The sequence below is a fragment of the Mus musculus genome, chromosome 1 (assembly GCF_000001635.26).
Source record: "Mus musculus strain C57BL/6J chromosome 1, GRCm38.p6 C57BL/6J".
In the NCBI taxonomy this organism is placed as follows: Eukaryota; Metazoa; Chordata; class Mammalia; order Rodentia; family Muridae; genus Mus; species Mus musculus.
The window spans coordinates 33,704,774-33,827,928 of NC_000067.6; the positions used below are offsets into that span (position 1 = coordinate 33,704,774).

At 43.4% G+C, this 123,155-nt stretch overlaps 3 protein-coding genes and 1 long non-coding RNA gene across 17 annotated transcripts; 1 reads left to right on the forward strand and 3 right to left on the reverse strand.

The window, feature by feature from the left end:
• Positions 1–9,407: 9,407 nt before the first annotated feature.
• Gm32229 (predicted gene, 32229) lies at positions 9,408–15,073 on the reverse strand. Its single transcript, NR_157041.1, has 4 exons — positions 15,007–15,073; positions 12,194–12,288; positions 9,685–9,777; positions 9,408–9,567 (listed from the first exon to the last, which is right to left on the reverse strand). It is a non-coding gene; the product is annotated as a predicted gene, 32229 (long non-coding RNA).
• Positions 15,074–15,122: 49 nt separating this feature from the next.
• On the forward strand, positions 15,123–37,791 carry Rab23 (RAB23, member RAS oncogene family). Of its 4 annotated transcripts, none has more exons than NM_008999.4 (8): positions 15,123–15,400; positions 16,835–16,926; positions 19,013–19,232; positions 20,161–20,246; positions 29,929–30,085; positions 32,027–32,109; positions 33,515–33,607; positions 34,480–37,791. In NM_008999.4, exons 3-8 carry the CDS (start codon positions 19,078–19,080, stop codon positions 34,617–34,619), a joined length of 714 nt encoding a protein of 237 aa, NP_033025.2. In that variant the 5' UTR covers positions 15,123–15,400; positions 16,835–16,926; positions 19,013–19,077; the 3' UTR covers positions 34,620–37,791. The 4 variants fall into 4 exon arrangements, with proteins under 4 accessions (NP_033025.2, XP_006495865.1, XP_006495864.1 ...); XM_006495802.4 differs by having other exon boundaries at positions 15,312–15,400; positions 16,835–16,939; XM_006495801.4 differs by having other exon boundaries at positions 15,393–15,603.
• Positions 37,792–40,710: 2,919 nt separating this feature from the next.
• On the reverse strand, positions 40,711–52,977 carry Bag2 (BCL2-associated athanogene 2). Of its 2 annotated transcripts, none has more exons than NM_145392.2 (3): positions 52,806–52,977; positions 43,444–43,553; positions 40,711–42,243 (listed from the first exon to the last, which is right to left on the reverse strand). In NM_145392.2, exons 1-3 carry the CDS (start codon positions 52,916–52,918, stop codon positions 41,834–41,836), a joined length of 633 nt encoding a protein of 210 aa, NP_663367.1. In that variant the 5' UTR covers positions 52,919–52,977; the 3' UTR covers positions 40,711–41,833. The 2 variants fall into 2 exon arrangements, with proteins under 2 accessions (NP_663367.1, XP_017175180.1); XM_017319691.1 differs by lacking the exon at positions 52,806–52,977 and adding an exon at positions 52,632–52,793.
• A 3,790-nt stretch (positions 52,978–56,767) lies between these two features.
• On the reverse strand, positions 56,768–110,829 carry Zfp451 (zinc finger protein 451). 10 transcript variants are annotated; one of them, NM_001359275.1, is made up of 16 exons: positions 109,565–109,822; positions 108,954–109,037; positions 100,566–100,646; positions 81,634–81,759; positions 79,080–79,191; positions 78,268–78,418; positions 77,295–77,421; positions 75,123–75,276; positions 74,271–74,418; positions 71,496–73,090; positions 68,120–68,260; positions 65,996–66,126; positions 64,948–65,134; positions 61,071–61,136; positions 59,741–59,796; positions 56,772–57,436 (listed from the first exon to the last, which is right to left on the reverse strand). In NM_001359275.1, exons 1-15 carry the CDS (start codon positions 109,583–109,585, stop codon positions 59,756–59,758), a joined length of 3,165 nt encoding a protein of 1,054 aa, NP_001346204.1. In that variant the 5' UTR covers positions 109,586–109,822; the 3' UTR covers positions 56,772–57,436; positions 59,741–59,755. The 10 variants fall into 10 exon arrangements, 8 of the variants coding, with proteins under 8 accessions (NP_598578.1, NP_001277628.1, NP_001346204.1 ...); XR_865290.3 differs by having other exon boundaries at positions 57,347–57,436; positions 58,436–59,796; positions 109,565–109,796; NM_133817.3 differs by lacking the exon at positions 59,741–59,796 and having other exon boundaries at positions 56,768–57,436.
• Positions 110,830–123,155: the final 12,326 nt, after the last annotated feature.

A 123,155-nucleotide genomic window follows, 5' to 3' on the forward strand; every position in this document is an offset into this window, starting at 1 on the left:
GCTAATGAATAGATGTGTGCCTAGGCACTAAGCAAGAACATGAATGCATTGGAGGGAGAGTTTTATTGATTATTGATTGTTTTGTGTGTGTATGTGTGTGCATGTGCGTGTACACATGCACATAAATGTGGAGGCAAGAAGACAATGTTGAGTCTCTCCCTCAATTACATGGCTGGTTGCAGACATCAAATGATTGATCTCATCGGGCTTCTGTGGCAAGTGTTTTTACCTGCTGAGTCACTTTTCTGGCCCTCATATTTGATTTTTTGAAAGTGCATAATGCTAGGATTTCCCGCCAGCAGAAACCCCTCAAGTCATTCATACACTAGTGGCCAGAGGCATCTGGGTTGCACTGAAAGAAAAGCCAAGGTTCTTTCAACCACTACTTGAAAACTACTTGTTAATGTGACATCCTGAGAATAATGTGATGATGATGTTGACGATGATGACGACGACAACGATGATGATGACAGGTCACCAGGCCAGGCTGCCCGTGAGCACAAGATATAGCCCAAGGATTACCTTGAACCTCTGATCTTCCTGCCTGAGGGCTGGGATTACAGGTGCGTACCACACTGTGTCTGGAGACTGAACTCAGGGCTTTGTGCATTCTAGGGAAAGAACACTATCAACTGTGCTAAGTCACCAGTCCTCTGAGACAGAGCTTTGGTAGCATAATCTCACACTGACCAAGCCTTACGAAGAAGAGTTCTCTCTTATCTTCCCATGATCTAAGGGAGAAGAGAGAGTTTATACTTTTTTTTGGTTGGTTGGTTGGTTTTTTGCTATTTTATTCCTGAGGATGTAGATATTTATCTACTCCTCAAAACATACCAAAATATAATTTTGTTCTGGATAAGTGTCAATTATAACTCTATAAATAATTTCACAGTACTTTAAAAAAAATCTCAGGCTGGAGAGATGACTCAGTGGTTACGAGCACTGACTGCTCTTCCAAAGGTCCTGAGTTCAAATCCCAGCAACCACATGGTAGCTCACAACCTTCTGTAATGAGATCTGATGCCCTCTTCTGCTATGTTTGAAGACAGCTATAGAGTACTTACATATAATAAATAAATAAATCTTTTAAAAAAATGGGACCTCATAAAATTGCAAAGCTTCTGTAAGGCAAAGGACACTGTCATTAAGACAAAAAGGTCACCAACAGATTGGAAAAGGATCTTTACCAATCCTAAATTCGATAGGGGACTATATCCAATATATACAAAAAACTCAACAAGTTAGACTCCAGAGAACCAAATAACCCTATTAAAAATGGGGTACAGAGCTAAACAAAGAATTATCAGCTGAGGAATAGCGAATGGCTGAGAAGCACCTAAAAGAAAATGTTCAACATCCTTAGTCATCAGGGAAATGCAAATCAAAACAACCCTGAGATTTCATCTCACACCAGTCAGAATGGCTCAGATCAAAAACTCAGGTGACAGCAGATGCTATCGAGGATGTGGAGAAAGAGGAACACTCCTCCATTGCTGGTGGGATTGCAAGCTTGGACAACAGCTCTGGAAATCAGTCTGGTGGTTCCTCAGAAAATTGGACATAGTACTACCTGAGAACCCAGCAATACCACTCCTGGGTATATACCTAGAAGATGCTCCAACATGTAATAAGGACACATGCTCCACTATGTTCATAGAAGCCTTATTTATAATAGCCAGAAGCTGGAAAGAACCCAGATGTCCCTCACAGAGGAATGGATACAGAAAATGTGGTACATTTACACAATGGAGTACTAAGCAGCTATTAAAAACAATGAATTTATGAAATTCTTAGGCAATGGACCTGGAGGGCATCATCCTGAGTGAGGTAACCCAATCACAAAAGAACACACATGATAAGCACTCCCTGATAAGTGGATATTAGCCCAGAAGCTCAGAATACCCAAAATACAAGTCATAAACCACATGAAAGTCAAGAAGAAGGAAGACCAAAGTGTGGATACTTTGATCCTTCTTAGAAGGGGGAACAAAATACTTGTGGAAGGAGTTACAGAGACAAAGCGTGGAACAGAGATCGAAGGAATGACCATCCACAGACTGCCCCACCTGGGGATCCATATACAATCACCAAACCCAGACACTACTGCAGATGCCAACAAGTGCTTGTTGACAGGAGCCTGATATAACTGTCCCCTGAGAGGCTCTGTCAGTGCCTGACAAATACAGAAATGGATGCTCACAGCCATCCACTGGACTGAGCACAGGATCCCCAATGAAGGAGCTAGAAAAAGTACCCAAGGAGCTGAAGGGGTTTGCAGCCCCTTAGGAGGAACAACAATATGAACTAACCAGTACCCCCAGGGCTCCCAGGGACTAAACTACCAATCAAAGAAAACGCACGGTGAGACTCATGGCTCTAGCTGCATATATAGCAATGGGAGGAGAAGCTTTTGGTCCTGTGAAGGCTCTAAGCCCCAGTGTAGGGAAATGCCAGGGGGCTAGGAATTGGTAGTGGGTGGGTTGATGATCGGGGGAAGGGGAAGGGGATAGGGGGTTTTCAGAGGGGAAACCAGGAAAGGGGATATTTGAAATGTAAATAAAGAAAACATGTTACCATTCTCTCATACAAAGAGAGGATGTAGACTCATCACCCGCTGTGGTGCCTTGAGTGAGAATGGTCCCCATAGGTTCATATTTGAAAGCTTAGTCACCAGGGAATGGAACTGCTTGGAAGGATCCAGGGGCATGCCCTTGTTGGAGGAGCCATGCTACTTGGAGGTTGTCTTAGAGTTTTAAAAAGCCCACACCAGGCCCAGCCTCTCTCTGCCTGCTTGTCTGTCTGTAAATCAGGGTATAAGCTCTCAGTCTCACGCCTGCCTGCCTGCTGCCACACTTCCCACCATGATGATCATGGAGAAGTCCTTTGAATTAAATGCTTTCTTTTATAAGAGTTGTCTTGGTAATGGTGTCTCTTTGGAGCTGTAGAAAAGTAACTAAGAAATATCCTCATCATAGGTTTTAGCCACTCGATCCTGCACCTCCCTGAGTTGTATGAACTTCTGCCCCAAATGCATGTCGTCTTGGGAATTTCTATGGTATACAAAATGTTGAATGCTAACTTAAAGGTAAGAGACCAAATCTTTTGGGTTCAGACTCCATTTAGAGAACCTGACCTAAAACTGAACTAAAGTTAACTAACAGGCAGGTACCTAGCACCAGTTTCCAGGTTACCCACCAACAAGACCTGTGTTTAGCACCAGTTTCCACGTTATTCCCCAACAAACATGTACCTCCAGGTTACAAGCCTGCCCCTGACACTTTACTTCCTAGCAATGACCAATCAGGAGGAAAATAGAAGTTAGGTTTATGATTTGGCTCCCAGCACCAGTCAATTATGTTAAAGGCCATAATGGCCCCCAATCAGATGTGTGCCAGGCTAGATATTCCCTTCTTGCCTCTATAAATGCTTGCATAAGACTAGGCTTAGGGCTCCACCTTCCTGCCATGTCAGGGTTGGGTGGGGAGCCCAAGCTTGAATGAAGAATAGCTTAAATAAAGAGATCCTGATGCAACTGCACTGGAATCGGCTCCTTGGTGGTCTTTTAGGGGTCTACAAACATCCCTTGGCACTGCATCAGTTGCCAATCACAGGCAGGTCAGCCAGCAGAACTTTACTAGAGCCTGAGTGCTCCCTTCAAAGTCAGCTCTGACAGGATTACAGGCCTCAATTTCCTGTTGGTCTCAAAGCAATGAGAGGAAAACAAAGAAAGGATTGTCATGACCTGGGTGGCAAGGCACTTCTGAGATCTGTCAGCAAGGAACAACCTTTGGGAAATTAGTGGGCTGGCACAACAAAGGGAAATCCATGTCTACACAGGTGGAGATATCATCACCCATGCTGGGATGAGTATTTTTTTGATGATGTGGCTGTTTAAAGATCACAAACGCTCCTGTAAAACCAATAAATGTCTTGGTTCACTAAGCTAGACTCAGATGGAATAATTATTTTTCTTCTCTTTGGTGCCTTGTCTGGGCTGAGCAGACATTATTCCCCCAGGAAAAGTTCACACAACAACTGGCATTCAATCATTGGTGGATCTGGAAAGAACAAATGCATTCATTGCCTTGTTTGGGGTGATAACAGGCAATGGAAGCTAAACTCCTAAAGGGTAGATGATCTACAGGAGTGATCATGGTGTGGCCATCCTTCCCTGTGTGGTACGTAAGACAGGATGTCTTGCATCTTCACTGTGCATATCCTTTCTCATGATGCATCTGATTTAACCACATGCAAGCTCAATCATGTATAGTCATAAGATGGTACAGGAAACAAGAGGGCCATCTGGGTCAATTTTTGCTTACACAGCTATGCTGGCTATTGTTGGTCATTAACGTCACTATATCTGGAATTAACTAAAACCAAAAATGGAGGGGTGTCTTACTTAGGGTTTTACTACTGTAAACAGACACCATGACCAAGGCAAGTCTTATAAAGGACAATATTTCATTGGGGCTGGATACAGGTTTAGAGTGACGTGTTTATAAAAAGATAAAGAGAAGATGAATATGTTTTGGTGGATGTGTGGTATGGTGAGGTATGGGGGAAAGGGATGCCTCAGTGGGCCCATGCCAAGGCATTCCTTCCCCCTGAGGGACTAGCCACACAATGGTATAGTATAGAACAGAGTTTATTCAGGGCATGGGGTGGGGAGTTGAGAGGATAGTAGAAGCAGAGAAAGGCAGAGATTGGGGGGGGGGGGGAGTAGAGGCCAGTCAGGAGCACATGGGAAAGAAGGGGGAAGGGACAAGAGGACAGAGCAGGAGCAGGAATGCAAGAGCAAGAGAGAGAGGAGGGGACAAGCAGCCCCTTTTATAATGAGTCAGGCATGGCCAGGTAACTGTGGGGTGGAGCTTAGACAAAATGCTAACACAGAGATTCAGTCCATTATCATCAAGGTGATATGCATGGCAGCATCCAGGCAGGCATGGTGCAGGCAGAACTAAGAGTTCTACATCTTCCTCTGAAGGCTGCTAATGGAAGACTCACTCCCAGGCAGTTAGGATGAGGCTCTTACTGGCCACACCCACAGTGACACACCCACTCCAACAAGGCCATATCTTCTAATCATGCCACTTCCTGAGCCGAGCATAAACAAACCATCATAGAGGGGTATACGTGTGAGGGATTTTTGCTCAATTTAAAGTGGAAAGATCTATATATTATCTGGATCTTTGAGGTGGGAACACCACAATCTGGACATTGTTTTCTCCTGGAAACCTATATAAGGACATGGAGCAAGGAAGCTTGTTCTCTTTGCCTACTTGTTCTCACCTTGCTAGCATTCCTTCACTACCATCACAGCCTACTTCTGAGGGATTCCAGTGTATACTGAAGACCAACCGAGACATCCAGCCTCATGGACTAAGCAACTGCTGGATTCTTAGACTTTCCATCCATAGGCAGCCATTGCTGGATTAGCTGGACCACAGCCTGTAAGTCATTCTAATAAATCCAGGTGGGCAGATAGAAAGATAGAAGATAGATATCCCTGACTAATACAACACTGCTCTTTTGTGGGTATCTAGAATGATAGTTAAGGTGGATACTCGGGAAAGAGGAGGAAGCAACTAATGTGACTATTTATTATATAACATTATATAGCATTCTAACAAGGGGCTACTCTTATGTGATTCTGCATAAACACCCCTGAACCCAAGAGTGTGCACCTTCTCCTCAAATGTATAGAGTATGGCACATCTGCCTGTGCTTTGCACATCTTCCTTAAGTTTCCGCCATCCTCGGCCCCAGAGCTACCAGGTAGTAAGTAGCAGTTCCCCCGCTAAAGTTCCCCCAGAGGGCACAGGCTGTCTTACTGAGCATACATCCAAAACCAGTTCAAGAGGGATTAGCCTCCTGTCTCTAGTTCCTGGGTGTTTCAAAACATGCTTGAATGGGAACTGACCACAAGGGGGGCAGGTTACTAAACTGCTAACAGGTAGGAGTAACTTATTACTTTGTTTGAAGTGGGGTAGTGTATGTGTGACTCAATGTAGGCGGATGACCCAGGTTGCTAAGTGCATTGTTAGGAAAGCGGTGTGTGTGTAGCTCAAGCCAGGCAGAGTCCCAGGTTGCTAAGCTTTCTTTAGAAGTGGACAGTTTTCTCCCCTGAGCACGTTGTGTGCAGTTCTCTCCTGGGGATGGGGAGTGTTTGTTCAGCCAAGGTCCCTTTCAGGAATCAGAAACGCACCGGCTGGCTCAGAGGCAGTAGGATCTAGGAACTCTGGGGTGAGAACAGGCTTCTGCTCCATGTTGGCCCTAGGCAGATCAGAGCAGCATCAGCCAGTCCTACTGAGCTCCTTGGGACTGGAGAGATGCTCAGGACACCAACGCAGCACCCCAAAGGTGAGAAAGGCAGCCTGCTCCCAGAGACTGTGCATTGTGGAAGGCCAAGGTGGTGCTTCCTGTCCATGCTGCTGATTCTCACAAGGATCTTTTCCAGAAAGAAGTGGCACATGCAATGGGCCCTTTTCCTGCTATATGGGACCTCACTAACATTGTTCTTATGACCAATAGTGATAGGAAGGACGTTGTGAATTCCCAGAGCTACTCCCCACCCCCAAAGTTTCACTATGTGGATGATGTAATAACTTCTGAGTGGCTCATGTGGCTCAGCAAGGCATCTGGAAGAACTATAAAAACATCAGATAAAGAGTTAAAACACAAAAGGCAGCCTGAGTGGGTGGGAAAGGGCATTCAGAAACCACACGACTATCTAATGAAACTCCAGTACCAAGGATAGGTACCTCCAAGGCCCCACAAATAATACAGACATTGCTAATGCTGTTGGCTTTCCAACAGAACTAGATAGCAAGGCTCTATTATTGAAGACACTGCATGGTTTCCTGTAGAAGACATTTTGCTATGTTTGGGCATTGGCTTAGTTTCCTCGGTTGGTCAGTCCTGCCCTCAACATTTATTGAAGCTTTTTTTTTCTTCATAAAATATATTTTGTTCATGCTTTCCCCTCTCCCACAGTTTCTCCCAGACCCTCCCTACCTCACTACCCTTGTGAATTTATGTTCTGTCTCCCTCTCTCTTTAAAGCAAAACCAATAAACACACACATACACACCCCACAAAACTATCCAAAAAAAGAATATCAAAATACACACGCAAAAGACCAAGAAATGCCCAAACAAAACAAAATGAGACAAAAAGTCATCAAAATATACTTCTGGCCATGGGGCAACCCTGAAGTGTTATTAATACACCCAGTGAGAGTCACCTAGAGAAAACTGAATTTTTTTTTCCTCTGAGGCCCTGATGTATGGAGAAGGAACATAGATCCTTTTCAAAACCAGGAATATATTTGACGGAGCCAGTAATGGCCTGGGACCAGGGCCTCAGGGGAGCTGTAGTTTTGGCTCCTGAGAACCCAACTCTTCTCACCACACAGAGAGTCATGGCAGGCAGGATTCCAGGCTTGTGGTCTGGAAGCAGAAAGTGAACAGCCAGCGCCTCCCAGCTACAAACCCTCAAAGCCTGCCCCAGTGACTCCAGCAAGGCTCCACCTCGCAAAGGTTTGTCAACCTCCCTAGGCAGAGCTACACGATGGCCACCAAGTTTTCAAACATGCGTGTCCATGGGGAACACTTCATATCCAAATCATAACACCCCAGCTGGAGCATCCAAGGGCTCCCAGACATTGCATGATGGGAAAAAAAAGTATCTGTACCAATTTCAAAAGTACCCATAGTCTTTATTAGTCCCAACACTGTTTAAAAGCAAAGTCTAAAGTCTCTTCTGACTCTCAAGGCAGGCTTCCAGCTATATGAGCCCCTGTTTAAAAAAATACAAGTTCCATCATCCAATGGAACAGAATATATATTCTAATCCTAAAGGGATGGCACGGTGAGGAAATATTGGACCAAAGTAAGACCCAAACCCAGCAGTACAACCACCAAATCCTAGACCTCCATGTCTGGTATCTAGGATTTTGGTTTTAAGGGGCTCCACTTCTTACAGCTGCCATAGCTTTTCCAGACAGAGCCACCAGCTGAGGACCGTGTGTTGAAACATGGGAGCCTACGAGGGACATTTTATATTCACACTACAATACAAGCCTTCTTTCTCTGATCCTCCGCTTTGCTCTTACTAGGACTCTGTAATTCTGAGCTTACATAGGTACTCAGAATAACTCTCATTTCATGATCCTTACCCACATTTGAAAAGTCCCTTTTGCCATGGAAGTTAACTTAATCACAGGGGTTAAAGAACAGATGTAGTGATCGTTGTGTGCATTATTTTACTCACACAGAGACTCTAAAGTAACAATATATTTGCATTGAGAACAACTTCCTTTTAATTCGGTGAATCCAGTGTTAAAGCTTAGCATTCAATTCACTTTGTTTTGTATAAGTAGCAGTTATTTTATAGATGAAATTCTATCACACACACATACACACTCACAACCGTACACATTATCTTAAGTACGAAAACCACAAATTACTATTTATTATTAGATAAATAAAATCAATTGGCCTGGAGTTCACTGCTATTACTTTTCAACATTCACAATGTGCAGCTTAAAGTCCTGTACCTTGAAGAGTTCCAGCCCTAACGGTAGTGTAATAATACCCAACCTACACTGCCTCCTCGGTGAGGAGATGAGACTGCCGAGCTCAGCAGCTCATGGGCTCCTTCTCATTCTGACTAGGCAGGTAGCTCTTCAAACTCAGTTAACCTATTCTACAAAACCTCTCACAAAAACGCCCAAAGATTGGTGTCTGAAGCGATTTTATATCCTGTGTAATTGACAATCAATATAACCAGAGACTTGTTTCCATGGTGTCTCAAAATTCCATCATGTTGACAATGAAGTTTAACCACCAAACTTTCTTAAAAGTGAAGTTTAACCACCAAACTTTCTTAAAAGTTAAGAGCTTTCTTTCCAAAACAGATGTAAATAGATACTATCTCTTGCATGAGGCAATAGCCTCTTTAAAATTGGTCCATTCCTGCCAAGGGTTGGAAAAATGAACATGAGTACACCTTTTAGACTGTTGGTTTCTGTTAAAGCTATTATTGAAAAGCTCTTACGTAATATGATCCCAGATCTTGTTACTTGTTATTATCTGGTCTGCTGATAACCTATTAAAAGTAAATACTGCCATGCACAAGAAAGACAAATCAAAAACTGAAAAACTCCAAGTCTAGAGTGATGTGCATATAACCTGACAACTCAGGCAGCAGGTCTTTGGTCTTCCAAGATTTGTTATCCATCCTTTGGCAAATTATGCCTTTAATTTTTTCTTACGTGTTTTTATAATTTGCTTATTAAAATCTCTGCATTCCAAAACTTAAAATCCTGTGGACAAAAATGGCACTCGATTAAACTGCATCTTACTGCATCTGCTGGTCAGACACCTTTGAGCATTTTAGATTTTACTCCAGATTTCACCGCTTCCAGCCGGGTGTTCCTCTACCAGCATGGAAGGAAGGTCTCTTGTCAGGCAGACCTGCAGGAGGCAGAGGCAGGGGTGACTGTCACCTTTGTTGTTTGTGGTTCTTGGTAATGTGAGAGGCAGCTTGGTCCTTTACACTTGACCTGTACATTTGACAAAGTTAAACAACAGATCAGAATACAAGAAGAAGGCAATCTTGCCTATTGGAGCCTTCTCCTCTTTACAATTCCCTGGCTCGTTTTCCCTGTTCCATCGCTTACTGTGGAGGCAGGAGAGTTTTCTCTTCAATTTCTGTCTTCTTCAGTTCTGACTGCTCCATTTCCTCAACCTCAGCCATATTGTGTTTGCCACACCTGGTTACAGAAAGAGCACAGTGAGGTTTGCGAACAAGAAGCTGGGTCAGGGCAGCGCTGCGCCAAGGGTAATGGTCCGCCAGCGCCACTCTTCCAGAGTCCATTCAAACCACAGTCCTCTAATTTCCAAGTCAAGACTTTTCCACGTCTCTCTTTGATCAGATCGAAAGTTTAAGATTTTTTTTTTTTGATCCTTAGTTACTTTTCTATTGATGTGACAAAAAAAAAAAAAAAACCATGACCAAGGCAACATATAAAATAAACGGTTTAACTGAGATTATGGTTTCCGAGGGAAGCATGATGGCAGGAACAGCCGAGAACTGACGTCTTGATATGCAAGCAGGAAGCAGAGAACGAATCCTGGGAACGGCACTTAGTGTGTTAAAGGCCTTCTGTTCCCAGCCAGGACTATCACATTCTGGCTCTGCAAAGCCCCACCCTTTTTTCCAGGACTTGAGCTTGTCTCTGCAGGATTCAGAGGCCCGCCCCTTAATTTGCATCGGAGATGCAGATGTCCCAGAGCGGTCCTTACCCAGGCTTTCTTCTTGGTGAGTTCTGTAAGTACTGACTTCCAGCTCACTAACCACGGTGTATCCTTGGTCCCCAGAGCTGAAGCCCTGTTCTATGAGTCCCTTAAGAAAATTAACTGACTTTTTCAAGGCTACAGAGAAGGGTTACCTGTTTGCATTCAAAAATCCTTCTCGGGACCCAATGCTGGCCATTCTAGGCTGACACCCAAGTTTGCAAATTTGTAATATAAACTCTCTCACATTTGCTATTCTGGACTCCAGTGTTCTTATTATGAAGAAAGGATCACTGTTTCTCACACTTGTGATCCTGGTATAGTAGGGATTTCTTGGACCCCTTTGACCTGTTCCTGTCTAATCGGCCTATGATCTTGTCCAATGCACCCCTGAACTCGACCTGTGATGCCATTTACAAAAACCCATTTAACTTATTCCTTTAAATTACTTAAACAATACAATGTTTGTGCTACCAAAATCATATATATATATATATATGTATATATATATATATACATATATATATATATATGTGTGTGTGTGTGTGTGTGTGTGTGTGTATAATGACACTTAAGCGAAAACTTCAAGACTCCTTTGTGGAAAGTCTCTCATCATCATTCTAGGGCATGCAATGCTATCATTTTCTTTCATTATTTACTTGCCACTTTTCTATTTTACTTTTTGAGACCTAGTACTGCTGGCCTGGAACTTCTTATGTAGATCAGGTTGGCTTCAAATTTGAGATAATCCCCCTGCCTCTGCTTCCTGAGAGATTGGATTACATGAGTGTGTCACTATGGCCCATAAATGTAATTCTGGGTTTTTTTTTCTCCCTACACTCCTCTTGTTAATAAGGGGACAAATAAGTGACAAAAAGACCTGGTATTTTTATTATTAAGATGCAAGCACTGGCAGTTGTTTTTTGTTTTTGTTTTTTGAGATAGGGTTTCTCTGTGTAGCCTGGCTGTCCTGGAACTCACTTTGTAGACCAGGCTGGCCTCGTACCCAGAAATCTGCCTGCCTCTGCCTCCCAAGTGCTGGGATTAAAGGCACCACCACTGCCCGGCTGTGATTCTAAGCTATTCTAACCTGGCTATGCTGCGTAGACTCCTTCCCACCCATGTGCCCTATTACTTGCCATCTGAGTCTTGCCCTGGCTCGCTCTGGTCTATGTGTGTCCTCATGGATGGGTGCTCTGTCATCTCAACCTCATGGCAAATCCTCCTGTTTCTTCTCCATCTCTCCATCTCTTCCTCTCCTCTCCCTCCCCCCTTTCTCTTTCTCTCTCTCCTGACTGGGATCAGAAATCCTTCTGAAAGAAAGAAAGAAAGAAAGAAAGAAAGAAAGAAAGAAATCCTTCCTTAGTCTCTTCTCTTCTCTTCTCTTCTCTTCTCTTCTCTTCTCTTCTCTTCTCTTCTCTTCTCTTCTCTTCCCCAGCTACTGACGGATCAGCTCTTTGTTAACCAATCAGAGGTGATAGAAAACAATCTATATACAACATTGAGACAAGGGATGCTTGACCAAGCCAGGCAGTGGTGGCGCACGCCTTTAATCCCAGCACTTGGGAGGCAGAAGCTGGCGGATTTCTGAGTTTGAGGCCAGCCTGGTCTACAGGGTGAGTTCCAGGAAAGCCATGTCTACACAGAGAAACCCTGTCTCGAAAAAAAACAAAAAAACAAAAAAACAAAAAAAAACAAAACAACAACAAAAAGAGATGCTTGACCAGCCAACATCTAGACTGCAACCAGATCTCTGGGCCCATTCATCAGCATCTGAAATACACGGTAGACAAAAATCTTCCCCTAGCAATGTCCCACAATACTGTCGTAGTCTCTTTCTGTTGCTGTGATAAAATACATGGGCAGGAGCAACTTAAAGGAGATGAGGCTTACTTTTGGCTCACCGTTAAAGGTTATGCTCCATCATGGTGGCGAAATCAAAGGCAGGAGCTTGAAGCCACTGGTGCAGTGCATCCACCATCTGGAACCTGGAACATAGAGTAGAAAATGCTACATGCTGTGCCATGCCCTTCTCTATTTATATAGCCCAAATGTCCAGCCAGGGAATACCACTGCCCACAGTGGAAGGCGTTTCTCAGCTCATCAATGTCATCAAGATAATCCCTCACAGATGTGCCCAGAGGCCCATCCCAGGCAATTAGATTCTGTCAAGTTGACAACACCAACCACCACACTGCCCTTTCCTCAGCCCCTTACCCACTTAATGCCTATCTATATTAACACTTTTTCTTAGTAAACTCTAATTTTTTTTCGTAAGAAGCTAACAACTTGCAAACAAAATGAAGGCTAAACTTAGTGGTGACTTGACATTTGTGTCTCAAACACGATCTTTATCATGGATCAGTAACCTCTAATTTTTAAATCTGAAATTTTTCATTTTAAAATTACTATATATGACAAATAATTCTCACACAGTGGATGAGATCAGTGCTTGGGCAGCTGCTATTGCAGAAAGGTAGAACGCTTGGCCAGCATGAATGAGGCCCTGGGTTTATAGAAAGGATAGTTGGAACATTCATAAATACACAATGGAGATTACCTTTCCAGAACCTGAAAAGAAAGCCCTTGCTGGTCACAATTCTTTGCACATCACATAACTAATATGTTAGCTTCCAGCATCTCAGTCTCTCTGTTTTGTTCTCTATAGTGAAAAATTCCAGGATGTCCTATAGGACCAGAGGATGAAGGGGTCCAGTCTGGGCACATGGCCCAGAGGGAACTTAACAGCTAGCTAACTGCTATGAGCCCAAGCCAAGGCTCTTCCACATTCCTGAAGGAAATCTGAAACCATGACTCAAGACCCTAGCACTCTAATGCCCACAATTCTGATTAAGATGTGCTTGAAGGGCTGGTGAGATGGCTCAGTGGGTAAGAGCACCCGACTGCTCTTCCAAAGGTCCAGAGTTCAAATCCCAGCAACCACATGGTGGCTCACAACCATCCGTAATGAGATCTGACTCCCTCTTCTGGAGTGTGTGAAGACAGCTACAGTGTATTTACATAAAATAATAAATAAATCTTTAAAAAAAAAAAAAAAAAAAAAAAGATGTGCTTGAAGCAACAAGTGGTTCATATAGACCCTCTTAGCTATGGCTAATGTAGGTTTTCAAATTTTCATTTTAAAATGCTCTTGACAGTCGGGCAGTGGTGGTGCACGCCTTTAATCCCAGCACTTGGGAGGCAGAGGCAGGCAGATTTCTGAGTTCGAGGCCAGCCTGGTCTACAGAGTGAGTTCCAGGATACCTAGGGCTACACAGAGAAACCCTGTCTCGAAAAACTAACTAACTAAATAAATAAATAAAATAATTTTAGAAAATGCTCTTGACTTGTAGGTCCCTACTCTTGTGTAGCTCGGCTGCTAATTGTGGGTCATATCCTAGGACCAGGCTTTTTTTCCCCCATCTGCTATGACTGCACAAAACCTTTAAGTCAGAGAACTTAAAAAAAAAAAAAAAAGATTTATTTTATGTGTGAGAGTACACTGTCACTGTCTTCAGACACACCAGAAGAGAGTTTCAGATCCCATTACAGATGGTTGTGAGCCACCACGTGGTTGCTGGGAATTGAACTCAGGACTTCTGGAAGAAGAGTCAGTACTCTTAACCACTGAGCCATCTCTCCAGCTCCACTCAGAGAACTTTCAGTGTCAAGAGTTTTGAGCAACAACGGAAATGAACTGAACGCTTGGCATGATGACACAGCCTTGTAATTTCAGCACTGAAGAGATTGACACAGCAGGGTGGTGAGTTGAAATTCAGCCTTAGCTGCACTTGGCCAGTCTTGGATAAATAACCAGACTTTGCCTTGAAAAACAAAAACCAAACGCCAAGCCAAACAAAAACAAAAAAACAAACCCCAAACTAAAAAGGAAGGAGAAAACAATGGGTTTGGCATGCAGTGTGTGCTTTTGTGTACAGCACTTTGTTTTAACCTTAAGCTTCTGTCATTGTGTGTTGTTAATGCTTACAGCTGCAGAGGCTCCTTTTCATGGCTGTGTAGTGGTTCCATTACACAACGGAGAGGTATTAGTTCATTGACATCTTTTGGGTTATTTCCATTTGGAGAGTATTAGGACAGATGCAGCTATGGGTGTCCTGACATCTGTTTGCCTGTATATCATAAGGACAGTTCCTATCAGCTGTGTGACCAAGGAATGGGTGGATCACAGGGTGCACAAATGTAACAAACTCTCCTTCTCGTTCAAAGGAGTTGCTCCAGCACACAAATTCAGCTAATTCACATTCTTTTCAACACTTGGTATTTTATATCACCCTCCCCTGTTTTATTTTGATGCATACAGAAACAACCAACGTTTATGTATTTTGAGACATAGTTTATTGTAGTTCAGGCTGGCCTTGAAATCCTGATCTTCATGCCACACCATCTTTCCAAGTACTAGGATCACACACGTGTGTTTCCACGCCGCGTTTGAAGCGAGTTTGCTTTTTTGCAGGACCTTTTTAAATTTGTGGGTTAGTTTTCTGAGTTGTTAGCCATCACGGTCTTCTATTTTGTTCAGTCATACCCTGCAAACAAATTATTTGTCTTCATTCATCACTTTTTTTTTCACACTTCAGTGCTACCACGTGAGTCTCAGGTGGTGACAGACTTCTGAGGCCCCCGGATACCTGACCCTGTGTAGGGAAACAAGGCACACCTTCAGTAGGTTAGCACATCCTGCTCACCTTGGTCTCCTTGGGTACCAAGGCCTGATGCTGTGCAAACCCAGCCCGCGCCTTCCCTGCCAGCGCAGGGCGGGGCCGGTGCTGAGCATGCGCAGACCAGGTGGCGCATGCTCCTCAGCGCGGCGGGCGGGAGTCCGGCGCGCCCTCCATCCCCGGCGGCGTCGGCAAGGAGTAGCTCGGTGAACCCGGATACTAATAAAGTTCGCTAGAGACTCATAATCGTTCTGAAAGAGCGGAGCGGGTACGAGGCGTCCGCGGGGAGGAGCCGGGCTCGGTGCTGCGGGCTGTGCGTTCCGGGCTCGGTGTTGCGGACTGTGCGTTCCGGGCTCAGCGCTGCGGGTTGTGCGTTCCGGGCTGCGGGCTCCGCGCTGAGGGTTCCGGGCTGCGGGCAGAGGTGAGTGCGGCCTGCGCGGCCTCGGCTCGGGGCTGCGGTGCCGCCGGGATGTCGCTGTGGGCGCGGACGGCGGCTGCGGGCGGCGCTCTGCTCTCGCGTCCTCGTGGGGACCGCTCCGCGCCGACGACCCCGGCCGCGGCTCGCTCACCAACCGCCGTGGCTTCCCAGGAGCGGGAACCCGAGAGTGGGAGAACTTGATGCGGGTGCGGCGCGGCGCGGGACGCACAGGGCTGCGCGACTCCGCCTGGGACGATCCCAGTGCCTTCTGTAACGGGCGGGTTGCTGTAGGAAAAAACAAACCCGGCAAGCCTTTCTTTAGCAAGTTGACCCATCCTTTCCTTTGCCTACGCGAGAGTCTGCATTGGTTGCCAAGGGATTTGAAACCGAGAAGAGAGGACATTGATAATTACTGTCGGTTTTTAATTATATGTAGCATTGTGCTTTTCAAAGAACATACTTATTTTTTGCATTTTTTTTTTCTTAAAAGCATGTGTGATTTGGGATAGGCTCTCCCTGTGATGGCATGGCTGGCTTGGAACTTGTGTAGACAGGCTGGCCTCAAACTCAGAGCCTCTTCCCCCTGAAGGCTGGGATGCAGTGTTGTAACTAGTTTCTGAGAATCTTAACAGTAATTCCCGACGCTACGATCTGCTTTCACATCTTTGTTTAAATTTTATTTTTTAACTTCCATATGGTAAAAAAAAAAACCCAAATAACCATTTGGAGAGTTTTAGATTCATATATCTGGTCAGGATATGAAACCAGTCCTGCTACCTGTTAAAACCTCATGTTGTCTCTTTATATCTTACCTCTTATTCCTGATTCCTAGAAATCACTGTTTTCAGAATGCCATTTTAGTGTAACAGTTTGAGATGTTGATAACTGTCTTCCATGACTATATATAAACACCTTTGAGATTCAAGATGCGGCCCTGTTGGTTATTGGGGGGACAGGCTCTTCATATCTTTTTGAGACAAGATCTCAGGTGGTCCAGGCTAGCCTCAGACTTGCTCCAGTAGCAAGGATAATCATGACCTTAGGATTCTTCTGCCTCTACCTCCCTAGTGCTGGGATGACAGACATGTGCCGTCATGCCAGGTGTGTGTGTGTGTGTGTGTGTGTGTGCGCCGCGGGCTGCTAGGCATGGCGTCCGGGGCCTTGTGGAGCTAGACAAACAGTGTACCAATTAAGCCACATTATCTGTTCCACAGTTTCCTGTGTGGATAGCCCTTTTCTCCTTCTACTCCCTGTTTAATTAGGTAGATGTGCTAAACATAGCCAATTATATTATCCGCCCACTGAAGGGCATTTGGGGAGTTTTCAGTTTTATATGATTATGAATTGAGTTGTTATAGGTCTGGGGAGATGGCTTATTTTGTTGTTGATACTATTGAGGGTTTTTTGTTTTGTTTTGTTTTTGAACGTTAATTGTAGGGTGAAGAATTGTTTAGATTGAGAAGAGGAAGTCGACTTCCCAAAACTGAGCCAGTGTGAAACACAAGCTGGATGAACACGGTCAGATCTTGGTAAGGAGTGTAGGTTTGTATTGTTATTGTTTTTCTGTTTTTTTCTGAGATGGCATTTCACTGTGTAGCCCACACTGGTCTGGAGCTCCCAGGTGCTCTCTGGCCTCAGTCCGTCATGTGAGACCCTGAATAACAGCATTCTCCACCACTCTTGCTAGATTTAGATTTGCTCCTGAGCTTCAGGGTTATAAGAGGCTGGTGGTTGAAGTCTTGGTTTCATCCTAGAGCATTGAAATCATCTTCTCTGAGCACAGGATCCAAGTTCTTTGAAGTTCTCCTGGGTTCCAACATTAGGCACAGTCCAGAGTCTCTAACATTTACGTGACTATAAAACTTCATGAGCGAGAGTATCCATTTGGACTGTTAAAGAAGCAAATGCCAAGATAGCGTTAGCAGCACAACAGGCTTATGGGGAGGCTCCTGTGACCGCGGAAGGAAGAGCCTTAAGACTGCGATGCCCTTTGACACCTGCGAAAGGAGGGTTTCCAGGAAGGAGGTCCAGCCTGCAGCTGCTCTGGTAGAGAGCCCAGTGCAAAGGGGAACCCCACTCCTCAGTCTAGTTGTCCTGCCCACCAATGTTCCTCTTAGGCAAGTGTGGATCCCACGGTACATCCCAAAGGTGGCAGTGCAGGTGGCTCTTTCTGACGGGAAGGCTAAGCCTCATCCTTTGATGCTTCTAGGCTTTTCTTGTTTGTTTTGTAGCTATGATCTCACTGTAGTCCAGGCAGACTTTAAACTGGTAGTGACCTCCTTCTTCTGTCGCTGAGTGCTGGCATTGCAGGGCTGGACCACCACACCCAGCTTGCACTTCTCTTCAAAAACGAGATTCAAGGCTACTGCTCTGAGGTTTCGGATCATGGATGGTTAGCTCTTCTCAGGAGACCCACTTTAACAAGTACTTCTAGAAGATTCTTAGGACCATGCAAGTTTCTGAAGTGCCCAGGGCAACTCTGGAAGCTTAAGAGAGTTCTTGCATTTCAGGTGCAGTCTGTGTACTGATGGGTTCCTGCAAACGGCATTTTACTGCCTCTAGAGTAGCCAAGTGGGCTGGTCATTTTAAGAATGAGGAAATTTGGGGCTGGTGAGCTGGCTCAGTGGGTAAGAGCACCCGACTGCTCTTCCAAAGGTCCAAAGTTCAAATCCCAGCAACCACATGGTGGCTCACAACCATCCGTAATGAGATCTGACTCCCTCTTCTGGAGTGTCTGAAGACAGCTACAGTGTACTTATATATAATAAAAATAAATAAATCTTTAAAAAAAAAAAAAAGAATGAGGAAATTGACTTTCTATTCTTTTTAGTATAAAGCATGCTATTCTATTATTTTGATGGTCTGATAAACTATGACTGGTCTCAAACCAAAGAATTTGTTACATCAGATAATTTGTTCAGCGTTCATCAAGATGTGCACACTGAAACAGTTAACCAAGGGCTGGAGAGATGGCTCAGTGGTTAGGAGCACTGATTGCTCTTTCAGAGGTCCTGAGTTCAGTTCCCAGCAACCACATGGTGGCTCACAACCATCTGTAATGGGATCCGATGCCCTCTTCTGGTGTGTGTGAAGACAGCTACAGTGTACTCACATACATAAAATAAATAATTCTTTTTTTTAAAAAAGAAACAGTTAAGCAAGAGCCCAGTGTGACCCATGACTGCACATAATTACACAAAACCTTTCTTTGAGTGCTTAAAAAACTATCTCTAAGGTTGAAAGCAGTTCTCTTGGGTTTTGTATCTATTAACGCATTTGTTGCTACACAGTGTGAGATTCACTGAGTTCTGTAAAATGAATGTTTGCATGTGTAAGTTACACACTGCTAACGTTTGTAGTGTATCCTTGGTCAGCGACCCCGTGAAATGGATATTATTGCCAGGAAACGGAATCTTGGAGAGGCTGAGTAATAAATTTAGTTCTTCAACCCCCATGACAAGACGTTGTCTCCATGACAGAGAGACTTGTACGGCTAAGTCTTTTACTTTTCAAAGGTTAACAAGGGAGACGGCGGGCCGGGAGCCTCCGTCTTAGCGATTACTGCAGTGCTGTGTGATTGTCTCTTGATAGAAACGATTCTGTTTTAAATTACAGGTTTGAGGGAGACAGTGTGGTCTCCTGGAGTTAGAGCTGCTGCAGAAACTCTTCCTGTTTCAAAAATGTTGGAGGAAGATATGGAAGTGGCCATCAAGATGGTGGTGGTGGGGAATGGGGCGGTTGGAAAGTCGAGCATGATTCAGCGCTACTGCAAAGGCATTTTCACAAAAGACTACAAGAAAACCATCGGCGTAGACTTTTTGGAGCGACAGATTCAGTACGTACCCAGCGCTTTATCCCTTGGTTCCGATTTGTAAAGTGTCTAAGCCTTGACGGGAAAGAGAAACAGCTGTGCCGTCTAACCATGCCAGCCAGTGAGTAGCAGACGCTCATGTACAGCTAACAGTGCTCGGTTATGTTGAGTTTTAAGTGAGGCCATATGTTGCCCACACTGGCCTTGACCTTGCTTTATAACCAGATGACCCTAACCCCAGTCCTCTTGCTTGTCCTCCCCGGGCTTCAGCTTCCCTGACCCTGTGCTTATAAGCTGGCCTCAAGCTGTGTTGAGGCAATACCTTATTATATAGCACAAATTCAGGCTCTCCTGCCTCGGGGTCCAGGGCTGGGATCGCACACATGTATCATGAGCCCGACCTATTCCTCAGGAATAGGATAGCACTGTATTTGCTAATCTAATACTCACAATAACATTTGAGAGCAGAGGGTGTAGCTCAGTGGTAAAGCATGTGGCTAGCACGCAAAGGGTCCTGGGTTTGATCTCCAGCACCACACAGTGATGGAGACCAGAGCAACTGTAGTGAGAATCAACTACATGACAAGGGTTTTGTTTGTTTCTTTGTTTGTATTTTAAGGTAGAGGTCCACCAAGCAGGCTGCTTCTTTCCCAATTCTCATTCCATTGCTAGGATGCCAAGCCCATTTAGAATGGTGTAGTAAGAGGAGGAAATGATCCGACCCAAGGGAGTCGGCTTTCCCACTTCTGCTGATCTCAGAGCCACTGTCTACGACTCATTGTAGAAGAAGTTGGCAGACAGAGTGTAATGTTTCACTACCGGGAACACCCCCGTCATTCAAAACCATTGCACTCCGGGAATCAGCCACAGAGCTTTCAGACTTTTGATTTGAAAATAAACATGTACATAAATCTTTACATTTTGTATGGAATAAACTCATCTTTTGTTTCAGGGTTAACGATGAAGATGTAAGGCTAATGTTATGGGACACTGCAGGTCAAGAGGAGTTTGATGCAATCACGAAGGCCTACTATCGAGGTGAAATGTTTCTTCTGGCTAGATAAAGGAACACTGCTTTTTTTGGTGTCTTAACATAGGGTTTCTGTTGGCCTGACAAACTATCATGACCAAAAGTAAGTTTAGGAAGAGAGGGCTTCTTTCATCTTACAGTATTTGGGTCACAGTCTCCATCACAGAGGGCATTCAAGGCAGGGACTCAGCAGGAGCCGAAGCCCAGACCATGGAGGGATGCTGCTTCTCTTGCCTAACATGCCCAGAGCCCTGAGGTCAATCCCCAGAACCAGAAAATGAGGACAGCAATACCAAACATAGTGTTGGCCGGGTGTGGAGGCACACCCCTGTCATCTCAGCACTGGGGAGGCGGGGGCAGAGCAGGAGGGTCATGACAAGTTTGAGGCTAGCCTGGTCTACGTTGCCAGCTCTAGGCCAGACAGTGATAAATAGGGGAGCCCGCCTCAAAATACAAATAAATAGGAAAAAGAAAAGTTAGTTCTAGGGGATTTTTAAAGGCTCTGGTTCACTATCCTTCTAAAGACCTTTTAAAGAACTAAAGCTTTGTACTGTAGACAGTTTGTCCCACCCTAAAGTCACATGATGCACAAAGGCTTGGAGACGGAATCAGCCAGAAACTGGCCCATCTGTTTCTTTCAGGCCTCCTTCTAGATAGCATTGGCATCTGGTTTATTTTCTTCCCCGTGATTGAGTTTCGTTACTCTTTTTTTATGCTTTGGTGTTGCTAAAGAGTGAAGCCTGGGCAAAGCACATACCCTTAGAGTCTCCTGAATCAGCCCCCTGGGTAGAGATTATAACCCTACCCCACTGGCTACTCTAGTACCTTTTAGATAATCCCAGATCACACCATTCTCTGTAGAGTTTGTTCTTCACCGGAACTACAAAGTTACCCTAGTGTTGTGACTTGTGTTGTAAACATGAGGTTTAAATTACATTGTTTCCCTTGGTTTAAAAGGCTATAAATGGCTTTGGTTTCTGTAAAAATCATCCATTTATCTGAAAATGGTCTTAAGTCTATAAAGAGATGCCTGTGAAGAGCTCATCACAGTCATGTAGCTAACTTCGTATCTGGGTAAGTTGGGATGGCAGAAGAGTGGGCCACTGGTAGCTCCTCCGCTGTGTGCACCTCTCATCACAAAGGGGAGCGTTCTTTACCCACGGGCTGAATGAGCGAGAGAGCGAGCGAGCGAGCGAGTGAGTGGAAACAGCAGAAAGTCTCTTACATTTGAGAGGTGCTTTGCTCGGTATTCCTGTATGGTTTCTTTGGGGTTCCGTAAGATCACTGAAAACAGAAAAACACCTTCAGATTAGCTTAAGGCACAGACAAGGTGTATTAATTTGATTAATAGAGAAGTCTGGAAGTAGTATAGCCTTTAGCTGTTCATTTCTAGGATTGTAGCTGGGTGTGGTTTATGCCTTTAATCCCAACACCCAGGAGATAGAGGCAGGTGGATATCTAGGTATCTATGAGTTTAAGGCCGGTCTGGTCCACATAGTCCAGGCTAGCCAGGACTACATAGGGACAGAGAGACCCTGTCTCCCTGAAAAGTGGTGTCTACCCTGGATTAAGATTGACTATATAGCCAGTGTCTGTTTCTGTGTTTTTCTCCTCTAGTGTATACACGTTGAGTGTCAGATATTTTATTAAATATTAAATCCCATCACTAAATGCTCTTTCCTAGCATCTGAGCAACATGAGGCTAAGTAGGCGAAAGAGCAGTCTTTAAGAGAAAGGATTGGTCAAGTATGGCGCTTTAGTCCTAGCACTCCGGAGGCAGAAGCAGGTGGACCTCTGTGAGTTCAAGGCCAGTGTGGTCTACATAGTGAGTTGCAGGACAGCCAGGGCTGTGTAGAGAGACCCTGTCCCAAAAATCAAACAGAAAAGAAAGAGAGAAAGAGGAAGGAAGGAATACCAGGTAAAGTCATTATGGAAGAAATTCCTGGATCATATAAAGTTTGTTAACCTACATGATCTGAACTGCATGTTTGGTTTTGTGTGTGTGTGTGTGTGTGTGTGTATCCTCTGAATCTGATGTAGTATTGCATATGATGTATAATAGGAATACCATAGTCATCAGTTGGGCCTCGTGATGTAAAGGTAACAGACTGGCACAGTACCAAATAATCTTCTTATGTGTCTCTATGTCTACATCCACTGATGCCTCCTGGGACATTTTATTTGATGTTTGGAGTACTTGAAATGGCTCACTATCTTTAAATTTTTTTATTTTTTATTTATTTATTTTTTAAATTTAAAAAAAATTTTTTTTGTTGTTTTGTTTGTTTTTTTTTTTTTTTTTTTTTTTTTCCGAGACTGGGTTTCTCTGTATAGCCCTGGCTGTCCTGGAACTCACTTTGTAGACCAGGCTGGCCCTGAACTCAGAAATCCACCTGCCTCTGCCTCCCAAGTGCTGGGATTAAAGGCGTGTGTCACCACGCCCGCCCGGCTCCATTCACTGTCTTTAATTCCAGTCTTTCTTCTTTCCAGTTTGACTCTGTAGCTCCACCTTGTGCAGAGTGGCGAGCTCTAATTTTAGAAGAGATTTGTCTGCAGTGTCTAGGCTGTTGTAACTCTCATTTGTGGATAATAACATGGCTTGTCCTATTACCTTGCTTTGAAGCAGATTCTGGTTTGGAGAAGTAAAGAGAAAGTGACGTGACAGAAGAGCTCAGATAACAATACAGTGTCCTTCTCATTCCTTCTCAGCAGCATTGTCCTTTAGCCATGCCAGGTGTTTCTCTTAGAATAGGACAAGCGGCCACACTGGTGGGAAACAAACTTACCAGGATCTTGTTCTCAGTTTACACAGAGGGAAGTGGGTCCAGTAGGAGTCGTTTTGTAGTATTTGATGTAAGTTTTATTTAGTATTTTTCTACTCATAGCTAATTGCACCATGAGTTACCTTGAAGATTCATTTAATCAGGGAGCATGGGCTCTTACAAACTCCATTGTTTTCCATAAAGTTGCTATAGACCATTAGTCCTAACCTGGGCTTTAAGAAGTTTGGCCACTTCTCTATAGGTACCTCATAGATTCCATCTGTGTAGACGTTGTTAACAGTCTGTGCCGTGCTGAAGGACACACCTCTTCCAGCCCTGGAAAGTTGTCTGGTATTTTTAGACCATTCTTGCCATATGCCACTTTCCTTTACAAGACTTCCCTATCTTCTGTCCTCTTCCTTTTTAAATTCACTTTTATTTTATGTGTTCAAGGTTTGCCTGCATGTCTGTATGTGTACCACGTGTATGCAATGCTCCTGAAAGCCGGAAGAGGGAGTCCAGGATGCCCTGGAACTAGGGTTCCATGGGTTATGAGCCACCATGGGGGTGCTAGGAATGTCATCTGGAGTTTCAGGCCACCAAGTTAGTTCCTATGGATCAGAGGTCACATGATTGGTAGGTTTTGTTAGGTACAATACTATGAGATATTCAGGCCGTGCTTACTGGGCAAATGGTCATGGGACAGGTTATGGTACACTAGAAAGCCCATGTTATGTTGTGACAGGGAACATGGGTAGGCTCAACAGAGCAAGTGCTATATCTAGGAATTTCATGTATCTTATTCCAGTATTGATGGCAGTGCAAATAGTAACTTAAAAAGAAATGGAGAGAATTTATTTAAGTGTCTTAGCTATAGAGGTTGAAGCTCTAAAATACAGGTATCCAAAACGGAATTCCTGTAGGTATAAGATTTATTATAGGGCTCTTCCTGGAATTTTTTTAAAAGTCCAAGTTACACTGAGTTATAAGTTCTTCCCTGCGGGCAATGAGAAATTTGAATCTTTTCAAGAGTAAAGACTTGGTTCAAGTAAGATGGGAGGTCTGGGTAGGAAGCAGGCACAACTGAAGCATGGCTAGAGAGGGGTAACATGTATTCAAGCCTTTAGTATGGACATTTTAAATATAAATATTCGGTATGAATATTTTTAAATTCTCAGAAAATGACTAAAAGGGCCCAGGATAGGGTTTTAAGCCCTATTGTTGGTCCTTATTTGATGGTGGAGTAGACAGTGAGGGTCACCCAGCCTTTCTGGGGTCCCAATGTGGCATCAGGAGGAGGTGCTGCATGTCTGAGGTAGACAGAGGACCCTGAGCAGGAGCTGCAGCACGGGAGGCAGTTAAGATGCCTGACTCGGTCCTCTCTGTCGGAGTCAGAGTCCTTGATGCCCTTCTCTAACGGTCGACATTTTAGTTCGTTCAGCCTTTTATCGCCTTGGAGTTCATGCCGGAAGCATTTTGTAACCAATTACGAATTTTTCATTATCATTCCATAAGTCCACTGCAGCCGTGTCTAAGATCTCCCTTTAGCAGAAATGGCTCATTTAGGTCTTTATGCCCTTCTGTAGGATGTCCAATGGTTATCTCCAAAGGAGAACCAACGGGGGATTTCGGCCAGGGCAGAGAGAGAGCTTTACCTTCCATATGGCTGGTTTCTACGGTGCTGTTGGTTCACTTGGCCACACTGGGGGGTTGGGTATGGTGAGCATTTGTCGGATAGGCCAGACTTTACAGAGAGATTTAAAGACCTGTCGGTAGAGTGAGTTCCAGATCCACTACACAGCTCTTCAGGAATGCCCGAGGAATAATTCCTTACAACAGATGTGTTTCCTATCAGTGGGCAGTGGCTTTCCAGCAAATGGGCAAGTGTGCAGATTTGTTCTAAGACATAATAATATCCTTGTGCTGGAAGCATTTGGATAATGTCTAATTGACAGGCTTCAAATGGTCATCTGGTAAACAGATATGTGTTATGTCCCTTGAAGGGTTGTACAACATTGTCTTTGGGACAAATAGACTGTCTTGAATATATTGTAAGCTGTTGCTGGGGCAGTCTTCCAAAAATGCTGCTTATGCCAGGAGGTCATTCTTTCTGGTGTCCAGTGAATTAGCAGCTGTGTATTCCAGAAGAGCAGGTGGGCATTCAGTGGCTATCATAGGCCTGCCAATAGGACCTCACCACAGGTGGGACTCACCGTTGAGACTGCAGCCCTTTTGTTGCCTGGCGCCCTTTCTTGTCGTGGTGCCACCTGTTGAATCTGAAGGAGGAGTTCAGGAATAGTGTCGTCGTGAACTGGATGGCTTCTTTCCTGCCTGTGGTCTCATACGTTGAAGCCCTTTTTGTGCCTTACCAGCTGAGTGTCACTTCACTGTTGTTTGTTACAGAATGGCCTGTTTGGGCAAATGGTTGGGATCTAATCATTGAGATTCATTGACTGTTTTGAATATGCTGGCCAGAGGAAGTCAGAAGTCCTGTTTCTGAAGCATGTCATGAACCACTCTGGGTGTGTTGCCACGAGATGGATAAACATTTAACTTTTTATCTTCTGGCCATTGCTATGCCCTGGTTAAGGCTGCAAGTTTAGCCATTAGAGCAGATTCAATCACAGGCAATGGGAATTCTCAGTTTATATCAAGGGTCAAAAAGAAATTAAATATCCTGGCAGAAAATATCCTTGTCATCTCATAAATAAAATAATTCCGCTTTTCTAATAGATGTTTCCAGTAGGTGTCTTAGGATAAAGATCTGTGATCATCTCTTTGCATGGCCCTGTATCTCCTTGTTCATCTGATTCAGGGACCAAGGCAGCTGCTTGAGAGAGATGCAGTGCACTAGCAAATGTCTGCAGATGAAAGCAAAAGTATTTCATAAGGACCTAAGCATCCCAGGGCCTGAAAAGTGGCTTAGCAGTCATAGCATCAGGCTCACAGCTCTCATCATCCCAGGGTATCTGACACCTGCACTTCTTCCTTCAAGGGCATCCATGTCCATATAGTGTCTGTATGTACATGCCTGCATAACATACACACATACATACATACATACAGTAACCATATAGTGTGTGTATGTACATGCCTGCAAAACATACATACATACATACATACATGCATACAGTAACCATATAGTGTCTGTATGTACATGCCTGCAAAACATACATACATACATACATACATGCATGCATGCATGCATACAGTAACCATATAGTGTGTGTATGTACATGCCTGCATAACATACATATATACATACAGTATCCATATAGTGTAGGTATGTACATGCCTATATAACATATATACATGCATGCAGACATGCATAAATACACATAAAAATAAATCTTAGGTAACTGAGTAGTCCTGGATGTGATGTCAACTTAGCAGCAGTTCTGTATGATGAGGCGTGTGTGTGTGTGTGTGTGTGTGTGTATTTGTGTCTGTCTGTCTGTCTGTCTGTCTGTCCTCCTTGGCTGCATTTAGTAGAGCAGCCACGGCAGAGATGGCCCTCCGGCAGTCCATGTATTCCAGCTACCATTTCTGACTGCTGGCTATCACACCAAGGGCTCTTTCTTCCCCTGATCTTGAGACAGCCCAGTGCATCTTGTGTCTCATGAAAGGATTGGGGAAAGGGAGAGCTAGGGTCTGGGTGCCCTAGTGCGGGGCTTGGTGGTCCACCCTCACTCACTGCCTCTCTTCTGGTCTAGCTGTGTGCTATCATTGTTCCTGTTTAAGTTTACACAGGGCTGAACAGTTAGTAAGTACTTAGTCCTAGGAATTCCCGTAACTGTCTGGGTTTTGTTTTGCTTTTGTTTTAGGGGTAGGAAAATTTCTACAGTAGCAGAAATACAACTGGAGAGTTATGAGGAATCCCAAAGAAGCCACAATATAACCCAGTCATTCATCTTCCTGTTGGCAAAATTACATTTTATCTTTGATGCTTTATGTCCTGTCTTAGCCAGTTGCTGCCATAAGTTTGTATGTTTGAGACAGGTATCATGGGAGGGAGAACATGCAGGTAGGTCATTCATTGACTTACTGCATCTGAGCAGACTTATGAGAAAACTGTAAATCAGATTTAAGGTTTTGAGAAAAATATGTGGGACATATGTGTTTCCCTATGGCATCACAACCCTCTGATGGGTTTGATCCCCAGTAGTCTGTCTTCCCTCAACGTGGGTCATTTATATTAGGTCAGGGATCAGCCAGGCCAGCTGAGCTTAGTTATCTGTGTCTGTTGAGGGTTTGTCCATGATTCCATGGTACTGGTGAAAGAAGGCTGTCAGCTCCTCTTATAGAGATCTTCTGGCTTCTTCATAGATGGTGTGGAGACCATGGGGGGCAGAGTCTCTCAAGGTTTTAAATGCGGGATTTAGAGCAATCAGTAGCTCCAATACCCAGCAGGGCCTTTGCTTCTTCTTGGTTAATAGTTATCTCTATTTCTCCCAAGGTATTACTAAGAGAAAAGGAAAGACTCTGGATTCCCACACAGCAGCCCTATTCCAGGCCGATGTTTTCTTTCTAGGTTTCTCAAGGTCTGTTGTCTGTTTTGGAGAGCATCAACTTGAGTTTCTTTTGGTTTTGAAATGTCTAGGCTTTTGACAAGTACCCTTGTCCCAAGATTGGGGGAGCTAGTCTCTTTATCAGGAAACTTAGCTGTTTTAATTACAAGCTCATAATCTGGGCAGCCATGTCTTTTTCCCACACATAATAGTTCTTAAAAGTGGATCTGCCCATACTGTGTGGCCCATACTGTATTCAAAGTGGCTGGATCTTCCAGCTTTCTCATAGTGTAGGATTTAACAAATCATCACTTTGACGGCGAGTCCTCAGGGGGGCTTTAATAATGAAGACCTCAGTGCCAAACACAAGCTACCTCCCATAAGGCACCTTGGTCAGGGAAGCCCCAGAGGTACCGGGAACAACTCAGGCTGTTGCTGTTTCTCACTGTTTCTACCACATCCAATCCAAATGGTCAGAACTCACTAACCTCTACTGACCGGGAAACTCCCAGATAGCTAGCTCTCGGAGGGCTGGGGGCACTGTGCAGGCTCTGGTGGGAGAGAAGATATCAACAGTCTCATTTAGCACTGGACTCTGTGTGGTACCATACAACACACAGACATGCCTGGCCACATGTGCTCACTGTCACCGTAATATGCCAGTGTGGGACAGTTATGGAGTGACCAACTTCTTCCTGACTGAGTATGGAACTGGCATGCCTGGTACTGCAGACGTAGTCAGGAGCCTGCGATCTTAGGTCCCTGATGGGGAGCCTCCTGCCGCCTTGCTAACAGTGTGCTAGTGCATTGTAAGCTGCCGTCTAATGGTTTGTGCTTATGTGCACAGGTTTGGGTTGCTCTCAGTGTAGTCAGAGCTGCTTGTTTCCAGGGGGTAGTGGTGAATACAGACATTCGTAACTGGACAGTGGTGAGGTAACAGTGCTCCACTGTGGATGAGTCATCTGTGTCAACCCCACCCCCAGGCAGAGTGCGGGAGACACCACCAGGGGTGGAGAGCGTGTAAGAGCAGGTGGAATGGGAAGAGCGCCGTCATACTAACTTCCCGGCATGGCATGGCTGTGGTACTCGGTGCTTCTCTGCTCAAGCAGGTTAAGATTCCAGCCTGGATGAGGCAGGGACCTCTAGCAGAGGAGCTGCTGCCAGTGAGAGCAAACACTGTGGTTGGGGTGTCTCTGAGCTGACTGACTGAGATTTCAACTCTGGCTCTACAGATAGGGGTTTTTTGTTTTGTTTTGCTTTTTTCTAAAGATTTACTTTTTTATTATATGTAAGTACACTGTAGCTGTCTTCAGACACCCCAGAAGAGGGCATCAGATCTCATGAGCTATCATGTGGTTGCTGAGATACGAACTCAGGACCTTTGGAAAGAGCAGTCAGTGCTCTTAACTGTTGAGCCATCTTTACAGCCCTATAGATAGTTTTTATTATGTTAGTTGCCTTTGACAGGTACAAGTCTCTCCTTGAGCCCCACCTCCAGCCCCAGTGATTTATTTGTGTCCTAGGAAAAAGTAGAAGGGGGAGAGTGTTAGGGAAGGGGGAGCTTGGCACTTTCACCAGCCTGAGGCTACGACTGTATAGAATCGAGAAGCTAATTATCACTGCAGGAACCGTGGGTCCAGTCCCTTTAAAGAACCTGGTAGAGCTGTCTAGGGAGGCTCAAGGATTTACCAGATCCTCCTGGGAATGCCCTAAGAAACCCAAGGCCTGCAGAACCAAGAAGACACAAATAAAAACAAAATCCTTTAGACATAAAAAGAGGAATCTGCTGGAGGTGGTGTCTCGTTCTGACAGCACAGAATGGTCTCTGCAGCTGTCCCATGAGGAAGGGAACACAGGCAGGAGCTGGCCTATCCCAGTGTTTGCCTGGCCAGTGTCTGCCAGTTGCTTAGTTACTCCCAGGTCACCTCATCTGTTGCATCAACATTACATTCTCCTCTGTCCTGACATTCCCTTGGTCTCTGCCCATTCTGTCACCTGCCGAATAGCTGAAAGGAGGCTGGGTTTTCCTTGGTCCTTTGTTAACTCAGTGTTTAAATAACACTGAGTTTTCCTGAGATCTGTGCTTAAGCAGACTACAAATCTCACTGTGAGGCTTTCAATAAAAGCCTGCCATTCCCACTACTTACTGTCCACTCTGCCTTGTGGTTGGAATTAAGCCCTGTTTTGTAATGTTTAACTATAACCTGTTCAGTTAGAGTTAACTTTGACACTTGAACCGCTTGTTCTTCATAACATCCTGTGCTTTTTAATCTGAAAGTCCATTGACTGAAGGAGATTGTTAAAACGTGTGTTCAGTATTGGTCCAGTGGAAACCGTCCTAAGTGAAAGTTGTCTTTGTCCATGCCCTGCACACAGTCACTTTGTCAATCTGGTGACAGTTTCCTTTTGTGATCTTGCAGGAGCCCAGGCTTGTGTGCTTGTGTTTTCTACCACAGACAGGGAATCTTTTGAAGCGATTTCCAGCTGGAGAGAAAAAGTAGTAGCGGAGGTTGGAGATATACCAACCGCACTGGTGCAAAACAAGATCGATCTGCTGGATGATTCATGCATCAAAAAGTAAGATGTCGCTCTTCTTGCCCGCCTGCCTGTCTCTCTTTCCTGTTCTCCATAGCCCTACTCCCCTAGCTTAAATCTGTATGAAAGCATTTCTCATCCTGACTTGTCCTGAAGGTCTTTCTGTGGCAGACTTTAAAATCTGCTGCCGCAGGGGACCGTAGGTGGACTGACATGCTTCTCCTACCCCATGTGCACAACTAGATTCCAGCCCCCTGGAGGCTGAGATAGGGCTACCCAGGTTCTGGGCCAGCCTGGGCTACATAGGAAGGGCCAATTTTTAAAAAATAAATTAAAAAAGGGGAAGGAAGGGAGCAAAGCTTCTCTGGGTGTTTTAATGTTTGTAGGAAGTGGATCTCTGTATGGATAGCATTGAGCAAGTTTTGAATTCTCAGAAGTGTTAGCTCAATTTAGAAAGTTAAGTGTGCAGGAGAGAGGGAGGGGGAGGATGTTATTTGAGGCAGGGTTTCTCATCAACATGGAGACCACTGCTAGCCTTAAAAAAAAAAAAACAAAAACAAAACCAACAAGGCTTGTGATTAGCAAGCCCCCATGACCCTCCTGGCTCCATACCCCGACAGCTGTGGCCTCTGAGGTGTGTATGAGACCGAAGCCCATTCCTTAGCTGGATGCTTGGAGCTGGCCTAGTGGTCTGCATGGCTGTGCGGCAAGCTGTCATCTTAACCATCGAGCCATCTCTGGATTCCCTTAAACGTTTGTGGACCTTAACCATCTAGCTTTTTATCTGTACATATTTATCCTTCCTTGTTAATAATAGTTGCTAGCTTTTAAACCCTTGTCTAACTTTTCTTTCTCTCACTCTTTCTTGCCTTGCCTGTTGAGAGTGTGTGTCTGGCTCTGTGGCCCAGGCTGGGCACAAGCTCACTCCCTATCCAAGTGAACTCAGAGCCTTCCAGCCTCAGCCTCATACATGCCGGGCCTATCTTCCTGTCTGCAAGCCCGGAGGAGGGTCTGCTCTGAGGTGGCTCACGCACTCAGCCTTCTTTAGGGCTATTTGATGTTTTCATATTCTTACAAAATGGCAGCCATTGCCTCGAGAGGAACCATAATGACTTCGATGACCTCTCTGATGTCTCCACAGGCCAGCCCTGGTGTCAGGGTTGAGAGAGATACCCAGGGAATGCAAATCAGGAGTCTAGGGGTCACAGGGAGTCACCTACAGTCCCGTAAATCTACAGTCCTCATGAAAATAAAAGTCTGTTCCCAGCGTGGCCACTAATGTGCTCACTTTGGCTTTTGGCAGGAAGAAGAAGATCAGTAACTTACAGTGCACTGATTCAAATGCTGTTAAAGATAAATAGCTTCTTAGCCTGAGTGTCTGGGTCCCAGAGTAACTGAGGATTACCTTGAAACTGTGACCCTTCTGTCTACCTGTGATGTCATTCGGGCACTCATACCAACTGAGCTGTGGCCCCAGGCCCAATTTAAGATATTCTCTAGAGAAAAGTAATGTATAATTGTTATGTGACTTGTAGATACACTGTTGACTTGTGCACAACTGTTGTAAATGATGGGTGGTTATCCACAGGACAGTGCAGAGGAAGGGCCTGCTCAGGTGCTGGCCACTCAGCTTCCTTTCCATTTCAGTTAAGGGGGAGCAACGTCACGCTTCCTCTGAAAACACATTGCACCCTCCACCCGCCACCCCTTCACCCTCCACCCGCCACCCGCCACCCCTCCACCCGCCACCCGTCACCCTCCACCCGCCATCCCTCCACCCGCCACCCCTCCACCCGCCACCCGCCACCCCTCCACCCTCTGCTCCCATTACCCTTCCACACTGCCATTACCTCTCCATTCCCCCTCCCCCTCCCATGACTCCACCCCAACTCTGCCCCTCCGGGGTCACTCAGACCCAGTGGAAGGTAACTTAGGAGAATTCTCAACAGCGCCTTCCCTGCTTTGCTTTTGGTTGCTGTGCAGTGAGGAAGCGGAGGGACTGGCCAAAAGGCTAAAGCTGAGGTTCTACCGGACGTCCGTGAAGGAGGACCTCAACGTGAGTGAAGGCAAGTACTGCAGCCCAAGTCTGCGTTGTTTCCAAAGTGCTAGTTCCATCGTGCGTAGAAATTGGATTGCAAAACAAGCTGAGGACAAGATTTTCTTCCTGCCACATCATATTAACTTTGAAGGTGTTGTGTTCAGGGCTCCCTAATGAGTGAGTGATGATCGTGGTTATTTACCACTTCCTCTCCTGAGATTGTAGCGGGCTCCTCTTTGCCAACCTGTGCTTCATAAGCTCTTAACCCTAAGCTGCGTCCAGCAAGGCACCAGCAGGGAGGTGTCCAACCCTGCAGTCCAGTGGGAGGAGAGAGGGAAGGGGCGCCCACCCGTGGTTCCCCACCTTCCCCATGCCGGTGCACACTGGCATAACTGACTGAAAGACATATATATAATCTACATATTCCTCATGCATAACTTCTAGAAGTTACCAAATTGTTTTATTATTGTTCCATAGTAGAAATTCCTCCAGGCAGTAACATCTCTTCACTGTTTTCTAGTTTAAGAAAGTAAAGTTAGCCAAAAGGTGGTGGCGCACGCCTTTGATCCCAGCACTTGGGAGGCAGAGGCAAGTGAATCTTGAGTTCGAGGCCAGCCTGGTCTACAGAGTGAGTTCCAGGACAGCCAGAGAAACCCTGTGAATAAGACAAAAACAGAGAAGGTGTGATTGACGACAGTGTTGAAGATTCCCTCAGTCCGGAATCTTCATGTTTAGATTGCAGCTGCATGGTCGTTAGGGTTATTCTGTGCACTTTCTTCATCTGAAGAAAGCGAACGTGTCTTTCAAGACTGAACTACTGAAGCAGGGAAGCAGGGTGTGCTGGGTGCATGCCCATAGTCCTAGCACTTAGGAAGTACAGGCGGCAGTTCAGGCCAGCTTGGGCCTTGTCTCCAAAGCAAGAGGCTGGGTCAGGGTAGTGTGGCCATGTGTTCAGCATAATTCTGCTTCACAGACAGCAGAGGCGGGGGGGTGGGGGGTGGGGGTGGGGTGGCCTGTACAGTGCACTCGATGTTCCTCCACTGGGCACTCCACTGCACTGCACTTCTCAGGGACTGCTCAAATAATTTCTTCCTTTTTTTTTGTTTTTTAATATTTACTTATTATATGTATGTATACTGCATCTGTCTTCAGACACACCAGAAGAGGGCGTCAGGCATCAGATCTCATTATGGGTGGTTGTGAGCCACCATGTGGTTGCTGGGACTTGAACTCAGGACCTTCGTAAGAGCAGTCAGTGCTCTTAACCACTGAGCCATCTCTCCAGCACTCAAATAATTTCTAAAAGCTGAATTTTAACTAAATCGTATTCTTTTCATCTAATGTAATTTAAAATTAATTTAGAAAGTATAAATATTGCAATCTGAAAATAGACTTACTTGCATAGTCATACTGACTGTGTGTGTGTTTTCTAGTTTTTAAATATTTGGCTGAGAAACACCTACAAAAACTCAAACAACAAATAACCGAAGATCCAGAACAGACACACTCAAGTAGTAACAAGATTGGTAAGTGCGTGGTAAGAACCCAGCCTGTGCGTTGCATTGACCCGGCCCTCCATTTACTGTTGCTGCACCTATTGTGTAACCGGCTCATTTCTGTAAGAACTCTGGGTTAAGTCATGATTACTGAGCTCGGTGACTATCAGCTCTCTCTTTAAAAGGGGATTTGTTACTGATGTTGTTCGATGCTGTCTTGGCCTCAGAGGCTCGCTGGACACACTAGGCGGGCACAGTGAGGGTGCACTCCCACCTTTTGTACGCACTCCTTCCTCTCTTAGGAGCTGTGCGGTTAGAGCTGCCTTTGACCATCCTCTGGGTCTGTGGTCCCTCACGGGTACGTTTTGCTTAGGCATGCTGACAGCAAGATGAGACTAAGCTGCACAAGAGGACCTTGTCTCCAGAAACCAGAGCAAGATGATACACTGTTGTATGGCACCACTTGCCAGTATACTGCGCATCACCTGTTAGACCACAGCTTCCCACCGGCAATGACTGGCCTAGCGTCTGTTTCCTTGATGGTGCAAGGTTTTGTGTATCTTGATGCTCGGTAGTTCATGAGTTAGCAGTGCTATTGTGCACACAGTACATGTCAAGGTGCAGCTATGATAGCTTCCCCTCTCACCCACTGGTCTCTGGTGTCTGGGGTTTTAGCCTCAGGGTGCAGAGTTCCTGGAGATGGTTAGCAGCAGTCAGTATAGCAGCACTGCGTGATAGGATGCTGACCTTCCTGCTTAGGAGCGCTCTGTTCTAGTGCAGTAAGAAACAGAAACAGAAACAACAGAGGTACTGGCTTCTCTGTCCCACTTTACTATCAATGATAACACATGACAGGTGACGTGGAGGCGGATCAGTCACTGTGCTTTCCCTCATTTACACAGGTGTCTTTAATGCATCGGTCAGAAGTCACTTGGGCCAGAATTCAAGTTCCCTTAATGGTGGCGATGTCATCAACCTTAGACCTAACAAACAAAGGACCAAGAGAACCAGAAACCCTTTCAGCAGCTGTAGTGTACCCTAAACTGTTTCATGGAGGACAAAGCTGAATTGCACCGTGCAGTTAACGGCACTGTGTGCGGGCTGTCCTGCGTGTGTCGTGGGCCTCTCACCACGCTCTGAAAGCTGACATTGTAACGCTGCTCTGCTGTGCTCCTCAGAATGTAGATGGCGCCCTCTGCTGGAGAATTACTGCTCTGTGGACTCACTCTAGTTTTTTACCTTAGACGAGGCTTCTCCTGTTTTTGAACGGACACCAGTGGAAATGTCAAAAACAGGTTTTGCTGAATTTTAAATTCTGAAGACAAAAACAACATGACTAACTACATCGGTAACCATTTTACCCTGATGGACCATGAGGGATGGCAAGCATTGTTCTGACACTGGGCGTCGAGCTTTTCTGGAATGTTCAGTCTGAATGCTTAAAGAACATATGGAAGGGAAACCCGGACTATGTCAGACTGCCCTGGTGTGTGTGTTGTCAGAGGTACTCGTGCAATATCCGTGATGTGCGGACTGTGGGGGTGTGCATGCAGACTCCTGGCTCAGGCAGTAGGCCTGTGCCCTGGGAAAGGGGATGCAGATTCTAGTCAGTTCGCTCGCTCGTACAACCATTGCGTATGTTTCTGGTCTCACCTGAGGCGTCCGGACATACTTTACAGAAAGAACTTGGACCCAAGTGTGCCAAACACTACCGCTAATTTTTACACTACTTTCCTATTCAAATTTGTATTTATGACATCTTGTAGAGGCAGTTTCCTCTCCGACAGGTAGATGAAAGGAATGTAAATGTCTGACTGCTCGGGCCTGTCCCTCCTGGGATTCTCCCAGAGCCTTCTCCATAGCCACTGTAAGCAATGTGCCCGGTACACACAGCAGCCTGCAGCCACTCAGAAGGCCCTGTGGAGCGCGTGCACACCAGCTTCTGGCTGCTGACCTGAGACCAAACTCTGAACTTCCAAGCTGAAGGGGACCATCTTTGCAGAGTGATGGTCTTTGGTCCTGATCACAGATTTTCTGAAGCCCTGCAACTCTAAGGCATCCTTTTGTTTACACTCTTAGTATAGCATTTACCATTATTGCTTAAGTTTTTCTGTGGCCTTTGGTGTACGTGGACCTTATCAGGAACGATCGGTAAGAAGCGCCTGTAAAGACCCGGTATGGGAAAGAAGGGGAAACGTGTGAGCTGGGCACCAGCCTGCCTGCCAAAGAGATAATATCATGAGTTCTACTAAAAACTCATTATCCTTAATCAGTCATTTTACTTAGAAAATATCAATAACCCGTTTCCACAGTCCTGGTTTTCATGTACTTCAAAATATATAAAAGTGATATTTCTTGGAACGTGTGCTTTTCCTTTCTTTTTTTTTCTTTTTTTTACTAAAATATATAAATAGTTCCTATATTTCTCTTGTCTTTTTTTTCTTTAAAGTTTACCCTTGGCGTACCACCCATCCTGCCCAGCACAGGTTCCTGTTGCGAGCAGAGGTCGCTGAGCGCCCTCCCTCCATGGTGGTCCACATGCTTGCTTTTCCCATTGGCATCCCAAGCAGGCAGGATCATCTGTGTGGTCAGCTGTTAGCGCCCCTGGTGCAGGGTAAGGTGGGGGACTTGGATCCACACAGTGGTGCCTGCTGTGAGACGTGATTTTTTTCCTCTTCAAACACAGACTCCTCAGTTTTTACACAAAGTAAATTTGTTGGCAAATAAATTAGTTGACCCTTTTAATGGCATTGGCAGAAAATTCATTCCTTATAGAACATTGTAGCTTTATTTGTAGCCACTAAATGCATGGTAAAAAGGTGTGTGGTCTGTCTCTTTAAAACAGTGTCTGGTGATGGCTGCCGTTTCCTTAATATTTGTTAGCTTGTCTCCCCGTCCCCCTCCCTCTCCCTCTCCTGGAGCTGAGGACTGAACCCAGGTAAGTGCTCTACCACTGAGCTAAACCCCAGCCCCTTCCTTAATATTTGTAACAGAAGTTTATGTGTTTTGTTTTATCCATTTTTTATGGGAGCATTTGTTACACATTTGGTTTTTACTTTGCACCACTGTATTTTCTACCTAACTTAAAAAGGTCTAAAATCAGCCACAGGTAATATTAATTTATCAATATATTCAATTCTGAAACCCTCAAAGGTCACGTTATTGGTTTCTTCTGTGACTGTAACGTTTATGAACTCTGGGCCACCAGACCTTTGTGCTCTAAGTAACTTTTGCAGTGTCACCGGTTCTTAGTGGCGGGCACAGAGCTGTGAAGTCATTGCTATATCTAAGAGTTCCTCAGGTTTCTGCAGTCTCGGCCTAAGAAGGAGATAGTTTATAAAACAGCCCATATACATACAGCAGTTCAAATAAAAGCAGGTTGAACTGTTTCTTCTCCACTCAAGGTGACCATACACATGGAGATTTCAAATTCCAGCACTACCACAGGGAGCATGTGTGACCCCTCCACTGCCGAGTGAAGTGGGGCGGATGCTCCTGACTTGTCTTGGCAGAGCTGAGAACTCGGGTATGGCCCTCCTGTCTTTCTGAGGGTTTAGGATGGGGAGTTGGCCTTAGAACCCGATGCTGCCCCCTGAGGTGCTCTTGTAATCTGAGATGCTGCTTGCCTCTGGAGGATCCTGGTGGCTGTGGTGAGTGCCCTGGGAGCACCTCAGAGAGATGTGTGGGCTGCAGGGAGCCCACAAGGGCAGAGCTTTGGCTTCCATAGCCTTAGGTGAGCAGATGGCTTTAGTCACACTAACAGTTACGTCGAACGTGCTGTTGCTCCTAAGAGTTTCACGTATAAAGCTGAAAAATACATCATACAAATGAAGCTGTCTGCACACAGGTAAACAAAACCCCAGCAGGGTCTGAAATGCCCAGGTAGCCAGCGCCCAGATGGCAGACTGATTCGGCCAAAAGAGTCTTGGTTACTGCCACTTTTCTGTTGTCACTTGAAGTATCTATAGTAGGATGTTGATAAATGGTATTTTAAAAATAAAATCTTTGGGTCAAAGGAAAAACTTAACCCCTTCTATATTTTTGTTACTAATAAATAATGCTTTTGTAAATCCGAATAGAAAACTACTTGTATGTTTTCCTATTGAGTGGTACTTAACGCCTTTGGGGTTAATTTTAAAATGTACTACTTGATTAAAATTTCCACAAAGTTGAATTCCAATAACTCAAAAAAATAAAACATTTCAAAGCTAGAATGAATTGTGTGTGGTGTGTGTGATGTGAGCCAGCAGAGTGGGGTGGGATGCTCAAAGGAGCCAGGTGTGGGGCAGTGGGAGGCCATCCTTGGCTACAGAGTTCACCAGCATGAGAGCTTTCATTCATAAATTAGCAGATGGGACTCCCTCAAACATCAGAATATCCTAGAAACAAGTCCCACGGAGCTACTTTGAATATGAATACGCTCACCGTCTGGTCATCGGTTAGTGTCACCTAGTAGAGTCCTGCTTTAAGTGGTTTTGCTACAAACGCTTACTTTCACTACTAGTTGTTAAAAGAGTCATGTTTTTGTCTTGAGGCCTTGGGTCTCCCACACTACTATTCTACCTTCTGGTGTAAACTAACATAGAGCTTAGTCGGTGTGTCAGACACCTGGCTCAGCCACCCTCTCCTTTACACCTCAAACCAGCATCACCTATGGGCAAGATCTCAACCGCGCGTCCCCTGCTGGCCAAAAGGTGCATTGGCTGCTCACACCGTCGTCTCTGCAGAACATTCTGCTCTGTGCAGCTCATCTCATTTCCTTGTAGGAGCAAACTAAGCTTAAACACACTCATGTCCCCGTTGCTACCGCCTCCAAATCTGCAGCTGTTCCTACCTCATTTTGCATACTTGGGGACTTGTGTTGCTCAGCTTTCCAAATAGCATCATATAGACTTGAGATGTATCAGCATTTTTCAGGATCAGTCATTTGAAAATGATCAATCATGTGGACTAGAGAGATGGCTCAGTGGTTAAGAGCACTGACTGCTCTTCCAGAGGTCCTGAGTTCAAATCCCAGCAACCACATGGTGGCTCACAACCATCTGTAATGGGATCCAGTGCCCTCTTCTGGTGTGTCTGAAGAAGCCAAGTGTACTCATAAATTAAAATTTTTTTTATTTTTTATTTTATTTTATTTTTTAAATCAATCGTGACTTTCAGGTCCCTCTGTGCTTTCATTTCATCAAATATTCTGTTGCTGTAATAACGGTGGCTGGTAAATTCTTTGCTGTTTTTCCAGTTTCAAAATGGAACTCGGGCTGGAGAGATGATTCATTGGTTAAGCATACTGGCTACTCTTGCAGAGGACCCAGGTTTGAGTCCCTAAACTCATCCGATGGCTCACAACTGTCTGTACCATCAGTCCTAGGGGATCAGTGTTCTCCAAAGACACAGGCCTACATTCAGGCAAAACACCCAGGCTCATAAAAGAAAATAATGAGCCGGGTGTGGTGGCACACGCCTTTAATCCCAGCACTCGGGAGGCAGAGGCAGGCAGATTTCTGAGTTCGAGGCCAGCCTGGTCTACAGAGTGAGTTCCAGGACAGCCAGGGCTACACAGAGAAACCCTGACTCAAAAAACCAACAACAACAAAAAAAAAAAAAAAAAAAGAAAAGAATGAAAAATGAAACTCCACAAGAGTTGGCCACCTCTCTCTCAGTATGGAGCCCTGACTAGCGTGGAACTCACTATGTAGACCAGTCTGACCTTGAACTCAGTATAAGTCTGTTTCTGCCTCCCAAGTGCTGAGATTAAAGGCCTGTCCCATCATACCCATAAGTTAATCACTTCTAGGGTGAAGTCTAAACACTTTAATGAGGACATGGACCGACCTCCACTGTGTGTGTGTGTGTATGTGTTGTGTGTGATACAGCCTAGCATCTTCCCCACTGTGGCCCGAGCCACCCCCGGCTCCTGTTTGACAAGCATGAGGACCTAGAAGCCTAAAAATCACTCTGCCTTTAGTTAATGAATCTGCATAGTATGCTCCCAGCATCTCTTGTAGATCCTGTAAGCGCCCACGCTACAGAACGGCAAAGGCAGAAAGCAGCTTCATAAGAGCGAGTGTAGAGAGGGGTCTGGGAAGCAGAACTAGTGGGGCTAGCACAAGGGCTCTCCTACAATGCATCACTTCGGGCAACTCACAACTGCCTGTAACTCCAGCTCCAGGATATTGCATGCCTTCTGGTCTCTGTGGGTATGCACCCCTCCCCCCCACACACACACCCACACACTCACAATGAGAAATAATGCAGGGAATACAAAGGTCAAGGAGGTGGCCAGACTTGGTGAGGGAAGCTCTGGTGGGTACGGGGTGAGTGAGCTAGGGAGGTGGGCATAGCTTACCAGGGTGCAAAGGAATCAGACGCTGACATTTGAGAACCTAAGGGAAATGGGTATACTTTTTAAAAATGTGCTTTTTGTTTGTTTTTAAAGTTTAAGAAGCTGGTGAGCCGGGCGTGGTGGCGCACGCCTTTAATCCCAGCACTCGGGAGGCAGAGGCAGGCGGATTTCTGAGTTTGAGGCCAGCCTGGTCTACAAAGTGAGCTCCAGGACAGCCAGGGCTATACAGAGAAACCCTGTCTCGAAAAAAAAAAACCAAAAAAAAAAAAAAAAAAAAAAAAAAAAAAGAAGCTGGTGAAGAACCAGGTGACAAAATATCTTAACAGTGAGCCTCTGGTGACAGGCATCAAGCCTGCTGGCCTAGGTGGTGATAGCTTTCCCTAGAGGCTAACTTAGCACTTCGGGACAGGGAGTTCAGCTCAGTGATGTCTGCAGGGAGGATGGCAGTCCATATAAGTAGCAGGTTAAAGTAGCTGAGGGCTTGCTGCGTCAGCGGCATACTTACCTTTAATTAGAACTCGGGAAGATGCCGGACATGGTGGCGCACGCCTTTGATCCCAGCACTCAAGAGGCAGAGGCAGGCGGATTTCTGAGTTCGAGGCCAGCCTGGTCTACAGAGTGAGTTCCAGGATAGCCCGGGCTATACAGAGAAACCCTGTCTCGAAAAACAAAAAACAAAGAAAGAACTCGGGAAGATGACCACGCTGGCCAGCCTTCTTAGGAAACAAGGTACCCATTAAATAGAAGGCTTTGTGTCTGACGGTAGAAAAATAATGGCCAATGCTAGAAGTTCAGCGAAATGGATTCTTTTAATTACTGAAGACAGTACAAACTGATATAACTTATAAAAATTTAGAAATATGTTTCTAGACCATGAAAATGTATATATCCTTTGGCCTGATGAACCCATTAATGGAATTTTATATAAAAAAGACCAAGAACAGAATAAAGCTCAGCAGATACAAGTATGTTGTAGTCACAGCAACAAATTGAAACCATCCAACTGCCCACAGGGAAGTGGTTAGGCAAGTGCTCCCGCCGCACACGCGTGAGCTCAAGGCAGCACATGAAGAGAGCGGTCAGCACTGGCCCTGGGGTGGGGGCGGAGCTTCACAGTGGTAAAATGAAGGTGGGCTCCTCACATTTGTCATGCTTCCACGCACACCTAAAAATTCATGGTATGAGATGCATATGCATAGAGAAAACAGATGCCTGAAACATGGAGACCATGCAGGGTGAAGTTCTGATATGCTTATCCTTCTAGGTACACTGTGTGCTGTGAGTGCACTGCTCAAGGGCTGAGTGATCTGTTCACACTGGTGTGAGTGCACCTCTCCGGGGGCTGGGTGTTCTCTTCACACCGAGGTGTGAATACACTGCTCTAGGGGCTGGGTGCTCTGTTCAAACTGTGCTGTGAGTACACTGTTCCAGGGGCTGGGTGTTCTGTTCACACTGCGGTGTGAGTGCACTGCTCCAGGGCTGGGTGTTCTGTTCACTGTGGTGTGAATGCACCACTCCAGGGCTGGGTGCTCTGCTCACACTGCGATGTGAGTGCACTGCTCCAGAGGCTGGATGCTCTGTGCTGAAGTCAAGGAAAGGGCAGTGGGACTTTTGCTGCTCCCCCTCTTTTTTTACTCCCCCCACACACACACACACTACATGTGCATCTTCAGAAGTTAAATATACAGTGCTAGAGTCCAGTTCAAGATGGGAACACTGTCCAAAACTTCAAAGTAGGTGACTGAAATATTCCTAGTGTTAAGTGTTACCTGTGTCTGCCAACACTGGAATACTTCCCCATCTGAAATAATTACCAATATCAATTAAGTGGTTATGCCTAACATAGAGACCTAGCTATTGAAAATAGTAGTTTTCTTTTCTACATCTTTTGTAAGGGCCGGTGAATTTGAAGGCTAATTAAATTTGCCGTCAGTGTTCTGCAGGCTTTTGGAACCAGCTCCTTTAGCATGCTCTAGGAGTTTAATGGCCTTGTCGGAGTTGTCAATGTTCCTCAGCAGAGTCTCCAATCGCCTCTTGATTTTCTTCTGATCCTCAAGAGCGCAACCGATGACTATCGATTGAAACTTCTGGTCCACCGGCCCAGGCGGCACCTCCGATGAGCAGGCACTGTAAAGTGACATTAAGTGGCTCTTGGCATTCCCCAGGTCATCTAGGAACTTGCTGACCACCTCGTCTATAATCCTCGTGGCATGCTTCAAGGATTCCTCCTGCTGGGGGTTTCGGATCGTTTCCACCGAGACCTCAACCGTGAGGGTCCGGCCCATCAGACGGTTGGCAGTCAGGTTTAGTTCCTCTCTTTCTCCTAAACACGAAACATCAGTCAGTATGAGGCAGAAACTTCCCACGTCAGCAACGCCACAGCATGCACTTGCGCTATCTTTAGTTTCTGTAAGCACTTCTGTAAATTTTTCTAAAGGTAAAAGCCAAAAGTACTACGGCATATCAGCATAACTGAGGAAAAGTCTTCACACAGTTAGGGCCAGAGATCATCCTGAGTCTATGTGTCCACAGAAGGCAGAGACATGGGCAGCTGGGATGCAGCCAAGCAACTTCAGAGCGAGCAGAGGTTAGCCAGAGGAGGGCTCACGGCGGGGGCGGGGACACTGCATATTCATCAGAATATACCACCCACTGCCAGCCAAGAAAGAACAATAGGAATGGAGGGCCAGTGGGCTCCTCAGCAAGTCCTGGCCTCCTCCCCAGCAGACATACTCAAGCTGACCTTGGCCAGTGACTGGGAGCTGTGGCAGCCATGGACTGTGATAACATTTCAAGATTTACACGGGGCTGGTGAGATGACTCAGGGGTTAAAAGCACTGACTGCTATTCTGAAGGTCCTGAGTTCAAATCCCAGCAACCACATGGTGGCTCATGACCATCCGTAATGAGATCTGATGCCCTTCTCTGGAGTGTCTGAAGACAGCTACAGTGTACTTACAAGATTTACACAAAACCGTCAACAATTCCTGTCTTTTCCCATTCCAGAACTCTCTTAGTCATTGATCTTTTACCACGATGGTGAATAGACAGGCTAGGCATTGTTGATGGAAAGCATTTTGGATCTGGGAGTTCAGCTGCTTATCTCCGCAGCTCTCTAGCCCACTGTCTCCGGGCTGTCATACTGCTCAGATGACCGCGACAATGCACTTGCCGGCTCTGCCTCAGATCATCTCTATTAGTCTCTACTTTTACCTAGGCCCTCTGCTTTTACTGTACCTGCAGTCAGGACCTTGTAAAAAAAAACTGTTTCTGAGGTGAGCTGCAGGGCTGTACTACCTGCCCACCCTGCTGGCGCTCACACGGCTTCTCCCACCATCCCTGCCAGTGTTAGGGGAGCACTGAAAGGAAGACCACCGACAGACAGCGGACCGACGGACAGCGGACCCACAGCTGCAGGTGCACCCCAGCTGCTGTTACTGCTGAACGGGGTCAGGCAAGCCCTGACTCACGCCAGCCCAGACTCCCTAGGCCTCCAAGGCGCCCCTCTGGAAACAGCTCTCACCATCGCTAATCTGCCTCATGTCCTGGCTGTTTTGGATACTGTGGATCATCTCCAGAAGGATTTCTTTCTCCTGCTCAACAGCAGTAGCTGCGTCTCTCAAAGCTTCCACCCTGTGTGAATTGGCAAAACAAAACAGTTGTTATAGGGACAGTGTCCTTCCTGGTAATTGTCCTCGGCTGCCATCTCAATCAGCTCAAGTTTAAAGGACAGCAAGGACACTTTTTAAAATGTATTTCTTAGTTGCCAAGGTGAGAGAACTCTCGTCTTTAATCCCAGGAAGGTAGACCTCCGAGTTTGGGGGCCACCCCAGTCTACGAAGAGAATTCTAGGGCAGCCAGGGCTACACAGAGAAACCTTGTCTCAGAAAGAAAACAAGTGAATGGCATTACTTTCAAACAGTTTCTTCCCTGGGTGTTACTGTTCTGTCAAAGGCAGGCCTAGAACTCGCAGCAATCCTCCTGCCTCGGTGCTTAGGCAGCAGGCAGCAGCCACTCTCTCTGGCCCCTGTGTGCTCGGCTGTTTCCTGCTCGGGGCAGCGTTAGACTCCATGCTCATTTACATGGATTTGTTCTTTAAAAACTCTCTATTAGTACACTTGGATTTTGAATTTGTAGCCCCCCCCCCCTCTGGGTCCCTCTCTCGATCTCTTCCCGGCTTACTCTTCAGAACCTCCCGGTTCCTGGGGCTCAGTGCTGCGCTGTCCTGTGTAGAACTTCTGCTTCTCTTCACTCTGACCCCTCAGAGACGGCCACTCACACTCACTTCAGTGACTTAGCTGGAGTCTGCGTGTTCAACACATTGACTCCTTACTGGTCAGACACGATAATCTGTAATCATCTGTCCTGTGAGCTTTGTTGAAGTTGGCCCTCACCGAAGAGATACCACCACCACCACCACCACCCCGCTCCCAGAACTCTATTACCCAGGGTGGCCCTGTGCTCTGTTTCAGCCGCAAGCCCCTGGGATAGCCCGCATGTGTTAGCCTATCCGGCTAAGGGAGCCTCGATTTACTTACAGGTTTGCTGTTATGTGCCTGAGTGCTTTGGCTGCATCTGAGTGCGTTGTGCACGTGCCCGCAGAGGGCAGAAGAGGGCGCTCACTCCCCTGGAACTGGGGTTACAGATGGTTGGGATAGATGCTGGGAACCAAACCAGACCCTCTACAGTGGCGGTCAGTGCTCTTCACCACTGAGCCACCTCTCAAACTCTGCTGCTGCTGCTGTTATTACTGCTATTATTTTGCAACAGGATTTCCCGGCATAATGCAGGCTGGCCTTCCTGCCTATGATTCCTGAACGATGTTTTCAGTCTGCCGTGGCTTTGTGTGTGGCTTATACTTTTGAAGTTTTAAGTTGCTTTTCTCATATTCTGGTCATAATATTTTCCCATGTCCTATTTATAGTTTTACCTTCCTGGTATTTATTTGTTAAGTCCACCGAAATAGACTCTGACATTACATCAGATCCTGTGCTACCTATACAAAGTGCACCTTTTAAATCTCTCCTGTGATTAAACTGGCTACCCTCACCCCACACCTGCCTTACAGCATCACAGGCTCTGTCCCATGTAATAATTGGCAGAATGGCCTCCCCCCCCCCCAATGGTTATTCTGTAAAGATAACATAGATATTTATCCCACCACATAAACTGTACAAGTTTGATTTCTTTAAAAAATGGGGGGGGGGGCGTGATTTGACATACTTTTTGACAATGTAATTTAATTTATATCTTGTTTTCTTCAGTTTTTTTTCTTGGTTTTTTTTTTTTTTTTTTTTTTTTTTTTTTTTTTTTTTTTTGGTTTTTCGAGACAGGGTTTCTCTTTATAGCCCTGGCTGTCCTGGAACTCATTCTGTAGACCAGGCTGGCCTCGAACTCAGAAATCCGCCTGCTTCTGCCTCCCGAGTGCTGGGATTAAAGGCGTGCGCCACCACGCCCGGCTCAGTTTTTTTTCTTAAGATTTACTTATTTAATGTACATAAGTACACTGTTGCTCTCTTCAGACACACCAGAAGAAGTCATCAGATCCCATTACAGATGGTTGTGAGCCACCATGTGGTTGCTGGGAATTGAACTCAGAACCTCTGGAAGAGCAGTCAGTGCTCCTAACCACTGAGCCCTCATTTTCTTCAGTTTTATAGATTCTTTATTAGCTTTTAAATATTCTTCACTGAAGCCTTATGGATTTCTGAGTGCTCTAGAGAACTTGTGGGTTTCGTTGCAGAAAATTGTAATTACATTTCGGTCAGTTATTACTGCTGGAGACATGCTGTTTCTGCTGGCTCAGCTTGCAGCTGGCCGTATCAATGGCATTAAAGTCTAACGGCTACCTGCCCCATCTATCATTTCTTCCTAGATGATCATACCATCTTTTAGAAACCTTTGTGTCTTTAATACAATTGTTGTCTCTTTACAGCATTGACTGCTGTCTTCTAGGTCTGTACTAGACAGTTGCAGGGATGGGGTTTTGCCTTTTCCCAAATTTAAAGGGAAAGCCTCTTAAAGATTTTGGTATAAAACCCTGATTGTCACATAGGACACTATCACACACACACACACACACACACAAAAGCATAATTACTATTACTGCACACTGAGAACAAACCTAGGGTGTTTGACTCATGAGAAGCAAAAGAAAGCCGGGCATGGTGGTGTACGCCTTTAATCCCAGCACTCGGGAGGCAGAGGCAGGTAGATTTCTGAGTTCGAGGCCAGCCTGGTCTACAGAGTGAGTTCCAGGACAGCCAGGGTTATACAGAGAAACCCTGTCTCAAAAAAACCTAAAGGAAAGGAAAGGGAAAGGAAAGGGAAAGGAAAGGGAAAGGAAAGGGAAAGGAAAGGAAAGGAAAAAGAAAAAAATCTCACCCATTTAAGAGATTTCTGTTTCCAGGTCACTTTTCTTACAGGTTACAGTGACCACATTCCCAGCTTTTGTAGAGAAACAGTGACAGATGACCCTAGAGGTGAGGCCATGGGCAGGCATTCAAACCAGACCACTAGCCAGGGAGAGAACTGGTTCACCAACCTCTTATTAGCTCGCATCAACCCCAAGACCTCCATTCTCATCCCATCACCCACCTGTCAACCCCAAAATAGCTGCTAGGTGTGACGCTCACAGCCTGGCTCTAAGAGCCAGTAAGAGCAGGCGAGGATTGTATGTACAAATCTGGCCACAACGTAAGGCAGGGCAAGAGCCCCCTCCCGCTCCCCTGGATTACAGTACTGTCCTCTGGCAGATACATGAGCCCAGTAGGTAGGAAGGAGGCCCAGCTGGCACGAGTGAGAGATGTCTATAATTAGGAACTCTAATTATGACTCCCGTGTTTTAGGGAAATGATGCACAGATGCTCACAGACCAGATGCCATTCTAACACTCGTATTAAATGTGAGATGACTGCGGGATGAGGGCTGTTCTAAAAAGGGTTCGTGTACAGTAATCGGTTATGGCAGGGAGTCTGTGAGGCTAACACAACAGATGAAAAAGGGCACAACTTAAGAAAGTTTATCTGTTTATTAAAAAAAACTATTTTGAGCCGGGCAGTGGTGGCGCACGCCTTTACTCCCAGCACTCGGGAGGCAGAGGCAGGTAGATTTCTGAGTTCGAGGCCAGCCTGGTCTACAAAGTGAGTTCCAGGACAGCCAGGGCTACACAGAGAAACCGTGTCTCGAAAAACCAAAACCAACCAACCAACCAAACAAACAAACCTATTTTGAGCTGGGCAGTGGTGGTGCATGCCTTTAATCCCAGCCCTTGGGAGGCAGAGGCAGGTAGATTTCTGAGTTTGAGGCCCGCCTGGTCTACAGAGTGAGTTCCAGGACAGCCAGGGCTACACAGAGAAACCCTGTCTCGAAAAACAAAAATAACAACAACAAACAAAAGACTGTTTTGGGCTAGGGATAGAGCTTTGTCATACAGAATGCACTTCAGTTTGTTAAACTTTGGGTTTGATCTCCAGCATATATATATACATATACATATACATATACATATACATATACATATACATATACATATACATATACATAGATAGATATGTGTGTGTGTAATCAGAAAGAGTTCTTTATACATAACATAATACAAATTGCCAGTGGAATACACTTATCTATATAGCTATACATTTGCCATGGGCCTTTCATTTGCTGTTTTTACAGCATTCTTCCTTATACTTAGGATCTTTTAAAAGACTTTCCCCTGGGCAAGAATGTTCACAGCTTCCCCCTTCCTCTCTGTTAAGGAGACTAATACCTCCTGTGGAGCTTGTCTCAGTCACAGTTCTTATTGCGGTGATACATCACCATCACCAAAAGCGACCTGGGGAGGAAAAGGCTCTTTCCAGACTCTTCCATATCACAGTTCATCAGGCAGTTCCGGTGCTCAGACCACAGGGCAGAACCTGGAGGCAGGAGCTGAGGCAGAGGCCACAAGGAATGTTGCTTCTTGCTTGTTCCCTCATGGCTTGCTCAGCTTGCTGTCTTATAGAACCCAGGACCCCCAGCCTAACCTCGGCCCCATCCACAATGCACAGGTTTCTTAAACACAAATCACTGATTAAAAAGAAAAAAAGAAGCTGGGCGTGGTGGCGCACACCTTTAATCCCAGCACTCAGGAGGCAGAGGCAGGCAGATTTCTGAGTTCGAGGCCAGCCTGGTCTACAGAGTGAGTTCCAGGACAGCCAGGGCTACACAGAGAAACCCTGTCTCGAAAAAAAAAGACCTAACACAGTCAGTTGGTCTAAACCTGTGGGTCACAACCCCTCTGGGGAATCAAACAACCCTTTCACAGGGGTCCTCTAAGATCACTGGGGAACGCAGATTGACATTACAATTCATAACAGTAGCAAAACTACAGGTCGATGGTTGGGGGACACATCACAACACGAGGAACTGTATGAAAGGGTTCCAGTGTTAGGAAGTCAAGATCTTGCCTACAGCTTGATCTTTTTTTTTTTTAATGATTTATTTATTTATTTACTTAGTGTATGAGTGTCTATCCACATGTATGCCCAAATACCAGAAGAGGGCATCAGACCCCATTACAGATGGTGTGAGCTACCATGTGGTTGCTGGGAATTGAACTCAGGACCTAGGGAAGAACAGCCAGTGCTCTTAACTGCTGAGCCATCTCTCCAGCCCCCTACAGCTTGATCTTAATAGGTATTTTCACAACTGAGAGTTCTTTCTCCCACATGGCTGTAACTTGTGTTCTTTTCTTTAAAACTAGCCAGGAGAACACTGTTTTGTTTTACACACACACACACACACACACACACACACACCCCTACCTCTTCTTTTTTGAGACAGGACCTCCTATATCCCAGGCTGGCTTGGAACACACTTGAACTGCTGCTTCATCAGCTTCTGCCCGCTAGTGCTGGTTTTACAAACATATCCCATGCCTGGTTTATCAGTCTTGGTGATGGAACCTAGGGCTTCACGGTTACTAAGTCAGCATTCTTCACTGCTTGGCTTGTTTAAGACCATTCGCACTGTTTATCGGCTATTGCTGTACTTAAAACTCGATTCACAAAAAGTTGCCTACGTAGCTTTCCCGTTACTTTGCGATTAGTGACTGATCCTTAAATACTGCCTGCCTCCCTCTCTATCATTCCTCAAGTAGCTGGGACAGACATATATAAACACAATCTTAATACACTCAAGCGATGACTCTTCTCTTGTTGGCAAGGGGCAGTTCTGTGTGGACTGGAATCCAGGGAGCAGCTACGTGTGTTACCTGTTCAAAATGTGAAAGGACACACCCTCACAAAGCAGCTGACTGGGCAGAGCTTCTAGAAAGTTCCACATCACCTTAAGCAGGCTTTGGCAAAGGTATTGTAGAAAGAATTTTCACAAGCATAAAGCTGGAGCACCCTCATCTGGTCCCCAGCCCTCAGGTGTCTCCTGAGCCTGCCGTGGCGGTGGAAGTATAAAATGTCAGGTGCAGGCAGCCGTCCCTAAACAGCAGCGCACAAAACTGCAAGCCAACCACCAGCTGTGTGAGGAGTTACTGCTGATTTTGCGGAAATTTCCTCCTCCACACCCCACCAGACACCAAATATAAGGAGACCTCGGCTGGAGCCGAACAAAGCAAAGCAGGATTGAAGTTTAACAAGGTGACTGACCGAACTGGCTGAGAAATTCAGCACGAGTCAACCGATACTTATGACGTCAGCACACGCCGGTTTCACAGTGGCCAATCTGCACGTACTGTCATGAACACGGGCTCATTTGCCAATGACAAAATTGCGTGCTTTCATAAACAGGGAGGTGGCCGCCACTCATCTCTGTGGATTTATGCGAAGGGGGCTTTTTCTAAAACACATTCTTAAACTCATAGACCAGGCTCCATGTGAGACCCTCAGCATCCCGATACTGTCAGGAATTGGTTTTCCCAGTCATCAAAATGCTTGTATTTCATTCACTGTCAGCGTGAATGAACCACTAACCAGTAAGGCAAGGCACCTAGTCCCTCAGTTTCTTCCACCCCTATCCCCGGACAGGGTCTCATGTGTCCCAGGCTGACCCAGAACTCCTTATGTAGCCCAGGATGACCAAATCCTCACAACTCTAGGATTTGGGCTACAGGCATGAACCACTATGCTGGTTTTCTGAAGCCAGAGATCAAACCTATGTTTGTGAATGTGCTAAACAAACATCGTTCCAATTAAGACCCATCGCAGCCCAGCGCTCTCATTGCTAAAAGATAATGCCTTCCTTTCCCAGGGGCTTTATAAGGTTGAAATTACAGTGGTTGAAATTACAGTGTACACGAAAAGTGTTCCTTCTAAATTACAGACTGTTACTCCAAATTAAGTATGGTGTCAACTTGCTTCGTGGGTCCTGGAACACTGGCGCATCCGAACAGGAACCTTAAACAGTAAGAAACCAAAGCAGGCGGGTGGCCCGTTTCCCTGGCTCCCGCTGGCAGTCACCCTTTCCTGGCTGAGTGAACTGGAAAGGAGCTGCTCACTGCGGGCGGGATCGGTTTTGGGAGATGTGTAAAGAGCCAGCCTTCCAGCCCTGTCAATCATTTATCCCTCCTTGGCCAATGTCCAAACCCCAGGCCCGGAGCAGCTACTCGATAACTGGCACGTTCTAGGTCTTCAAGGTTTACTGAATCAAATGCTAAATCGATTTTCCCCTCCTTTAGTAAAATCATATTCATTCATATATCAGCTGGACAGTTTGAAAAGTGATATTCAAGACCAGGACAAATGGTGTTGGTCTGAGCAGCCGGTCTCCCCGTGTTCCTAGGCGAAGTCCACTGCTCTGGACTGAGACACACTGTATATATCTGAGCTTCAAGTTCTCATCTGTACAATACAGATAACGGTAACTCCCACAGAGACACGCGGCCTAGCCTACAGACTAATGCTAACGTGGATTATTTACAACCACTGAAAAGTACAGTATTTAGCCTCAGCATGTGCAGAGTCCCCATAGAACTGGTCATGAAAATCAGGAAAGGACAGGATTATCTTTTTAGAGAAAGCACCACAGGAAAGGAGATGTAGTAAAAAAAAAATTTTTTTTAATGTAAGGATATTTTAATGTAAAAATGTTTTTAATTGTAATATTATAAGCCATTAAAAACCAATGGCACCCTTTACCAGCTTGTAAAACTGGGCTAAACATTTAAAAGCATTTTCAATGCCCGGAAGATCAGTGCATCCTGCAGGACAGAAAGCCTTGGGTGTGGTTTCAGTCTTACAAGGGAGCAGGCTTTTGCTGTTCACAGAACCCATTCACCTGAATGGAAGATGCGCACTGGCGACAATCCAGTGATTTCCGGTAGTACCCCGTCCACTGTTGTCCTCAGACGTGTACACTAAGAAAGCTAGGGGGAAGTCACAGGAGCATCGTCCCCATTTTTAAAAAGTCTAATTTTGAATACTGTCATGCTCTGTGGCACTGTCCAGATGGCTTCTAAAAAGGGCCCCTAAGCCTTACCAGGCAGCATCTCTTTCTATTTCTTTGCCCCTTCTGACACACTTACTTCTAAGTGCTCATTACATTTTTAAGGGAGAAACAAGACTTACAGAACTCTGCAGTTACTGGTAAAGGCCTTGAACCATTAAACACAGAAATAAAACCCCTTCAGCGCAACTGTTAATAAGTAACGTAATTTAATCGCTTATGTTTGGTAGTCAGGATTCCTTTGATAGTAATCAGACACTAGAATGTCTATGCAAACTCCAGACTTTCAAGAGGCCCCCAGGAGAAGAGCAAGGACTCGGCACACAGGCTTGATTAAGTAAAGGTTCAGAACAATGACTCAGCTTGAAGAGTCACAACTTCCTGAACCCTTTCAAGAAAAAAAATCGGAGCAGTTGGGAATATACTGTCAAAGGTTAGAGCCTACCTCGCACAAGGAAACATTCTCGCCCCCTTTCACAGCGCAGGTCCCTTTGTCTCCCGGAGTTGGGGGATATAGGGTTCAGGTTTCTTTTGTGGCTACTCCACAGTCAGTGAAAGTTTTCTCACCTTCTGGCTCTTTTCTCCTAATAGTAACAGTAATGAGCGCCTCCCGTGTAACGAACACTGCTTGCATTTTTTTTTTCCTGTGCAGACACACTTCCCTGTGTTTGGTGGCTGCGTGGAGGGAGATTCATCTCCCTCTTATAATTTTGGGTCATAGTGTTCTGCTTACGCAGAACCCGGAGAAAACTAGGGAACAACGTGTGTGTCAGGGCATCTTGATAAGATTTTCATGGAACACCTGCACATGATCAAAACTTGCACAACTTTGAAGACATTAACATTTCCACCAGATACATAAGGCTCACGTGGTTAAAGCCAACCAAGTGTTCACAGCATTCGTTAGTAGTATTCATGAGTTAGAAATTTTACGACAAGGCTGTCCCCGTGTCAGAATCTTAGGGAGAGTGTGACTCCTGCCTTTGGTGTTTTCGGGCCTGCGATTGGCACTTCCAAGGTGTCAGCCGTGTCTTCTAAATGTACAACAAACACGGACAGACTGCAGAGGGCATTGCACGTGGTTGAGAGAATGAAGGATGGTATCCAACTTCGGTGTACCTCGCGCGGTCTCTCATGAGTCCGATTCTCGATGATCCCCAGGAGGGGCCGTCCTGGATACTACCACCCCCCCCTCCCTTACACTTGTATTACTATGAAGTGATCTGGGGCAAAGAAACTTACTCCAGTGTGGGGTGAGGGGGGGGGGGGCACACCAACCTGCTGCCTCCCTCCTGGAAGCAGAAAAGTTAAAGGCAGAGGGGGACCGCGCAGAAGATTCTGGAAGTTCTGCAAGCCGCACTCGCTCGCCAGTCTGCCGGGCCGGGGGAGGGGAGCCCAACCGGAGCGCGCCCCCGCCCGCGCTCGCCCCTGTGCGCGCCCCGCGGCCCTCACCTGAGCTCCAGCTGGTCCAGACTCTCCAGCAGGCGGCTGGAGCGGTCGGCCATGGAAGACGAGCGGCAGAAGCGGCCCTCGTGGGCCTTGGCGCTGATCTTCGCCTGGGCCATGAGCTCCGGGGGTCCTCGGCGTCCGCGGGCAGCAGTGGCGCGAGCCGCACGTCGCCGTCACCACGGGCGCCGCTGACGCGGACGGCACCGCCCCCACCTCCCCGGCTCTCCACCCCCGAGGCCGTGCGGCCAAACAAGGGCAGGCGCGGTCGCAGCCGCGGGCACGCCAGGGTGGGGGACCCTGCCCCGGCGCCCAGGGCCTCGGCCGGTCCTCCCAGCACCCACGGTTCACAGCAAGGACGAAGTGGGTGCAGCCCGTGAGAAGAGGAGACAATCCAGTGCACCCTAGGGCAGTCTCTACTTGTTCGACCTGTCCGGTGACCAGGCAGGCTCGGGAGAGGACAGGGAAAGCCTAGACCACAGGCTCCAAATAAGGAGAAGCCAAGTGGATCCGTGTTGTCTCCCCTTTCCAATGAAAGGATTATTACTATCACACATAACTTGTTTAAACCCTCTGCGAATGATATTCAGTAGGCTTAGATGTCAGAAGCTGCAGAGGTCAGTAGGTCTGAAATACGAAGCCGCATCTTAAAGTTGTGTTTTGTCCTCTCAGTGTACAGGGTACAGAAAATGGGAAACAAAGTACATTTACATCCTTTACCCAGAACTCAAAGCCATTAGATTACTGAACAGAGACAAGCCCCTTAAGTACAGTTTCTAATCCTGTCCCCACCACACCCCGAACACATCTTAATACTAATAAACGGTGGATTATCTTGGCTTCATTAAACACTGTCATCTCACGATACAACCGTGAAATCTGAACATTTTGTGGACATCTTGAAAGTCTGAACTTGGGCAGGTCTCAGGTCTAATGCTCCTCTGGAGGCTGACAAGTTGTGTAACGTGGGCCAGGGTGGATTCAAGGCTAGGCTGGGTAGCTTCAGCAAGTGTCAAAGGAAAAATAAAAGTGGCCGCAGACATAGCTCTGTTAGGTTGGCAACGAGGCCAGGCAGATGTGGTGGTTTGAATGAGATGCCATCTGTGCTCTCTAGCACTTGAACACTGGGGAGGCCTGGGTGTGGCCTTGCTGAAGGAAGTGTATCACTCCCCGTGGGCAGGTTTCAGAAGACCAAGCTATTCCCAGTGTCTCTCTGCCTCTGCTTGGGTTTGAGATCTGAGTGCTCAGGACATGTCTCTGCAGCCATCATAGACTCAGACCCTCTGTATCTAAGTCCAATTAAATGCTTTCTTTTACAAGTTGTCTTGGTGGAGGTGTTTTATCACAGCAGTAGGAAAGTAACTAAAATGGCAGGGATCTTCATATGTTTGTTTAAATGTCTCCACACGTTGAACACGCACAGAGGCATCTCCAGTCTAAGTTACTACGGATATGCTCCTGTCTAATGACACGCCTATGCTCTTTTCCTTATATAAATTATGACTTTAAACTGAGCATGCTTTGGAATAGGCATGTTCCTTCATGAATATGTACAGGATTCCTGAAAGAAAAAAAAAAAAAATCCCTCAGTGCTACCTGAGCTTGTGGAGAGCTTTGCTTTGGTAATGGCTCTGGAACTCTTCCTGCCTGGTGCAGGTTGCAAATCTTTGTCTTTTGCATCCTGGCGGTGCCTAGTTTGGCTTCACAATCAGCAAAACAGGTAATCTTTAGTCACCTAGCCTAGAATCACCCTGGGCTCTTTCACTCTTGTATCCTAGATACAATCCATGAATAGGTACCAGTTCTACCTTCAGAATCCTCCTTGATCCCACCGACTCGTCCTTACCTGGATGACTGCAGAGCCCCGTGTGCTCTCTCACATGTGTCTTAAAGAGCCTCTCCCATCAACACAGCATTCAAGCACAGTAGGCTGTACCATAAGCTCTCCCAAACCTCCAGTGGCTCATCAGGGTAAACAAGGCAGCATCTCTCAAAGTCAGGGGCCATCTTGTAAGCTTTTCACATGGCTCTTTCGACTCTTTGCTTAAGCTCATTTACCAGTGAAAATTTCCCTGGATGTTAAACATGTCTTCTGAGTTGAGCCCAGTGGTGGCTATCTGTAATTCCAGCAAGCTGGAGGCTAACCTAGGCTGCACAGCAAGATGCTGCCCCAGATTTGATGATCCCCAGAGCTGCAGTAAGCTCAGTCCCAACCCTGTACATTACCCTCCCTTCTTCAGTCGGCACGTCACCCAACAGATATGGAATGTTTTTGGTTTTTCTGGTTTTGTTTGTTTTCTGAGACAGGGTTTCTCTGTGTAGCCCTGGCTGTCCTGGAACTCACTCTATAGACCAGACTGGCCTGGAACTCAGAAATCTGCCTGCCTCTGCCTCCCGAGTGCTGGGATTAAAGGCGTGTGCCACCACTGCCCGGCCAATAGTTTTATCTGCTTACTTATTGTCTAATACTGTCCATATAGCCCACTCTCCATGTCAGAGCAGTAGAGCAATAGAGCAGGAGCGCTCAAGATCACGGTCACATCTCAGGTACTTCAAGCAATTGCTCTCACATGGTAGATTCACAATAACTTGCGAAAAGATGAATTAATAATGGAATGAAAATATCAATATTACAAATATACTTGTGATAGTAATGTACAACTTTGCTATTAATGACTCCTGTTTAAATTACAAAGCAGTTTTCTAACATTTTACGTGACTTAGTGAGAGAAAAGCAGTTAGTGATGATGACATGGCCTCTTCTTAGTAGTCTCTCAAATACCCTTGCCAAACCACGGTGTTCAGCTCAAAATGATGTGCGTGCTGTGCAGCCGCTGAGCCACATTCTTAACCCTGAAGCTCCCTCAGAGACGGTCGCTACACACTGTGCTTAGATGAGCTCCACGTCTTTCAGGGAAGCCCATTTTGCTATTTAGCAAACTCCTGCAAGTGTCTTTAAGGTCTGAGGAGCACCTTTAATGGCCTTGCTTGACACCTTAACATAAAATGTCAAAGCAGCTAGGGATGCACAGTGACAACAACTTAAAAACAAAAACAGGGGCCTGGAGAGATGGCTCGGCGGTTAGGAGCACTGACTGTTCTTCCAGAGGTCCTGAGTTCAATTCCCAGCAACTGACATGGTGGCTCACAACCATCTGTAATGGGATCCAATGCCCTCTTCTGGTGTGTGTGAAGACAGCGACAGTGTACCCATATACATGAAATAAAGTAAGAAAACAAAAACAGAAGAAAAATAAACTACAGTCTGGTTGATTTTGCAATATGAATAACAAACTCTCAAGTTATAACATCTACTAAAAAATCTACGTAGGGCTACTCAGAAAGCACAAGAGGATGGCGATGTCACAGACCATCCAAGGAGCTCGCTTGCTCCTCCAGGAGAGCCTGAAGAAGGAACGTGAAAGACCAGACGTTCCATTTCAGACTAAATTATCCAGTGCTGCAGAGGAAAGAGAAAATTCAAGCCACATCTTTCTGTTTTAGCAAAAACAATAAGCTTGATATTTAGAAATTTGGTACGTTGTCCTCCTGCCTCAGACTGAGTACTGGAATCACAGGCATGCCCAGCTAGAGAAATGTATTTAATATTGCCAAATTATGTCTCAAGTATCTTATATGACATTTCTGCCCAAATATCATGAAACACACACTTCAAGGCAATGAGGCGCTGCTTCTTCCGCTGGTAAGGTTCTTACTCCCAATGAGGCGCCGACCCTTAAGAACTACATATGCCATCCCAGATCAACTCAGTGAAGAACTAGACAGCCCACATGAAGCTGAAGTTGTAAGGAGTTAAGAACTATTCCTGAATAGACTAGACTTTAACACTATTTCTTTAGAAGTATATTTATATAAAAAAATTTATATTAAAATAAGTTTAAGTCCATGCATATACTTTGATATTTCAAATCATACCAAAGTCTGAAAGGGATAGAAAAAATTTCCTCTTAGTTGCTTTAAAGATGTTTTTATTGTGGTAAGGTGCAACTGTAATCAGAGCAAGCATACAGCTGCATAATAGCACATGGAACCGCACTGACTTGAATCTGTTTCTGTGATCAATGTGTATCGCTCTCTTCTAATAATCATAAACAGTCATCTCCAAGGTATATTATACATTAGGGTCACATAACACAGAGAATTTCTGGAAAAAAACTGAGTTATGGCACCTTTTATTTATATTCATTTTCATTCCTAAAAAAATAAAAGAGTCATTTGTAAAGTACAAAAAAAGACGCACTGCTAAGGAAAGAGAACTTTACACACCTTTCCTCCTAGAAAACGGCTGTAACCCAAATGCATGAATTCTGCGTTAGTTGGAGAAACGTGTCACCCATCATATTAGAATATGAGTTTATGTTTCCATTGGTATGCATTCTCTTCCTTCCATTCATTATTTACATAATAGCACAAAATACAAAGCAAATACGAGATTCTGAACATAGAAAAGAACACGTTTGGGATACATTTATCCTAGTAGCTTCCTGGTCTCTTTTAGAAAACAGGGTCAAGGTTTCATTTTCCTGAGTCTCTTCAAGGCCACTTGATGCTGTGTGGTAATATCTTTAATTACATCTCCTCAAGACTTCTTCTAATAGCTTCTTCTAATTCCACATCTGCATTAAAAAAAAAAAAGATTTTAAAACAGGGCAGACAGCAGACAAGTATCATGTGTTGTCTGAGTAGCAAACTTAAAATACAGTCAAGTTCCTGAATGGCCATACAGTCTCTTAAAACAGTCTCCACAACATAAAAAAATGTAAAAAGGCATTAGTGGAGTCTTGCAAAGCAGTGAAAGCCATGAAAAGCTTGCAACAAGACAAAGTTCATCCCTGAGAGACAAAAGCTGCAGACACAGGGTCAACTTCACAGCTTGACTGCTGTGCCTTTCCAATCTATGTATACGTAAGATGGCGGGACTCTGGAACTAAAAACATAGCTTAGAAGTTAAGAACTCCAGCTGCTCTTCCAGAGGATCCAGGCTCAATTCCCAGCACCCTCAGGTCCAGCTCTAGGGGATCCGAAACACTCTTCTAGCCTCTGCAGGCACCAGGCATGCACGTGGTGTACAGACATACATGCAGGCAAAAACTAATACGCATAAAACAAAAAGAAATTTAAAAAGATGACTCCAGACTCCACTCTGAAGGACACACACTTAATGCCCTCAGGAATCCATAGATAGGGTTTTGCTCTGCCAGAAATGCTCAACTGTGTAGATTGAGAGTGAAAAGGAAGAAGTGCCACAGAATAAAAAAGCAACACACACGGGGAGAATTCCCAAGGTAGCCCAGAGAGGTGGCTTGGTGGGTGTGGTGGACACTTGATGGCCTGAGCTTAGTCTCCTGGAGTCCACAGGAGTCCTCTGACTGCCACATGCATGCAGGGGTGCACTCCCACCCCCAACACCCCCCCCCCCCGCACGCACGCGCACACACACACACACACACACACACACACACAGACCAACAGAGGAAAACTTGAGGATGTAAGAAAACATGTTAAGTGCTGGCTATGGAACAGGAAGGAAGGAAAGATAACAACAGAAGAAGAGCAGAGCACTGTGGGATTTTTACTGCCCTCCTGACTGACCATGCCTGATTAACAGTACGTACTGTTAGGTAGTCAGCAGTCTGCTCGCAATGTGGGATCCTGGACCCAGATTCAGAAAGAGCACAGCAGACCCATACTTAAATCCAAGGCTACCTGAAACATTAATGAAAAGCAGCCAGCCATCTACTTCCCCTAACTTAGAACCCTCTCAGGACAAAACATGTAGCATGCTCTGTGCGGTAGGGGGGATGTGCTGTAAGCCAGAAATAATAACCCAACTAAGACTGCAACAAAATATGGTTTTTGCTCATACAATCAACCATTAAACCCTGGTTAGAAAACTTAGTAACAGGGTCTCTCTGGGAAGTTAGGGCACCCAAGAAGGATTTATAAAGCCATGCGTGTGCCTGGACAGGATGTCAGCTCAGAAGCCATATGAAGAGCCTTGCATCACTAACTCGTCTACAGGCTTGACACACACGCGGCTGGCCGGGGGGGGGGGGGGGGGGGTCCAGCACAGAGTAGCCTGCAGAGACAGGGAGAGGTGGGCTCTAGGTTGCTGCAGAGACAGGGAGAGGCGGGCTTTAGGTTTCTGGAATTCAGGGAAAATTCTGTCAAAAACTAGTTAAAAAGCCCAATGATCACATTAGGAATATAGTTTTTCCAAAACTAGTTTGTAAAAATCAAGTGACTGTCTATTGTATCTGTATCAAGAATGGAAGGGGTAACACTTGATTTCCAGAGGTCATTCTATCAATCCAGCACCATCCACAGCAAAAGAATATAAACACCCAAGTTTGCAGGACTGGCCAGCGACTATAATACAGCCTCTAAGGCAGGCAACTGGATCCAGTGTTTGCACAGCCACTGCACGTCATGTAGCTGCCTGGGTGGTCAGAATTTGATACTGGTTCACAGACAGCAACCATCACAGGAGGGAACAGCTTAGCTTGCCCCAACAAAGCAAAAACCACAAGCAAATTTACCTGCCTTTGACACCATCTGTCAAAACATTATTGAGAAAGATGAAGACATTAATTTAAGGAGTCCTAAACTTTTGAAGTTTGTCTCAAACAGGTTGTAGTAATTATCCAGTAGCAGGAAGACAGGCTCTGGTAGATCTAACACACTTTTAAGTTCTTACTGTAACTTCATCTATCCGACAAACAATCATTTCCGCTCATGCTGTGCTAGGTTCTGGTGAAGCAGTGATAAGCACGGCCTTAACATCTTCACCAGGGAGCTCAGCAGGGATGAGAAGATGACAATTCAAGTGAACCTGGTATGGCACAGTCGCAGCTTTCTACAGATAGCAGCTATAGCTCTGCCCCAAACCAGAGAAATGCATCTATGTATGTGGTGTTTACCTGTAATCTCTGCTACTAGGGAGGCTGAAGCAGTAAGACTGCAAGTTCAAGGTTGCCTAAACAGTGCAAAAGACAACCATCTCAGCAAAACAAGACAAAAGCAAAACCAGTAAATCAAACAGAAATGACATTTGAGCTATGTATTGTGTAGTGTAGCAGTTCTCAACCTGTGGATCATGTCCGGTTTGGATGCCAAACGACCCTTTAAAAGGGGTTGCCTAAGAGCATCAGAAAGCAGATATTTATATTTTGATTCACAAGAGTAGCAAAATTACAGCTAAGAAGTAGCAAGAAGGGCTGGAGAGATGGCTCAGTGGTTAAGAGCACCGACTGGCCTTCCGAAGGCCCTGAGTTCAAATCCCAGCAACCACATGGTGGCTTACAACCATCTGTAATGATAACTGAATCTCTCCTGGTGTGTCTGAAGACAGCTACAGTGTACTTACATATAATAAATAAATAAATCTTAAAACAGAAGAAGCAGTAATGCCATCACAACGTGAGGGCTGTATTAAAGGGCAGCAGCACCAGGGAAGGAGAGAGCCAGTGGTGTAACGGAGAAGGAAGGAGGAGGGCTCAGATCCCTGCCGTGCCAGGGGACGCTGTAGGCTGACTGTTGGACTGAAGGCATCATCAGGAAACCAATCACACTGTCTCGCCCCTCTGTCTGTCTCCATAGACATAATGCTGGCATTCCAAATTTCACTAGTGGGAAATCTAAGGTATCCTCTTCTGGAGTCTTTGATTCGTTAAATGTTTGAGACAGGGTCTCATGTAACCAGACTAGCTTCCAGATTACTAGACAGCCAAGGGTGGCCTTGAGTGTCTGATTCTGTCTCTGTTAGCCTCCACATCTGTCTCTATGCAGCATACTGGGCAAGCTCTTTACTAACTGAGCTATGTCTCCAGCATGTTACTTGAAATTTTTAACAGTAATTCTTTCCATAAACTAAGAACCATAAAAACATTCAATGTCCTAACTATAAAATGGATTGCAAAAATAACAAAATGGGGGAGTTTCTGAAATATACCCAGTTGCACACAATGCAGATTGACCAGGGTAGCCAGAAACTCACAAAAGTCAAACATCCCAATATGTGGGTAGTTAAAATTCACAATTTTGACCGGCATTTCCTGGAATTAGTCATAGGTTTTAAAATAAAGGCTGCAAAAGCCTGCTACTGTGTTCAAGCCTTCGACGACTAAGTCTCCTTTTCAATCATCTTACGGAAGGAAGCATTTTTTAGAGGAAGTAATACTGGGACAGTGAAGGCAAAGGGAATTGTTAAAGATGACACCACACACTCGGGTGGCAGGGATGCGGTCTTACCCTCCGTGGCCCTGAGCTCCTCTGCTGGAGATCCTTTCATCCCCGAGCTATCGTCACTGTCACACTCTGCAAAACAGAAACGCAAAGGCAGCTCTGAAAACACCGTGTCCTGCCCTGGGTGTGAACCACCATGCTTAGCCAAATGATAGTATTTTCAAAGATTTTCTCATACCAAGTTTATTCAGTGGTGCCCCATTGCTGGCCCAGCAGGGCTTGTTGTTAATGCTTATATTTTCAAACCAGAGGCACCCATCGCTATAAAGGGCAAAAAAAAAGGCCTTAACTGACAATGGCAACATGGTGCAAAGTCACCCAGTTTCATAATGGCTTTCATAATGAAGCTCCCAGGTTCTATAGACTGCAATGATTGACCAGGTGTTGGGGGGGAAATCACTTATGGTATAACCAATGACCTTGTTATTTATTTGGCTAATCACATTTAATCAAAATTTAAATGAACATCTATCAATGTGTCAATATACAGCTGTATGTAAGAAAGACATACATAGCACACAAATATATAATAGGGACTGAATTAAGGTCAAAATAACGAAATATAACTAGTACTTGCTTCTGCAAAAACAAATACAGAAAAACACCAGAAATTAAGATTTTACTTACAATTTGAGTACAAATTAAATTTTTGTACTTCATTATGTTTTTGCAGAAATTTGTTTTGCTATTTAAACATACTGCTTTAAATACTTAAAGCAATGTCTTAGAGAAACATTTTATTTAGTTTTAAAAACAAAATCCAGCTTCTAGAATACAGATATTAAAAAGAGAGAAAGCTGATGAGACGGCGCAGCTGCGAACTGAACTTGTCACGCCTGAGCACGCAGGGGCAGAGACCCACGGCCTGCATGTGCTTCTGTGACCTCCATGGTGCACGTGTAAGAAAGTGCAATGAAGTTTGTTTTAAAAGAGAACAAAGGGAGAGAAAAAAGAAAAACCAACAAGAACAAAAACCTACCAAAGGAAAAAAAATGTATCAACAGGTTCTGTGCCTACAGTGTAAAGTCTAGGTCAGCCAAAAGAACACGCCCAGACTCTCCCTGGTGCTTTACCTCTTGGTGGGGGTCCTAATACTTGGAGCTTCTGTCTAAACCAAGTGTGGCACACACAGCTGCAGAGCAGGTTCTTCGGCCTCAACGCACAAACTGAGAAAATCATTAACATTCTTCCACTTTCAGCCCTCTGTACAGAATTAACTGGACTATAGAGACTCAGAGGCCAGAGGCAGATTGGCCATCTGACTTACTTCGAAAATTGTTTGACAATGCACTTATTACTCTGATCTTACTCGTTTAAAGTAAAGCTACAACAAAATGCATACAGCAAAGTCTTAGGTCTGTCCTCTTAGAAGACTGTTTACAAAGCATCAGGTAACAGTTTCCGTGGCAAACTCTCTTTGCTTCTCATTCTCAAGAGAGGACACTGGTCCACACAGAGTGGAGGTAAGGTGCACGGCCAGCCAGCCAGGGCTGCTACTGCACTTCTCAGAGCTGCAGGTAACATATAGACAATCTGAGATGCCTGAAAGACTGGGAGGTTAGTTTAACGGCTCAACTCGGATCCTAGGGCATTTACAATGCTGACTGCTTTCCCTGTGTTCAGCATCAGGGCCAGTTTATTTTTGAGGCACTAGAACTCTCACAACTAATTTCTATCTTCTGATAAAAATAAATAAAAGTTTGAGGCCAGCCTGGTCTACAGAGTGAGTTCCAGGACAGCCAGGGCTACATTGAGAAACCCTATCTCAAAAAACCAATCAATCAATCAATCTTCTTAAATATTGCTTCAAGAAGAGAAAATCTAACATATCCCTTTATGTAAACAAAATGCATCATCTTTGCTCTATAGCCCACTCTTAAAGCACACGGCTAGAGGCAGTGAGTTATTGTGCAAGTCGGCGAGCAGAGAATCCCTCTCCAGCACGGACGCTGGCTTATAACAGGCAGGATGGTACTGATGAAAAGGCAAGCAGAGGCCATGGGTAAGGAACTCAATCTTCCCTAAATCATGGCTTCCTCACCCCCAAACACATAATCCAATACGTCTAACCCATAGCATTAAAAAAAGAGGACTGAAAAACAGAAGTTATATGTCTAAATTCTACATGTTTGAATAAGACGTAAAATAGCATGTCCTCAATGAAAGCCATTTTACTGAAAACTTAGGTGGCAGGTGTTACATTCATCTCTGAAACATGAAGCTTAAAGATTTCTGAACAAAATGTAAACTGACTAAGATGGGCCTCTGGGCTACCTCTGACTAAGTGGATGAAAATAAAAATTACAGAGTAGGAGAAAATCTTCAGAACCAAGGCTTGGTATAATAGGGAAGAATTCACTTTCCTTTTTAATCTTGCATGAACCCGGTGACCTTTTGTCACAGCTGGCTGAGAACTCCCAATTCCCTTTGGCTCTGCCTCCCTAGGGGTGGCTAGCAGCCATGTGCCACCAGGCCCAGCTTCTTTACTGCTTCAAAATGGATAGTTGAGCATGGTGGCACATGACATTACACCCTGCACTTCAGAGGTGGGGGCCAGAGTGCCTGGAGCTCAAAACCAATTTGGCCATGAGAGACTATTTTACAAATCATAAAGGGAGGGGAGGGTAAATAAAATCATAATTTGTAGAATCAACTGATCCACTATAATTGCTGATTTGAGTAACATTCTTCATTGTGAGTTTTTACTAAACCTATAGTTTCAAATATATTAGAAAAAAACAGAAGTGGGAAATGCTAATCCATCTAGTAACAGTCCAAGAAGAAGCTGGTTTTCTGTCACTGAGGTCATTTTGCCAAAATCTTCAACTCTTTTCTATTTTTATTTTTTTTTAAATTTTAGACAGGTCTCATGTTTCTCATTATTAGGGCCTTTTTTGGGGTTGCTACCTTTAGAAACAGGGTCTCACTTTGTAACCAAAGCCCAAGGTGTCCTACAACTCACAGCTATCCTCCTGCTTCAGTCTGTGAACTGCTAGAAGGACCATGTGTGACTCACCACAGCTGTATATTACATTTAAATATCATTCTTATATTCTCTCCTTTCCTGTCAGAAATTAGGAAAACCAAAGCTACTTTCTTTTTCAAATACTGGGTGGTAAAACTGAACTTGTGACCACAGACAAGCTCAGAGGTGGTCAGGGCAGTGGCAAGCAGAGGAATGGAGAAGGAGGAGGGAGAGGAAGGGGGGGGAGGAGCCCAGCTCCCCAGGCACTTACAGCTTACAAGCTCTCACTGTGTCATAGCCAAGCTCTCAATCTCTACACTTTTCTTCTAGGCATTGCTTTCTTGTTTACCTATTAACATCTCTGTTTTGGGCAAAACTGAATGTATTTAGGTGACAGACCATATTTCACTTTCTAAAGATCTGAAGATAAATTTGCAATCTTAGAAACAGTGAAGATCTGAATTTGAGCTTTAATATGTTTTATGACATAAATACATATTTTATACAAGTGGACACTGATTTTATTAGAATAAAAAAAGGCTGTGAAAAATTAGTGTGATTAATCCTCATTCTGAAACACTAAAAAATGAAAGTAATAATACCAGGCATGATGGCATAGGGCAAGATTTTCAGCACTTGGGAGGAAGAGACAGGAGGATTAGGTGTTCAAGGCTAGCCTCTGCTATATCAGCTTCTTCCAGACAGAGGCTAGCAAGGCTAGCCTGGCTATAAGAGATCCTGCTCAAAGCAAACAAACAAGATGTAAGTATATAAGAAAGGACAAGCAAGACAGACGGATGAAAGCACAAAGGTTTAGGAAACAGACAGCAGTTCACTAGCAGACAGCAGTTTATTGGTTTTCTCAGCAGTGAAATCTCTTCCTCTTGGGTGGTTTGCACTGTGATGGCAGCCGCATACCTTTGGTAGTATCAGATATGCTATTTAACAAGGCACACATCATGTCTCCCTCTAAGTGGTGAGGGTTTAGTATATGAGCTGGCCTCTGGGTCTTCTTAAATTGATTCTCTAGCTCCAGAAAGCCTTGGTCTCCCGAGAGGATGGTGAAAGGAATTTGTTTGGGAAGTTGCTCATCTAGACGGCCAGCCTAAGTTGGAACAAACGGTACAGGTTGTTAAAAATCTGCAAGAATTTCAAATCAAGTAACATGTATTTCACAAGGAACACCTATCTAGGAAAGAATGTTATATTGACAACCTAGCCAGCCTTAATAGCTGACCTACTTAATAGACGACCTACTGAGGAAGCACTGAGGAAAAAGCAGCAGGCAGTCTACATGTCCGAGGGGAGGAGGCGCCTGCATGACCTAAAGGCCATCTCCTCAAGGAAGAGCACATAAGCCCTCACAGGGAGGTTATGTTCAGAAGGTGAACTGTAGGACCCAATCAAAGGAAGCAGGACTCTCCTGAGGCTGAAGCAGCAGGTGACACAAAGCATTCATTCACAGGAGCTGAGGACTCCCACAGAAGACTTACTATGAAGTGAGAGTCCTGGCTCAGTAGACTCACTAGGGTCGGTCGGTCAGGTGGGCGGTTGGAGACAGAGGTAAATGCAAAGTCCATTTAGGACAACAGTTAATACAGTGCCTCTCAATTTCAGATATTAGAATGCAAAAGTGTATTGTATGCAGCAGTACAGGATCACCTTGACTATTTACTCCACAGATAACTAAGTTTGCTATGTACAGAGGAAATCTTCTGCAGGACTGACATAAAATGTAAGTCCACGTGTGGAGGTCCTGGTCAGACACACAAAGCAGTGTGTGGGACCTGACGCAGAATGGTTTATAGGAAATCAGCTCTGAAAAATGACGATCTATGCTGCCATTACAGTCCAAAAGGCAAAAATCCAAATGCATCCTAGAATGCCATGTGGTTTTTAGTAACACGCCTACTTACATGCAGACACATAGAGCTTGACATCAGTCTTTAATAAAACTCCTACTTACATGCATACATATGGCAAAATCCGCGGCATCTTTTCTTTTACTGCAGCGAGGATGAAGGAAGAAGCAGCCAATCCTGCTCAAGTAATTATAGACCTTACAGCTGAGCGGGGGCTTCCAGTTGGTGTTTCCCCCTATCAATTTTAGAAAAAAAATATGATAGTCAAGCAAGGAGCAAAGCGACTGAGCACTCTATCACCTCCACTAAATTACAGTGTGAGAGGACTGGCCTGCAGCTGTAACTCACTTATCAGAGCAGATCCTAGAATGCACAAAGCCTGGGGTCCCACCTGCAGTACCTCATAAACCAGGCCTGGTAGTTCATACGCATGCGGGGTGGAGGCAGGATGACCAAGAGTTCAGCTACAAGACATGCTATCTCAGTCCTGGAACAGGCATCACCATCTTGTCACTTTACAACCTTGGGAACAGAGACTGACTTCCTTGAATCTGCCTACACATGTAGAAGTTCACCGGGTGAGGGGTGGAGAGATGTCTCCATGGTTAAGAGTGCAGGCTGCTCTTCCAGGGAACAGGGGTTTGATTCCCAGCATACAAAGATAGCTCACAACTGTCTATAACTCGTCTAGGCACTCTGATAGCGTCGTTCAGTCTCCATGAGCACTAGCAGTTTGTGCACAGCACACAAAGAGGCAAAACACACATATGCATAAAAAATAACGTTTCTTGGAAGTTCGCATGGATAGTGAGCAGAGTGAAAAACAAAAGCTAACATTCTTCAAATGGTGTCATTCTACATAAATTTAAAGTTCGGTAGGTTTTACAAATATGTCAAAGTCAGCGACTAAGAAACAATGCATACACATTCTAGCTACTTCTGCTTATGTTCATGTCAGTGCTCTCTGCCCTCCTCAGGTGGAATTCTCTTGTGTGAGGAGTCAGAGTGCTGAGGTGACTGCTGTTGAATGCCCAGCCCTAAGTCCCTCCAACCCCCAGGAAACAGGGAGAGAGAGCAGAAGAATGTTGAGCTGCTCGGAAGCACAGTCTTCAGGACACGGCACGGCCGCCACAACTCGGAACTCATGGCGACTGCGAGGACTTGCACAGGGTGGGCCCATCCACAATACACAATGGACGGGTGACCGTGGTTGCTGGAGGCAGTCTCTGGTTTAGTGATGTAGTCAGTGCTAAGACTAACCATGCTCACTAAACAACCTCTCGCCCACACTCATGCCAGTAAGACACATGACTATATATATATATATGTATATGTACACACATACACACACATATGAAATTATCAAGAATTTTTAAAAGTTAAAAAATATGACAGTAGAACTAGACTTAATATAACATTAGATCACTTTATCCAGATTGCTATGTTTCTATCTTTAATGCCATTCCTTACCTTTTTAAGCCATTTCCTCTGAAAATGTATCAGATACTCACTCTACTAAACCTCAGTAAATCAAAGAATTCTTCCCCGTGGTCTGGCCAGTGGTTTATATAAGTATGTAGTGGCGTGGTATTTCATAAAAAGCAACAATGAACTAAAGCGATAACTATAGCATACTGAACGTCACAACACTCCCACAGCTCTGAGAAGGCAGTTCAAGAGATTTCTTTCCAGTGAGCCTGTAACAAGCACAAGCTTCCCAGCCTGCTTGCTTACGCTTCGCTTTTAAGCTAATGTTAAAACTGTTATAACGCACACAACAAGTAAAACGCGACCCTCCTCTCCTGCTTTCTTGCATTTTAAAAGCCTGACACAACATAGGTGTTGAATCTTTCTTCAATATATTCTGAAAGATACATGACTTTGGGGTTAGCAAACAGAGCTAATACCACAGAAATATGTTAACAACAGCAGCAAAACCCCCAGCACCAGCCGTCCAGACAGCTCAGTGGGTAAAAGTGCTTGTCACCAAGACTAATGACCCATAATGATCCCCCAAATCTACATAATGTAGGAAGAGAATTACTCCCAGATTGTCCTCCGACCTCCACACACGTAAGAGGTGAATAAACGTAGCAAGTAACCTAGCAGATAGTGTACAGTAGGAACACTCAAACTCGGTCTACTCAGGAAGGCTCAAAGGGTCCTTTTTAAGTGAATCACATTCTCAGAAGAGTGCCCCTCCCTAATGCTCTCCTTCTCAACCATACCTTGAAAGCCCCAAATAAACGTTCCTTGATTAAGATGCCCAGGTAGATGACCAAAAAAGTTGGACCAGTTATCAAAATCTACAAAGACTATGTGAGTCATGGTCCGCAGGTAGTCCACATCCGGAAGCTCAACTTCCTCCTCTAAGGAAAACAAACAACAACAACAGACCATTAATATGAATGCAGTAAGAACCGTTCATAAATGTCCTAATTCCTCAAGTCTAAAAGATATCAGAGGTCCTATACGCAAAACTCTTCATTGTTCCGATTGTCTATCTCTACTGAAACTTTTTCAAGAAATCCAATCTGCATAGAACCATTTATACTTAAACCAAGTAGTGCTTAGGATATTTCACACGTGATCATATCCTTCTTAAGCTCTCTTCACTTGACTCTAAGACCTTTGTGGTTTTGTTTTGATTTGAGACAGGACTTTATTTAGCTCAGAATGGACTCAAAAATCACTGTGCTATCAAAACTGGCCTTGAACTTATGATTCTTCTGCCTTCACATCACAAGTGCTAAGACTGCAGGTACACGCTTCCATGACATGGTTAAGGTTTCTTGTTAAAGAGCCATTAAAAATCTTTATTGAAAGCCAGGCGTGGTGGCGCACACCTTTAAACCCAGCACTTGGGAGGCAGAAGCAGGTGGATTTCTATCGAGTTCGAGGCCAGCCTGGTCTACAAAGTGAGTTCCAGGACAGCCAGGGCTGCACAGAGAAACCCTGTCTCGAAAAACCAAAACAAAAAAAACAAACAAACAAAAATTATTGAAAATAAAGTTACTTTTAACAAATTAATGTAGTAGATCAAATAGAAGTTCAAATTTTAAGACTAAATAGAATTTCACTATCTATAAATATTTAATGTGCATGAAAAGACTTGTGGACTTATGTCAACACAGACACAAAAATAATCTAATAGACTAATACAATGCACAGTAACAACATTCAAATGAGGTCCTAACGTTCCGACTAGGAAGGCTGGAAGGGAACTTGTAAAGCAAATAAAGTACAAGTACAGAGCACACCTTAACCCAACACTGAGGCAGGACAGAAGATCACGGTTTGAAAGCAGCTGGAGTGAAATAATAAAACCGCACAAAATTTGCTCTTTGCCATGAGAATCTACATTTCTCTAGTAAATTTGCTTTTCTACTAATAAATCTATATAGATTTATTAGCAGCTCTCTGGCTTGAGGATCAAACACCAAAGACAGCACAAATAAGGGCCCTTCAAAGCCAGATCCCACGGGTGCTATAAAGGCGCTGGTAAACTTTACCCTATTTCTCGGTTTTTCAGGGTCTCCTTTCATCTCCCATGCTTCCCTTCTTACCCGGTCCCTTTCAAGCTTTTCCACCATGACAGGGCCTTACAGCTTCTAGTGGTTCTCACGAAGGCCTTGGAATATTTTTAAATGAATAGCTTCTACTAGGACTAACAGAGGCCTCTTCAATGTGTTACTACCACTCGCTCCTATTTCCAAGCCATGTTACATCTTCAGGTTGTTACAAACCTTAGATCTAGATGCTACTGTCATTTTCTATCAAACACAGACAAGCAAAACATTCCCTCAAAGTAATGAGAAAACTGAAAGAAAAGCCCAAAAGAACATAAAACGCTGGGGCCACTGTTTTACTCTTTTGGAATTAGAATTAACTACACCATGAAAGATTTCATGCTTTTTCATTGAAAATCCACAACAAAGCATCAAGACCTTTGTGCGCAAATCTGTGGAGTCAAGGGTCTGGAGTCTGGTGTAGTGTCACGCACCCACAGTCCGAAGGGTGCCCAAGAGTATGACAACCATCTGAGTAACAGTATAAGACTCCATGTCACCAAATAGATCAATGGTAAGTAATCAAAGTCTAACCAGATCCCCAGCTTGCCAGCCTCAGCTGCTGGGCCTCCTCCACACATTCCGCCAGCCAGTTCTGAGCCTATCTACCTCTTGGTCCAGCAGTGGCTGTGTATCCCCAGGAGAGGCTGAGGCAAGGTGCTCTACTCTAGATAAGCATCTTGGAGTCTAGCAGGTGCTGTAGCAGGGGCAAGAACCAAGGGGGTTCCTTGTACCTCAGCTGACACCAGGACACGCTAGGTACAGGCCCACTGCAGAGGGTTTTGCAGGCCTTCTATCAGGCAGACAGACTGGGACAAATGTTAAAAACTATTACTGAGATATTACTGAAATGCTACTTTATAAACACAAATGATTTTTTTTAAAAGAACCACAAAAACTTTATTCTATCAGCCAACTTGTTCTGTTTCTACTCTACCTTCTACAGTTCACCAGGTTAATATTCAAAAGTCTATAGATCTATTTTCTCTAGTGAAAAATAACTAAACCTTTAAATCAATCAAAGCACCATTCTATTTACTTAATCCAATCATTTGGGGGGAAAGATCAAAGGAAGTCCTCAGTCCTAGCTACCACTTGGAGCTTTTTACTTCCAATCTCTGTCTTATTTATCACAAAGCTTTGCCACAAAGTCATCTTACACTACGTTTACAATTTCTCACATTTAAAGAATGAGGCCAGGCCTAGCATGACAAGCCATGACTGTAATGCCAGCACTCAGAAGGCAGAAGAACTTGCACAATTTCTAGACCATTCTAGCTAAATCCAGGCTAACCTTGGCTAATGTGTGAGACCTGGTCTTAAAAAAAAAAACAAAACCAAAGCAAGTAAAGTTAAACTTTAAAATTGATTTAAATTGTGTATTTTTATTCATTGGTGTTTTGCCTGAATGTATGTCTGTGTGAAGGTGTCAAGTCCCCAGGAACTGGAGTTACAGAGAGGTGTGAGCTGCCATGTGGTTGCTGGGAATTAAACCTGGGTCCTCGGGAAGAGCAGTCAGCACTCTTCACCACTGAGCCATATCTACAGCCCCAACTTTACTTTTATTTAAAAGCAAACAAGAACAAGACTGAAGAGATACAAAAGGAATTCATCTAGAGCTGCTGATGTGGCTCAATGATAGTGCATATGCTTAGCATGCACAAAACTTAAGCACAACACAAAGATACACAGACATAAACACACACTCACACACAAGGGCGAGAATTTGCTTCTTAACAAACCTTCATATTTTAAGGAGAATGTGATTTTAAGATTCAGAATAACTCTCAAATCTTTTAGAAAGTACTACAACCTGTCATTTCTCAAAACTCTTCATTTCTTTGTAAACAGAAAGAGATCTACTCTATTATTTAAAGACAGCATAAGCACAAATCCCTGAAAGAGCACACTGGCTGCTGTGATCACTGATGCAGCTGCTGTCAGCACTCACTCAGCTTCCGCTAGTGGGTACATACATGCTCACATACGTCTCAGTGTGAGTGTGCCAAACTTATCCCACGCTGTAAAGCCATACCTATGTTCTGGCAGCGTACATCATGCTCAGCTCCTTTTTCCACGTCTGAATGTTTCTGAGAGCTAGGCTGTTTCAGGTTTTTCTCAGCATGTGAGGCACTAGCAGCCAGCTGGCATGTGCTGCTTCTGTTGGCTCCCCCTGGGGTCGCGGTGGGTTTCTGGAGGGCCGCGTGCTTCCTGTGGAAGTGCTGCTGAGCGCTCTCCGTGTTCTGGAATGCCTTGGTGCAGATGCCACACTTGATCACATACTGCTGCTCCTCCTCACTTTTCTCTTTTCTGTGCACTTGGCAGACGTGAGTGTTAATGTCGGTCACATTCTGTGCTGTGGCTGAGCACGAGCTGCAGCGAAACCACAGCCTACCTTTCTCCAGCAGGACTGGAAGGCATCGGTCATAGTCTTCCTTTCTGTTGATTTTACACATGTAACTCTCATGACAGCCACAGCTTAGTAAACTACTGGTCTCTACTATTTTAAAATCGCCTTCAGTTTTAATTGAGGTTTTAGTTTTTTCTGACACAAACACATAATCTATGCTGTGGTGTTCCTTATAGTGACTCAGAAATTCTTCTTCCTTGTTAAAAATGAGATCACAAAGCCCACAGAAGTACTTCATCATGATCTCACTGTCATGCTCGTCCTGGCAATGTCGGTACAGAGTTTCCACTTTATGGAAAGTCTTTCTGCAGTGGGCACAGCTGTATCTGTGAAACCGGTGGCTTGTCAAGGACATGCAGTGCTGCTTCACACACTCCTGGGATTCAAACATGTCCTCACAGATGCGGCACTGCCACCTGCCCCTGGGAGGACTGTTGGCCGGGCAGTGATCAACAACAGCAATGGGTGAAGGAGGTTTGTCAGTATTCAAATGGCTCTCCACAGAGGATGACGGCATGGCCTCCTCCTCTTCCTCCTCTACCTCATCCATCTCATAAAAATATCTATGCCCACTATGAAACTCAGTAATGTGTGCCATGATGGCATCTTTCTTTACTAACTCCTTTTTGCACGTCCGACACCAAAATAGAAAGTTATTTAAATGCGCCCCTCCATGAAACCGGCTCATGTGTAAACGCATGACCCCCGAATCTTCACAAACCTTTCCACAGACCACACACTTATAACACATTGTGTTTGCCGAGAAAACATGCTTTTCTACCGCCTCTTCACTGGGAAACTGCCGTCTGCATTCACAAAACCAGGCTGTGACTGCTGGACTCTGCCTCTGCACACGAGTTGCACCTCCAAGGCTTTCAACACCTAAGTTCACCTTCTTTGTCGGAACGATACAATCCTCTGCACTGGACTCTTTAACGGACAGAATCCGTTTAAGTGATGAAATTTTTGGTTGACTAAATAAATGTAAATCACAAGGAGGCCGACTCCCTTCACTGATGTGGCAATAAAGCAAGACAGATTCTTCCACCGAGTTCGCAAGTGTAATTTTGTGTCCTGAATTCTTGTGACTTTGGGTGCTGGCTACATCCATAAAGACCTGGTTGCAATCTGAACAATAACCTCTTACTATGAATTCTTTTGCAACCTGAGTAATGCTTTTTTCAGCTATAGCAACAGGTCCAGCATTTTGACAACGAACCCTAATTTGGATTAAAAAAAAAAAAAAAAGCATAAGTTTTCTCTGCTTTATATGACAAGAATTTTAAAATAACAATATAAATAAGTACTAAAAGATCTTTTCAATAACACACTCTATCATCTTAAAGTACTTTTATAGTACCCCCATTTTATTTTTCTCATCCACATACAAGAATTAAAGTAGAATTAGAAGATTCAAAATATAAAGGCACACTTCTGAAAACATCAATCAGTGTCAAATTTGTTGATATAGAGGCCTTGAAGCAAATTAGATTCACAAGTAAATGACCACTATAAACTTCTAGATAATATCCCACTTTAAAAAAAAAGAATAATTTATTTTATGTATATGAGTACGCTATAGCTGTCTTCTGACACATCAGAAAAGGAAATCAAATCCCATTACAGATGGTTGTGAGCCACCATGTGGTTGCTGGGAATTGAACTCAGGACCTCTTTCCAGCCCAATATTCAACTTTTTGTTGCTGTTTTCTGACTTCATTTTTCGTTTTTTTTTTTTTTTTTGATTAACTTATTTAACTGTATTTATTTATTTAGCAAGTATGGGTGTTTTGTCTGCATATCTGTATACTTCTTGTGGGCCCGGAGTTTTCAGAGTTATCTGAGCCCTGCAAGTGAAGGGGTCAGATGGTGGTGAGCTGCCACTGTGGGTGCTGGGAATGAAGCCCAGGCTTTCTGGAAGTGCAGCAGAATACGCTCTTAAATGCTGACCATCTCCCGCCCATTCTGTTGGATGGAATTTCACCATGTAATCGAGGCTGGCCTTGAACTTGTGACCCTTCTTCTGAAGCCTATAGTGCTAGGGTTACAGATCGGCACCACAACTCCCAGAACTCTTTGTTAATAATTGACTAACTTATGTCAGGAATATGTCCTGTTCACATTTCTTTTCTGCTAAAGTCACTAAGAACCATGTAGTGATAGGCTGGACAGTCTGAGAAGCTATTCCCATGTAAGGACCCCTGCCTCTGGCTACCCCTCTGCATCCCTATGCGTCTCAACCACTCATGTCTCCCCATACCTCTCACTTCTCTCATTATGCTAGATTTGTGCATCCTTATTCTGAAGGAGACACACATAGAACAGGAGATTTGCCTAACCCTTCCCCTACTGAAGATGTTACCAGGATTCCTTACAGCCTAAGACTAGAACTGTACAAACCTGAAATGGGCAGTGAGCTCCATGTGAGAACGCAGAGTCTGGTGGCAGGCCACACACTTAACCTGAAATGGAACATCTTTGCACAGAGAGACCAAACGCTTCTTTGCAAAAGATGGAAATGATATTGGGCGGGCCGTTCCTTTATTATCTAAAAGATAAAATGAACCACAAATTGCAAAGTAATCAGAACACAGGGAACCCAATCCCTCTCTTCCTTCCCTTCCTGAAGGCATCAGTTAAGTAATGGTGTACAGGAGACCTTTTTTAGGCTTAATTACAAAGAGTGCCTTCTGATCCAATTTCCCAGACCTCCCAGGTGCAATAAACACACTGTTCTGAACACGTGCTTTCCCTCCCACAGTTCTTTTTTTCTTTTTTCTTTTTTCTTTCTAAGACAGGGTTTCTCTGTATAGCCCTGGCTGTCCTGGAACTCACTTTGTAGACCAGGCTGGCCTCGAACTCAGAAATCCACCTGCCTCTGCTTCCTGAGTGCTGGGATTAAAGGCGTGCGCCACCACAACCGGCCCTCTCACATTTCTTTTCATCCCTCAAATAGATAAGACATAGCTGGGTGGAGGTGGCACATGCTTTTAATCCACCAGGACAGATCACTGTGAGTTCAAGGTCAACTAGAGCTACAAAGTACGACCTTGTCTAAAAGAAGGAAGAGGAGTTCAAAACATGCTCAATGACATACAAACAAGCATTTTTGAAAATTAAGAATTTAATTTTTTTCTTCATTTTATGATTCTAAACTGAGAAGTATAGCTAACTTAGAAGAGTATTTTGAAAGGTATGTTTTCAAAGATGTAACTCATTTATAAAACGTTAGCAGCAATATATTAAACATACCACTCAGTTTAAAGCTCTGATGGAAATGATTCTTTGTAGACATATGCTTCAAACACTCATCCTTGGTGCTAAACAAAAGGAAGCACTGTGGACAAGCATAACATTGAATAATCTGAGGAAGAAGGCTATTGCTATGTCCATCGGCTGCAGCTGTCTAAAATAAAAAGGAAAGCCACGTCACAACTAAAATCAGTATGCAAATCAACACAGTAAAAAAGTAACTTTACAATTTCCAATTTATTATTTGGAAAATGTCATACCCATGTTATAACTAAAACCAATATTCAATGCACTTTTAAAAACTAATTTCAAAACTTCTAACTTTATATTTGGAAAATTTCATACCAATTTTTGACTTTTCTGAGTATTAATTATACAATTTCTACCATAAGCAAGATACCATAGATAAAATGTAACTTCTCTCTCAAAAATCAAATTACAGGCATCTTTCTTTTGCTAAAGGACATTTATGCCCTCTACACTGCTCATTTCTGATCTAGTCACGTATAGTATCATACTAACATATAAATGCGACCACGGTACACAAACTGATTAGAGCACACAGGTACACACTACTATGTCTGGCTACATGTTTTCTGTAGCATCTAAGTTTCCAAACATGGTAGAGCCTTCTCTACCCTAAAATTAAAATTTGCACATTTGCATGAATGGGTATGTGTGCTTGCTATAAATTTAGTTTGCTAATGACTGTCCTTAGGGTAATAATCTTAAATGTATACTGAGTTTTAAAGGTGCTATCACTAAGACCAGGAACTTATTAGCAACTGTACAGTGCTTACAAGACCCAAGAGAAAGGACAGGAAATTGACATTTATACTGAGAACATGTTAAAGGCACACAGATTCTGAGCGTGTTATCTGAACTATCCTACAACAACCCGAGGAGGTACTTTTATCATCTCATCAGGGACCACCACTGCTACCACAGCTCATAACAAATTATCCCTAGAAGTGACGAATCAGAGATTTACAGCTAGCTTCATACCTACACTCTTCATTACTTCTCATACCCCCTTGATCATGTTTTAACTTGATTAATGCCACAGAGGAGAAAAATCTAGGAGGACATTCTGAATTACATGATAAGAATGATAAAGCAAACTACAAATTTCTCCTAATTTAAGAAACTTTAAGCAGGGCAATGGTGGCGCATGCTTTTAATCCCAGCACTTGGGAGGCAGAGGCAGGTGGATTTCTGAGTTTGAGGCCAGCCTGGTCTACAAAGTGAGTTCCAGGTCAGTTTCGAGAAACTCTGTCTCGAAAAACCAAAAAGAAAAAAGAAAGAAACTTAAAAAAAATTTTTTTCTATTTTAAGAACTTTAAATAAACAAAACATTTTTAGTTCAATGCCAGATTATAAGCAGATCCAAAGTAAAAACTGTTAAAGGATTTGATCACTATAATCGAAGTAGAATTCTACATAAAATGTTGTTATACTGTATCTACTACAAAAGTGGGAGGTCTGCAGGAAATGTCTAAATCTTGGGAAAAGAAATACGAAGTAGAATGTACAGTTAAGTTAAGCCAGAAAAGTTCATTTTATCATGTTTCTGGTACAAATAAAATAATACGCCATACAAGGGACTGATACAGTTTGATTCCTGGAAGTCATGGCAAGTGGAAAAGAGAGATCCAATCGAATGTAAGGGCTGTAGAACAGGCTTCATGGGTAAGAGAGAACACTGTTGTTGCGAGGACCAAGTCCGTTCTCAGCACCTACATTGCATAGCTCACAACCACCTGTAGCTCTGGCTCTAGGGGATCCAATACCTTTTTTCTGAATTCTGTGAGTACATGCATGCACACACACATGCGTGTGCACACGTACACTGAATTAAAATATTTTTTTCATAGAATAAGATGCAGTTTCTATCATGAGCATGTTGAGTAAGATTATTCCAAATATCAACACCACAGAAGAGTTTAATGGTAATCTCTAGGACTGCTGGAGTTGAGCTATTTAAGCTTAAGTGTCCAAAGTAACACAGCACCCCAAGTCATTTCATTTTCAATAATTACATTTTTATCTTTACGTACATCAGTAGTGACTGCACGATTAAGAGCAACACGAAAAACAAAACAAAACAAAACAAAACTACACAAGCTCCATGGTTCTCCAGAAAGAACATCTATTCCCAGAGCATGCTCTTACCCTGGAGAGAAGATGGTCCTTGTACTGCTGTTGAGTAACGAAATGTTCATAGCACACTGCACATGCAAACGAATTAGCCAGAGGTCCATGTAACGTAATTGTGGGATCACATGGGGAGTGATCAAACCTATACAAGGAAAGAAGTGCCATCAGTCGGATCTACTTCCCAGGAGATGACCTGGTTTGCCTTGCTTGTGAAGCTGATGCATCTGAACACACAAGCACGGGAAGCATTGTATGTCTCCTTGAGACATCTGTGAGGGAAACTAGCTAGCGGCCCCATCTTCTGACTATCTGAAAAGGAGGTTACAAGACCCTCTGCTTTCTCATGACCTACTAGAAAGAAGCTCAGAAAATCAGTAAAATGAGCCACAGCAGAGCACTTCACTGTAAAGACTGATTTATTATAGTGGTTGGTTTTTTTTTTTAATATATTTTTTTTTAGATTTATTTATTATATGTAAGTACACTGTAGCTGTCTTCATACACACCAGAAGAGGGCGTCAGATCTCATTTGGGATGGTTGTGAGCCACCATGTGGTTGCTGGGATTTGAACTCCAGACCTTTGAAAGAGCAGTCGGGTACTCTTACCCACTGAGCCATCTCACCAGCCCTATAGTGGTTGTTTTAAAAGGCATGTTAGATTATGTCGGATAGACAAATGCTCTGTCTCCTGCAATTTATATTTATACCCACAACTACTTCAACTGCACTATAATGCTGAAAAACAACCTAACATCTTACCCAATTTTCTAGAAAACTTAAATATAAATCACAAATACAATAACACATCAAAATAGTACAAAACAAACTGAGTTTCAAATATTAAGCTAAAACCATGCTGGTAAAGGTTTACCACATCTTGATTAACACAATCACTAAAGACTGCTCACACTTGAATGAGACCCTGGATTGGCTCTCCATGCCTAGATGACTAACCTTTAACCTTTGAATCCAGAGTGCCCTGCTTACCTTTTCAAATGTCCCAACAGAAGGTGCCCATTGTCAAATTCCTTGTTACAGTGCATTATAGGACACAAAATTGGCTTCTCAGACCTCCACATCCTGCCTCCACGTTGGAATGATCTTTTTGTTCCAGAATTAGCTGCATTTGTTCTGAGTCCTACATCATAATATAAATTCCTAGTTTACTCTTTCAGAGAATTGTGCACTGGACTGATCATCAGAATAACACAACAGTGGGAATGAGCAAAGCATCAAGGAGACGGTCCCAGTTACAACCAGGTGTTCAAAATCTTAGACTCACAAACACAATCAAGCTCCCTTGTTCATATAAAATGGAAAAGCTCTTTCCCTTGAATTCTTATTGTATTCTTATTTAACCTAAACTCTTCAACTGGTTAAACTAATTTCTAAAAAGTTTCTAAAGAGCTCAGGGGCCAAAGAAGTTAACAGCAAAGCAGGACACTGGAAAACAGTGGTATTAGTGACTAAAACTAAATGTGTGTGTGCGTGTCCTTTAAGTGTCATCTCTTGGGGACTGTACAGCTTTGGGAAAGCAAGGTCTCTCCCCTGCCTGAGTCTACTCAGTAGACTCAGCTGGTGGGCCAGTGAGCCTTGGGGACTCTGCTGTCTCTGTCTCTACAGCACCGGGATGACAAACACATGCATTGCTGATGTGAGTGCCAGGGACCAAAGCCTCAATGCTTGCACCTGACTGTCCATCCATCCCTGTGTCCATAGCAACAGAATCAAGTCCACACACTGTCTACCTGAAGGCTCCCAAGCAGCTCAGGGTCTGAACTGTGCTCGCTAGTGAATACCTGGCATTTTTAGCCACTGGTCCACACACTGTCTTGCTGCTTCTGTTTCTGAATGTCCTTGAATAAACTCCAACTCTTGTAAACCATGAGCGTGCTGAAAATCAATTTTTTCCTAAAGACAAGAAAAGAATTCAGTTGATTTAAGATAACTACTGTTTCTTGGGTGAAAAGATCTTGATGAGAAAATACTGAATACTCTATTCCAAGAGCTTCATATCTAGATATTTGTACCAAAGATTATACATACGTCAGAATAAAGTTTTATGTACTGTATAAAGATCTTGAGCCCTCAGCTATTTGCTGGAAGTTGCTACATACTCTCCAACAACAGGGAGGTAATTTGATGCAAGAACATATATTCACAAGTCACCAATGGTGTTAAGCATTAAGAACCAAATGAAGGAGTCATCTCAAATTATGTAAACTATATCAAAAAGGATAAGAACTAACTAAATGGGCTGGAGAGATGGCTCAGTGGTTAAGAGCACCGACTGTTCTTCCAGAGGTCCTGAGTTCAATTCCCAGCAACCACATGGTGGCTCACAACCATCTGTAATGGGATCTGATGCCCTCTTCTGGAGCGTCTGAAGACAGCTACAGTGTACTCATATACATAAAATAAGTAAATAATTCTTTTAAAAAAAAAAAGCCTAATTAAACATTATTTAGTCAATACTGGAATGAAACCAGAGGATTATTTATATCTTTAAATTTTTAGGTATTTTCAAAAATTTTTAACAGATTTATTAAAAAAGAGCTCAGTGAATATTTGTTTAGTGAATGCTATTAATATTAGGCCCTCAGTAGCATTGACTACATGACAGCACACAGCGTCTGTCACCACCTACACCGAGAGTTGGCCTACACTGTGAACAGAGCTTTTGGCTTGCGCTGTGTGCAGTCTCCACTACTACCTCTCACCCTGCTGCTGCAGCATCAGAGCAGCCACATACAGTATGTGAGTGAACAAGCATGGCAGCATCCAACACAACTTTCATTTTGGTTTTTCGAGACAGGGTTTCTCTGTATTGCTCTGGCTGTCCTGGAACTCACTGTGTAGACCAGGCTGGCCTCCAACTCAGAAATCCGCCTGCCTCTGCCTCCTAAGCACTGGGATTAAAGGCGTGCACCACCACTGCCCAACCCAACACAACCTTAAACACAAAAAAAGATTCAGTTACAAAAATCCATGTACAAATAAGTCTATTGTGACTCCTGAAAGGTGGATACATATTTAGTTCTTCTTCCTACACACATTTAATATGTATATGTATATGTATATGTATATGTATATGTATATGTATATGTATATGTAGGCAACTATTTATCAAAAATTCCTGAAAACTCTGCTTCTGTGCTGGCATGTATTAACTTTCTTCTCATTCTCTAAACAATATGTCATAACTATTATTCAGCATTTACATTGTATTGGGTATGATAATTAAAGAGAGCCAGTGACTCTAGATTTTTCAAGACTTATTTAGCCATTTAATATGATTTTTCATAAGAAAGGGTGTTCAGTATAGTTTATGTCAACGTGACACAAGCTAGAGCCATCAGACAGGAGGGAACCTCAATAGAGAAAATGTCTCCCTCCAAACGATCCAGCTGTAGTTATTTTCTTAAGTAGTGATTGGTAGGGAAGGGGCCATTCCATTTTTGGTGTGGCCATCCCTGGGCTGGTGGTCCTGGGCTCTATAGAAAAGCAGGCTGAGCCAGCCACGAGGAGTAAGCCAGGAGGCAGCACCCTCCATGGGTTCTGCAGCAGCTCCTGCCTCCAGGTTCCTGCCCTGACTTCCTTAGATGCTGAACAGCAACAAGAAATATAAGTTGAATAAACCCTTTCTTCTCCAATCTGCTTTTGATCATGGTGTTTTGCTGCCCCCTAACGAAGACAAAGAGTTAAATGAAGAAAAAAAAAATGACCAAGATTTTTATCTGAACATCATTTATAAAATATTGTTCCAAAGTACAGCCATAAAGAATCCTCAAAATGCTGACATGTACATAGTAAATTTTTAAAGTATCTATCATACAGAACTTGTAAAGCCCCAACATACTAATGTGAGCTTTCATAACACAAAGCAAATATCTCAACTTCACAAACCACAGCAGTTTCTTACTAAATAATCATTAGATAGAATCTTCTTTAGTAACAGCAGTATCAGGGGCTGGGGGATGACTCAGTGAGTCATGATCCAGAGCATGAGGACCTGAGCAGAGCCCAATCCCTAGGGCCCACACATCCAAGCCAGCCCTGGAGCACACCACACAGCCAGCCTGGTGGGATCCATGAGCACCAAGCCAAAAACAGATCTTGTCTCAAAACACAAGGAGGATGGTCCAAGGGTGGCCTCTATCCTCCATAGGTATGCACATGCACATACAAACTGTAAAACACCAGAAACTCACAAACACCAAAAATGTGTTTAAGTAGAATACTCACTAGAATTCCTCAAAATTCTATTTAAGCTTCTTTTTCTGGAAATATCTTTACATCTTTATTATAAATAATTTTATACATTAATAAATCTCGATTAAAACACACACATACCCTAAATGCCCTGTTCTTCTCTTCTTTCTGTTGTTTTTCTACTTCAACATGGCGGGCCAGGCGAGCCAAAGTTAAAGCAACTTTATCCTTCTGGTGATCTATATAGTCTTTGCATTTAAAATTCTCCTACAGTACAAACAAAACAGGACAATTTTATTCCATTTAATACAAAATTAGCACATAGCCAATAAACTTCACTTACCAAGCAATTACTGCAGTCAAGAATCATTTACTTGTTAGAGTTCTAAAAATCTTGATGTGTGTATATGGGTGTGTCCTGTCTTTGTCTCCAGAGTATATTTTGTATTTTACTGTAATATTTTATAATTGACATGCTAACAGAAGAGAAAAACAGACTCAAATAAAACACTCAGTTAAGGGGCTAGAGATACTGCACAGTGGGTGAGAGCACTGGCTGCCCTCCCTGGTATGGTTCCCAGCTTCACAATCGTAACTTGTTCCACGGCATCTGATGCCCTCTCTCACCTCCAAGGGCATCAAGAATGCTAGTGATGCACAGACACACATGCAGGCAAAGTATCCATACACATAAAACCAACACACACACACAGTTAAAACCACAAATGGGAGCAGTGGTGGCACACACCTGTGATCCCAGCACTCGGGAGGCAGAGGCAGACGGATTTCTGAGTTCGAGGCCAGCCTGGTCTACAGAGTGAGTTCCAGGGCAGCCAGGGCTACACAGAGAAACCCTGTCTCAAAAAACCAAAAAGCAAAACAATAAATAAATAAAAAAAAACACAACAACAACAAAAACACCCACAGATGGGGAAAAAATGAGAAAACACAAATTAGCAATAAAAAAAAAAAAGACAAAAGAAAGGCAACAAATAAACAGTTAAAAAAATACATCTGGCATTTACACAGCTATGCTAATCACTCTGCAAGGCAGTAGTCTAAATGCACCAATTCAAAGATTCACTGTCCATATACTGTGAAAAAAAATTGAGGGCCAATGGGATGGCCCAGTAGGTAAATGTTCTTGGTACCAAGGTCACACATATAAATACAAATACACACACACACACACACACACACACACACACACACACACACACACACACACACAACAAATGTAATTCTTAAAAAATTTTTTTAAAAATTGAAAGCAAAATCCAATTATATGTTGTTTGTAAGAAATTTTCCCTTAAATATAGAGACATACAAATTAAAAGCAAAGAATGAACACATTATTTGCTAAGGGCTGGGGATTAGCTCAGTGATAGATGCTTACCTAGCATGCACAAGGCCCTCAGTTCAGTCCCCAGAGGCTGATGAAGGTGGGAGGAAAGAGGGAGGTAACAAAGTGGGGTGTGTGTGTGTGTGTGTGTGTGTGTGTGTAGAGATTTGCCAACACAGAAGTCAGAGGTTGACTTCAGAGGTCTCAACTGCGTTCCAGTTTCCTACAGATAGAGAACACACTTGTGACCACAGTCACTCCAGTCTGCCTCTTAATCCCCCTCCCCCTTTCCTTCCCAATTTCTTCCTCTCCTGCTTTTGTATCTTTTCCCTCTTTGCCACTCACTGGGTCTTATTTTCTTCTTAGTAATAAACAAATAGGAACTCTGTCTCCCAATACTGAGGGTAGATTTGAGAGACACTGCTGGAAACTTGGGGAAAACCTTAGTAAATAGAGCAAGAACACACTGTAACTTTGAGCCTTTGCAAATTTTGAAGTTATCAATTTGGAAATGAAACATATTTTAAGTATTTTCTCTTTAACTCAGGAAAAGTAAGTATGAGGCAGGGTTAATAGTTACATGGCAGTAGTAGTAGTAAACGGAAGACCCACAAATCTCCGTTTGCTGAAGGCAGGGCACAATGGTAAAGCACTTCCCCATCCAGAATCACAAAGCAGAATAAGGCACGCTGCTGACTGAAGCCAGGCATGAGTGATGTTACCACCATTCTCTCAGGAAGGCTAAACCCCATTTCTAGGGGTACACAGTGAGGAATGGCCCGTAGACCATTCTGTGCTTCCAGGAGAACACACTGACACTGGGAAACACTGATTTGAAAGCTGACCAAGAAACCACGGGGAATCCTATTCTGCACTGCAACACAGCAGCTATTTCAAGGAATGGAGGAACACAGATACAAATTCTAATTGACCAGAAAGCTGGGGAAAGAAAACTCTACATTAGCTTATTAACAACTGAGGTACTTTCCTCTTCACTGTCGACTAGAATGGATTTGGAATGCCCATGAAAACACACCCCTGCACATGTGTCTACAACGGTGTTTCCAGCCCTTCCTGTTAGCACTGTGACAGCTGTGTCATGTTCCTGCCACCATGGACTGTGTGTTCAACTTGTGAGCCAAACAAGCCTTTCCTTTAAATTGCTTTGTTATGGCAATGAGAAAAGTAGTGGAGCCCAACCTCAGAAAAAAAATGTATAGTAGTAAGGGGTAGGAGCAGAACGTGAGTACAGTTCAGAATAGATCCAAGTTCTTAAATGTCTCCCATAAACCAAATGGGCCACAGTTCTTAGGACTGGAAATGTCTGCCCAAATGCTACTGCGATTTAATAAAGCCACAGACACAGAATACAATTCTTGGAATGTAACACACACTGAGGCTCGGTTTGCCATCAGCTTACTAAGGCCACACTAACCCAGCTCTGAATCCACATAATAAGAGTTTTTAGTTCTGTTTGAAACATTAGCAGCTACAGCATATCCAGAACCATCCATCTTGAAATACCATGGTCACTTTGGACTAACTTCTGTGTACTGAAGAGTCCACGTGGACAACAAATGAGAGGGCTCTGTGGAGTGGTGGGGGTAACCCAGGAAACCCTGAGGGGAGATTCTGTGAGGAGTCTCTATAAAAGCAGGTAGGTAAGCAACAATACCCTCCCCTCCCCTAGTAGTAGGGATTAAACGAAGGCCCCATATGCTAGGCAAGCGCTCCACCATCTAAGCAACATCCACACCCTCTTTACTCATTTTGAGACACACTCTCACTATGTTGCCCAAGCTGGCCTCAAATCCTCTGAGAAACGGGCTTATCTGTATTTTTGATCACTCTGTTTCTTTCATATCCAGAACTCCATAGAACAAAGACCAACAGTGCAAAGCCAAGAGGTTAAAGGGCAGACACGTTTAGCTGCTTTGAAATTCTTAGACTTTCTTACATGCTGTTGCTTCTAAGAGGGTCTCCTATAGTATAGGCTAGGCCGACCTCAAATTCCCTATGTAGTCAAGGATGACTCTAAATTCCTGATTCATCTGCCTCCACTTGCCAAGTGCTGGAACTTCAAGTCTGAGCCACCATACCTGGCTTTTCTCTTTTAAACTTGATTAAACATGTACAGAGTATTCTGGGTATCCTAGAAATGGCAATCAAATATAGGACACTAGTTAAACCTGACTATTCTTATTTTTGTCCATGAAGATTAAGCAGATACAGATGCCAGGATAACTTTTAACCTAGTCACCACCTGTAATCCTAGTACTTCAGAGAAAAAGGCAGGAAGACCTAGAATCCAAGACCAGTTTTGCCTACACAGTGAGTCTGAGACCAGCACAGGCTACATTAAGAGCCATGGCAGAGCAAGGCGGTAGTGGTGTGTGCCCAGGACTCAGGCGGGCGGGTCTCTGGGTTTGAGGGAAGTCTGGTCTACAGAGCAAGGTTCAGGACACTCAGGGCCACACAGGGAAACCCTGTCTTGAAAAAAAAACAAAAACTAAAGAGTAGAGTGTGATCAATTAGCAAGCATACATCTCCGAGTTCACTCAATATCACCAAAACAACAAAAAGTTTATCCTTAGATGTAGCTCTGCAAATCTACAAATGGGGTATAACTTGGGGAGCAAAGAAAGAGGACTCTATTATGACATCTATATTAAAATTTTAAGCTTTGCAACAAACTACCCACACTCCTTTTCTTTTTGTTGCAGATCAATAACCTTTCCACCAGAAACCAGTTCAGACTATAAACTTAAATTTTGAATTCTGATGGCAAGAGACTCATTGATAATTACCTCCAATGAAAATTCTACCACTCTGACAAAAATTTCACCAAAAGGTTTATCCAATATAAAGCAATAAGGATTCCCTGGAAAGTATCAGAACCTGCAACACTGCTAGAAATTGTGACCTGCTATGTATGTAAACTGTGCAATAAAGTACAAGCATTAAATAGACTAGCCAATGAACTGACACAAACCCTACAGATCACGAGTCATGCTACATCACATTTTAATCTTTGCTATCACATACATTTATGTGAAAATAATCACAAAGGGTAAAATCTAGGAAGGTAGTGGTTCTGTTTGGTGAGTCTCTTCCTTCCCTACTTCCTTATTTTTCTACAAGCAGTACAAGCATTAGAATTGGTACCAAACCTACTAATGATCAAGAGTAGATAAAGGCAGAATGTGTTAAAGCTCTCAATCTTTTGTTGTTTGGAAATATCCTTGAGGTAAATGGTTGGCTACAACTTCCACGTTCAACAGAAGTGTATAGGGTCTAGGTGTAGGTGCACATGCCTATAGTCCCAGCTACCTGAGAAGTGGTGAGAAGCTTATCCAAGATCATGCTTTAGATACATACCAACCTGGGCGATACAGGAGGTATATGAAAAAACTAAGAATTAAGATAAGCGACTTACAGATAGAAGGCTGGCTTACTGGCTCATCTTGAGAAAATATTTTCAGTTTTGAGACCAAGTACCATTGTCATTTTAAAGCAAAACCTATTTGGCCAACACCAATTAGTATTATTTTTGTTTACTTAAATGTGTCTTTCTAGTATATGTTTTGTTTTAAAAGAGACTAGTTCCTATTATGATCTTCTTGTTAAAGTCTCCAACTCCTAGCTCCAGTGTAAAAGCATTTTATTCACGTGGACTAACTGTTGTCTCTGAGGCTTACTGCATGTCTGCTAACCCAGACCTAGTCCTAGAAGCTTCTATCCTCCATATAATCTTAGCTAGGCCTAGAATGTTTTTAGCCTTGACACTTACTCCTGAATAAGCTCATCCTTTCTTGTTCTTTCTGAACTCTGGCTGATTCAACTCAGCTATTCTGGCTCAAAATGCCTCTTCCATGCTGATTCAATCTGACTTCTCTCAGCCTCTCTTGAATTGTTCTGCTTTGCCACAGACTAACCCTGACACTATGTTCTAAATCTTCTGGGTCATTCTCCTTCTCCAGCTCCTTCTCCCGTCACCTGTGTCTAGGCTTGTTCTCTCTTCTCTGCCACCTGTCTCTGTACCACTGTCCCAGTAAAACTGCCTCTTTCCCTCCTGTTCTCCTAAGTAGCCTTCCCTTCCTCCCTCTTCTCGTGAGAGCTGGGTATGGCCTGTTCTGGTGCACCCCTCTGATTTGTCACTTTGTCTGTAGTGACACCTGACACACAGGAGATTGGGAAGATTCCCTGAAGCAAAAGCATCACCAATCAAAGCCTTCATCACTACCATTCTAAAGCTCCAAGGTCTGTTTGCAACCCCAAAGTTCTGGGGACAAGAAGCCCCTTTTTGCCCAATTTGTGATTTAAGCCTCATCCCAAAGAAACAGTTTGAAAGGCAGCAAGTTAGCCGGGCGTGGTGGCGCACGCCTTTAATCCCAGCACTCGGGAGGCAGAGGCAGTCGGATTTCTGAGTTCGAGGCCAGCCTGGTCTACAGAACGAGTGCCAGGACAGCCAGGGCTACACAGAGAAACCCTGTCTCAAAAAACCAAAAAAAAAAAGAAAGGCAGCAAGTTTTCTCAAGAATTTTATATCAAATACAGATAAAGCAGGAGATAAACACAATGCAGTACAATATAGAGTCACGATCCCCAGCAATAATTCTGAAACCAAGAAACCCTCTTTTTACAAAGCCATCTCCCTCACACTCGAGTTGTTCACAAATACAAAGTACACAGATTATCTGCTTTATATAAACAACATCAAAAACAAACATGCAGATATACCTCATTCTGTTCTGCATACCACTAAGGAAGCCGGTACCACCAAACCTGTTAAATAAGATCCTATCTGTGGCGTCTTTTGAGCAAAACTGTTAGTATCTATAATTTTTCTAATGACAGACCCTCTTAGCACAGGAAACACGTATGTATGTTCAGTTTATACAACTTTGGGATTTAAGAAGGAATTTCTAACTATCTTTGAATACGTAAAACTGATAAAGGAGAGTTACTTCTCAACCCTGAGTGCCACTGAGATGACTCTAACAGAGACAAGGAGGGGTGGGGAGAAAGCAAGCCAGGAAGAAAAGACAGGGAAAAGAGTATGCAGGACTAGGCACAGTGACTCATGCCAGTGACTCCCACACTCAGGAGGCTGAAGCAGAAGGACCACTGCCTGGGCTATAGAGTGGACCCTGTCTCAAAAAGGTAAAGGCTTGGAATGTATGAACTGGTAAGCTGCTTACCTGCTTATCTGCTTATCTACCATGAACAAAGCCCAGGTTTGAGCCCCAGCACAGCATAAACCAAGCATGATGGCTCATTCTGTTACCCTAGCACTCAAGTGGAAGTAGGAGAATTAAAAAAAAAAAATCTAGATCCTCAGCTATACAGTGTGTTCAAAGCCAGCATGGGCTACACGAGATCCTATATCAGGGAAAAGTAGTAATAAAAAGAAAAAAAGTGGTTGGGGTTACCAAAATTACCACGAGCACCAGGTTTACAGTTCCTATACACACACATGTCAATTACAACAGTCTTACAAATGTTCATTTTCTCCAAGTCTACCTGGAAACTTCCTAAGTCAACACTAAGAGATATCAGCCACATGTAGCTGCTCTGAGGAAGGGACCCTGTGCAGCAGTAGCCACAATGGACAACCATATTGTTTGTCTCCAGTGCTTTCGCTCCAATAGTCCTAAATTCTCTCTCACGATTTATGCTGCCCTAGACCGGAAAGGCAATGCCAAGATATTTCTTTGAGCTTAAAATATTTTAGATATCTGCCGCAGACAGAGTATAAAACAATTTCTGGATTACTTCCAAAACCTCCATTGAAACACTACTTTGAGTCATAAGAACCAAAACATTTTCATGTATAACTTACCATTTCTGCAGTTTAACTTTCTCCATTTCTGTCCCCTAACAGCTGTTCTTAACCATTCTGAAGCCAGGCACATTCAAGGCCATCTCACCCATGCAGGAGTCAGCTCTTCCCCCTAAAGGAATGGCTGTTTCTCCAGCAGACCAACTACACTGACATCCGGAAAGCTCAGGTGAGATGGTTGGTAGAAAAGCTGACTCTCCAGCTGGCCTTCTCATCCAACATCACCACAAGTTTTCCTCCGAATTTAGTAGTTTCTACAGTGTACTGGCATTTGCCTCGATCAAGAGAATACCTGGTTCTCTCCTGGTTTTAGTTCTGAGACAGGGTCCCAGGGGAGATCATAACCAGCCCTCAGTAAACCCATACCTTTCTTGGCCCTTGCCTGCACACAGTGGGTACTGAAGGCTGAGTACCGGTGGGCTGCCCATTCCCAATGGACGACTTCATACAATGGGAAATGTTTGTAAAGAGCCATTAAGTTGGCCCGGGTGGGGTGGGGTGGGGGTAGGCTCAGAATAGCAGGAGGGTGAATAGGATCAAGATGCATGGCATGCATGTAACACATCTTTAAAGAAAAGTATGCATCTGTTTATATCCAATATCATCCTATTCATAGAAAATCTCAGAATGCGGAACGTCAAAATTAGTTATAAAATTAAATCTGCAGTGGGCTTTATTGTTTTTCATAGTATTCCAGTCATTACTTTATACTTAGCTGTCCTGGAAGTCACTATTTGGACCAGCCTGTGTCTGCCTCCCAGTGCTGGCATGTAAAGGTATGTGTCACCATACCCAGTTAGTACCTTAAAGTAGGGAAACTGAGGCTGAGACAGTAGATGACTTGCTAACAGTGAGGTCAACGCCTTTAGCCTCTTAAAAAAAAAAAAAAAAATCAATCCCCTGCACCATTCTACCTTTGTTTCACTAAACAAAAATGGTACAAAAAAAGCAGGCAGTAAGAATCATGACCAGAACGACCAGCTATGGGAGTGGACTGCGAGTGCCCTGTTGAACAGAAGGCGTGAGCACTCTAAGACCAGCCTTAGTCCAGAACAAGGACACCTCAACAGAAGAGTGAGGAAGATGTGGCTCATCTGACAAGGACCAAGTACCAAGAGTGCATGTACAGCCATGACAGAAAAAGATTTGTCTACAGAGATATGGCAGCACGTGACCTGAGCCTGGGGGAGTCTACATCAAGATGTGGGTAAAGAATGCTCAGCACACACAGGATACATTCTCTCCTAGCCTTTCTTCCCAGACAGGAAGCTGACAAACTCAATGCAATCAAGATCAAGGTGATCCAGCCATTCACAACACACAGAGCTAGCTCATGTCATTAAAGAAATATTAAGGGGCTGGAGAGATGGCTCAGTGGTTAAGAATACTGACTGTTCTTCCAGAGGTCCTGAGTTCAATTCCCAGCAACCACATGTGACTCATAACTATCTATAATGGGATCAAATACCCTCTACAGTCAGGTTTGTCTGAAGAGAGTGACAGTGTACTCATATTCATAAAAATAAATAAATCTTTAAAAAAAGAAAAATATCAACACACACAAACACACACAGAGACAATTCTATGCTAAGAATCTGGATGAGGCTATTTACATATTAACTGTATTTTACTTAATAAGGAATGGGCTACATTCCAAACAGGAAAACTGTCACAACGAAAAAGGATTTTATTATTGTTGATTTTCTTTCTTTTTTTTTTCTTCTTAAAACAGCATTTCACTATGTAGACTTGGTTGACTTGGAATAGGCCGTGTGGACCAAGCTGGTCACTCAGAGTCATCTACCTGCCTCTGCCTCCAGAATTAAAGGCATGGGCCCCGTCTCAAAACAAACAAACAAAACAAAACAAAAAAAGGTATGGGCCACCACACCTAGCTAGCAATCAAATCTTTTTTCAAACAAGACTTAGAATGCCAGCACTTGAAGCAGCAGGACTCCACAAAGTGCCAATCCAGTCTGGGTGATACAATGAAACCAAAAATGAAGACACACCCAGCCAACCCCACAAACAAAGCAACAAGAATACAACTTGTGTCTTAAAGACTTAGGTCATGTCATTCCGCCACTATTCAGGGCAATGTTGCCTTACTAACTGAAAGAGACTGAAATGGTCCACAAGCATGATAGTCACTTAACACATAAACTGCATTTTAAATCCAAGGAGTATGAATCAGCTACTACAAACAAAAGTGGGAGTTCTAACTGTCCCTTCAAAGAGAATGCTGTGACTGACAGTCACTCTTACAGGTAATGGAAGAAAACAGGCACGAGATACAGTTCACAGGAAAGGAGCATATGAGAAGCTAGCCTTGTAAAAGAACTAAGAGAGCCTCTAACAGCAACACTTGACACATTTACAGTAAAAACAAAAGAAACAAAATAATCACCAAATATACAACATTTACTTTTATTTATACCGAAGAGAGAGGCCAAGGATATCAGACACACTATAACACTGGAAAACAAAACCTGAGGTCTTCAAAGTTCTAAGACAAACCAGAGAACTCTGACCTCGAAACCACCCCTAAAAAAAATAGTAAAGCCCTTAAAACCCAAAGATTGGCTAACTTTAAGAAGCAAAATAACAGAGCTAAACTATAAATTAACTTTATGATATTAAATTCAGCCATATTAGTATATACAGAATGCATCTGTGAAGACTACACAATGGCTCACTCCTTTAACCCCAGGACTTGGGAAAGTGAAGTGGACTCGTCTTGAATTCAGAGCCAACCTAGACTATAAAGACACTGTATCAAAAGACAAAACCAACAGCAGTGACAACAAAAAATAAATAAATAAAAAATACCTTGAACTATGAAACTGCCATTAAATGAGATATTAAAAATAATTAGCCGGGCAGTAGTGGCGCACGCCTTTCACCCCAGCACTTGGGAGGCAGAGGCAGGCAGATTTCTGAGTTCGAGGTCAGCCTGGTCTACAGAGTGAGTTCCAGGACGGCCAGGGCTGCACAGAGAAACCCTGTCTCAAAAAACAAAGAAACAAACAAACAAACAAACAAACAACAACAACAACAAAAAGTTCAGTAACCAGGGATCACTTCTGAGACTGGACTGGCTATACCAATTTTTTTTCTTTCCTTTTTGAGACAAGGTCTCACATAGACCACAAGAACCAGGAACCTTATGTATAGCTAAGGGTGACCTCCTGCACCGACATCCTAAGTGCTGCGTTTACAGGCATATGTCACCATGACTGGTTACGCCTTGAGCCCAGGGCTTTCTGCCACATTAGGCAAGCACTATCCCTTCTGAGCTATATTCCTAGCCCCTGTATATTTTTAAGGATTTTAGGGAAAACTAAAAACATTCTTATCACAAATGCTTATGACTACTAAACATACAAATTAAATGTCATTTAAATAGGACATAGTGGCTCACACTTGAAATTCCAGCATTCAGGAACCAATAGGATTGGTTGGGAAAAAGGAGTGGGGGAGGTGATGAGGAAGAGAGGAAGAGGGAAACTTGAACATGCAAGAAAGGAAGAGACGGGGAAATGGCTCAATAGGTAAAGTGCTTGCCACATAAGTATGAGGACCTAAGTACTGCAATACCCAGGTAAAATACGGGGCCCAGCACTATGATCTGTAATCCAGTATGATGGGGGTCTAGGAGGTGATTCCTGGATCTCCCTGGCTAACCAGTCTAGCCACCAACCCTGTGAACTCACTGTTCAGTAAAAGACCCTGTCTTAAACAAACAAAAAAAAAAAACAAAAAAACGTGCCAAGTATATAAAGAATTCACCTGACATTAACCTCTGATCTCCACATGCTATGTACACACACTACACAGACATTTACCGCTCCCAACACACACACACATAACATTTCAGTTAAGTAGATAGTGGTAGAATTAAAAATATCAACATCCACGAGATTAAGGGAAAAATGAGACTTCCTTTTGGAAAGAGGTTCTTGGGAAAGACAGATCAAAATCACAAACCCTCACCAAGAGGACAGGACTAAAAGCCCAGCATGGTGCCACAGCCCTGAAGTCCCTGGTCCCAGGAGGAGACATGAAAACCATGTTTGGGGCAGCTTGAGCAGTCACAACTGAACTGCGAGCACCTCTCTAGCCTACAGGGAATGAACACAAGCTCCAGCACTAAGATCTCAAAGCTCCACACATTACAAAAGTGCATTATAGTAAAGTAAAATAAATAATGACACAGGAGTACAAAAATGGGACTCCAGTAATAAGAGAAAAAGGATTTAATAAAACAGCATTCTCAAAAATCATTCAGGAAGGGAAACTCCATACACTTTAATGGTTTATAAAACTTGTTAGATATGAAAAGAAAGGTTTGCATTCAATACAGTAATCAACATTTACTTATTGGTAACTTCCTCCTTTAAAATTTAAGTGAAAAGAACTAACTAGTTTGTATGCCCACTAAAAACCATACAGAACCAATCTGACCAATTGAATGACATGCATAAGATATACCCACAGTGACAATTAGGTATTAGTCTAGCCACCAACATTAAGTACATAAGGGTAAATTTCAAAAAACAGGAACTAGACAGTGCAAGACTGGGGCAAAATATGCCTCACATTAAAGAAAAAGGTTTTTGTTATTGCAATCTTCTACTTCTAAAGAGATCTAACACATAATTTCAAGCCTTCAGCAGAATCCCAATTAACTTCAAGAACAATGAATGTGCTGCTAACCTCTATGTTCAACCTTATCGGTCTCCAATCCTATAGAGAGAGGGAATTCTGGACTCTGTCTTTTCAACATCCTTGCTTACAATACCTGAGAGGTATATATCCTGGATGTATCAGGCCCTTAAGGACACTACAATCAGGTCACTTAGGTATAATGCAGTAAAGTAGCCTGAAAGAGTATATGCTGCCCTCAAAATGGCATTTTGAAGGCTAAGTAAATAAATGCAATTATACTGATAAAGAAGCTGCCAGTTTAAAAAGGAAAACAAAAGTAATTATACTGGTAAGGAAGCTGCCACAGACTACTATTTATAAATCTATAGTGCCACCAACTTCAGTGTTTTAATGTCCTCGCTTCTACTGTCCCAGGAAACATCCATTTAGCAGATAGAAGTAGTGTTGCTATGGCTATGAACAAGGTTAGATACGAGACAGATGACTCAGTCAGAAAAATCTCAAACATGCAAAGAAAAAAAGAGCTACTTTTATGTCTAAAAAACAGAACCAACTACTAAAACCTAAAAAGAACTTCTGTGATGATAAGAGGGAAATTTATTTTATAACCTTCTGAAATTAGTAACAGTGTTATAAAGAAAACAAGTTAGCATTAAGAAGGAGTACATTTAAATAGTGCAATTGTACAGGTGATAAAGGTAACAAACTAAGAGTAAATCACTGTACAAACGTTACATAAATACCACATCAAAGGCTAGGTCTTAAACGTAAGGGTAAAATTTAAAAAGGCACTTTATAGAACAATAAACGGAAATAGTATTTCTATATATATAATAACTACAAAAAAAATCACATCGTCTCCAAATACATCTTATATCTAGTCAAGAAATGACACTTTGAATGAAAGGAAAAACCAAATCATTAAATGAACTCTTCAAGGTATCCAGAAAAGCAAGTGGTAGTCTCACTCAAAAGTCAACCTAACAGGAATTCTGATGCAGGCTCTGCACACGGCAGACACAATCTAAATATCCATCTGGGTAAATCTCAATGCTATCTTCCTCTACTGGGGCGTCTACTGGGGCGTCTCACTAGACCAAGTACCAACTTTTACCTTTACACCATCATCATTCAAGTATGCCAGATTAAAGAGAGAAACAGGTGAAGAATACTGGAATACTACCGAGCTACACACTCCTACACTACCACACTGGCCACACCAGCTCAGCCGCCAAGCACTGCTATTAGGTTGTCTGACTCATCACCAATTTGGTGATTTCCCGGCATTTTTCACTTTGAGAAAAACGCAATTCTTTGGAGTTGCTTGGGTTTGTCAATTAGTGGTCAAGCAATGTTACTTTTACTTCATTAATGAACAACATAAACATCTAAGACGAGAGTAGTGCTGTCTTGAAAATACTTAAGAGCTGTACAATAATGTCAAAATTATTAAAGTGCTAAATTTTCTGTGCTTTTTTGTTGCCGTTTAATATAAAGCGGGGATTGATACAAATAAATTAGGTGGGCGTGCCAAAACAGTTTCCAAAAGCACATCTCCAAGCATTATTTATTTTGTTTTGTTTTTAAACAACAAGAGTATCTCATAAATCATGTGATATGTAGCATCTAATTCAGGGCAAGATGGAAAAGAACAAACGAGCTGAAGCAGGCCCAATGCTGCACAAAGACATGTGCAAACTTGCCCCAGTAGAGTCTGGGTGGTTAGCCCTTTCTCAGAGGAAACCTGCACTGCTCCAGTCATGGGCTAAAGTCTACTACCCCTTTGTATAGCACTGAATACAAGCTACAAAAGTCTGTTTATCTCGAGTTAGTTTGAGAGACATTTTAGAGACCCCTTGTAGGAACCTAAGAAAGTCAAAGTAAAAAATTCTGTGGACAATATTAACTTATTAAGTAAATATTAACTCTAGATACAATTCAGTTATATCTGCTAAACAATCTTGATAAACTAGTTCCTGTTTGGTCTACAAATAAGACAAACAGGACTAATACAGACCCTAAAATTATCTGACAAAGTAACATCTTCCAAGGTGGGAGCCTCGTGCCTTCAATATATATGGCACAAATGAAAAGCAGCAGCCTGGCCTAGTAGCACACGCCTTTACTTCCAGCAGTCAGAAGCCAAACAGAGACAAGCATATCTCTATGGGTTCAAGGCCAACCTGGTCTACTAATCATGTTCCGGGCCTACTCCGTATATGTGGTAAGAGCCTGTCTCAAAAACAAAAAAGAAGAAATGTAGGTTAAGTAGGCTGCTGAATATGTGTAGGAAAGTAGGAAGGGTTTTCTAATGAATTACAAAGCGTGAGCATCACAGAAAAGGTCATCCACTATGATAAACAGGAACCACATAAACCCTTAAGACAATGCTATATTCCATTAATAGTATACCTAAAACATTTTGATCAAGCAGATTAAAAATTAAGAAAAAGCAGATGTTTGACCAATTTGTGACCAAGAGGTCACAGAATTAACATCTGTGAAAAAATTATTTTTTGGCTGCCAAGTTACATTAGGTTAAGCGTTCAGACCCCCCTCAAACTTGACATTTTCTCTACTTTAAGTCATGCTGCGAAGACAGGGACATAGGGGCTGGTATATCATACAGCCATTGCCTTGAGATTAAAGAGATGATACTGTGGGACATTAATATAACTGAGGTATCTGCTGCCAGCTCCAAAAAGAGAGTTATTATTTGGGAGCAAAATATTAAGTCATCTCAGAGAGAGTCCGATTAGATTACATGACAAATTAACCACTTAACCAAGAACATGTCACTGAAGTCTTGATTCCAGCCTTTTAAGAACTCAATAAAAAGTATTATTTAGATATTCAGAAACAGCTGTGTATCTTGAAAACACCCAGTCACACTTTATATCTCAAGGATTTCACAACGACGTCTAGACTAATGGCATCCCTCTTTATTTCAAGAGAGATCAGATTGTCAGGCATGTTTGAAATTCTTGCTCTTAAAGAGTTCACATTTGCATGCCTGGATGATAGAAATATCCTGTATTTCCAGGGCCACGATGACACATTTGTCTATTGTGAGAATGTAATACACTATCAAGCTCAAAAGAACCAACTGCTTAGAAGACAGATTTAAGAAGGCCATCTCAATGAAAGGCCCACATCAGAGAGACTTCTATGCCCGAGTCTCACAGGTGGTTCATATGAGAGCTTGGTAAGTCAAAGACTAGTAGAACTGATGACAACAAGAGCTATCTCACATGCAGCGTTCCGAGTAGTGACTGTGTGGTAGCCCATCATAGTCAAGATGAAGACACTTTATCTTTTCTACACTGATGTTACAGGTATCTTTTTTCCATATTTTTTCCAGATTGAGTCCAAAAGTAGACCTGTGACATTTAGTCACCCCAGTTATAGTATGGATTTGGCAAAAGTTTTAATGAATTCCAGCAGACACATAGCTTCAAGACTAATTCTGAAGTCTCACAGAGCTTGCTAATAGTATGGACTATGGTGAGCTGATCGTCTTAACATAGGGACTGTATGTAACAGATCTGTCATTTTTGGATGACCCATCAAGCTGAAGCCTGACATTCCAGACGCAATGATGACCTTAAATGAAGGTTTACACTTCGGTCTTAGTAAACACTGATCTAGTAGCAGATTGTTTCCAGATCCAAAACTTTGCTAGTCCTCAGTTTACCAACAAGATTTTCCTGAGGCATGCATCTATGTATTTTCTTTAAATTCCAGACGATTCCTGAGTACCCTTCTCTGGACTTAGTTTGGACCAAAAATACTGTGTAAACCTCTATCCAACACTCCTTAGAACAAAGTCTCCATTTGGCCAATAAAGCTTAAGTCTTTTTATATATACTTCATTCTAAAAGTCTAGAACTCAAACATCAGCTGTGATGTACTCATTGTTTTTGAGATGCCCTTCAACCTGGGGAAGAACAGGTAAAATTGGATCTTGGAAGGCTAATCTGCTAAATATCCAGAGTCAGAGTATTAGTTCTTATACCCATGTCGTTCTGGAGAGTCTCCCTTTTTTCTGTATCTATAGGGGTGATTCCGGGGTTTGTACCAATCCCCTTTGGAGTACCCTCTGTTGTGATAATGTGCTTTCTGATCATGACTATAAAAGTACCGATGCTGAGTATAGTATTTATTGTGATCCTTATATTCATTTTCTTTAATACTATTGTCTTCTGCAACAATAGCATTCACATCTTGTCCAAAAAGAGATGTACCATCAAAGGGCAAGTGTAAGATCTTCTCCTGGGTTTTCTTAGTGAGAGATGTTAGTCGGAGCCAGGCCTGTCTTCTATAGTCTACTGCCATGGCCATAACTCTGACTACAGAGTCCATTATGTCCCTAGTGGTACAGAGCTGCCAAAGTCCTGCATCCATGCCATCAGATATTATACACCTTGCTTTCCCACGATCAAACTCCGGGTCATGAACCAGATCTTCCATGTCTTCCCAGAGTTTACGTTGATACTGAGTCATATAGGCCATGTAGCTAGCAGCCCGGGCTGCAATGGAAGCAGCATGGTAGAACCTGCAACCCATGACCTCCATTTCTTTTGAGGTAGAGTCTAAAGGCGATGCTGTGTTTCCTCTTTTGCTATGTTCTAATACATCTATGATGGGTCCCTCAGCTGGTGGATTTGGCTGGAAAGGAGATGTGTCCTTGGCCACAGGATAAACCCTGTGTCCCATGAAGGAAGAAGGATGGCAATCAGCAGGGTCTTTAAAAACTTCAGTGGTGGCAATTCTCAAAAGTGGATGCAGTGGAGGAACCAAGCGTTTTTTAGAGGTCATCCAATCAGGCTTGCCCTCACAGGTTTCTGCTTCAGACTGGAACGTCACCCTCTTTATAACACCCCTTTGTTCCATTCTCTTCAAAAGACCGGTAAAACTAGACTGCATGGGGTCAGGTGGCTGCCCTTTGTCATCAGCTGACGGAGATTTGCAGTCAGACTCCTCTTCAACTGTGGATAAACTGTCCTCCTTAGAGCTGGAGATATCCCAAGGAACTGACGAGCTCTCACTTGGCCTAGAATGATGAAATCTAAAACAACTCCTGGACTGCAGATCACGTATGACTCGGGACATCTCAGCCACTTGTGTCTGGAGATATAGGATGGCATCCTGTCCACTCTGTGAAGCTGAAGACATCGTGCCAGGTAAATCCTCTTTGACCTCAGAAAAAGCCAAAGATTCCTGGGAGCCCAGAAGTGATGCTGAAGGCAGAGTCTGATTACTTTGTGGTTTAAGTGTCTCTTTTTCAGAGACACTAACATCGGAATTATTGTGATCATTTTTCTGGTTCTCCAATGGGTTCTCAACAGAAGAAGGTTGAGAAACTATCCTTTGTGGGCTGTTGGCACAACTCCCAGAGGAGGAGCTGCTGTCTCCAATGGGAAGAGGAACACTGCAGCTAGAGCACATTTCTGGGCGATGATTCTCAGAGGATGGCACTTTAGATTCAGGCATTCTCTGGGTTATCCACATGAACAAGAAAACCAAGGAAGAAAAAAAATATGCTTTTAATATGTTAACTTTCAAGTGCAGAGATGCATGTCCAGTAAGTAGAATTCAAATTTTATATTATTATACATAAGAAAGGCAGAAACAATCCACTATAGGCCGGCCAAAGATAAGAGAAGTCAAATACACAGGATTTATTACCCTCAACCCCATAAAAACTATAGGCATTAATGTTGGACTCTGTCTATTAAAAAATTATGATTAAAAATAAGATCATTTAGGGGCTGGGGAGATGCTCCAGTATGTAAAGTGTTTGTCGCGCAAATATGAAGACCTGAGTTTAGATCCCCAGTACCCAAATAAAAGCTAAGCACACAACTGCAAATATGTATCGAGCACTGGGGAGGCGGACAAAGGCAAATCCCAAAATGCACTGGGCCTAGTCAATCAGTGAGCTCCAGGTTCAATGAGAGCTTTTCAAAAATAAAGTAAGGTAAAGAACAACTGAAGACCGCTGATGTCAGCTTGCAGCCCTCACATGCTTGCTCACATGTACACCTGCACATACCTGCACGCGCGCACACACACACACACACACACCCCACAAACAAACTTCAGTTCAAAGTTGTCCTATCCTAGTCTGCTGCCTGATCCTAGGCTAAGATGTAAGATGCTAAGGTGAGGCTACTGTAATAACAACTAACAAAAGAAAAGACCTACTCAATATAGAAAGAGCAGCAAATGGAGGAAAATGACAGCAGAGAACATGAATAAAGTCCTACTGAAATGAAATGGAAAAAAAAAAAAACTTTTACAACTCCTTCAGTTGGGGCCATTTTACACTTCTTTAAATATTGTTATTAACTGTCCATGAGTAAACTTCCAGTTGTACCTATCTGCTTCACATTTGGTTGTTAATGAACTTCCGTATTCATTACTTTATTTCATCCTCACAACAACCCTGTGAGGTAGGACTTATTTTGTTTTGAACTGCAAAAACAAAATGAAGCAGCAGGACCTTGAGCTAACAGTGAGGGGTAAGTCTCACACTGAGGCACACTGATTACACATCCAAGTCTCAAGTCCCATAGCATGGAACAAGAAGGTTCCTGGGCACCATGAGCAAGAGCCAGGAGCTCTCTGACCTATCAAGAAAAGTCCACCAGCAGAAATGTGTGTCAAGTCAGGAACAAATGGAAACCAACCCTGCCACAAAAGGTTCAAGGAATTCACCTCCCACAGTAAGGAGCAAGTCACATGCACGGGTCCTAAGAATGGAGAGGGAAAAGGCCAAAAGGAAAAAAGCCTGGAGTCACTGCTCAGCTGAAGCTCCACACTCCTCTTCCTAAAGGATCTTCACACACTCTTTCTCTCGAGACACATTTTCTGTGGCCACCAGTTCAAAAGGTTAAAAAAAAAAATCAGTTCTACAGGTACCAGAGGAGTTATAGGAAAGAGGGAAGGTGGGGTAAACAGGAAGCTTGCACTTTTTATCATATTCCCTTTAATCGGTTATTACTTTGCACTGCTTATATTTAAGTAAAATATAAGTAAAAGCTGCTAGAGGTATAAGACTCGTGGAGCTATTTCTGCTGGCCCATCCTAAAGAGCAGTGAGCATTCTTTAGAGCAGCTGTGCTCTTAAGCACACCATTACAGCTTTCCTCCATCTCAGAACTCTATAGGCCTCAACTGACACCAAAGAAAAAGATGAAATCAAATGAAATGTACTTACATCACTGTGAGAGGTACTAGGCTCTTCATCATCACTGCTGACTAGATCAATGTATTCCAAAACGGGTCTTAACGGTCCTTCCTATGAAAGAAATTGAGGAAATTCAAATCATGAACATCATTAAACCAAACCATCATTTTAAACAATGTTCTTTGTTGGGATTGGATCGGAGAAGGAAGACATACAAGCAGCAAGGAGAAAATACAAAAAACAAAAGAACACAAACAAAAGTAAACTATTCAGAATACAAATAATTTTTAAAAAGCTGACTAAGTCAGGCATGGTGCATGTAGTGCTAAGTAGTTTAGTAGCGGAGGCAGGAGGACGACAAGTTCAAGACCAGCTGGGCTATTGCACAGCAAGTACCAGACTACCCTGGCCTGCAATCAACAAAAACCTTTAAAAAGAAAAACAACCAGCTACACCCCAACCCCTAGGGACACAAATCCTATGACTCAATGCATTTCAACGAAGATGTATCAACAGTCTGTTAAGATATACAAATTTGTGAATAGCAGAGTATATAGATCAAAACTTGGAGATCTTTGACCAATAACTAGCTTCATCTCCCAAAACTTAAGAGTAAAACATCAAACTCAGATTATTCTCCAATCTTCTTCCTAGTCTTACATCAGGCTTAAAAGCTCAGCTCTCATTCTACAGGCAAAGGAAAATTGATTATGACAAGAATAACTTATTAATATAGGAATACCACAGAAGGTTATGAAACCTGGGAAAGCAAGATGTATAATGAGTACAGACTCATGGTAAAGTACAACTAACACTGGTGGTAGTAAGAGGGAAGTGCACCTGAGACAATCTAGGCACAATAGAAAAAAAATGAGCAATCTTATCCCAAAGATCCAAAACCAAACAAAACACTAAATCAAGGAATCAAAGAAGCTCAAGTAACTAGAAATACACTTGTATAAAGCACCAGTGGTATACAAGATACCTGGCCAACAAACTGGACATGCAAGCCTGTAACATTTGGGGTGAGATCTTGAGAGTTGCCCCCCCCCCCAAAGACTACTGCTGCATGTGGGGAAAAGCACTGTGCACCAAGACTACACAGACGGTAAGTTACTTACTAAGTATAATCTGTAATGCTGTTTGAAGGAGAAATGTTAAATAAAGCAGTGAGCACATAAACCATATAGAAAAAAAAAAGGCAAAAAGAGCAAAGTGAAAACAGAAACGAAACAACAACAAATACTCCCTCTAAAATCTAAGGTATGACCAAAATATGCCTGTGTTGTCAGCACTGGTGGTTAGCAAAGAAGTTCAAGGTCAGGCTGGGGTATGGAGGGAGACCTTGTATTAAAATGGTAAAATCCAGTATATTGGAAACAAAAGTGGGCCAGGCACAACAGAGAAAACACCACTGATGTTAAAGTTTCCTAGAATGGAGAAGGATGGCTTTTAGAGACAGAAGATCGTCTAGTTCATGATTCTCTTCTTCCAGATAGCCTGGTTCTCTCTTAGGTTTTAACAAACCAGAAACTACCATCCTTCTGGATAGTGAGCCAGACATTCAGATAAAACCAGTGAGCAAAACTCTGAGAACATGAAATATACTAAAGGAATTGGGATTTTTTGCCAAGCTGTTAAGATGAAAGTTCAAGAGGAAAAGAAACAAAGAAAAATAGCAAAAATCAGATGGTCAACAGAGACACATGTAAGCATCTACTTTAAAACTAAAGCCTACCCTTGGTTCTGACACTTCCATCACACAGTCAAGCAGCAGAAAAGATGAAAATGTAACTGCTTTTACCATTGGTATAATCACAATAATTTGGATTCCTCAAACAATGTTACTTACTAACTTGTTAAAATATATTATTGTTTTATACTTTGTTGGTTTCTTTGTTTCGTTTTGTTTTGTTTTTTTGGGTTTTTTTTTTTTTTTTTCCAAGACAGGGTTTCTCTGTGTAGCCCTGGCTGTCCTGGAACTCACTTTGTAGACAGGCTGGACTCGAACTCAGAAATCCGCCTGCCTCTGCCTCCCAAGTGCTGGGATTAAAGGCGTGGGCCACCACCACCCGGCTGGTTTCTTTGTTTCTAACATATGGTCTATGTAGCCTGGCCTGGCCTGGCCTAGCCTAGCCTAGAACTTCTTTATGCAGCCCATTCTGGTCTCAAATTCACAGTTGTCCTCTGCCACCGGAGACCACAGGCATTACAGTGTCATCTAGCCTGGCCTTTAGAAACTTAACACTATACATGAAATAGTAAATCAAGAAAGTCCCCAGAGGCAGGGCCAGAATTTCCAGAGTGAGTAATGAAAACGAAAGTTAGTCTTGGCATACACCTATAATCTCTGCCCTGGAGAGACAGGATAGTTAGTTCTAGGCTGGCCAACTTACAATATTTAGGTAACTGCAGACCAGCTGGATACTACAGAACCATCTCAAGAGGAAAAAAAAAAACCCAAAAAGCAAAAAACTGTGCATGAGCTGCACAGGCCTTTAAGACAAGTTCAATGCCAGGACTAAAGAGCAGCCTGCAAAGGACTGGTGGTGTCACCTGGTAGTAGAGTGCTCAACGTGCACAAGGCCAAGCCCCAGTGCTAGGGAAAAAGTGTGGTAGTGCACATCTATAATCCGAACATCCAGGAGGCAGAGGCAGGGGGCACCAAGACCAGCCCTGGCAAAATGCTAGCTCAAATATAAAGAATTGAACAAATTTTTAAAATATAATTAAATATATATAGGATGGTGAATATAAGTTGAATACAAACAGATAAAGCAAGACTACCAGAACTTTGCTACTCAATCATTTCACTGACATGCAATTGCTGTTGAATTACAAAAATAATCTCATAGAATTTATAGTAATTAAGACAAAAGTGAACAATAACCAGGACAGAAGAAAACAAAATAAAGGTGATTTTTTTTTTTACTGATTTAAAAGTATCAAAAGGATACAAGAAAAATGTGCTCTGACTTTTGATTTGTACTTGACAGGCCTGAGAAGCCCCACCATCCTCTGAGCAGCACTACTCCACGGGCTGGTCAAGGGAGCAGCACTTACCACTTCCTGCCTGTGGACACACCGCTCCATAACTGTGAGCTAAAATAAAACCTTCATTCTGGAAGCTGCTTCTTGCCAAATATTTGGCCACAGCAATGAGAACATAATTCATACAGAGGACTTCAGAAAATGAGAAGAGCCAGGCAGTGGTGGTGCACGCCTTTAATTCCAGCACTTGGGAGACAGAGGCAGGGGAATTTCTGAGTTCGAGCCCAGCCTGGTCTACAGAATGAGTTCCAGACAGTGAGAAACCCTGTCCCAAAAAACCAAAAAATAAAAAAATAAAAAGAAAGAAAATGAGAAAAGTACTTATGAGCATGCCAAAAGAACACATAGCGTACACTCTCAACAAGTTTTCACTGCAGATACACCAATGCAGTAATCCTCCTGCCTCAGACTCCTAAAGGCTGATTACGGGTATGTACCACAACGTCCTGGCTTGGTTTTTGTCTTCAGATAGGATCTCACTCCCTACCATGCTGAGGCTGACCAGGAATTCTGTGTATTGTTTATAGCAATAACTACCATCAATTGCCCCAAGTGTTTGGATTTCAGGCCCTCACCAAGACCAACTTCTAGTTTATCTTTACTTACAACCCTGCTGTCATACTGAGTTTGAGGAATCACAACATTTAGTACCCCACTTGTTCTACTCCTAATCGATAGCATTTACTGAGCCCCATCCCAGGCTCTCTGCTAAATTTCCCAGTTTCATCACCCAATTTCCTTACCTGCTTCAGAGATTCTCAATTACTGAACTCATACTAGCTTACAGATAATAAAACTTAATGACACACACATAATTGGTTGTGCAGTCACTATAACTCACAGGTACTTCAAAGTACTAGTCAAATTTTTAAAAATTCTTGCTTATTACCTAACTTTTCAAGTTAATGCGGCCCTTCATTCAGTAAAAACCAAAAATCATAACAAAAAAACCATTGCCTGATTTATGAATATATCATAATGTTGCCCAATCAAGTAGGTTACTAACTCCCTAAGAAGTAATGTTCATAATACAAGCATGAAGAAAGAGATTATCTCCTACCTACAATATTTTACTACTATATTTACAATGTCTACCATATGTGCATTAAGTACAAATGCACATGGTCCCTCATTTATACTGTCAATCAGTAAATCAGTCATATCTCCTCTTGTACCAATAACAAAAGATTAAACTCAAAGTGCCATTACAATTTAGCAGCAGAGACTGTTGCAGAACACATTTAGAAACACGGGGGAATATTCTAAGTTTTAGAATATAAGCTTTTAATGTGATAAACCATTTGCATTCCTGCAATTAAAATGCCAATTCTAAAAATGAAACCACCAACATTTTTATTTAGAAAAAGATGTAAATACATTAAAATACCACTCACAAGTGTTTTACTTCAAAGAAAAAAAAGTCAGGGCAGCATCTTGCACAGCCCTGCCGAGTTCAAAACTTTCAGTAGGTTCCAACTGCCTACTCTTTGGTTCAAATATACCACATTTGAGTTCTGTGTCATACGGCCCATCTTTCTCCCACCTTTAAAACTAAAAGAAATTTTAAAACGCCTCCTTCTCCAAAAATCATACATACTGCTGTTCTTTCATCTCACAACTTTCTCTTTCTGTTCAAAAATGCCATTTTAAACACTCATTTATCTGGGGATACAGAACTGGACTATGGACAAATAAGCAGAGGGCCCTAAAGTCAAGCCCTAAATCTCAAAATTCAATACAGGGGGGCTGGCGAGATGGCTCAGTGGGTAAGGTCCTGAGTTCAAATCCCAGCAACCACATGGTGGCTCACAACCATCTGTAATGGGATCTGACGCCCTCTTCTGGTGTGTCTGAAGACAGCTACAGTGTGCGTAGGTATAATAATAAGTAAATCTTTAAAAAAAAAAACAACCCTCAATACAGACAACCAGCTCCTAGTACACTAGTAAACTACCCGGTCCTTGACGTGTTTGTTGGGTGTGTGAACAGACACTGCTGCTGAAGGCAGGCACGAAGCATGGGTCAGAGGACACTCCCTCCCGCAGCTCTCACCTGGCAGGCAGGCAGGCAGGCAGGCAGGCAGGCAGGCAGGCAGGCAGGCAGGCAGGCAGGCAGGCAGGCACTCTTTCTGTCTGCTGCTGCACAGGTCCCTCCACTCGCACCAAGTGAACGTGGGGTGAACATGGAGTGAACGTGGGGCTACAGACACTTGCCATCACACCTGTTGCATTTATTAACTTGCTACAGGGTTTCTCTGTGTAGTCTTGGCTGTCCTGGAACTCACTCTGTAGGGAAGAGCAGGCTGGCATCAAACTCAAGAGATCTGCCTGCCTCTGCCTCCCACACACTGAGATTGTGGGTTCCAAGGATAGAATTCAGGTCAAGTGCCAGTCACTCACTAAGCCATCTCCCTGGACCATTTACTTAATGACTTATTTATTGTTTATTTATTTAAGTATTCTTTGTTTTCTATAAAAACAAATTCTTATTGGAGCGATTTTTTTACTTCTCCAATCTCCTTGCTGTGCTAAAACACTAACACTTCAATCAAGTTTTTCAAGCAAGTATATATATATATATGGGTTTCTCTGTGTAGCCCTGGCTGTCCTGGAACTCACTCTGTAGACCAGGCTGTCCTCGAACTCAGAAATCTGCCTGCCTCTGCCTCCCAAGTGCTGGGATTAAAGGTGTGCACCACCACCGCCTGGCTGTTATTCATATCTTTCTTGATTTAGCCACTGTCCTAATTTGCTGTTCTGTTGCTGTGATTTGAAACATCATCACCAAAATCAATTTGGGGAGGAAAGGATTTAGTTCATCTTATACTTCTTGGTCCCAGCCCAGCTGTGGGAGTCAAAGCAGAAGGGAGAAGGAATGCTGTTTACCTAGCCCCTGTGCTCGCTCTCTGGTTCACACAGCTAGCTTTTTCATCCTGCCTAGAAACACACATCACTCAGACTGGACTAGGCCTTCTTCATCAATCAACAATCAAGAGACTGCCCCACAGACATGCCCAGGGCCAATCCAATCTAGACAATTCCCCAAAAAAAAACAAAAAAAAAACCAACCAGTCTAAACACCATTTATAAAAATGTATCCCCTTGAGAGGACTGGAGAGATGGCTCAGCATCTAAGAGCCTTCGTTGCTCTTACACACCTAGACCATGTTTTGAGAACCCACCCGGTGGTTCACGAGTCCTAACAACCACACTGTGGCTCACAACCATTAGTAACTCCCGTTCTTAGGGGATCAGAGGCCCTCTTCTGATCTCCATGGGGACCAGGCATGCATGTGATGTACACATATGTACCTTATGTACACACACATACAGGTAAAACAGTCATACACATAAATACATCTTAAACTTATTACCTTTGCAAAAATCTAGGGCCCTTATGAACTATGTACTTCCCTGCACATTTCAATAAAAGTTAAAAAGGATTCATATCTATATTACTCCTTTCAGCATGCTGCCTGGCTTCCGTCTACATTTGTGAGACACAGAAAGTCTCTTGTCCAATGGTAGTTTACTCTTGCACCACTCTGTTATGCATATAATCTTGTTTTAAATTACCAGCTAAAAATCGGAACCAAGTAAACCAAGAAGTTCTATTATAATGTAGCTTGTATCTGGACAAGTCTGGCAGAAAACAGGTCTTCATCTTTACTAGACAGGAACTACCTGAGGGACAGTGTATTACAGAGCGTCTCTAGCTTCTGTCTTGGGCTGTTTGCTGCCGTGGCACAGCAGTGGTGTTTATTGGATAGGGTTTCACTACACAGAACACCACAGGCCTAGAACTTCCCAAGTAAAGCTCAGACTGCCTTCCAACCAGGATCCTTCCACCATGACCTCCTCAGTGCTAGGACTCTAAATGTACCTTACAGTAAAAGTAAGCTATCACTAACTATCTTTAAGTGATAGCCCTTACACATAGGCAGCTTTATATATTATACATTCTTGATTCTTAATGCAAAGATAGACCTACCTTTACGCTTAAAATAAAATTTAAATATTACTTTTAAAACTCAGATCAAGACACCTGAATTAACTTGTTACAAAATATCATGGTATCTTATTTCACAAGATATACAACCAAAAAAATTTACTTTTTGAATCTTACTCTTTCCACATTCTATCAGTTTCTCAAACGGCCTTATTGTATAATGAAGAGCCTTTTGCATGAAACATCAAGGTAAATATTCTGTTTACAAATATATGTGATCCATGAACAATCCAAAATAATTGTCACAAAAACCTTTATCATACATAGTTTGTTGGAGGGGCACTACTAATTACCAACATTCTTCTTTCTCCAAAGTACTCTAGTCTATTAGGAAGAAAGGGACAAGACTCAATGTATCCCCAACCTAACTCCAGATCCTCCAAGCTCAAAATGAAAAAGACGGACTCCAATAGGAAAACTGCCAAGAAAATGATTTTATGAAGGCCGCCCCTCCCAATCCCACTAACACACCATACCCAACTGACCGCCATCAGGGCTCAATGGTGGGAGGATGGTCTTTAATAAGCATTAGTCTACAGCTGGTCACAAGGTCAACAAATACATCTGGGCTGACCAATAAGAACTAGAGAGCTTCAATGCCAAGCTCAGCTAACTACAGCATCCCAAGGAGAGCTGTATAAAGCAGGGATGTTCTCTAGCTACACACTACTTAAGAAGAACTGATGTACAAACTTAGCCACTATAGGTGACAATCACCCAAAGCCGTTTCCCTTCCCTCTCACCATCACTTTAGGACTGGCTGGGAGATCCCAGGGTCCCTCACTGTATGTCAAAATAACAATACCTAGGCTCCAGCCTGGATTTCTGATTCAACAGATCTGGAGGGGGCCCAGATCTTACAGCTTCCACTCAACGCTGGAGAACACCTGCTCCCCAAAGGAACAAATGTAGAAAAACAGCAGTGTTTCAGGTGACACAGGCCTCCCCATTGTGACCAACAATTTTCTGTGATGTAACAAGATGACCTCAGACGTTAGGGAAGTCCTCAGCGATTAGAGGATACATCATGCTAAGATGCAATGTTCTTTGCAGGCCTTACTTCCAACCTCCTGGCATTAACTAGTCCTGTGTGTCTTCTTTCTTGGACAGAAGTTAAGCCCTGGGCAGTACCAGGAAGCACAAAACAATTCGGATGCCTACTCCAATTGTTCAGGTAGCCCCAAGCACTGAGGTATCCCTTAGGGTGAAAGTCCCCAGCATCAGTGTGCGACAGCTATTCGCCATTCATGACTATCTGTTGAGTCTGTTGAGTGATGACTGCCTGTCTGGTGGGGCTTAATCATACAATGGCTTACCACACTTCACTCCAGCAAACCGCGATTGTCTGTCTCTACTTACACTAACAAACTGAATGTCATCTTCGTTTTCATCCGTGGTAGACTCTGATGCCTCGGGCCCAGCTGGTGGGACAGATTCTATTATCTATAAACAAAAGCCAAAACACGCTTATCGATTCAGCCACAAGATCGCAGGAAGAAATTCTCCCCAAAAGGATCGATTAAAGACAAAAGCCCCTGAGGGGAAGCAGCAGGACCAAGCGGAAATCCAGCCCAGGGAACTGCATGGAGGAGGCCGGGCGTGCTAAGCCGTCTTGGAGCTGCAGAGACCTAGCTTCCCAGGCGAGCTGCCACAATTCCCCTCCCCGCCTCTTACAGGGGCAGGGATGCAGGCTCTAAACCCCCGGGGTCGGGGATGCAGGCTTCAAGTACAAGGCCAGCCTGCCTCCAAGCCCTTCTCACCCTCGGGGCTGCGGCTGCTTCGGCTAGGGCGGCCAGGGGCTGGGGGCGGCCGGACCGCCATTGTTGAGGACTCCACGCAGACGTGCACCAGGCCCGGAGGCCCCGCACTCGCCCGAGGCCGCCGCCCGGCTGAGCCCAAAGCTGAGAAGACAAACCAAACCTTTCGGGGTCGGGCTCGGCGGAGCCAAGGCCCGGGCCGCCACCACTCACCTCCGGCCCTGGGTCTCCCATTTCTCCCACGGCCTGTCAGCACCACGCTCCCGCCGCCGCCGCTGCTGTTCCCGACGCCGCCGCCACGACTTCCCTCTCGCCCGGCGCCGCGCGACCCGCCCTGCGTGAGCGCCCACGCAGCTGACGCCTCAGGCCGCGGGGACGCCAAGCTGCCGGACCCCAAGCGCGGCCTCACTGCCGCTAGCTTCCAGCGCCGCTTTGTACGCTCCCCGCCTTCCTCCCGCCCCGCGAGGGATTCTGGGAGTCGTAGTTTCCGCCGGTCTCGAGGCTGACGACCGCGTGGCGGGGAAAGGTGGCGAGGATCCGGAGCTCGGCGCTCATCTGCATCTCCGGAAGATGGCAGGAGGAGGTGGTGAGGGTCTTGATGTAGTTTTGAGTCCACGCCAATTCTCGTTCCGCTGCCGCCTTTCACTTAGAGACACTGACAGGAAAAGAGCCCCACTGGCAACAAGCAAGGCAGATGAAAACATGGAAGACTTTTTCCTCCCAATTACATCTTGGCAAAGCAAGGGCAAGAGCTTATATATGGCATTCCTGAGAGGTCATTAATTCTCGCAGAAGTCTCACAAAGGGGCTTCCTTGTTGTCCACAGGTTCCTGTAAACTAAAAGTAGCATTACTGATAAGGTTCCAGAGGGCTGCCCCTAGCCTTTCCTGTTTCTCCCTTGTTCTTTTCAGGCTAGGTTGAGTTGATAGGTTAATTACTTGGAGAGTGGAACACAGAGGTGTGGGCAAAACAGTCCTAGTAATGTCAGTTAACCCTTTCAGACCTTTAGTGATCATACTGCTATGAAAGCAATGCTCAGTGGTCTTTGTTTCGGGCCAGAAGGAAGGATGGATCGATAGATGGATGGATAGGTTTAAGTGAAGTCCAAGACCTGAAGCACTTGAGCTACTCAATCTCTCTCATGTTTTCTATCTCCCGGTGCTAGTAAATATTCAGTCTCACTCAAGGACCAGAGAGAGGAGCAAGGAGTAAAACTAGAGTACAGAGTTCAGCGGGAAAGTAAAAGCAGCTAAATCCCAGGGGTATAATGTAATTTTTCAAGATACACTTGGACTCTTATAAAATAAAACCGAGCCGGGCCGGTGGTGGCGCACGCCTTTAATCCCAGCACTTGGGAGGCAGAGGCAGTCGGATTTCTGAGTTCAAGGCCAGCCTGGTCTACAGAGAGAGTTCCAAGACAGCCAGGAATACACAGAGAAACCCTGTCTCAAAAAAAAAAAAAAACAAAAAAACAAAAAGAAACCCTGTACCAAAAAACAAACAAAAAAGGTTAAATAGATATTTCCTTTGTCAGTTGCCGCTAGCTACCCTTCTGTGAATGTAAAATGGTTCAGACCTTACTGACAGGGTTGGAGCCTGTGTAGGGTTTAGGGGAGGAGATACTTTTTATATAAGCAAAATTGAAAATTGGACCTGTGATAGAGCTCTCTCTCTCTCTCTCTCTCTCTCTCTCTCTCTCTCTCTTCCCCTCCTCCTCTCCTTTTCCCTCTCCCCCTCCCTTCTCTTCCCCCTTGTCTGGGGTCAGAGATTGGGCTTGCAGGAACAACAGAGAAGCAGCTGGCAGGACACAGGTAAAACAGTATTCTAGGAAAGAAGCTAAGGAGCCCTCTTGGGTTTGGAGGAGCTAAAGAAAAAGGTAGACTGGCTTGGAAGAATGACACAGAGAGATTTCTGAAAAGCCAGCAGTTTCATTGTAGAATCGTAGAATCGGGCTTGCAAATAGATGTTTTGTATATGGTTCAGAAAATAAAATTACCTCACTGAGTGAGCTAGAAGGGTTTTTTTTTATACCTCCTGTGTCTTTATTGGTATAAAGATGAGATAATTTAAATGGTTACACTGTGCGGAACACCATGACAGTGGATGAGGAATTCTGTAAGACCCTAGTGTTGGCAGAAACATCACTTGCAGGAAAGACAAATCCATACCCAGAATAAAGATCTACTCCAGCAAAGACAAAGTGTTCTCCTTTCCATGGAGGAAGTGAAGTGGTCCAATAGAGTCCAGCTGCTGAAAGATCCTGACAGAATGTAAAAGGTCACAGAAGCCCTGAAATTGGCAAGATAGATGTCACTGTTAGCAGAACTAGCTTCACTGATTTAGAAAAATAGAGGTGCACAATGCTCTGGCCACTCCTAGAACCCGTGTGTCTGCCAATGTTCTGACTGTTCCTTGAACCCATGTGTGTGCCCACTGATGAAGCCCATTGCCAGGTGTTTGTGATATTGGTTGCTGGGGAAGAGTCGGAAAATCTCCCCAGCAACCACAGCCGGGGCCAATCTGGAGTTGTTGCACCTGCACCAGACTCTTTCTTTGTACCCCTCCCATACCCATTTCTTGAGAAATCGTTTTAGAATAGATATTGTTTAGATCTGGAAATCCCCTACTCCCTCCTTCTCCTTTCCCCCCTGAGGGCCTATAAAAACTGGGACCCCTTTCCCCTTGGGGTCGACTCCTCTACCCTTGCGTGGGATACGAGTTGTCCCCAGAGCTCTGGCTTTCCCCGAATAAAGCCTCATGTGGTTTGCATCAAGCTTGGTCTCTTGTGAGTTCTTGGGAGTCCGCTATTATCCTGAGACTTGAGTGAGGGTCTCCCTTCGGAGGTCTTTCACCGCCAACAGGAAATGCTACCTGGGGAATGATGCTATATCTGCAACTCTGTTGCTCTCTAATGTTGGAAGATCTGCCACCTCAGTAGCCAGATCAGCCTTGGTGTCTGGAAGTCCATGTTGTAGAGCCCATGCCTAAACCCCATCTCTGCCACCATGGCCACTTTGTTCATGGGCCCATGAGATAATGACAGGGATGGAGGGATGGCTGCAGAAAGAAGCTAACTGTCCTGAGAACAGGACTCTATCTACTTGATTACTATGACTGTTGGCATGGGACACAAATGTCCCCACATCTTCTACCCTTTTGGAGAGAGCTGTCCACATACTTCTTCCTCAGATGTCTTTTTCACTAACTTTCCAGTCATGCTCTTTCCAAGTCCCTGATCATCCAGTGTATCATCAGCTATATCCCATAAATCAGTAAGCAGTCACACATCTGGCCATTTCTCCTTCTAAACAAAGTTCTGCCCACTATGAGTAACCTTCACTGGTGTTTTTCAGGGTTCTCCAAGAAATGGGTTGTAATGCTGCAACTGTCCACTTCTGGTTGGTGCCTGAATACCATGTAGAACCATCAGTAAACTAGGCCCTAATCTTCTCTTCCCCAATTAATCAATCATAGGAACACCCCATCAGGTTATACACTTGGCATCATTAACAGGAATAGAAAGCGTTGGCACTAGATCCACTTCTTCATGTAACTTGCTTGTGCCCCCAAGGCCTACTAGGACTCAACTCTATACATACCTCTTCCATTTGCTAATAGAATACTGCTGTGCACACCTTACCGTATTTCTTGGTGGGTCAGATAATACATTACAATGTCCCAGGATCCAATCTGAAAGAGGCAAGCCAACCTATAGACTGCCTGATGATTTGAGGTTGAATTTCTTTTATTCTGCCAGAAATAAACCTGTTTATTCACTTAAGGAGGTAGGGTTGGAAAGGGTAGAACAAGGTAAGTTTTCCTACAGGGATTAGGAGTGACAACTGTACCAGGCACATCTAAACAATGATTGCAAGTCTGGCCATGAGAACAGGTGAACACCAGCAAGCCAAGTGAGGGAAAATTATGCTCACCAGGGGATACAGAAAGAAGGCGATGCCTTCTTGAGGCAGGAGAGAATCCAGATGGGAGGCTGTTTTGCATAAGATCAGCGGAGGCTGTGGCTTGTGGGAGTAGTTCTGGCATATGTTTCAAAGATGGCTACTGTACAAGCTGTATAGGTTGAGCAATGGTGTCTAAAACAAGACTCTACTATTACTGGGTTATAGATCTACTAAGGAGTTGGCTCTTGGGGTTGAAGAGAAAGTGTAAAAGTGATCCATTGGTTGCTCCAGTGGGGCCCTCATGTACCCCTTGGAGGACTTTTTTGGAAAATAAAATTATTTCCTGCACAGGTGAACATAGTAATTGCATAGATTGGCAGCTACTGGAGGATTATAAATAAATCCTGATTCATAATTATCTTGATTATACATACTTGGTTTTTTAAGTTTTATCAAGAACAGTCCTATATATTAAGAGAACTTCACTAATTTTTTTAAAAAATATTTTTATTGACTCTTTGAAAATGTCATATCATGTATTTTGATCATATTCTTCTCCAAGTTCCACTTCAACTCTGTACCCTTCTGTCTCAGTTAGGATTTTACTGCTATGAGAGACACCATGACCAAGGCCACTCTTGTAAAGAACAACAGTTAATTGGGCCTGGCTTACAGGTTCAGAGGTTCAGTCCATTATCCTCAAGGCAGGGGCATGGCAGCTTCCAGGCAGGCATGGTGCAGGAGGATCTGAGAGTTCTACATCTTCATCTGAAGGCTGCTAGGAGAAGACTGGGTTCCAGACAGCTAGGATGAGAGTCTTAAAGCCCAGGTCCACAGTGATACACTTCCTTCAACAAGGTCACAACTATTGTAACTAGGCCACACCTACTCCAACATGGCCACACCTCCAAATAGTACCACTTCCTGGGCCGAGCATATTTAAACCACCACATCATTCAACTTCCTGTATTCTTTTTTTTTTTTTTAAGTCCACCAAGTCTAACTTTGGTTGCCCAAATACTCTTAGATGTGGATCCAAATTCAAGAGCATGGTCAACCTATCAGGATTCACACTCTTAAAGAAAACAGACTCTCCCTCTCTCAGCAATTATCAATTACCAATAGCTCCTAGGCTAAGGGTAGAACCTCATGCCCACCTCTCACTTCCCACCTCCCACCTCCCACCTCCCACCTCCCACCTCCCACCTCCATGCTGGGATTTTGTCTAATTTGAGCTTAGACGGAGCTGGTGCATGCTGTCTCAGCCGTTGAACTCATATGTGTAACTGGCCTGTTACGTCTGGAAAACACTATTGCCTTGTGGTCATACACCTCCTTTGGCTCTTACAATCTTCCTGCCCCATCTTTCATCATTATCACTGAATCCTGGGGGGAAGGGAATGTGATACTGATGTCCAATTTCAGGGCTTAGCACTCTGATGTCTCTTATTTACTGCATATTAACCAGGTTGTTGGATCTCAGTTAATCATTCACTGAAAAAAACCAACCAAACAAACAAACAAAAAAACCTCAGGTGAAGGTTGAGAGATGCAGTGATCTACAGATCTAGTGATAAGACATTAGGAGTTGATTACATTCTGTGTTCATTCCTCAGAACAGAAGTAGATCCTCCCTTAGAGTCTAAGACCTCTCTAGCCCAGGTTATTGCCCCTGATAATAGTGTCAGGTGTCTAGCCGGGCCTGGTGGCGCATGCCTTTAATCCCAGCACTCGGGAGGCAGAGGCCGGCGGATTTCTGAGTTCGAGGCCAGCCTGGTCTACAAAGTGAGTTCCAGGACAGCCAGAGATATACAGAGAAACCCTGTCTCGAAAAACCAAAATAAAAAAAAAATAATGATAATAATAATAATAATAATAGTGTCAGGAGTTGGTTCGTACTTGTGACTCAGTCTCCTTAAATCCAATCAGAAAGTGTGTTTGCTTATTCAGACATGATTCATCCACTTTTGCAACAGTGGGCTTATCATGCCAGGCAGATTGTCACTGGAGCTCACTAGGCTCCCAACTGTGGAAGAACGAACATTATTTTTCTCCTCTGGCTGGCATGCATAGCACCTTCCAACACTATGAAAGCTAGTCAGTAGGGGTGAAGGTTCCAGGTGAGTGCCAGCTTGAATTCTCCATGTTCTGTGACTCAAACATGTGTTGTCTTTTGCCATAGGGCTTCAGGAGGGTAACCAAACCCAATTCTCTAGTCTCTATATTAAGAGGGGGGTACTCTATATTCTGTAATGTTTGGAGCTGTATAAGACCTCAGTGGACAACTCCAAAAGAAATAACCTATTGCTGGCACTGAGCTTGTATGTGCTGATCTGTGGTGTCTAGTAGGAGCATTGCTCCGTCGTTATAGAATGATTCCATTTAAACTCTTGTTACATATGTGTATGTGTGTCACTTAGAGAGCTTCTATAATAGATTTCTTTGTGACCTTTTCAAAGACCTTTAGAGTTAGTTATCCTGATCTATTTCCCCCCACATCTTGCCCTCCCACCTGCACCATTATTCCCTTTTCATCTTTCATATTGCTACATTCTTTTTCTTTCCTTTGAAAGATCCCTCATCTCTTATTAGTCTCCTGACCTCTAAACTTTTTATTTTATTTATTTATTTATTTATTTATTTATTTATTTTGGTTTTCCAAGACAGTGTTTCTCTGTATAGCCCTGGCTGTCCTGGAACTCACTCTGTAGCCCAGGCTGGCCTCGAACTCAGAAATCTGCCTGCCTCTGCCTCCTAAGTGCTGGGATTAAAGGAAGAATTTTCAAATGAAACTAATATATCTACAACTCAAAACTAGCATCCACACGAGAAAAAACATTCGACTCTGTCTTTTCGGACTTGGGTTACATCAGTCATGATGATGACTGATTTACTTGCTAGGTTTTTTAAAATTATTAATAACTAACTTTTCTTAACATCTGAATAAGATTTATTATGTAAATATATAACATTTTAAATCCATTATCAATCATTATTACCAATTGATACACATCTGGGTAGTTTCCATTTCCTGGTTATTGTGAATGGAGCATGGGTGAACAAGTATCTCTGTAATAGGATACAGAATCCTATTGGACATATGCCCAACAGTGGGATAGTTGGATCATATGGTAGATCTAATTCTAGCCTTGGGGGAACTTGCACATTGATTTTCATAGAGGCTGTACCAGTTTACACTACTACCAGCAATAGATAAGTGTTTCATTTTCTTCACTTCCATTCAAGCATCTGTTGTCAGGTGTTTTTGTTCTTTCATTTGGAGAATGAAATAACATTTCTGTGTCTATAGGGTGTATGAGTACTGTATTCACCTCATTTCCATCTGCCTCTACCTCCCCAAGGTCCCCTGTGTCCTCCCTCATACTCCTCTCAAATTCATGACTTTTCCTTTAATTATTGTTTTACACAAACATACACATTCACACCACTACCACCACCACCAACAACAACAACAAAACAGCCCACTGGGTCCATGTGGTGATAGTCTTGTACATATGTACTTAGGGCTCATCATTTGTTGATGTGTTTGTTTGTTGTTCTTGTTATCTTAGCCATTCTTTCTGGTATACAACAAACAGCATCTTAAATTAGTTTTGACTTGCATTTCCTGGGCTAAGGATGTTGAACGTTTTAAAAACTATTTCTTGAACATTTTTGTATTTCATCTTTTGAGAACTTTTCACTTGGTGCCTTGCCCCAATTTTTAATCAGCTCATTCATTTTCTTGGTTAGATTTTCAAGTCCATTGTATATTCTACATACAGATATTTTGCCAGGTGTTCAAGTTTTTTTCCTGTACTGCAGGCTGTCCCCTCACTGCAATGGTGCTGGCCCTTTGTTGTGCAGAAGTTCTCTCTTTTTCTTTGATCCTGTTTCTCAACTATTGGTTTTATCACTTGCCCTACAGAGGTCCTGTTCACGAAGTCCATTTCTGTGCCTATAAAGTTCAAACATATTCCTTCCTCCCTGCTACCGCATCAGGTGCAGGGTATCGGGTCTTATGCTGAGGCCCTCAATACATGTATAATTGAATTTTATGCAGGCTGACCGAGAAGGACCTAATTTAATTATTCTGCGTGTGGCTTTCTAGTTGAACCAACACCATTTACTGAAGATGGTGGCTTCTTTTCCCTAGGGCATAGTTTGGCCTTTACATAAAAAATCAGGTGATTAAAAATGGGTGAACTTATGTTTGGGTCCTCAGTTACATTCTGTTGATCAATGTGTCTTTTTTTCTGCCAACACCATGATGTATTTAGTCCTATATCTCTGTAGTATAACTCAAAATCATGGCTGGAGATACCTCTAGCAGTTCTCTTATTGTTCAGAATTGTTTTGGTTATACTGGGTTTTTATGTATATCTGTTTCCAGATGAAATTTAAAAACATATTTAAATTTTTGATGGGGATTGCACTGAATATGTACATTGTTTTTCATAGGATGTCCACTTTCACGATATTAATCCTATGATTCTATGAGCACAGGAGGTCTTTCCACCTCTGATATCTTCGTCAATTTCATTCTTCGGTGTCTTAAAGTATTATGACTTTAACTTCCTTGACTAGATTTGTTCTAAGATTTTTGTGAGCCAATTATGAATGGATTGTTTCCCTGATTTCTTTCTCGGAGTGTTTATTGTTAGCACATAGGAAGGCTACTGATTTTGTGTATTCATTTTGAAACCTGCTACTTGCTGACTGTATTTATCATCTGTAGCAGTTTTCAGATAGAGACTTTAGGGTCTTTTATGTATAGAATCACCAGCATCAAATAAGGATGCTTTTGTTTCTTACTTTGTTAAATGTCTCTCCCTTATCTCCTTCACTTGTCCTGTTGCTATAGGTAAGGACAGGAGTGGGGGGAGTAGACATCTGTGCTTTGTTCACAATTTTAGTAGAAATTCTTTAAGTTCTCCAATTAGCATGATATTGGGAATGGGCATTGTCACATATTGCCTTTATTAATGTGATATGTGCCCTAATATCTCTACATTTTCCATTAATTTTATCATGAAGAGTTGTATTTCTCAAGGGACTCTTCTGCATCTAATGAAATGATCGTGTGCTTCCTGTCCTTGATTCTCTTTGAAATTAGTTTTTTAAAGTTGTATATGTATGGGTGTTTGGTCTGAATGTATGTCTGTGTACCACTTGCATGCCTGGTACCTGAGGAGGCCAGGAAAGGGTGTCAGATCCCCTGGTACTGAAGATACAGCTGGCTGTGAAGTGCCATGTATGTGACATGAACTGAATATGGGTCCTCTGAAAGAGTAACCAGTACTCTTAATCACAGAGCCATCTTTCCACTGCTCTTTATTCTATTTACATGGTAGATCACGTTTCTTGATTTATGCATGTTGGATAATCGCTGCATCTGCAGGATAAAGATGACTTGATCAAAGGGCTTAATCTTTTTGATATGCACTTGATTTCAATTTGCAAGTATTTTATTGAAGTTTTACATTTATGTTCATTAGAGAAACTGACCCATAATTTTATTTTATTTTATTTTATTTTATTTTATTTCATTGATTGGATCTTTGTCTGATCTTAGTATCATGGTAATACTGGCTTCAAAAAGAATTTGGAATTGTTTTCTCCTCTCCTGTTTTATGGAATAACTTGAGGAGTATTAGGTTTAGTGCTTCTTTGGAGCTCTACTGGAATTCATTTCTTTATCCATCTGGTCTGGTACATTTTGTACCTAGAAGATTTCAAATTATGGTCTCTATCTCATTGGTTATTATGGATCTATTTATATTATTTACTTTGACTTGACTTTTCTTTGGAAGGTCATATAGAGCCATGAATTCATTCATTTCTTTTATATTTTTCGACTTTGTAGAATACAGGTTTTTAAAGTAAGTTCTCACCATTCTCTGAATTTTCTCAGTGTTTTAATTCCATTTCCGAGAAAGGCATTTTTCCCCATCCATTTACTCTAAGGTAGTATCTATTATTGATGGTGAGATGTCTTTCTTGGAGGCACCAAAAAGATAAATCCTGTTTTCTAACCCAAGTTGTTGGTATATCCTTGAGGAATTGAGACCGTTAATATTGAGAGTAATTATTGAACAATGTGTATTAGTTGCTGATTGTCTTAGTTACTTTTCTATTGCTGTGAAGATACACCATGATGAAGGCAACTTGTACAAAAAAAGCATTTAATGGGGGAGGGCAAATTTACAGTTTCAGAGAATGAGTCCATGACCATCATAGCAGGCAGAGAGCATGACAGTAGGCAGAGATGGCCCTAGAGCAGTATCTGAGAACTTACATGTTAAGACAAAAAACAAGAGGCAGAGAGCAAACTGCAATGACACCTTAAAGCCCACCCCCTGTGACACACCTCCTACATCAAGGTCAGACCTCTTTCAACACAGCCACCTCTTTTAATCCTTCTCAAACAGTTCCACCAACTGCAGGCCAAGCATTCAAACATACTTACCTATTGGGGAAATTCCCATTCAAACCACCATACTGTTATTTTGTTGTGGTGGTGGTATTTTCTTTTCTTTTTTTTTTTTTCATTAAATTATTTTTTTTATTAGGTATTTAGCTCATTTACATTTCCAATGCTATACCAAAAGTCCCCCATACCCACCCACCCCCTCTCCCCTACCCACCCACTCCCCCTTTTTGGCCCTGGCGTTCCCCTGTTCTGGGGCATATAAAGTTTGCGTGTCCAATGGGCCTCTCTTTCCAGTGATGGCCGACTAGGCCATCTTTTGATACATATGCAGCTAGAGTCAAGAGCTCCGGGGTACTGGTTAGTTCATAATGTTGATCCACCTATAGGGTTGCAGATCCCTTTAGCTCCTTGGGTACTTTCTCTAGCTCCTCCATTGGGAGCCCTGTGATCCATCCATTAGCTGACTGTGAGCATCCACTTCTGTGTTTGCTAGGCCCCGGTGGTGGTATTTTCTTATACCTCTTTTGCATTACTATTCTGCAATCTTTAGGTATCCTCTGTGCTGTTGTGGGAGTGTTAAAACTTCTCTTCAGACTGAAGTATTCCTTCTGGCATCCTCTGTAGAACTGGCTTTGTGGCTATAAATTTCTTAAATCTGTTTTTATTGTTTTTCTTTCTCCTTCAGTTGTAACTGTTGATATCTTCGTTGGGTATAATAGTTTGGACCTGTATCTCCGGCTTTTAAGAACTCATAGAACATCAGGGCCCTCCTGGTTTTGAAAATCTCCATTGAAAAGTCAGGTGCTATTCTGATGGACTTGCCTTTACATGTGACTTTTCTCCCATTTTCAATATCCTTTCTTTGTTCTGGATATTAGTGTTTTGATTATTTTGTGATGTGGTGAATTTCTTTTTTGATCTAGTCTATCTAGTGTTCTCTATGCTTCATGAAACTTAATAGACATGTCTTTCCTTAGATTAGGGAAGTTCTCTTATAATATTGTTGAAATATTTTCTGTGCACTGTCCACAATCTCTTCTCCTTCTTCAATACTTATGGTCCATGGGTTTTTATGGTGTTCTAGAGTTCTTGTACATTTCAGTTGTGTTTTGTTGTTTGTTCATTTGTGTTTTGATTTAACATTTTCTCTGATATGGTGATTCAGTTCCTCGATTTTGTCTTCAAGACCTGATATTTTCTCTTCCACTTGATCCAGTCAATTGATGAGAGTTTTCTGAACATTGTATTTGATATCCTAGATTATTCTAGATTTCCTAGATTTTTGAATTTTGTTTCAGTTTGGTTTTTCTTCGAAGATTCTGTCTCTTTACTAAAATGTATTTTCACATCTTGAATTTGTTTGTTTTTACTTAATTCAACTGTTTGTTTTTGCTTTTGTTTTCACTTCTTTATATATTGTACTCTGAAACTTATATACATTTTCTTTGAGTTTCTTGAAAATATTTATAACTGCTATTTTGAAGTCACTATCTTATACATCAACTAAGTGGCCTTTCTCATTGAATATTACAACAAGTTACTAATTTTGGAGGATAATATTATTTAGGTTACTCATATTGTTTGCACTTCTGCCTTATGACCTAAGCATCTGGAGTTGGGTCATTAGTAGTATGCCTTGGTATGGATATATAGTCTCACCTTTTTTGAGTAGATATTTGTGTCTTTGTTTGCTGTAACTTGTTAATTGAATGGCCAGCTGAATCATGCTTAATATTTAAGTCTTGGGGCAACTCTCTGTTGATGTGTAAATGAGATTTTAGAAGTCTCAGATCAGCTAAGAATAGGTGTAACTTCCAAGTTCAGATATGTGGAGAGCCGTGCCCCAAGCAATCGCGTGTGTGCTGCCAGTAATCTCTTTGGAGAGCCGTGCCGCGAGCAATCGCCATTATAAGATGGCGCTGGCCTCCACTGTGCCTAACTAGTAAACAAGCCTTGTACGCAGGTGCGAGAGTGAACTTACTCCTAGTCACTCCCATTGGGGTGTAATAGTGGGGTGATGGGCGAACAACGAATCAGGAGCTGTCACACCATATCAGGTGCTGAAACGTCATGCTGTGGGCTCTAAAAGTGGCGCCATTTTCCCAGTTCGGGGTCTTCCTGAAGAAGTAAGCAATAAAGCTTTTGCCACGGAAGATTCCGGTTTGTTGCGTCTTTCTTGCCGGTCGAGTGGGACGCAATACAGATACAAGCTTTCTGTAGCTAGAAGATGCTTGCTCCAATTGTTAGAAGTCTGTGGACGGCTCCCTGGTTTCTACAAGGTAGTCCTTGGGTGCCAGGGGCTGAAGTCACAGTGGGAGTGGATGGGAATCACTGGAGGTGGGGCATAGGACACCATACCATCTTCAGGTGGATGTGAGTTGGGTGGAAATCAGGCTGGAATATTCTAACTACAATTGGAAGCACAGGATATCATGTTCTCTCTTGGTGTCCTGGTGAATGGGATGGCTGGTGAATGGGTATATTGGCTCTAGGAGTTCCTACTTGGGGTCTGGCTCACAGGACTGCACATAGTCCCCAGGAGCAGGACAGTGGGTAGAGTGGCTGATGGGTGATTAAACATCTATGAGGGGCCCTTCCAAGGCCTGGTCCACGGGATGCCTGTGTTCCCTTGGTAGTGTGGTTGTTGAGGTGACTGGTGCATAGGCATAAAGACTGACTCTTTGGGGGTTCCTAATGGAGATCAGGCTCACAGGCTTACCTCAAAGCCTCCAGGAAACAGCATAGTGGATGATAAACCTGTTGTTTTTAACAGAGGATTTTATTCTTCTTTTATATCAGACCACTGAATTTTGATTTTATGAATTTTAACAAAATTTTATATATTATATATATGTGTGTGTGTATATGTAACTATTATAAATGTGTGTATATGTACATTTATATATATACATATATATGTACCTATGCATATGTATACTATATATATGTATATATATGTGTGTGTGTGTGTATATATATATGTGTATATATATATAGTGTGTGTATGTATATATATGTAATCTCTAACTTTATTCTCCACAAACCTTTTATGACTTATTTGTACTTTCTGCAATGTGCTTAAGCATATTGATTTGGCCTTCATCTTTCCTTTTCTGTTTTAGAAGAGCCTAATCATTTTACTCTAGGATAAAACCTTATTTTGCCATATGTAATTCTTATCTCGAAAAGTCTCTTATTGCAACATTCCCTAACAAATACATATCCTCATACTTAAAGTTTTTCTTACTTGCTATTTCCCCTTATTTCATTTCCTTCATGACATAATTTCGTAATGTCATGACAAAGCAATATGACAAATATCAAATTATTTAAAATAAAACTAAGTCCAAATTACAACCTAGTATAACAAATTAAGATTACCCAACCATTCATTATTAATTATAAGGTTACATCTATTGCCAGTTCAGGCAGATTTTATTATTGCTTGAATTTCTTCAAAAAAATTTTT

Coding starts and splice junctions, on each gene's coding strand:
- Zfp451 (NM_133817.3), bottom strand. CDS start 109,585: ATGGGAGACCCAGGGCCGGAG. Junction 77,422..78,267: donor CTGTTGGGACATTTGAAAAG/GTAAGCAGGGCA, acceptor TTCCTTGTATAG/GTTTGATCACTCCCCATGTG. Junction 61,137..64,947: donor CATATCTGATACTACCAAAG/GTATGCGGCTGC, acceptor TCTGTTTTGCAG/AGTGTGACAGTGACGATAGC.
- Rab23 (NM_008999.4), top strand. CDS start 19,078: ATGTTGGAGGAAGATATGGAAGTGGCCATCAAGATGGTGGTGGTGGGG. Junction 30,086..32,026: donor GATGATTCATGCATCAAAAA/GTAAGATGTCGC, acceptor GTTGCTGTGCAG/TGAGGAAGCGGAGGGACTGG. Junction 33,608..34,479: donor CTCAAGTAGTAACAAGATTG/GTAAGTGCGTGG, acceptor TCATTTACACAG/GTGTCTTTAATGCATCGGTC.
- Bag2 (NM_145392.2), bottom strand. CDS start 52,918: ATGGCCCAGGCGAAGATCAGCGCCAAGGCCCACGAGGGCCGCTTCTGC. Junction 43,554..52,805: donor CTGGACCAGCTGGAGCTCAG/GTGAGGGCCGCG, acceptor CAATTCACACAG/GGTGGAAGCTTTGAGAGACG. Junction 42,244..43,443: donor CATGAGGCAGATTAGCGATG/GTGAGAGCTGTT, acceptor TTTCGTGTTTAG/GAGAAAGAGAGGAACTAAAC.